This window comes from Bos indicus x Bos taurus, chromosome 3 (genome assembly GCF_003369695.1).
Source record: "Bos indicus x Bos taurus breed Angus x Brahman F1 hybrid chromosome 3, Bos_hybrid_MaternalHap_v2.0, whole genome shotgun sequence".
Taxonomy (NCBI): Eukaryota; Metazoa; Chordata; class Mammalia; order Artiodactyla; family Bovidae; genus Bos; species Bos indicus x Bos taurus.
In genome coordinates this window covers 48,426,857-48,571,035 of record NC_040078.1, presented here as the reverse complement: position 1 = coordinate 48,571,035, position 144,179 = coordinate 48,426,857, and the positions used below count along the sequence as shown (strand labels likewise).

General features: G+C 39.3%; 2 protein-coding genes across 6 annotated transcripts; both read left to right on the top strand.

The window, feature by feature from the left end:
* Positions 1 to 25,394: 25,394 nt before the first annotated feature.
* Positions 25,395 to 95,669, top strand: LOC113889586 (transmembrane protein 56-like). Of its 4 annotated transcripts, none has more exons than XM_027536441.1 (7): positions 25,395 to 25,419; positions 48,624 to 48,789; positions 53,098 to 53,187; positions 55,106 to 55,164; positions 57,317 to 57,411; positions 75,949 to 76,022; positions 89,683 to 95,669. In XM_027536441.1, exons 2-7 carry the CDS (start codon positions 48,635 to 48,637, stop codon positions 89,999 to 90,001), a joined length of 792 nt encoding a protein of 263 aa, XP_027392242.1. In that variant the 5' UTR covers positions 25,395 to 25,419; positions 48,624 to 48,634; the 3' UTR covers positions 90,002 to 95,669. The 4 variants fall into 4 exon arrangements, with proteins under 4 accessions (XP_027392242.1, XP_027392240.1, XP_027392241.1 ...); XM_027536439.1 differs by lacking the exon at positions 25,395 to 25,419 and adding an exon at positions 25,524 to 25,765; XM_027536440.1 differs by lacking the exon at positions 25,395 to 25,419 and adding an exon at positions 26,133 to 26,218.
* Positions 95,670 to 131,003: 35,334 nt separating this feature from the next.
* On the top strand, positions 131,004 to 143,418 carry RWDD3 (RWD domain containing 3). Of its 2 annotated transcripts, XM_027536437.1 has the most exons (4): positions 131,006 to 131,128; positions 140,241 to 140,728; positions 142,709 to 142,824; positions 142,923 to 143,418. In XM_027536437.1, the coding sequence occupies exons 1-4, from the start codon at positions 131,044 to 131,046 to the stop codon at positions 143,035 to 143,037; spliced, it is 804 nt and encodes a 267-aa protein (XP_027392238.1). In that variant the 5' UTR covers positions 131,006 to 131,043; the 3' UTR covers positions 143,038 to 143,418. The 2 variants fall into 2 exon arrangements, with proteins under 2 accessions (XP_027392239.1, XP_027392238.1); XM_027536438.1 differs by having other exon boundaries at positions 131,004 to 131,128; positions 140,241 to 140,681; positions 142,709 to 143,016.
* Positions 143,419 to 144,179: the final 761 nt, after the last annotated feature.

The window sequence follows — 144,179 nt, the reverse complement described above, 5'->3', positions numbered from 1 at the left end:
GAGCCTCAGACTAACAGGAGAGTCAGATAATTAAACCAGCAATCTCAACACTTGTGAGAACTTAGGAATCAGAGAAAGCTTCCTAGAAGAAGTTACATTTAATGTGAAACTTAAAATATAGATGAGTAGGCATCAACTAGGGCTTCCCAGGTGGCTCAGTGGTAAAGAATCCACCTGCCAATGCAAAAGACATGGGTTCGATACCTGGGTTTGGAGGATCCCCAGAGGAGGAAATGGCAACTCACTCCAGTATTCTTGCCTGAGAAATTTCATGGACAGAGGAGCCTGGCAGGCTACAGTCCATGGGGTCGAAAAGAGCTGGGCATGACTTAGTGACCAAAAAACAACAAAGCATCAACTAAGCTGGTGAATGGGGGAAGAGTGTGGTTGTTGGCTGAGGGGAGAAGGGAGTATTCACGGTCAAAATAACAGCATATGCAGATGCATGGAAAGAAGACAATCAGGAACTTGGGGGAATTTAAAGTAGTTCAGTTGGGCTGAAAAATTGAGCTAGAAGCTAGAAAGTGCTAGACAGAAGGCGAATGAGATGAAATCTATTCTGTTAAGGAATCTGGGCTTTATCCTAAGGGCAGTGGGAATCGATTCTAGTTTTTAAGCAGAGAAGTGACATCTAGAAAGACTACCCTTATTATAATGTGGAGAACAGAAGGAGCAGGATAGAAAGCCTACTACCTGAGTTTGTAAATAAAATTTTATTGGAACACAACCATATACATTCATTTACATATTGTCTATTGCTGCTTCCAGGCCATAAGTGTAGAGCTGACTGACTGACTATCTGGCTCGCAAAGCCTGAAATATTTATAATCTAGCTCCTTAAGAAACCCAGGAAGATTATTGTAGTAACCTGGATAAGACAATATTCCTGTCTTCCCAACACTGGGGAAGAAAGGAATCTTAGAAAGGCAGTCATTGTCAATAGCTGAAGAAATCAGGACCTAGATATAAACTGTCATAATCTGTTTTGTTTTTTAACCAAATTGTTCTGCCTGTTTTCCTCTAAGAGTTTTATAGTACCCAGCCTTTCATTTAGGTCTTTAGTTCATTTGGAGTTTATTTTTGTGTATGGTGTTAGAGAATGTGCCAACTTCATTCCTTTATATGTAGCTGTTCTGTTTTTCCAGCAGCACTTATTGAAGAGAATGTCTTGTCTTCAGTATATATTCTTCCCTCCTTTGTCAGAGATTAATTGATATAGGTATGTGGGTTTATTTCTGGATTTCTGTTCCATTGGTTTATATTTCTGTTTTTATGCCAGTATCAAAAGCTGATTCCTTTAGGTCTGTTTTTCTTTCTCAGGATTCCTTTGACTACTTGGGCTCTTTTGTGTTTCCATATAAATTTAGAAATTTTCTGTTCTATTTTTGTGAGAAATGCCATTGATAATTTGATAGGGGTTGCACTGAATCTGTAGATTGCCTTGGAGAGTACAATCATTTTGACAGTATTGCTTCTTTGAATCTATGAACATGGTATATCTTTCCATTTGTGTTATCTTTGATTTCTTTCATCAGTGTTTTAAAGTTTTTTGAGTGCAGGACTTTTGTCTCTTTAGATAGGTTTTTTCCCAGGTGTTTTATTCTTTTCATGAGATGGTAAATGGGACTATTTCCTTAACTTCTCTTTCCGATTTTTCATTGTTAGTGTATAGAAATGCAAGAGATTTTTGTGTATAGTAGAAAGTGTGAAAGTGAAGTCGCTCAGTCGTGTCCAGCTCTTTGCGACCCCGTGGACTGTAGCCTGCCAGGCTCCTCTGTCCATGGGATTCTCCAGGCAAGAATACTGGAGTGGGTTGCCATTTCCTTCTCCAGGTGTATAGTAGTAAGTCTGAGTGTTAGTTAAACAAGAGTCCACTTTTGGGCCCTGGAAGGGGTCCCCCTTCCTGCAACAAAATGTGTTAGTTGGGTACCTAGGTTAACTTTGTTGTACTCATAAACAAATTTGCTTACAAATGTGCTCTTAGAACTCATTTAGCACATTTGTAAGTCAAATTTGTTTATAAGTACAATGAAGTTAACCTAGGTACCCAACTAACACATTTTGTTGCAGGAAGGGGGACCCCTTCCAGGGTCAAAAAGTGGGCTCTTGTCTAACATTTAGAAATGAGTTGTCTGAGGAGACACACATGCTGACAAAGCAAGAGATTTTAGTAGGAAAGGGTGCCTGGGCGGAGAGCCGTAGGGTAAGGGAACCCAGGAGAACTGCTCTTCCAAGTGGCTTGCGGTCTCAGGTTTTATGGTGATGGGATTAGTTTCTGGGTTGTCTTTAGCCAATCATTCTGACTCAGAGTCCATCCTGGTGGTGCACACCATGTTCAGTCAAGATGGATGCCAGCGAGAAGGATTCTGGGAGGTGGTTAGGTATGTGGTGTCTCCTTTTGACTTTTCCCAAATTCTGGTTGCTGGTGGCTTATTAGTTCCATGTTCCTTACCAGGACCTCCTGTCATAAAACAATTCACGCAAATGGTTACTATGGTGCCTGGCCTTGGTGGGCGGTTTCAGTCAGTGTGCTTCCTCTAACAATTTGACTATATAGTACTGTGTTGTAATAGGTTATAATACTTTTCACACATATAATACATAAAAATAAATACAAAAAATAAAATGTTTTTAATCTTATAGTACAGTACCTTGAAAAGTACAGTAGTACAGTATGACAGTTGGCATACAGGGGCTAGCATCAAGTGAACAGGCAGGAAGAGTTACTGACTGGAGGAAGGAGAGGATGAGGGAGATGATAAGAGTAGAAGGACTGTTAGGATGGAGAGCAAGCTGCAGTCACTCATGCCTGACATTGATGGAACACATGTTCGCATCTTTGAAAGTTTACAATTTGATGGTTCATATGTAGGAGACTTACTGTGTTAATTTTGTATCTTCCAACTTGACTGAATTCATTGATGAGCTCTAAACTGTTCTCCTGTGGCATCTTTAGGATTTTCTATCATGTTGAGACAGGTTCAAGCCCCTGTTATACAACTCTTAAACAAAATACAATATCTCCTGAAGTGTTCTGCAGTTTTGTAGACGCTTGTGGTTTTAGCATTATCATGGAGCCTGGTCTACCAATGAGTTCAGTTTATGGACTGTCTTGCTGTTCTGGGTGTGCTTTCTTTGTTCTGCTCCTGTTTGATCCAGCAGTGGAACTTGGCCCCATGATTTCTTGACTTATCCAACCATCATCTCCACTTACAGTGTGTATGCTATGGGGAGGTGGGTGGTGTAGGGGTAGTGGAAGACTTACTGAAGATTTGGGAGACATGAGGGGAGTTGAAGAAATGCAAATAACAGAATCTTGCACATGAAAAAAGTATTTTAGCCATTATGAAGTTACTCTGCCTTCTGTCTCTTTTCTTTCTCTTCTGTCTTCTCTTTTTCCCCCCAACTTTTTCCATATCCCTAAGTGAATTTCTAATGTAGAACAATCTTTGTTTATACTGCCTCTTGCTAATCCAAGTTCTCAAGCACTGTTCATAACAACGTGTCTATTCATAACAACTCATCAAAGTATTTCCGTCTGAGAAAAATTCTAGTGCCAGCTGTTGAGAAATTGGTTTAACTTTACTACGGTAGCAAGGCATCTTGGAACCAGGGTAGGGTTCTGAGGATAGGCTTCGATCAGATGAGATGTAATCTGACTTACCCAGGAAAGGAAGAAGTCCAAAGCTGAGGGAGGAGGGAAATGAAATAGAGAAACCAAGATCACTTCCAAAGAGTAGTATAAATATCAGACATAAGTGGTGAGTGGGAGGTTGTAAATAAAAGAGGAGGTCAGGGATCTAGAATAAAGAAAATCAACCCAAAGAGCTGTATTGTAGACTCTTGACTTATTGTGAGGAGAGATTATGTCTTAACTGTTTTTATGTATGCATCAGTTAATACAGTGTTGAACACAAGAGATGTTTGACAAACTGGACCCTAAACCTCATGCCATTTATGAAATATGATTTTCTTTGTGTTCCTGGGACTTTGCTGTTCTGATATAGATCAATCTACTATGTCTGAACAAATCAAGCAGTATTGGATTTATTTCTAAGCAACCCAGGTAAAAGACTAGAGATCTCCTCAAGAAAGTTAGAGATACCAAGGGAATATTTCATGCAAAGATGGGCTTGATAAAGGACAGAAATGGTATGGACCTAACAGAAGCAGAAGATATTAAGAAGAGGTCACAAGGATACATAGAAGAATTATACAAAAAAGACTTTCATGACACAGATAACCATGATGGTGTGATCACCCATCTAGAGCCACACATCCTGGAATGCAAAGTCAAGTGGGCCTTAGGAAGCATCACTGCAAACAAAGATAGTGGAGGTGATAGAATTCCAGTTGAGCTATTTCACATCCTAAAAGATGGTGCTGTTAAAGTGCTGCACTCAATATGCCAGAAAATTGGGAAAACTCAGCAGTGGCCACAGGACTGGAAAAGGTTAGTTTTCATTCCAATCCCAAAGAAAGGCAATGCCAAAGAATGTTCAAATTATGGCACAATTGCACTCATCTCACACGCTAGCAAAGCAATGCTCAAAATTCTCCAAGCTAGGCTTCAACAATATGTGAACCGTGAACTTCCAGACATTCAAGCTGGATTTAGAAAAGGCAGAGGAACCAGAGATCAAATTGCCATCATCCGCTGGATCATCGAAAAAGCAAGAGGATTCCAGAAAAACATCTACTTCTTTATTGACTATGCCAAAGTCTTTGACTATGTGGGTCACAACATATTGTGGAAAATTCTTCAAGAGATGGGAATACCAGACCACCTAACTGGCCTCTTGAGAAATCTGTATGCAGGTCAGGAAGCAACAGTTAGAACCGGACATGGAACAACAGACTGGTCCCAAATAGGGAAGGGAGTACATCAAGGCTGTATATTGTCACCCTGCTTATTTAACTTCTGTGCAGAGTACATCATGTGAAATGCTAGCACAAACTGGAACCAAGATAACTGGGAGAAATGTCAATAACCTCAGATATGCAGATGACACCACCCTTATGGCAGAAAGTGAAGAACTAAAGAGCCTCTTGATGAAAATGAGAGGAGAGTGAAAAAATTGGCTTAAAGCTCAACATTCAGAAAACTAAGATCATGGCATCTGGTCCCATCACTTCATGGCAAATAGATGGGGGAAACAATGGAAACAGTGAGAGACTTTAATTTTTTGGGCTCCAAAATCACTCAGATGGTGACTGCAGCTGTGAAATTAAAAGACAGCAAAAGAGACACTGATGTATAGAACAGTCTTTTGGACTCTGTGGGAGAAGGAGCAGGTGGGGTGATTTGGGAGAATGACATTGAAATATGTATAATATCATATATGAAACGAGTCACCCGTCCAGGTTCAATGCACGATACTCGATGCTTGGGGCTGGTGCACTGGGACGACCCAGAGGGATGGTATGGGGAGGGAGGGGGAGGAGGGTTCAGGATGGGGAACACATGTATACCTGTGGCAGATTCATTTTGATATATGGCAAAACCAATAAAATATTGTAAAGTTAAAAAAAAAAAAAAGACTCTTGCTCCTTGGAAGAAAAGCTATGACCAACCTAGACAGCATATTAAAAAGCAGAGATATCACTTTGCTGACAAAGGTCCACTAGTCAAAGCTATGGTTTTCCAGTAGTCATGTATGGATATGAGAGTTGGACCATAAAGAAAGCTGAGCACTGAAGAATTGATGCTTTTGAACTGTGGTGTTGGAAAAGACTTGAGAATCCCTTGGACTGCAAGGAGATCAAACCAGTCAATCCTAAAGGAGATCAGATCAGTCCTGAATATTCCTTGGAAGGACTGATGCTAAAGCTGAAACCCCAATACTTTGGCCACCTGATGTGAAGAACTGACTCATTGGAAAAGACCCTGATTCTGGGAAAGACTGAAGGCAGGAGGAGAAGGGGATGACAGAGGATGAGATGGTTGGATGGCATCACTGACTCGATGGACATGAGTTTGAGCAAGCTCCAGGAGCTGGCAATGGATGGGGAAGCCTGGTGTGCTACAGTCCATGGGGTTGCAAAGACTCAGACACGACTGAGTGACTGAACTGAAGTGTATTTCACATGTTCTGTCTTCAAAAAGACCTACACTATTGCTAGTTTGTATCATGACAAAAATGGCAATAAGCAACTGTTAATGCAACCACCATCATTTATCAAATGCCTACTAGATCTAAAGTACAGTCAGGTATTTACCTATGTTCTTTCCTGTACACCTCATACAGAAAACTTGGTATTGCCTAGTATATGCATTGTAAAGATGAGGAGCCTGTTGCTCAGAGAAGTTCTCTTTCCTTAGGTCATGATAAGTGGCATGGTGTCTGGCTTCAAAACTCCTGACTTCGGTAATACTGGCCTCTGTTTTTTCCTAACTCATTGCGCTGGCACCAGTCTAAATCTTTGAGTTCTTTACATCCCTTGCTTAAAACATTCATTGTTTCCTCATTTGCTCCTGAGCAGAGTCTGCAATATTTAGTGTGGCATAGTTTATTTTTCACAATTCCTGAAGTGACATTTATTGCTGTTTCCATATATGTACATTGAGTTCCAAGCATTTCAGATTCCTAGGGACATCCCAAGCTCCTCCATGCTTCCCAGATTTTGCACGTTTTCCTTCTTTCTAGAGTGCTTTTCTTCCTCAACTTGCCTGGGCTTTAAAATCAGGAACACAATTGCTAATCAGTCTTTCCTGGAAGACTTCATAATCACTCTAAGTTTTAAGTCTTCTATTAGTAAATTGAGACTATATTTCCTACATTTTGGAAAGAGGTTATCTGGGATGAATTGTGGCTTTGACACTCGCTGTATCATCTTGGGAAAGTTACTTGACTTCTCTAAGCCTCAGGTTCTTTTCTTCATAAAATAGGATAATGAAGGTTATCAGAAACAGGGCCTGACACAAAGTAAGTATTATTATTTTATCACTCTCGTGTGAATTAAATAAAATTAACACACATAACATTCTAACACAATAATTGTTAGCATACTGTGCTTCCTTTAGTGACTTCCTTGTCACCCTTCAAAATTCAGCTCAAATTCACCTTTATAATGCTTTTCTGGAATCATTCTGTACATTCCTCACACGGTTAGCCATTTTCTTAGTTGAACTCACAAATCTCTAGTTTTACTTATTATATCCCTTGTAATTATTTGTTTAACTTCTTATCTCTGCCAGTCTGGACTCCTTGAAGACAAAGACCATTTTATAATCCAGCCAAACATAGCACAAATAGGTGTTTTATATACATCGGTTGATTGAATGAATTAGTACATACATTAATAAACAAAAATGAGTCTCAAAGAACTTGTAGTTGGTAGTAATATTACCAATAGTACTACTACCACTGTATAATGTTTATCAAGTATCACTTGCTCAATACTGTCCTAAGCTCTCGGAACTCATTAGCTCATTTAACTCAACAATAGCTCTGTTAGGTAATTATTGTCCCCATTAAAACTTTTCAAAAACAATGAAACCTAATTGCCATTTTATAGATAAAGTAACTGAGGATTAGAGAACATAGTCAAAATTAGACAGCTAGTAAGTAACATGGGGCTTCCCTGGTGGCTTGGTGGTAAAGAAAGTCCACCTGCAATGCCGTAGATTGCCTGTAATGTAGAAGATGTGGGTTTGATCCTTGGGCTGGGAAGATCCCCTGGAGAAGGAAATGGCAACCCACTCCATTATTCTTGCCTGGGAAATCCCACAGACAAGGGAGCCTGGCTGGCTTAGTCCATGAGGTCGCAGAGTCAGACACAACTTAATGACTAAACCACCGCCATCACCAGTAAGTAATATACTCAAAATCAAACAGCTAGTAAGAGGTATAGAAAAAAATGTCATGTTTCAGTAGAAAACTTGGTATTGCCTACAAGAAAACTTCCAGGTCACCTTGCTCTTGCTTTTCATTGTCTTGGAACTATTGCACATCCTTCTGAATTATCTGATTGTAGCCACTTATCATCTTTGCTTCATTTTACAACTTTGAATAAATATGTCTTTTTTTTTTTTTTTTTAAGATTCTCTTTTGAATAGGTTGTAACATCTGCCTGGTTCCTTCACTGAACGAGTTAAATAACATCTTTAACTTTTTTGCTTTTCTGTCTGAATCAGTCATGATTTTAGTTTTTTTCTGAAAATCATCTTTTAACAGAGATACAACTGGAATGCAACTCCCACTCACAATGACTTCAAAGCCCATTTCTGTACCTCACAAGCCTCCAACTTCTCTGTGCTTGTTTTCAAGTTGCAGAATTCTGAGTTCCACCTTAAGAGAGTCTGATTCTGTAGCATTTTGTTTTTAACGAAGACTCCTATTATGCTATTGCAGGTGGTCTGAAAAGCACTGCTTTGAAAAACTATATAATACTGTTTTTTTTTTTTTAAGTGAAAGTATTAATCATTCAGTCTTGTTCGACTCTTTGAGACCCCATAGACTGTAGCCCACTCGGCTCCTCTGTCCATGGGATTCTCTAGGCAAAAATACTAGAGTGGGTAGCCTTTCCCTTCTCCAGAGGATCTTCCCAACCCAGGGATTGAACCCAGGTCTCCCACATTGCAGGCAGACTCTACCATCTGAGCCACCTGCAGGTTTTTTTTTTGTTTTTTTTTGTTTTTTTAGCAGGATGAGTAAAAATACAAAGCAAGCTACAAACTAAGTTTCAAAAAAAGAGAGAAGAAGAGAGAAACTTTGTCTGAAAGAAACACTAAGTTTTATGAAGACAGTAGCATTTGATCTGGACCTTAAACTAGGGAAGCTTTTGACAGAAAGATATGAAGACAAGATGTCTTGTTTTGAAAGCAGTATGAGCAAAAATAAGGAGGGAGGAAAATGCACAGCACTTTTGGGAGAATGACTAGTGGTTAGATTTGACTAAACTGAGTGAAAATTTAGGGGGATGGTATGAACAATAAGACTAGAAAGGTAAGTTTGAGCTAGAATGGAGGATTTTGATGCCGTGCATTTACTTGAAAGGCAATAAAGAGTAATAAAAAGCTTTGACTGGACATAAAAGGATAACATAATCAACAGCAAGTTAAAGGAATCCTGAAGAAGCATGAGGTTAGATGAAGAGAGAGGCAATCTAATGAATGGCCAGGAAAAGAAAGATGAGAGATCACAAGGATATGAAGTCTCTTCTGTAATTAATGAATATTTACTGATGGTCTGCCACATGTGAAATATGTGTTATTAAGCAGTGGGAAGGAAGCTGTTATCCTGGTACTTTGTGTGTAAAGGCTCAAAGAGGGAAGATGTCAGAGAGACATCAGAGGTTAAAGAAGGTATATGGGCCTAAACTTTGGTGAGTGAAAGAGGAAGGGTGCAGGACATAAACATATGAACGATTAGAGAGTAGAATTGTTAGAATTTGGTGTCTACTTGGATACAGAGGGCTAAGTAAGAGGGGAGAGTATAGGAAAATTGAAGTTTCTGGGTTGGGTGATTAGGTGCATAGTTAAGTTCAGTCGCTCAGTCATGTCCGACTCTTCACGACCCCATGAATCGCAGCACACCAGGCCTCCCTGTCCATCACCAGCTCCCGGAGTTCACTCAAACTCATGTCCATCAAGTCAGTGATGCCATCCAGCCATCTCATCCTCTGTCGTCCCCTTCTCCTCCTGCCCCCAATCCCTCCCAGCATCAGAGTCTTTTCCAATGAGTCAACTCTTTGCATGAGGTGGCCAAAGTACTGGAGTTCCAGCTTTAGCATCATTCCCTCCAAAGAAATCCCAGGGCTGATCTCCTTCAGAATGGACTGGTTGGATCTCCTTGCAGTCCAAGGGACTCTCAAGAGTCTTCTCCAACACCACAGTTCAAAAGCATCCATTCTTGGCGCTCAGCCTTCTTCACAGTCCAACTCTCACATCCATACATGACCACAGGAAAAACCATAGTCTTGACTAGATGGACCTTTGTTGGCAAAGTAATGTCTCTGCTTTTGAATATGCTATCTAGGTTGGTCATAACATAATGACTCCATAAACTGAGAAAAAAGAGCATGGGGAAGAAGAGGGGATAATGAGTTATGTTTTATTGCATTTGAAGAACCTGAGAACACATAGTAGGACATTGGGAATGTAGGTCTGGAGCTCAAGAAAGAGAACTTTAGATAACTATTATGGAAACAGAGTTGATAACAGGTGTACCTTGGTGAATTGGGGAAATAGGGAGATGAGATCAGGTCCAAATTGAATGAGGCTGTCACCTGGAGTGGGTGGAAATGAACTAAGCAAAAGGTTGATTGCAAAAATCAGAGCTCAGAATTAAAGCAGGAAAGCCCATATGTTGTCAGGCTATGCAGAAAGTTGTCTAAACTTGGAGATGAAAAGGTCAAGGGGTCAAGAGAGTACAGGAGTTTACTGAGAAATAAAAGCAAGGTAGATGAATTAAGTTAAAGACTGTTTTCCCTAGGACTTATTTTAGGATTAATGCTGTATTTGTTTGGAAGAACTACTTTAGGTAAGCAGTGAAACGCCAGGGATTTTAAGAGACTTAAGATGCCCACTCAATTCTCATGTGAGGAAAAAGAGGAACACAGAGCTGTTTCACAGATCATTTGACTCCTCAGGAATCTCTTCAATTGTAAGTTGAGTTGGGGAAAACCATGCAATTCTTAGAGGTAATTTTCTATGAAAGCTAGAGGGAGGGCTGAACTCTGGGTCCAGGGTGTTGCAGGGCAGCAGGAGTGTCAGTGAATTAATTCTTTGTGTTTTTATGTTGATACCCAAATTCAAAGAATGATTGGTTTTTACTGTTGTAATGGTTATTACAAACCAAAGAAGGGTGGATCTACCATAAAGCACATCTAAATTATTGAGGAGACATGTGGTTTTAAACTTTAACTCTATTTGTTTGTCCTCTCTCCCTTCCAGATCAATATGTTGAATCTAGACAGTTGTTTTTAGCTGTTGGTTGTAGTTAGTTTTTTCTATGAATTTCTTGTATGGCTTGCACTCAGAATTTATGCAATTAAAAATATTTATTCATTTATTTAACTGCACCAGGTCTTAGTTGCGACATGTGGGATCTTTTTTTTTTAAGTTTTGGTATTCAGGAATATTTTAAATTTGGTTAAATGTGACATGTAGGATTTTTTTTAAGTTGCAGCATGCAGGGTCTTTAGTTGTGTGGCATGTGGGATCCAGTTCCCTGACTAGGGATCAAACCCAGGCTCCCTGCATTGGAAGTGTGGAGTGTTAGCTACTGGATAACCATGGAAGTCCCAAATTTATGCACACAGAGAAATGGTTTGTTTGTTTATTTAAGACAGATGTAGGGCAGAAATACACACCTGGAGAGAAGGAGTGTGAGTGTCCTTTCTAATGAGGAGAAGCTCAGTAAGTCCAAAGCTAAACAGAGATACACACTCAGACAGGAGTGTGGGTGTCCAGAATGAGGAGTGTAGTAAAAGGTGATTTAAGTCACTTTTATAGGACAGTCTTTCTGGGTCTTTATTTACCGTTGGCTCTTACCTTATTTCTTTCTTCACACCTGCATGGTCCTGGGGCCCACCCCAACATGCACATGCAACTTTTTGTTAAGATGGATCCTCCTGTAAAGGTCTATGGGTGCATGTTCACACTTGTTATGGGGTTGGGCTCCTTCCCTTTCTGATGCCCAAGAAGCCTTCCTGTGCATGTGCAGACAGGAAAGTCTTCCTTGATCTCAGAAGTTGGCACCTTATCTCTTTACTTTAGCAGAGTTCACCTTTTGCCACTAGCTTTGTGCTCAGAGTGTCTGAGTGAGAACAAAGCTTCAGTTTTATTCCACTTGACAAACATCAGCTGTCCAGCCCAGGGGCCCATCTATCTCCTACCTCATTCTAACCTAGGTGGCAATTGAGGTCGATTAGAAGATGTGGGAACAAGACTGGAGCAGAGGAGACAGTTGCTGTAATGCAGATCCTGAATCTTCTGTGGGGCTGGAAAGGAGTCCAAGGTGTCTTTCAGTTGCTGGTGGATCATGTTGGCCATGCAGAGAGATAGAGAACTACTGCAGATAATATTCCCTCTGCCAACTGGTTATTGCTAAATATCCAAATTCCTGTGACCTCACCTTCTATCTATAAATGTTTAGAGGAAAAGTGAATTTCATGTTGACATCAAAAGAAATAGTTTCTATGCTAAAAATTTTTAACATTTCAACTTGGTATATATATGATTTTTATGAAACCCTTGATTTGTATTTGACTGGAGGAAGAATTCATAGATTAAATTAAAATTCCTTATCCTGATGATCTTTTTCATCATCGATATTATAGTTTCTAACATGCTTTGAATAAATAGTATTAATAGTTAAAATATTCCTTACCCCACAATTCATTTCTACCTACTTTTTGGCTATTCAACATTATGTTAGCATTTTGAGACACTCCACATTTTATTATGGGATATATTTGAAAAAGTTTGAAGACACTTAATATAACAGTCTTTCAAAAATTATTTCTTACCTCATATTTTCTGGCAAGGAGAATTTAAAAATTTGTGACTAGAACCACACATTTTCTGGTGGAAAAAAAATTTCCAATGGATGATTTCTTTTTTTATTAAAGCTAGATTGGCTTCTTAGTATATTACAAAGTATAACAGAAGTATTTTGAAAAGAGATGATATTTTGAAACTGTTACTTACTGGAGGGCAAAAATGTTTTATTTTTCTAAAAGGCAAAGAACACAGGCCTCAAGATTAAGTGGCAGATCAGAATGTTTTCTGTTTTTTGTAGAATGTAATGTTTTCAGAATATTATTTTCTATAAAAATAATAATTATAACTGTCATTCGTAATGCTTCTAACTTCTTATATAGAGTGCCTAAAACAGTCACTTCAGTTAGTGATGAACACAGTTTAAATTGTGGGTTGATTATAGTAATACTATCACATGAATGGGCTTCCCTGGTGGCTCAGTGGTAAAGAATTGCTGCCAACACAGGAGATGCAGGTTTGATCCCTGGGTCAGGAAGATCACTTGGAGAAGGAAATGAGAAACTACCCCAGTATTCTTGCTTGGGAAATTCCATGGACAGAGGAGCCTCACAGGTTACAGTCTATAGAGTCTCAAAGAATTGGACATGACTTAGTGACTAAACAACAACAACAATCACACTGAACAAAAATCATAATGACATTAGGAGATCAATTTGATTGGGACATACAAGGGAGATATTATGTTTGTATATTAAAAAAGTACTGTCATGAAAATTGCTTATTTTTTAACTTTAGTTACTTTTAGGATAGTTTATATGACCAGTGCATATGAGCATATGACCAATGAAGTAGTTGAATTATATCACTACAAAATTTGATTCTTTTGGAACTGAATATATTTGACAGAGGATGGAGCTAGGGTAGGAGATGTTTATACTAAGGAATATTTCTAAATTCTAAAATTATATTTGAAAACTATGAAAACTACTTATGAATAATTTATCAACTTATTTTTTAAAAAAACATGATTGTTCATAGCATAAGGATAAGGAACATACTGATTTTTATCATACCAATATATGGGTTATTCGTATTTCAAAACAGCAAGCATGAATTTTAGTATGTTGATAAGCAGTAATACTCTAATGTTATCTTCTTAAGATCTGTATGCCTTGTTAACAAAATGTATGGGATATAGAACTTAAAGAAAGACACAACTTCATAAATGTCCCATTTTTCCCTCAAAATGATGCTAGATAGAGCCACTCTAAAGAGAGTGTAGTGAGAGAATACTGAGAAGGTAACATAACAATCTGTGTATGGATGGGATGAGATTGGTCAGTTGTAGTTTGCTTATCCTTAATGAATGAGGGCCATTTATAATGTTTAAGGGTCATTTTTATATTTCTTTTTATATCTCTTGTCAACATCCTCTTTTCAGGGGGGATGGTTGCAGGTCTTTTTTTCTTCTTAATTTCTAGAAGCTTCATATTATTAAGGAGATTAGCTCTTTATCTGTGATTTGAGTACTAGATATTTTTTCCCTGATTTGTAATTTGTATTTCAACTTTGCTCATGTTATTGTTATTAGTTTTTGCCTTCTAGTAGTTTTTTATTTTTAGTTAGATTTATTAATATTTTATGATTTCTAGATTTTGAGTCAGAGAGGCCTTCCCATTCCAAAGTAAGAAAAAAATTCACTTATATTTTCTTAGAGTAGATTCATTTGTGTTCACAGTTTATATATTTGACCCATTTGAATTTATCCTAGTATACAATATGAGATACAGATTTAAATTTATTTTTTCCACATGTTATCTATTTATTAAAAAGTCCATTTTATACTACTGATTTGAGATGACCCATGTATTTGGGTCTGTTTCTGGACTTTCTATTTCATTCCATTAGTATCTCTATTCCTATGGCTTATGCCAAAATATTTCATTATTGAGGTCTGCTAGTATTTTTTAATATATATTGGAAGATTTTTTTCCTTTTCAAAAGAGTTTACTTGCTTACTTATTTTTTTCCTTTTCAAAAGAGTTTACTTGCTTACTTATTTTTTTCCTTTTCAAAAGAGTTTACTTGCTTACTTATTTTTTTCCTTTTCAAAAGAGTTTACTTGCTTACTTATTTTTCCATATGAACTTTAGAATCAGCTTGTCCTATTCCAGAAAATAGTTTCTTTTGATTTTCATTGACACTGCAATAAATTTAAAAATTAAAATTTTTGGAGAATTGACATACATTGACTTTTCCTATTTAAGAACATGGTCTGTCATTTCATTGTTTGAATCTACATTTGGGTCCTATAGGAATGTTTTAAAGGTTTTCTCATATAAGTTTTTCATGTTCCTCATTAAATTTATTCCAAGGCACTTGATATTTTTTGCTGCAGTTACAAGTGGAGGCTTTTCTTTTATTTTATAAGTGGGTATTGTGTGTGTATACACATATCTATATATATCACAGATTTTCACAAATTAATTTTATATCCTCCTCCCATACTTAATTTTCTATTGTTTATATTTTTCAGTTGATCTTCTTGGAGTTTTATAATTACTTAATCATAATATACAAATAATTACAACTTATTAGCCTTTTTCTCCCAGTAGTTACTGTCTTTACTTTCTCTCTTTCTCTAGTACCTTTGACTGATACCTCTAGTACCACTGTATTAGCAGAGGAAGAGTCGCCACCCCTCTTATCTTCCTCTTGACCTGAGCAGGAATTCTCCAGTGTTTCCCCATTAAAGTTGAAACTGGCTTTGAATCTTTATAAATTTCTAGTCAGATGTTACCACTTTACTCTATTTGGAAAACTGAAAATTTGGTCCATTAGTAAGGTCTATGCCAAAGCCTTTGACTATATGGATCACAATAAACTGTGGAAAATTCTGAAGGAGATGTGAATACCAGACCACCTGACCTGCCTCTTGAGAAACCTATATGCAGGTCAGGAAGCAACAGTTAGAACTGGACATGGAACAACAGACTGGTTCCAAATAGGAAAAGGAGTACGTCAAGGCTGTATATTGTCACCATGCTTATTTAACTTATATGCAGAGTACATCATGAGAAACGCTGGGCTGGAAGAAGCACAAGCTGGAATCAAGATTGCCGGGAGAAATCTCAATAACCTCAGATATGCAGATGACACCACTCTTATGGCAGAAAGTGAAGAGGAACTCAAAAGCCTCTTGATGAAAGTGAAAGAGGAGAGTGGAAAAGTTGGCTTAAAGCTCAACATTCAGAAAACGAAGATCATGGCACCTGGTCCCATCACTTCATGGGAAATAGATGGGGAAACAGTGGAAACAGTGTCAGACTTTATTTTTTGGGGCTCCAAAATCACTGCAGATGGTGATTGCAGCCATGCAATTAAAAGACACTTACTCCTTGGAAGGAAAGTTATGACCAACCTAGGTAGCATATTCAAAAGTAGAGACATTACTTTGCCAACAAAGGTCTGTCTAGTCAAGGCTATGGTTTTTCCAGTGGTCATGTATGGATGTGAGAGTTGGACTGTGAAGAAAGCTGAGTGCCGAAGAATTGATGCTTTTGAACTGTGGTGTTGGAGAAGACTCTTGAGACTTCTGGTCTCCAGAAGACTCTGGTCTCCAGAGACTGCAAGGAGATCCAACCAGTCCATTCTAAAGAAGATCAGTCCTGAGTGTTCATTGGAAGGACTGATGTTGAAGCTGAAACTCCAATACTTTGGCCATCTCATGTGAAGAGTTGACTCATTGGAAAAGACCTGGATGCTAGGAGGGATTGGGGGCAGGAGGAGAAGGGGATGACAGAGGATGAGATGGTTGGATGGCATCACGGACTTGATGCACATGAGTTTGGGTGGGCTCCAGGAGTTGGTGATGGACAGGGAGGCCTGGTGTGCTGCAATTCATGGAGTCGCAAAGAGTCGGCCATGACTGAGCGACTGAACTGACTGACTGAGTAAGGTCTATAAATGTCCAACAGTAAGAGATCAGTTAAATATATTATGATATATCCATTGAATGGGATAGTCTGAGCAATTACAAAATAATATGTACTATTTTAATTCTTCTTGCTGTTTAAAAAATCCTAAAGTATATGTAAGCATGCATGGAAAAGTATCTGGAAGGATAGTCAACAAACTGATCTAAAAGTTATAAACATATGCGTGAACCAGTGATTGGTAATGTCTATTGAATTTTTAACATTTTTTTACAAATTTATGAAAATATAATATTTTGGCACAATAAAACAAAAAATTACAAATTTAAGAAGAATAGATCCATGTTTTTCCCCTTCCTCTGTTTTGGATCTGTTTCTGTTAATTTTTTTTAATCACTTATTCTTTGCAAAGTAGCACTAAAACAATAGTGTACAAAGAGGTTTGCAAGATATAAGTCACAGAAGAAAAGGGCACAAGAGAAAAGTACACAGAAGATGAGAGATCTCAGTAAAATGTGGAAAGCACAAGTTGGATGGAATAGAGATGCAGTCATCCCTTGATATCTTTCCAGGACCTCCCTTGGATATCAAAATCGTCAAATGCTCGAGTTCCTTACATAAAATGCTGATGTACAGTCTGCCTTTCCTGGGTCTGGGTTCTATATCCACAGAAATTACAGGCCAACTATATCTGACTTGGCAAATTGGGAGAGAGCCCCTTCATGGATCACAGCCTTGTTGTGGTGAAGGGGCTTGCATAACTCAACGAACCCATGAGCCATGCCGTGCAGGGCCACCCAAAGAGGATTATAGTGAAGAATTATGACAGAACTGGAGGAGGAAAAGGCAAACCACTCCCGTACTGCTGCCTCAAGAACCCCATGAACAGTATGAAGAGACAAAAAGATACGACACTGGAAGGTGGACCTCCCGGGTTGGAAGGTGTCCAATATGCTACTGGGGAAGAACGGAGGGCAGTTGTTAATAGCTCCAGTAAGAATAAAATGGCTGGGCCAAAGCTGAATCGATGCTCAGTTGTGGATGTGTCTGGTGGTGAAAGTGAAGTCCAGTGCTGTAAAGAACAATATTACCTAGGAACCTGGAATGTTCGATACATGAATCAAGATAAATTGGGCCTGGTCGAGCAGGAGATGGCAAAATTGAACATTGACATCTAAGGAACGAGTGAACTAAATTGGACAGGAATGGATGAATTTAAATCAGATGACTATTATATCTACTACTGTGGGCAAGAATCCCTTAGAAGAAATGGAATAGCCCTCATAGTCACCAAAAGTCTGAAATGAAGTACTTGGGTGCAGTCTCAAAAATGACAGAATGATCTCAGTTTGTTTTCAGATCAAACCATTCAGTATCACAGTAATCCAGGCCTATGCCCCAAACACTAATGCCAAAGAAACTGAAGTTGACTGGTTCTATGTAGACCTATGAGACCTTCTAGAATGAACACCAAAAAAGATACCTTTTTCATCCTAGGGGACTGAAATGCAAAAGAAGGAAGTCAACAGATACCTGGTGTAATAGGCAAATTTGGCCCTGAAGTAGAAAATGAAGCAGGGCAAAAGTACACACTGGTCATAGCAAACACCCTCTTCCAACAACACTAGAGATGACTCTATGCATCAACATCACCACATAGTAAATACCAAAATCAAATTGATTATATTCTTTGTAGCCAAAGATAGAGACGTGCTATACAATCAGCAAAAACAAGACCTGGAACTGACTGTATTTCAGATCATGAGCTCCTTATTGCAAAATTCAGGCTTAAATTGAAGAAAGTAGGAAAAAGTACTAGGCCATTCAGGTATGACCTAAATCATCCCTTACGATTTTATAGTGGAAATGACAAATAGATTCAAGGGATTAGATCTGATAGACAGAGTGCCTGAAGAACTATGGACGGAGGTTTGTAACACTGTATAGGAAGTAGTGACCAAAATTATCTCCAAGGGAAAAAAAAATGCAAGAAAGCAAAGTGGTTGTCTGAGAAGGCTTTAAAATAGCTGAGGAAAGAAGAGAAGCAAAACACAAGGGAGCAAGGGAAAGATGTACCCATCTGAATGCAGAGTTCCAAAGAATAGCAAGGTGAGATAAGAAGGCCTTCTTAAATGAACAATGCAAAGAAATAGAGGAAAATAATAAGATGGGAAAGACTAGCCATCTCTTGAAGAAAATTGGAGATATCAAGGGAACATTTCATACAAGGATGGGCATGATAAATGACAGAAAGAGCAAGGACCTAATAGAAGCAGAAGAGATTGAGATGGCAAGAATACAGAGAAGAACTATACCAAAAAGGTCTTAATGACCTGGATAACCACAAGGGATGGTTACTCATCTAGAGCCAGACATCCTGGAATGTGAAATCAAGTGGGCCTTAGGAAGCATTGCTACAAACAAAGCTAGTGGGGTGATGTAATTTCAGCTGAGCTATTTCAGATCCTAAAAGATGATGCTGTTAAAGTGCTGCACTCAATATACCAGCAAATTTGGGAAACTCAGCAGTGGCCACAGGACTGGACAAGGTCAGTTTTCATTCCAATCCCAAATAAGGGCAATGCAAAAGAATGTTAAAAATGTTGTAGAGTTGTACTCATTTCATATGCTGGTAAAGTTATGCTCAAAATCCTTTGGGCTAGGCTTCAGCAGTATGTGAACTGAAGACTTCCAGATGTACAAGCTAGGTTTAGGAGGACAGAGGAACCAAAGATCAAATTGCTAACATCCATTGGATCATAAAGTGAGGGAATTCCAGAAAAACATCTGCTTCATTGACTATGCTAAAGCTTTTGACTGCGTGGATCAGAACAAACTGTGGAAAAATCTTAAAGAGATAGAAATACCAGACCATATTACTCTGAGAAGCCTGTATGCGGATCAGGAAGCAACAGTTATAACCAGATGGAAAAACCGATTGGTTCAAAATTGGGAAAAGAGTACGACAAGGCTGATTTGCCTATTTAACTTCTATGTGGAGTACATCATCTGAAAGGCTTGGTTGGATGAGTCATAAGCTGGAATCCAGTTTGCTGGGAGAAATATCAACAACCTCAGATATACAGATGATACCATGCTAATGGTAGAAAGTGAAAAAGAACTAAAGAACCTCTTGATAAGGGTGGGAAAGGAGAGTGAAAAAGCTGGCTTAAAACTCAACATTCAAAAACAAGGTCATGGCATCCAGTCCCTCACTTCATGGCAAATAGAAGGGGAAAAGTGGAAGCAGTGACAGATATTATTTTCTTGGGCTCTAAAATCACTGCAGACAGTGACTGCACCCTTGAAATTAAAAGACACTTGCTCCTTTCAAGGAGAGCTGTGACAAACCTATACAGCATATTAAGAAGCCGAGACATCACTTTGCCGACAAAGGTCCATATAGTCAAAGCTATGGTTTTTCTAGTAGTCACTTATGGATGTGAGAGTTGGACCATAAAGAGGGCTGAACACTAAAGAATTGATGCTTTCAAATTGTGGTGTTGGGAGAAAACTCTTAAAAGTCCCTTGGATTGCAAGGAGATCAAACCAATCAACCTAAAGGAAATGAACCCTGAATATTCATTAGAAGGACTGATGCTGTAGCTCCAGTACTTTGGCCACCTGATGCAAAGAGCTAACTCACTGGAAAAGACCCTGGTGCTGGAAAAGACTGAGGGTAAAAGGAGAAGAAGGCAACAGAGGATGAGATTGTTAAATAGTGTCACCAACTCAATGGATATGAATTTGAGCAAACTCCTGGAGATAGTGGAGGACAGGGGAGTTTGTCATACACAGTCCATGGGGTTCAAAGAGTCGGACACGACTGAGTGACTGAACAACAACAAAAACAGTCAACAGTCTGCCCTCCCTACACCTGGGTTGTACATCCACAGAAATGGCAGACCAACTGTAATTGACTTGGAAAAATGGAAGAGGGGTTAACCTAAGTGCTTAGCATTTGGAGGTACAGTGTAACACAGAGGGCAAGGGTGAGGTAAAAACCTGAAAAAGGGAGGTTGCTGAAAGTTGTTAACAAAGCTCTTGGACCAGTAAGTCCATACTTCACACAGCTAGCCTGCATTCTACCACTGTACCACTACCAACACAATCCTTCTGTGAAATGGGAATATATATATATATATATGTAGAGAGAGAGAGAGAGAGTTTTTTGTTTTTTTGGATGGAGAGTTCCCATAATGAAAGAGCTAATCAGAGAATGGGAAAGAAAAATATGTTTGAACTAGAAACTTTAGAAGGTTGGAAGATAAAGTTAAGTAATTCTCCTCATCCAGAATTTCTCAATCTTGGCATGACTAACATGTGGGCTGGAAATTCTTTGTTGTGGGAGGCTCTCCTGTGCATTCTAACATGGTTAGCAGCCTCCCTGGCCTATACTTACTAGATGCCAGTGCATGCCCCTTACCCTGTGGTGACCAACAAAAATATCACCAGACATTGCCAAATGGCTGGGGTGAGGTGGGGAGAACCAACTCTCCCTCTTCCCAATTTAGAACCCCTGTCTTAGACAGTAGAAAAGAAAGATGAACAGATGATCAATAAAATAAAAGGACAAAAATTTAGAGAATAATATTAAAGTCCCATTATATGGAAAACTCAGCAGTGGCCACAGGACTGGACAAGGTCAGTTTTCATTCCAATCCCAAAGAAGGGCAATGGCAAAATATGGTCAAACTACTGCACAATTGCACTCATTTCCCATGGAAGCAAAGTAATGCTCAAAATTCTCCAAGCCAGGCTCCCAACAGTATGTGAACTGAGAACTTCTAGATGTTCAATCTGGATTTAGAAAAGGCAGAGGAACCAGAGATCAAATTGCCAACATCTGTTGGATCATAGAAAAAGCAAGGGAATTCCAGAAAAAATATCTGCTTCATTGACTACACTAACACCTTTGACTGTGTGGATCACAACAAACTGTGGAAAATTCTTCAAGAGATGGGAATATCAGACCACTGAACCTGCCTCTTGACAAACCTGTATGCAGGTCAAAAAGCAACAGTTAGAACCAGACATGGAACAATGGACTTGTTCCAAATTGGGAAAGGGGTACGTCAAGGCTGTATATTGTCACCCTGCTTATTTAGCTTACATGAAGAGTACATCATACGAGATGCCAGGCTGGATGAAGCACAAGCTGGAATCAAGATTGCTGGGAGAAATATCAGTAACCTCAGATATGCAGATGATACCATCATTATGGCAGAAAGCAAAGAGGAACTAAAGAGCCTCTTAATGAAAGTGAAAGAGGAGAGTGAAAAAGTTGGCTTAAAACTCAACATTCAAAAAACGAATCTGGTCCCATCACTTAATGGCAAATAGATGGGGAAACAGTGACAGACTTTAATAAAGAAAGCTGAGTGCCGAAGAACTGATGCTTTTGAACTGTGGTGTTGGAGAAGACTCTCGAGAGTCCCTTGGACTGCAAGGAGATCAAACCAGTCAGTCCTAAAGGAAATCAATCCTGAATATTAATTAGAAGGACTGATGCTGAAGCTGAAGCTCCAGTACTTTGGCTATCTGATATAAAGAGCCGACTCATTAGAAAAGACTGTGATGCTGGGAAAGATTGAAGGCAGGAGGAGAAGGGGATGACAGAGGATGAGATGGTTGGATGGCATCACCAACTCGATGGACCTGAGTTTGAGGAAGCTCCAGGAGTTGGTGAAGGACAGGGAAGCCTGGTGTGCTGCAGTCCATGGTGTCACAAAGAGTCAGACACGACTGAGTGACTGAATAACAAGTTGAAGTCCCAATATCCTACTAACAATAATTCACAAAGGGAGAACAGAGAAAATGGGAGGGAGGAAATTAGCAAAGAAATAATGAAAGGAAAAAAATACAGATAAAGTCAAAAGAACCCTTGAGTATCTAGCACAATCAATGAAAATAGAAACATTCTAAGGCACACCACTGTGAACTTTCAGACTGCTAGAGACAATGGGAAGATTCTAGAAGGAAAAATAGGTCAGATACAGAGAAATGGGAACTTGAAAGGTATTAGATATTTCAACGGCAATGCTGGAGTTAAAAGACAATGGAACGATTCTCTTAAAAAGCAAAGGGAAAATGATCTGCAACTTATCCAAATGATCAGTCAAGGATGAGAATAGAAAAGAGACATTTTCAAACAGTCAAGCCCTCTAAAAATTTACCTTCCATGCACCCCTTCTGAGTAAGTGACTGGAGTCTGTGCTTTAGCAATGTAAGAGAATAAACAACAAGTCATGTATTTCGGCATTAGAAGATAATGTTGATGGCATTTGATAGATGTGTAGAAGCACATGGGTAAAATTCAGGTTAGATTAGATACATTTTTTAAATGTGAAAAAACAAAGCATTTAACTCCAGAAAAAGCAAGAGGTTTTCAAGAAAGCATTATCCTGGTACCTTACTTGATTCAGCAACACCCTGTATTGACCAGTATATTTTCAAGATGATATAAACCTTAATTACTGACTCGAATGAGAGTTGTGATGTGTCTATGTTAGAAGGAAAGTTGGGGACAAAGTGAGTGATGGTGTGGATAGGAGCTAAAAATCCTCAAATATATGACAAGAAGTCAATAACTAAAGTCTAAAACTGAAAATCAAGAAACCTGGGTATAGGTTTATCATTTAGGAAATGTAGAACACCTAGCAGGTTGTGTGGAAATGGGGTGAAGCGAGGTGTTCTAAGGGGGTGAAGCTAGGTGGTGGAGAAGCTGGTTAGGGGACTGATAGAACTCTTGGGTATTTTTTGTTTAAAGCCTTTAAGAACCACTTGAATTTTCACTTAAATGTATTACTTTCATTAAAAACAAAAATTCAAACAAAGTAAGACATATATATATATAATGGGAAGAAATTTTCATAAAATAAGAGAAACAAAAAGAATACAAGACAGAATCTCATCCACCCAGAGATAACTACTCTTAATATCCTGAAATAGTTTCTTCTTGAAAAATTCTGAAAAAGAAATGAAAGTACAAAAAACCTTACACAAAAGTCTTAATACACTAAAACTACCAATTAAGAGAAAACCTGTAGGTGGGAATAGTCATTACTGACTAACTCAACTTTTCTGATCAAAATGTTTGGTGCCATTTTGGTTTTATCTTCACTAACAGAGGAGAATGGAGATTGAGGAAGTCTCCCCCAAAGTACTTTTGCTTTAATTATCTTGTTATTTCAGGAAGAAACAGCCTTTGGTCTCAGTTTTCCAAACAATTGGCTCTAATTAGAAGTTTAGGAATTTTTGGAAACAAATTTATCAGGAAAATTTATCTGAAAAGAATTTCAGTATTATTTATTTTTCTTTTTTTTTTCAGTGTGGATGGATAATTTCATTTCTTGGAACTGTTTCTTGGAACTGTTTCAGTGAACAAAAATATAAAATGTGCAATCCAGCTTTGCAACCTCATATTCAAAATGCAGAAAAACTTCAGGATGGTAAAGACAGAATTTGGGGGAACTGTCCTTGAAAAAATATTATTGGTTAAAAAAAAAGTTAAGAATAGCAATTAAAGATCTAAATGTAAATAGTGAAATGGATATTTTTGAAGAAATTAAGCTGCATTAAAACTTTGAGGAAAACTAGTTAATGTATTCTTCTACCTCCTGAAGGTCATTGAGTTTTAATTAGTTTAAAAGCTTAAAAATTCAACTAGTATTTACTGAATTCCTCTCATATCTCGGGCCTTGTCGTTGATGTATTCACTTACATGCTCTCTATAAACAATCCTGCAGATTTGATGATGCATCAGTAGAGGCTTAACATGAAGGAGTATGGGGGGACTAGAGGATACTGGATTTCTGCAGGTTTAGATGGCGTTGGCTCCTGCTATGGTGTTAGAGAATATGCATATCAAAGATAATCATGGTGTGTTTATCAGGAAAGGGCAGAGCAACTGTCATGTCACTGAGGACAAGCACAGGACAGAGTCTGGAGGAGTAGTGTTAATGCAGATTCCTGAGATGATAGGTGTCCTCTGTACTGGCAGGGCTGATCGCACAGGTGTGCACAACCATCCTGCCTGTGGATAGTTATGAAATACCCGTGTGCGTATGGGGCAAAAAAAAGTCGTCAAGGGCTGTGCACATTGTGAAACAACTGTGACGGGACACATTGTAGTCAAAGGGCATTGGTGCGCGGGTGTGTCCCTAGAGCCTTAGAGAGAAAAGGTGAAATGTGTACTGGGGGCCTGCAAGATCTTCCCTGTTTGACTGCAGGGCAGGTTGCTGTCTTTTCTATGTCAGTCTGCAGTCCATGTAGCAAGACACTTCAGAGGTGTCTATGAATTATTATCCCGATTATACTAAAAGATGAAGAAATTGCACCTCAGTGAGGCTCTTTCTAAAAAAATGTATTTGTGATTTTTTTGATGTGCAAATTATAACAACCAGAATGTATTTATTATTGTTTTATTCAAAACAATTTTATCGTGTTGATCCAGGACACTTGGAAGTTTCTGAGGCCATATTTAGCAAATCAGAAGAGCTACTGTTTATTGGCAAACTTTTCAGCTAGCTCCCCCTAGAATTCCAAATCCTACTTCCCTGCCCTGACAGCAGAGGGACTCCGCATGGAGGTGGTGTTTTTCTTGGATTCCAGAGGAGGCGGCTTCCAAAGCACTGGCCTTTTCCACAAACCCCTCTACCCAGTTTGGAACGCACCTGCAGCCCCAAACGGAAACGGCGAGGAACGCGACGTGGCAGGAAAATCAGCAATTGCCCTTTCACCTCCTTTCTGATTGTCAAACCATGGGCTTCATTGACGCAGAATCTGGACAACTAAAGCAGAACATAAATTTATAATCTGAAAACAATGTTGGTTAAGTGGCGAGCCCAGGTACTGACCGCTGCGAGAACGGACTCAGACCGTAGCCCCACTTGCTAGTTCTGTTACTTGCTTCGGAAAGACGCGGAACCGAACACTGTTCCAAGCGAGGTGTGCTCTTGCAGAATCCCATCGCAGCCCGCCTCGCGTGCTCCCGTTTTTGAGCTCTTTCCGGGACCCAAGTTCCATCACCCAAAGGTCGGCCCCACCGCCCGCCTCGGGGCCCCGCCCACTTTGGCCGGGGGTCGGAGCCGCGGGGAGCCGTAGCCGTAGCCCGAGCGCCGCGGCCCCTTTAAGGAGACGCTCTGCGGTAACTCGAGCCCGCAGTCCGGGCGGCCGCGGCGGCAGCAGTAGCCTCCGCTGCTGTTCCAGCGGCCCGGAGCCCAAGGCTCCCCTGGCTCCCGCCGAGCATCTCGCGGGACGGCTCTGGCCGGCGCCAGCCCTCGGGCCGGGCCGGATGACCAGGCTCCTGTAACCACCCGCCGCCCACTCCCGGCCCGGCTCACTGCCGCCCGCGCGCGAGTCGCCCCGGGACCCGGCACAGGTGACGCGGTTTGGAGAGGGTTCGGAAGGAGGGCGGGCTCGCTTTGCCCAGCGGCTCTCCGCGTCGCGGAGCGCAGCCCGCGGGAGGGGCTCCGCGGCTTCCCGCCCCCGGCCTAGTGAGGCCGAGGGCTCAGGCGCCCGGAGGCTGGGTGGGAGTCCCCCGCGCGGGAGGCGGCCGGGGGTTCCAGGGAGGGCTCCAGCAGGTGTGTGCGACCGGCGCAGCATCATCCCGGCCGGCGGGCCGCTCTGGGCACAGATGGTGTCCCCGGGCCCGCGGCCCCCGCCTCGCCCGGACGCCCCGCGTTCCAGTCGCGTTTCCCGGGCGGTGTGATTTGGGCTGCTTGGGGCTGCCTGGCGGTGCCTTGGGGTCTCAGCTCAAAGGGGCAGGTGTTTGGGCATCCATGGAAAGCTTTCTTGTTAGAGGCCAGTACACGAGATCAGGTGCATCAAGTAGGTAAGTCTCCCCGGTCTCTCACCTCCCCGCTACTAAATAAAACAAGAAGCTTTCATTTACCCTTGCAGTTCTCAAGTGGGTCCCATTTTTAGTCAGCAAGTGCTGAAGAGTCTAGTGGGAGAGGGACTGGGGTCAAAGTCAGAGGGAGAAATTGGTTTATATTTCCAGCTCTACCATTATATCCCGGAGCAAGTTTATTAAACTAAGTGCCTCCGTTTACCCAGCTATGAAATGGGACCCGTAATGCTAGCATTTTCCTATGGCCCTTCGTGAAGGCACTTTAAGTTGTCTATGTTCATGAAAGGGTCGCTGTTGATGGCCAGTGTTTTCTTAGTTGTACACATTCTAAGTGTGAATGTAGTACACATTTTTATACGAAATTATAAAATTATCCTTAAAGAGTGATCTTTGATAATGTTTAAATGAATCTGATTCCAGTTTGGGGACAAGTTGGAAGAGTCTGTGAGGATGTTATGAGTCGGTGTGTGAAGTAGGGGGAATAAAAAAACCCGTTACTTTAATAAAATCTTCACCCAGTCATAAATGGAGCTGAGAAAAATGGATCTTAGATTGTGTGTTTTAAGTGAGATACTGCTGTGTGAGCCCAGCAGGGTATAGTTTGGAATGCAGCCTCATCTTTATGTAGCCAGTTAAGATAATATATTACAGAATCCCAGTCCCTTTTTAACTGAGCTGTGTGAAGTAGAGAATTTTCTCCTTGTTTATCTGTCCTTAAATTGGTGAAACTGTATTAGAAAAGCAGACTCTTGCAACACTAGAAAATTTGCAAGATTCCTTTGAGGAAGCATGGATTTTAGTTTACTTGCATCCTCCCTCCTGTGCTGTAAGGTGATCCTGAGGTTAGTATATTTTGAGCCTGCTTTATTTCTCCTTACCCCTGCAACTCCTTTTTGCCATATTACCTCCCTCCAGAGTTTGAATCCTTATTGTGTGATCTTGCACACCTAAGGGCAGATGCCGCAAACCAAGCTGCTCAGTCAGTAGTGATTTTTTACACTGTTTAACTTTCTGTTCTTGTTCCTTTCACCCTTAGCCTTCTTTATCTTGCTGGAAAGAAAAATGACTCTTCGCAACTCAAGCTGTATGCTTAGCAGTCCCTAGGAATGGCAGGGATCAAGGGGCTGAAACTTTATAGGAAGTTCCTAAAAAGCAAGTCTTCCACGTAGACCCTAGAATGTGGATTCAAGAGTTTGGCCTGTCTTTTCTTTGATTTTCTAAAATCTCCATCTGAGAGAGATTCGATGAGCAAGATAAACAGAGGCCTCGGGCAGGGAGCCATCAGAAATCTAATTCAGGACTAGATTGATTCAGAGCTTCTTCAGCTAGGAGTAGGGGAGGAGGAAGGGACGATTTGGGAGGGGCTGGAGGGCCCCCCCTCCCCAAAACCAGGTGACCAGAGAGATGGTAAGGGAGCTCTGGATTCCTGACTGAGAAATGGGAAAAGGGCCGGGTCACGGAGAGGGGGTTGTGGGGCAGCAAGGAGAATTCTGGAATGTGCCCTAGATGTGACTTACCCTTTCTCCCTTTCACTTTGCGAGTGTTTCTTGCCCTTCCAAGCCTAGCACAGCTGTCCTGCAGTTCTCAGACCTGTTCACCCCCTCCCTTGGTGCTCAAACTGACGTCCCACGTGTATGATCCTCCCTCAAAGCTGGCCTTGCATGTGGGAAAGGAAACCGAGCAGTTTGCTTCACAAGAAACCTTCAGACCTCAGTGTCTCTGTGCACCCTTCTTCTCAAACGAATGTCCCACATCCTACAGATGAAGGACTCATCTGGCTTTGTTATCTCTTGGAAGGCTATAAAGTGGGATACCTAGTTTGATTGAGAAAAGTAAACTGGATGATCTACAGGAGGATTACAGAGAATGAGTTTTTCTGTCGAGGAAGATAATGCGTGAATTGTCTCTGTGAGAACTGTGGGCACTTGGACAAGAGAGGGCAGGCCCAGGGTGGCGTTGTGCTGGACAGCTTGTGCCCTCGCCCTTGAGAGAGGAAAGGAGGCCCACGCTCCCACGGTCACCTGGTGATGCTTTCTCTCCTTCCATTTGCTTTGTGAGAGGAAGAAGATAGCAACATGGAGGTGGGCTAGCCATCTGTTCTCAAGGATGGGAGACAGACTTTAATTCAACAGGAGGAGTGAGCTGTAGTCACCTGGCATTGGTATCAGGCGCTGTATGTGTTACACCAGGGAACATATTACATCAGGAAAGTGAGGTTACTTTTGTAAGAAAATCTAAGGTTATTTCAAGAGTGACTTTGGTGATGTTTTTTTCCTCATTGGAGATGAAAGGTAGCATACAAAGAAATGGAGTCCTGCTGCTCTGGGTTTGTTATTCATAGTGAAACAGTTGGAGATATTGCTAGCAGATCCCAGACCTGAAAAGAGGGCCTAGAATACCAAAGGTGTGTGTGAACATTGGTCTGATCAAGGAGAAGGCAGTCCCTGGCTGGATGAGAAGGAGCTTGTGAGTCACTGTAAAAGGCCAAGGTTTGTGCAAACAGCCGATGAAGAAGACAGCTGGCAGTCTGTTCAGAGCTTGGGGCCGGCATGGAGAAAGCAGTCGCAGCGGGCCCAGCAGCAAGGGGGGTGGGGTCTGACTAGATGGACAAAGGCTTGTTTCAGGCATTTTTGGATTACAACACAGTACAAAATGAGCAGTACAATTTTCACATTGACTTAGGACATGAGTAAGTATATGTGTATGTGAAACAGGTTTCATGAAGCAATATGTACCCTTACTGAGTATTGCTTCTATTTTCGTTTCTATTTCTACTCTATTTCTGTTTCTATTCTGTGTCCTGAAAAACTCATCAACTATTATTGGATCACAGTCCACTATTTGGAAACCATTTGTCTAATGGATGGAAGAACAGGATTTCCCAGGTGCCACTAGTGGTAAAGAATCTGCCTGCCAGTGCAGGAGATGCAAGAGACACAGGTTTGATCCTTGGGCTGGGAAGATCCCATGGAATAGGAAATGGCAACCCTCTCAGTATTCTTGCCTGGAAAATTCCATGGAGTCAGTCAGGCACAACTGAGCAACTGAGCACACGTTTCTGTTTCTATTCTGTGTTCTGAAAAACTCATTAACTATTAATGGATCACAGTCCACTATTTGGAAACCATTTGTCTAATGGATGGAAAAGCAGGTTGCAGTGGAGTGGGCAGGGCATTGGGCTTGGAGATACTAGAGAGGGTAGGGATGTACAGACGTGGTTGGGAGATCTCTGGACCAGGAGGATACAGGGGGAGTATGGGAGCTCATCTCTATCTGATAGACACCAGACTCATGTTAATGGAGGGCAGCTGGATGGGAAGGTGCAAAAGTAGAACTTCATACGAGTTCTGTCTGCTTCAAAGCAAAACAACTGGTTCTAAGGGAAAAGGAAGTGTGGAAGGAGTAAACTTAGATTTGAAAGTAGTGTCTTTAGATCAGTATGTTTCTCTCCTTAGGTTAAATAAGAAGGCAAATGGACTCAGAACAAGTTGGCTGATGGACTAGGTCACTTTCATCAGCTGGATAGGGAGCAAAGGGCCTCGCAGTGTGTAGTGGGTGGGTGGTTAGGCAGCTTTGGGAAGTTCTTACAGAAGCAGTGGATAGATGTGTTGTTTCAAAACCCCATTTGCTGATCAAACTCCTTAGGAAGTGGCTGCTTGCCTCACAGCAAGTTGGAGAAGTATTCTCATTGCATTTTATAAAAGGGTTAGATTATAAGACTTCCTTTGACATCTATTTCAAGATCTACAATCAAACTGGGATCATTTTCACAGTCTTTGGGATTGCCAAAAAAGCTTTTGGCGAAATAGGTGAGCCAGCACCTTGGAGCTATTTCCACTAGCTCTGCCCTGGTGTTTAATCAAGGGCAGAGGTGATCTGCATGCCTTGGATTTCCTTTTTATAATAATTAACATTTGACTCCAACACCTGACACCCTCACCAGTGGACAAATACAAAGCCAGGAGGAAGACGTACATAGGTATCAGAGATCAGCCGAGTCGCTTGCTTACTGCTTGCTTTTATCATCTACACTCTGGCCTAGTTGAATCCTTGCTTTCACCCGTCTCTGCCTTGTTTGATTTTCTTACCTTGTTGTTTAGTTGCTAAGTCATGTTTGATTTTTTTGCGACCCCATGGACTGTAGCCCACCAGGCTCCTCTGTCTGTGGGATTTCCCAGGCAAGAATACTGGTGTGGAGTGGGTTGCCATTTCCTTCTCCAGGGGATTCTTCCTGACCCAAGGATCAAACCCATTGATCTCCTGCATTGGCCAGCGGATTCTCTACCACTGAACCACCAGGGACGACCCTTTCCTCCCTTAGTTGATGTTTTCAGTGTCTGACTTCAGCTCTTCTCAGCTTTCTGCTTTCTGTCTAATGCTTTCAACCTTGGTTTCTCTGACATCATCTGTGAGGTACAGACATATAGTCTCTACCTGACTGTTCCCATGGAGCCCAGGCTTGGAGTTCACATTGGATCCAGGCCTGGGCTATGTTAGTGTTCACTGTGACCTGCCATGGTCACTTTAGAAGTAACTGGTACATCGGTAGATTTATGCTTGTGGGACTTTGATTTAACTTTAAAATTTGGGGGACATAGAGAAACTATCTTCGTCAAGTTAATTTATTTAAAAGCCTTTCTCCAAAGAGGCTTTTAAAAAACCTTTAAAAAGTACAGTTTGAAGGTATAGAAGACCTCTTGTTTGGCAGGTATTTATTTAGTGGAAGAGGAGGAAGAAGGAATTTTCATTTGATAAAAAATTTAGAACAGATTAAAAACCCCTCTTTACAAAGTGTTTCATTTTTAGGGACATATTTCCCCATACTCATGTTACTCAGTTAACATGGTTTTCCCTAATACATGTGAAAATATTGAACCAATTATGAATTTAAGTGCTCTATAATTTGTTACATGCTATTTTGTTGTTGTTGTTTAGTGGCCAAGTCATGTCTGACTTTTTCGACCCCATGGACTGTAGCCCACCAGGTTCCTCTGTCCATGGGATTTCCCAGGGAAGAAGACTGGAGTGGATTGTCACTTCCTTCTCTAGGGGATCTTCCCGACACAGGGATCGAACCCAGTCTCCTGCATTGGCAGTTGGATTCTTTACCACTGAGCCACCAGGAAACCCCACATGCTGTTTAAAGGACTTATAAATTCTACAGCTATGTTCTGATGGAGAAAGATTTCTTGCCTTTTTGTATTTTGACAACCTGTATGGGTGTTACTGAACAGATCAATTTCTTATATACTTTGTGCAGAAATCCAGGGCAAGATAAAGTCTACAGGGAGGAAGGCCCCCGTTGCAGGAAGGGGAGGCCTGGCTGCTTGCAGCAAAGGGAGCGTTTTGGGAGTATCCCAGTTTGGTATCTCGCAACAAACTCTTAAGACATTAGGCATTTTGAGAATTTGAGAGTGCATTGTAGCCTCAAGTCTCTAAATGTTTTATTCAGTGTTTTTAATTTTTAAATCACAAGAGTGATACTTGCACATTATTAAAAAATTACAATCAGCGTTCCAGAGAATGAAAGTTCATTTCTTCCCCCCTCCCCCAGCTCTTATCCCACCCGCATTTTGCCTCCAGCCTCAGCCAGTTATCAGTTTGCAGGGTGTAGCTCTTCAGGCCTTCTTTCTGTACAAATACCAGAATGTGCCCAGCTATGTATTTTATGAAAATGTATCATTTCGCAACAGCTTACCATTCCTTTACACTTTGTAGTATGCGACGGACCTTCTTTTTTACCCTCCTGTTCATTTCAGGGTCTGTATAACTTGGAATAGTGTCTTGTGCGTGTGTATTTAACCATGTCCCTATCATTGGACCTTGAGGTTGCTTCTGATAACTAATGCTAAAGTAAACTGTTAAATGTGCATCCCTTCACACTCATGTGAATTTGTTCTGAGGATAAAGGATAAAATCATAAGTATATTGCTTGTTTCATAATTCAGGTAACATAATGCTATCAAAATGTACATATTCTGCTATTTAATTCCCCAAATATTTATTGAACAGTAAAAGCACAACACTAGACACCATAGGGATTTTAAAGTGGGGCAACGCTCAGCACTTACTTACAAGAGCTCGCTCTCTCTAGAGTGGGGGGATTAGGCATACACACTGATTATTATGTCTTTAATTATATCCCACCCTGTTCCAAAAATGACTAGGGAAGGCTTACAAAGATGCACACAATACGACAAGATAAAGTGAACTTAGGATAAGTAAGAAAAATAAGTGAAAGGAAAATAAGATGGAGGTATGAATGAGGCTGGCAAATGTACTTTGAAGTGCTGTTCTATTCTTCCTGAAAGTTCTGGCCATCAGATTTCCAGCAACCAAAGAGAAGAGGCCAACAATCCAGAATAAGCTCTAAGGTGTCCAGAAGAGAAACCAGATTGGAGAAGCCCATCTATTCCTAATTCGAGGAGGTGAAAGAAATTTCTCCTTTGGATTTGCATAAAGAAAATGCTGCACTTGCAGCGGCCAGCCTACTCAACCGCATTCCTGGTATCTTACAATAAAACCTAGCGCCCTTGCTTTATGATGTCTTTCATATCATGTTCCTCCGTTCTGGCCAGGGCTGTTATGCTTTAGCACTGCCAGTGAAAAGTCATTAGGGTGAGGTGTAAGTTCATGGGTTTAATCCAGAAATAGCTTTAAGAGGATACATGTCCAATGAAAACAGCCATCCGATATTGTTCTTGGACAGTTTTTTTTTTTTTCCTGCAAAGTAGTAGAGGATATATAATCTTAGTGGAAGTTCTAAATGTAGTGGAATTTTAGTAGAACTCACTTACCCAAGAATACTAGGCTTGCAAGTTACAAAGCAAGAAGTGAGATGTTTTCGATGACACGGATGTATTTGAACCATGACAAAGATGGAAGAAAAAGTTTTTCTTTAAAACAAAGAAGAGCAAAACTCTGCACTTGGTCCATGCAGGAAGGATGGTAATTTGCTCACTGATCAGCTCCACAAATTAGAAAGGGCAGAGCTACAGTTCCAAGAATCCTTGAGAGCATCACCAAGCTTAGCATTGTTAATAGGTTGCAGAATGAATGTTTGTGGCAGTAGAGAACTACAAGCTGGGGTCGCTTGATCCTATTTTGTAAAGCTGGGGAAAGTTCAACTTTCCTGAACCACCTGGATCTGAGCTTCCATAACCTCATTCACTTAAGCCTGGTCTCATGAACAGTGACCCAGAACAGTTCTTTGTTACCAAGTCTATGGGCCAAGCTTAGGTATTTTATAGGACTTACTTCTGTATTTAAACATGAGGTTTGTAATAAATGTTAAACTTGAATTCACCTGAAGCCACATCAGATTTGTTTTGCACATCATCAACTCTCTGATCTGTGAAATGGTTCAAAGAAACACATCAATGCATTTAGATTTTTTGACTACCTGAGAGTGTCAGATCAGATACTGAGTCAGATAAGTACCATGTTTATTGGAAAAAAGTGCAATTGGGAGCAATTTGAGGCAACAGCAGTGTTATGGCAGGAAGTAAGAAGAGAAACCACTCTCAAAGTACTGTGGGTAGGGATTAAGTGGCTTTTAGGTAACAGGACAAAGGTCCACTTAGAGAATTTAATAATTCCTTGGCTGTCTTCTCATTGAAGCCACCAAATTCCCTAATCAGGTCATAGGTGTAGACAAACCTCAGGGTCCCTAGGTTAAGGGAAGGGGGAAATGATCACGTTGCTTAAGATACAGAATATCCTGTCCCTGTGTGACTTGGTGCTGTCAGAGAGATAGTTGTAAACATTTCCAGTTAGGAAAGAGTGGTAGTAATAAATGATATCCTTTATTGAGAGGTGTTTTGATCTATTGCTAAATAGCTAGCCACTCCCAAACCTAAGACAGTTTCTTTCTTCTGATTCTGGTTGGTGGTTGAGCAGTTACTCTGTTGGTTATAGGTTCATTAGTGTGTCTGCATTCAGCTGAAGGGTCAGTTGGGCTGGAAGGTCCAGAGTGGACCTACCAGCATGGCTGGTAGTTGGTATTGCATATTGGCTGTCAGCTGGGCAGCCTCAGTTCTCCACATGACCTCTAATCCTCCAGTAGGCCAGACAGGTTTCTTTACACGGCAGTCTCTGGGCAACTCTCCAGGACAGTGAAAGGCAGATGCTACAAGGTCTTTGGCGGCTTCCCTAGACTCTGGAACCCTCTCCTCTACTGTATCTGTCATCAGGTGCCAAGGCCAACTCACATTCACAGGGGACAGAGACAAGGACAATATATCTGTGAATGATGGGATGGTAATGCCACATTACAAAGGAATTTATGATCACTAAATGACTTGCTGCAAGTGGCTGCATGTGCCAAGCACTGTGGGAGGCATGTTTAACTCATTTCATTTATGCCACATAACTGTCTTGCACCTTTGGCACTCTTATCTCCATTTTATAGATCTTGCAGGTCATAGTCTTCTTGCCCAAGACCACTTGATGAATATCAGGATTAGGATTTGATTCTAGCTCTCTCTCAGTTCAGTTCAGTCACTCAGTCGTGTCTGACTCTTTGTGACCCCATGGACTGCAGCATGCCGGGCTTCCTTGTCCATCACCAAATCCAGGAGCTTGCCCAAACTCATATCCATCGAGTCAGTTATGCCATCCAACCATCTCATCTTCTGTCATCCCCTTCTATTCCTGCCTTCAATCTTTCCCAGCATCAGGATCTTTTCAAATGAGTCAGCTCTTTGCATCAGGTGGCCAAAGTATTGGAGTTTCAGCTTCAGCATCAGTTCTTCCAATGAATATTCAGGACTGATTTCCTTTAGGATTGACTGGTTGGATCTCCTTGCTGTCCAGGGGACTATCAAGAGTCTTCTCCAACACCACAGTTCAAAAGCATCAATTCTTTGGTGCTCAGCCTTCACTGTGGTCCAAATCTCACATCCATACACGACTACTGGAAAAACCATACCTTTGACTAGATGGACCTTTGTTGGCAAAGTAATGTCTCTGCTTTTTAATATGCTGTCTAGGTTCCTCATAGCTTTCCTTCCAAGGAGCAAGCATCTTTTAATTTTGTGGCTTCAGTCAACATCTGCAGTGATTTTGGAGCCCAAGAAAATAAAGTCTCACTGTTTCCGTTGTCTCCCTATCTATTTGCCTTCAAGTGATGGGACTGGATGCCATGATCTTAGTTTTCTGAATGTTGAGTTTTAAGCCAACTTTTTCAGTCTCCTCTTTCACTTTCATCAAGAGGCTCTTCAGTTCCTCTTCACTGTCTGCCAGAAGGGTGGCATCATCTGCATATCTGAGGTTATTGATATTTCTTCCAGCAGTCTTGTACTTCATCCAACCCAGCATTTTGCATGATGTAATCTGCACAGAAGTTAAATAAGCAGGGTGACAATATATAGCCTTGATGTACTTCTTTCCCAATTTGGAACCAGTGTGTTGTTGCATGTCCAGTTCTCGCTGTTGCTTCTTAACCTGTATACAGATTTATTAGGAGGCAGGTGGGGTGATCCGGTATTCCCATCTCTTTAATTTGGCTCGAGAACTCAACAGGTGGGAGAAATTTGCCCAGTTGTTCTTCAACATCTCAAACCCATTTAATACAATCTCCTTTTTTCCTGTGGAGAGCAGGCAAGAGAAAAATAGAAGACAAACAGGTAGGCAGGCAAAGCCCTGCCACAGTCCCTTTCTTGCATCTTGAGCCCTTCCTCGGGGGTAATCAGGTGGATAATTTGGAGGTGAGAAGGCCCTCCCTGTCTCCTTAGATTCTGAAGTTCTAGGTTGCTTGGCAGGTGTCCCAGTGATTTCTTTCTTTCTTTCTTCTTTTTTTTTAAAAGAACAAAACACAGTTGGAAAACTTGCTCTGTCCAGCTTTTCCTGGATTTCCTAGTGTTGGCAGGAAGCCAGTAGTTGTCCCAAGCCAAGAGGCTCCTGCTGTGATCCCTCCAGGAAAGAAAGAGTGGAAATCTGAAAATGAGCACATCAGAAGCCGGGAGAGATGGGATGCAGAACCGCCTCTTCTCCCAGAGTCCCCCAGGTTATGTGGGCCCACCTGGTCCCTGCTTCACCTACAGAGCCTCTCATTCACACAGACCCCATCTAAGGCTCAGGGAGTGCATTGTGTTTGAAATGTTGAGTTCCTTAAAGATGGGTCCTCAAATTCCAACCCCTTACTTTTTGCTTGCGTCAGATACTATATTAGTGTGATCTTCTAATTGTTTATGTCTTCTGGCTTAAGGCATTCTGGTTTATCCAAAACCTAGTGGCTGTGGTTGGAACTTATAAGTTTAAAAGGCAGACTTCTTTATGAAAGTTTTTGAGTGGAGTAAGATGCTAGGAAGCAACATTTATCAAATAATTGTGCCATCTATGCACTGAGCCTTAAGACCCTGGAAAATATACTCTTGAATTGCCCAAGGAAAGTATTCTTCAGTGGGTTGGGAGCTGGAAAAGAAGGCCTTTTTTGTATTACAGCCTCACTTCTTGTTAGGCATTATAAAAACAAATCCCAAGCCAGGAGTCAATGTAAAATGAAATAAAAATGTTTGAATAAGAACAACAGAAAAGTTGTCATGACATAGATTACCCTGAATGTTTTGCCTGGCAGTGGGTGGCTCTTATAGCCAGTTTTGGGGAACAATTTAGCCTTCTTCTGGCCCTAACACTCTGTGATTGTAATTATTACATATAATCTTGGGGGTAATAAAGGTCAGTTAGAAATGTATGGACATGTAGCCTTACATATTTCATCCTTTGTTTTCATTAAACAATCTATATTCAAAAAACAAAAACCTGTTTCAGGGGATTAACCATAGCCAAGCTCTGTAACAGCAGAATAAAACAGTTTCTCTTTAACTTGAATTCTATTATATGTTCTAGGAAGAGAACGAGTTGTAAGTATAGGAAAAAATGTAAAGGATACCCTTATTCAAAGTTTAGGGTCTTAACTGACAGGGAAGAACTATGGAGCAATCTTTTCTATAGTAATGAGCAATTCCTTCTTAAATCTTAAGTAACATCATATCCTCGAAAAGGAGTGTAACTTATAGGGTTCTTTAGCCTTTTCTGGTTTAGTCTTCATTTCTTTTCACTTGCTTCAGTTTAAAAAGGGATACCATGAATATTGGAGGATTTATAGAAATTAGGTTGACATTTATGCAGCTGGGGTTTTAGACTTTTCCAGTGCTAATGGTTCTTAAACTTGATGCTCAGAAGAAAAAAAAAAAGAGGTAGATTCTCCTACCTTTTTTTTCATATAGTTCTTAATGCAGAGTTAGCAATAATAACAAAACAATAACAAAAGCAGTGACTGCAGTTAGCCAAAAGCTATGTACACATTTGATTAGATGCTCAAATTTTTACATGAATGAAAAGTCAAAAGTGGGTAGTGGGTAGTAGATAAGTTATTCTTTACCAAGTGGCTTTAATATCTCTGGTTAATTATTGACATTTCGTGAGCACTGAGAAAGATGATTGCAATGTTCCAGCCATATGAAAATGCAAATCAAACCAGAATGGGTGGGGAGCAGGTGTTTCTTTGGTAGGATTTTTATTTGTTTGGTCTGGTGAATATCTCATTTTTTATCGTCATGTGTTTATTTACAGATGACTTACAGTTTGTTAATAGAGACTTTTAAAACACTTTTACATGTTAGGGCTGCTGCTGCTGCTGCTAAGTTGCTTCAGTCGTGTCCGACTCTGTGCGACCCCATAGACGGCAGCCCACCAGGCTCTGCCGTCCCTGGGATTCTCCAGGCAAGAACACTGGAGTGGGTTGCCATTGCCTTCTCCATTGTGTGAAAGTGAAAAGTGAAAGTGAAGTCACTCAGTCGCGTCCAACTCGTAGCGACCCCATGGACTGCAGCCTATCAGGCTCCTCCATCCATGGGATTTTCAAGGCAAGAGTACTGCCTTGAAAGAAGTATTGCCTTCTCCGATGTTAGGGCTACTGATAGATAAATTGATAAATAAGTACTTCTGTAATTGGAAAGAATATGAAAACACAGTGCAGATTACAGTTAAATATACTCTTGAAAACTTGAGAACACATGTCACACCTTGGTTGGAATAGACACCAAATATCATACTGTTGTGGTCTGAATGTTTGTGACTCCCCCACCAAAATTCTTGTGTTGAAATCCTAACCATCAAAGTGGTGGTAATAGTAGGTGGAGTCTTTAGGGGTAATTAGGTCATGAGGGTTGATCCCTCATGAATGGGATTAGTACGCTTTTAAAAGAGATACCACAGAGCTTCCTCGCCCCTTCCATCACATGAACTCTGTGACCTAGAAGAGGGCCCTTCTCCAATCATGCTGGTACCCTGATATCACACTTCTCACCCCCCAGAACTGTGGGCAATAAACATATGGTATTTTAAAGTCTCTCAGTCTGTAGTGTTTTGTGATAGCAGCACAAATAGACTAAGGCACATGCTCAATATTAGTTTGTTTTGTAGTGTTGGTACTCTTATTTTGGATGTTTGGAGGTGAGGATCCTTTTGCAGTCAGTATGTGTTCATGCTATAACACTGCTGCTGCTAAGTCGCTTCAGTCATGTCCGACTCTGTGCGACCCCAGAGACAGCAGCCCACCAGGCTCCCCCATCCCTGGGATTCCCCAGGTAAGAACACTGGAATGGGTTACCATTTCCTTCTCCAATGCATGAAAGTGAAAAGTGAAAGAGAAGTTGCTCAGTCGTGTCCGACTCTTAGCGACCCCATGGACTGCAGCCTACCAGGCTCCTCCGCCCATTGGATTTTCCAGGCAAGAGGACTGGAGTGGGTTGCCATTGCCTTCTGCGCTATAACACTAAGGTTGTCAATTTAGAAAATTCTTATTTCCAGTGTTCTGATTGTACTGGCAAAATGAGGGACCTGTAACTTTGCATTTTACAATGCAAAGCACATGTAAGAATATGAATGTCTGTTGTTATCATTATATTTCATAGACATTTGTTGAGCGCATCCTGTGTGGCAAGGCACTGTGTTAGATAAGAGGACACCATGGTGGGGGGAAATGTTTATGTTTCCCACCCTCGTGGGGCTCATATTCCACTGGGAGAGATGTTCATTTAAATTGCATCTGTAAAAGAGAGGGATGTGATGCCATGCAAGCAGACAAGGGGGGGTTTGCTCCAACAAGGCTTCCCTGAGGAAGTGAGGATTGACCTGAGCCTTATTGTGGCAGTGGAGGGGCAGGGCGGGAGTGGGGAGGTAGGCTATGCAGAGGCCTTGAGGCTGGAGGGAACATGGCATCTTTAAGGGACAGAAAGAAGGCCACGTCGGCTGAGGAGGGAAGCAAGTGAGGGTAAGTGCCTCTTGAAGCTGGGGAGAGCAGAGCCCTCATCAGAGGACTGGGTGCCCAGTGAATGTTTTAGGTTGGGGGTATGTGAGGAAGTGTATGACCAGAGACAGCTTTTAAAACTAATTCCCCTGGGGTCCTCCAATCTGTCTTCCACCCTAAGGAGACCAATTTGGAGACAGTCCAGAAAAGTGGTGATAACAGGTTGAGAAAAATGGGTGTTTGTGAAAGTTATTTAGGAAGGGAAAGGATATGGTGGCTTAGTAGGATGGTGTGGAAATCAAGTTATCAGGGATGATTCCTAGGTTTCTGGCTGTCAAATGGGAATGTATGGTGGTACCATTCACAGAAGAAATGAAGAACCTAGAGGAGGAGCAAGTTTGGAGATCAGGCCCTGAGTGGGGTTTGAAAAGCTCTGTGGTATTAACAGCCAGGCAGTTATGTCAGGAGCTCAGAGGGCGACCTAGGGTGGAGTTTGAACTTGAGGTTTTTCTGCATATAAGTGGTAACCAAAGCCGCAGGTATAGGTGAAATCAAGTAGAAGAGAGGCAGGGACTGAAACTTAGGGGATTCTATTACTTAGTTTCTGGGCAGAAGAAGTGTGGTGTCTAAAAACAGGGAAGGAGAAAGTGTTTCAAGGAGAAAGTGGCCCATAGTGTCTAATGCTGCAGAGGTGTCAGGGGACACAGAGGCCACACGCAGAAGCCGTTGCTGATGTTAGCAGAACTGTTTCAGGGGAGTAACGAGGGTGGGAATGAGAACGAAGAGTAGAGAGTTGAGGAATGGCGATATTTACAAACCTTTCTAGAACTTTGTCCTTAGGAAGAGGAAAGGAGAAAGGTTAAGAGATTACACTGGAAAAGAGGAGAATGAAGAAGAGGTGGTGGGTGTACTGATTTTTGTTTTTTTCTGGGAACTTGAGCCTGTTTAAAAACCAATAGCGGGGGCTTTTTTCCCTGGGGGTCTAGGTGTTAAGCCTCTGCCTGCCAATGCAGGGGACACGAGTGCAATCCCTGGTCCAGGAAGATCCCACGTGCTGTGGAGCAGCTAAACCCATGTGCTGCAACTATTGAACCCCATGCACCTAGACCCTATGTTCTACAAGAAGCCACTGCAATGAGAAGCCCACACACCACAGCTAGAGAAAGCCCCTAGGCAGCAATGACGACCCAGTGCAGCCAAAAATAAGTAACTAGCTAAATAAAATAAAATCTTTTTTAAGAAACCAATAGTTGAAGAGAGAATAGAGGATAATGGGAAAAAAAGTTTCCCAAGAAGACCAGAGAGGATGGCCCCACTTGCACAGGTGAGAGAGGTGGCCTTGAGAAGGGAGGAGAGATGGGGAGTTTGAATGGTTGATGTTTGGCCGAAAAGTTCGTTCAGGTTTTTCCATAAGATGCTGTGGGAAAACCTGAATGAAATTTTTCGCCAACCCAGCGTGACAACATACTTTTTATATGTTGTCTTCTATTCTTCTGTGAAGTAGGATGGGTATTTGTTGAAAATGAGGCTGTATGGCTGGAGGTTTGAAAAGAGGAGGGGCAGTTTGGAAAATTAATTGTGGTGCATAAAAGGATTGGTTGGCAAGGGCAATGCATTGGAAGGGCAGAGCAGGATGGAGAGCTGTTTGATCTCTCTGTAGTTTCACACTCACCAGCCTCAGTCTTCTCTGTTATGTGACTTTTTCCAACAGTGCTCTGATTGTTTGGGGCTTGTCACTGTGTAAATTGTTGGACATATCCACCATTGGAGTTTTGCCGGCTCTTGGCAATAGAAAGGGAATGTGGGATGTTAGAAAGACTTATTGAAATGATGGGCTCTAGGATCTAAGCCGATTAAAGAGGGGCATAAACAGGAAAGGGCTAGTGGATTGAGGAACAGCTGAGAGGTCAATGACCTTGAGAATGTTGTCATACTAAGCACACTTGAAGGAAAGTTCAACAAAGAATTCTTGAAATATTTTGGAGGCAGAAAAGTGATGGATAAGAGATGACAAACAAATGAGTGAAGTCCCATTCCAAACGAAGATTAAGAGACATACTGTATATCACAGGGAACTCTGCTCAATGTTATGTGGCAGCCTGGATTGCAGGGGAGTTTGGGGGAGAATGGATACATGTGTACGTATGGCTGAGTCGCTGTTGTACACCTGAAACTATCACAACATCGTCAATCAGCTGTACTCCAACACAAAAGAAGAGGTTGAAAGAAAAGATTAAGGGATTGAGTTGTTAAGGAAACTGGGTCTTCTACATAGGAAGTCACTCAGGATGACGGTGGGGTTTCCCAGGTGGCTGAGTGGTAAAGAACCCACCTGCCAATGCAGGAGACTCAAGAAACATGGGTTCCATCCCTGGGTCGGGAAGATCCCCTGGAGCAGGAAATGGCAACCCACTCCAGTGTTCTTGCCTGGAAAATCCCATGGACAGAGGAGCCTGGCAGGCTGCAATCTGTAGGGTTGCAAAGAGTCAGACTGAATGACTAAGCATGCATACACACCGGATGATGGCAGGGCTTGAGGATGTAAGTGAACCAGGACCAAAGTTTTTGAATGGGGGGAAATGTTCAGGAGGTTGGAATATGATATCACTACGGAGTGGGAGAGGGTGTGAATGGAAGGACCTAACATCCTGGTTGTCTGTGGGAGGTGAGAGAAGGGAGGAGAGAGGCTTGAAGTGAACCATGAGGAGTAAAGAGGATGTGGGGTCACTCCTGACCCTGATGGATGAGGGCCTGGGCCAGCTGAAAGGATGCAGAAGAAGACGGTGTCTTCAGAGCAGGCAGAGGAGAGGCCATGGAGAGAGCACTGTTTTCTGGGTGTAGGCCTTCACTATCAGGGGGCTAGTGGAAGCATGTGGGAGGTGGAGGGGCGATGGGCTGGGTCAGGTGACCAGAAGGAACATTGGAGCATGACAGTGGATAGTCCAGTGGAGGCTAGATTTCTACAGTGGGGCCACCTGCGTTTTGAGTGTTGACTAATGTAAAGGGGATGAGTTAGAGAAAAGAGCCCAGTGGTCAGAAACTGGTCTTATTTTCCTTGGCTGGAGTGATGACAGACCCAGGAGATGGACAATAGTGGAAGCATAAATAGTACTCTAGTGTGCACCACATGCCAAGTACTGTTCTAAGCACCGAGCGTTCCGTGGTTTATTCCCCATGTCAGATTAATCCTGTCCTTATCTCCACTTTCCAGATGAAGACGCTGAAATGCAGGTAAGGCAAGGCAAGTGACTCGTCCCAGGTCGCACAGCCAACAAGTGGTGGAAGTGAGGCTCAGACTCAAGTCTGTGACAGGACCTGTGTGCTTCCCACCGGGTAGTACATGACTGCTGTTTTTTTATGCACGTAATTTTGATTTTGTAAAACATAAGTGATAGACTGTTGAGAAGCTAATACAAAATTAACCTTTTAGATGCCAATTCAGTCCTAGAATTCCAGAATCTTACTTTTAAGTTCTTTAAAATTTAGGCTTGTGAACCAACCTTGTGGTCATTTTACCATTTCCATGATGATATTTGTGTGTGTGTTCAGTCATGTCTGACTCCTTGTGACCCCATGGACTACAGCCCGCCAGGCTACTCTGTCCATGAAATTTTCCAGGAAAAATACTGGAGTGGGTTGCCATTTCCTTCTCCAGGGGACCTTCCCAACCCAGGGATTAAACCCACGTCTCTTGCGTCTCCTGCATTGCACTTACCACTATGGCACCTGATGGATGCTTGGGTACTTCTAAATTGTTAGAAGATGCTTCCTTCAGTTAAGGTGAGCTCGTCCCTTTCTGTAATTTTTGCACATATGGGTCATCTGGAGTAGCGCAGAGTAAATTCTCTCTTTTACTTTTCTATGTGACACTTCTTTAGATGTTCGCAGAATGCCCTTCAGTCCTCTCTAAATAATCTTGTTTCTAAGCTGACATCTCTCAGCCCTTCAACTCTTTATGATATGATATGTTTTCTAAAAATCACATCTTAGTTACACTGTTCTAAAGGTACTTTGATATGTTGTTAATTCAGAGTAAAATAGGGCTGATATTTCTTGATCTAACTCTCTGATTATAAATGGTTCTAAAGTTTGTTTTTGTTATTAGTGTCTTCATTACATTATTATTTCTCACTGGTTTGTGCAAGTTAAAATGGTAAGATTTCCTCCATGTGTATTTGTGTGTATTATGTCACTATTATTCTAAGTCCTATACTTGGGTATTACCTTTTAAAAATGTATTCCTGTTTTTCTGATTGGGATTATTATTTCAGCTTCTGAAGATAATTTTGAAACCAGAATCTGTTAACTAATTATATTAGCTATCTTTCCCAGCTCTGTGTTATAAGCAGAGTGAGTAAACATATAAATATTTATAAAATATTTCTGAAAGAGATCAAAAAGAGAGAACCTTATGTGATAGCAGGAGATATTTCTCAAGTCTCCTTCAGATCACTGAACTTCATGCTGGTTCTAGTTTTGCAACTAACTCTGGAATTACTTGTTAACCAGCCACAATTTTTGTGTTGTTCATAAGGCTCTCAAGAAAAATTGTCAGAACTTCCCTGGAATCACGTTGCTATTCATTTGGTATTCTTCAGTCTCCCAGGACTTGGCAGTTAACTGTGGGAGTAAGAGATAAGGAGTCCGGGATGAGAGAGCTGCTCTAGATTGAAGGTGGAGAGGTGTCATGGTTGATAATGTCCTTCTCTGAGATCTGGAACCCTGGGGGAAGGACTGGAATGGGTTTAAGTTCTGCTTTGGGCCATGTAGATGCTGGAGGTCTCCAGGATGCTCCTATGGAGCCATTGAGAGGGTAGCTGACCATCCAGGACTGGTTCCTTGGGAGATAGTGGGGTTTGGTTGTACACAGTGTAAGCCATGTTGAAAGTGTGGGACATACACCCCTGCAGAATCCATAGTGTGCAGAGAAGAGCTTCTGGGTTGGGGTGAGGGGAGGTGGTAAACATTGCCATCATCAGAAGTTCACACTTGAGAGCCTACATTTTTTGGTGAATTGGGAAGAAACCTCATCTATTGCAAGACAGGGAGAACAGGAGGTTTGAGAGCAATCAATGTTTGGAATCAGTGTGGGAAATAGGAAAGGGAACTTACTAGAAATGGGAAAAGGACTGCTAAGCATGTGTAGAATGTTCTTCCCAGCTTCCTCCTTCCTTGTTGCCCTTAAAGACAACCACACAAGGCCTTTCCCCCTGGTTTTAAGGATTTTTACTGCTAATCAGTACAGCAGTGGTTTTATCTGGAAGTTGTATCAGAGAATGAAGGAGTGTGGTATGTATGTGTATTACAGATTGGAGGTGACATTGGTGATTCCAGCATACTCCCTAAGGAATTCTTTGTGTTACAGTGGGATAACGAACATGGGGAATTGAGAGCAGCTGTTGCATTTCCAGGTAGTTCGTTCTAGAGTCAGCTGGTGTAACTGAATCTTTTTGGGCTTCAGCCTTAAAGCGTCTTGTTGGGATTTTAGTAGAAGAGAAGATATTCTCTTGGTTTACCCTGAGTACCACTGGATATCTCCTCACTGTTTACATATCACATCTGCTGGGTATTTATTCCCTGGAAAGCAAAGAGTGCCCCCTGAGCACCATGCATTTACCTCTTTGTGTGGGGATGATCAGTCTGTTGCTTACCTGCTGGCCCATGAGCATGTCTCCCATTTTGTATTTGGAGTTGCATCACAGTGCCTGGCGCAGAGTGGACTCATAACAGGTGTTGGGTGAACTGTTGGCCGAAGACTGAATCAGCCTGGCCAAGATGTTTCTAGTGGTCCTGCCTCTGGGAGTCCTCTTCCTGGAATTCTCACAAGTTGATGGTTGAGAGGCCTTCTCCAAACCTTTTCATGGTTTTCTCTACCAAGAAACCAACTTGAATTAAAATTTATGGAACTATCTTAGGGGAAAAAGTACAAAGATCTCTGTATCCAGGAAGCCTCTGGAAGAGTTTCTTTGGTGTCCATAATTCCTGTGAAGCAAGATGGGCTAATTAAAGTTCATGTCTAGACACGCCTCTTGTAAATTGCCACAGGAATATTTCCTGTTCTAGGATAGCTTGTTGCTCTGTTATAGGATAGCTCTGTTCTACCAGCTATTTGCCACATGTAAAGGTGTAGGAACCACATCTAATACTTTTCTGCTTTTACTGTGTGTTCCTCTACTGAATAACCACTGAACTCTAAAAGGTCTTTAATCTTTGTCAGTGATGAGCATTATTTGGTTTTATCCATTTTTACCATTTTCTTGCCAGATTCAGTGAATGAACAGAGACAGTTGCTTCCTACTGGAAACGTTGGTTTCCTGGGGAATTTTTTTTAATTCCTTAAATTAGTCCTTGACTTGGCATGACTGATGAAGCAAGCAACTGCTTAATAAGAAGCAAAGCTGGGAGTTGAACAATTTAATTAGCTTCTGTCTTTGAGCCTTTAATGGAAGCCATAACTTGATTATGTGGAGCTTTTTAGTTTTAAAAGTGGAACATTTTTGCAAAGGGAGAGTCTGAACATGTTCCCTAAAAACCCTAGTTAACCAAACGTCTGTTGAAAATATATGATATCCAGTATAGAAAAATAGCAAAAACTTAATAAAAAGTAACTTTTTTTTAAGGAATGAGGAATTTTTTTTAATGGTGAATTGTTTGAGTGATTTTTTTAATGTTACTTAAATTAACAATTCATAAAATGGATAATGTTACATGACGCCTTCTATGTTTTATAACTTTTAGCAAACACTCATGAAATAAATGCTCATTGTATACATTAAATTTTAACTGAAGTAAGTAAGCAGCTCTTGCCTAGCCACCCTCCAGAACCTCCAGGGAACACACAAAACCCTTAAGGACAAATCTTCACATTTAAGATTAGAGTTTCCGCTAGCTTCTTGTTCCTGGTTTCATTGTCTTTGTTTTTCTGCCCACCACATAGAAGAAAAGCTATGACCAACCTAGACAACATATTAAAAGGCAGAGACATTACTTTGCTGACAAAGGTCCATCTAGTCAAAGCTATGGTTTTTCCGGTAGTCATGTATGGATGTGAGAGTTGGACTATAAAGACAGCTGAGCGCTGAAGAATTGATGCTTTCGAACTGTGGTGTTGCAGAAGACCCTTGAGAGTCTCTTGGGCTGCAAGGAGACCAAACCAGTCAATCCTAAAGGAAATTAGTCCTGAATATTCACTGGAAGGACTGATGCTGAAGCAGAAACTCCAATACTTTAGCCACCTGATGCGAAGAACTGACTCATTGGAAAAGACCCTGATGTTGGGAAAGATTGAAGAAGGGTATGACAGAAGATGAGATGGTTGAATGGCATCATGGACTGGATGGACATGAATTTGAGCAAGCTCTGGGAGTTGGTGATGGACAGGGAGCCTGGTGTGCTGCAGTCCATGGGGTTTCAAAGAGTCAGACACAACTCAATGACTAAACTGATCTGCCCACATGGGATCCATATCCTTACTTGCTTGAATCTTAGAAAAACATTTTCCTTTTCATATCTCACTTAGCAAATTATGATGACATTAATTTATGTATGCAACTTACTTTTATGTATTATTTGATTAATATCAGAGAAGGCAATGGCACCCCACTCCAGTATTCTTGCCTGGAAAATCCCATGGACGGAGGAGCCTTGTAGGCTGCAGTCCATGGGGTCGCAAAGAGTCAGACACGACTGAGTGACTTCATTCTCACTTTTCACTTTCATGCATTGGAGAAGGAAATGGCAACCCACTCCAGTGTTCTTGCCTGGAGAATTCCAGGGATGGCGGAGCCTGGTGGTCTGCCGTCTATGGGTTCACACAGAGTCGGACACGACTGAAGCGACTTAGCAAACTGAGGCTAAAAGACCAAGATAAATTAAAACTAAAAAGTTTAATACCCAATAAACATTTCTTGAATTAAAAAAATTAAATGAGGAATGAAGTTAATGGAATTTCACAGAGAAGAATTGTGATATCATTATTTTTACTGTGCACACAGGCCAGAAAAAAAGAATGAGGAAGGAATTCATTACAGACACATGAATTCAGTCAGAAGGGGCCCTGTGGGAGACCAATTCTTATTATGATATCCTGGTTGGAAGGGAATGAAGTAGGGTTATTGCCAGTGTAGTCAATGACTTGATTTTTCTCTAGTGAATTGGCTTCAGTAGGTGACTTTATTTCTTTACATTATGCAGCTGGAAATGTGTATTGATTCATTTCCTTTTCATTTGAGGGTCAGCTCTATCAAAGATGGAGTCATAGAAATGCTGTATTTGCTGAATATGAGCAAATGATTTATTGTCTTTTTTTGGTCTGAATGTTCCTAAGATTTTTAGGAGCCAAATAAAGTTGAGCTCAGTGAGATAGAAAATATACTTTGAATGTATATATATGCATATTACTATTCTTTCAGTAATTCTGTCCCTAAAACCTGGAGCGTTTTTATAAAAATGTTTTATTTTAGAGATAAAAAACCATAGAGGATTTTTGGTTCAAGGATATGTGTGGTTGAAAATATTTTTTTTTAGGTTAAATACTATTTTAAGCAAAAACAATGGTATGATTATTTTCCAAGGTGGTATTATTCTTCTTAAGACTTTAAATGTTTGTCCCATGGTACAGTTATTTTTTATTAGATGATTGTGTTTTGTTTTACTATTGCAGATAATGTTCTATTCTTATTTTTGGTATAATTTTTTCTTAGAAATTATCTAACCAACTTTCTCATTTTATAGATGAGGTAGCTGAGGCATAGAGAAATCAGGTGATTTGTTCTTGGTTTAATTAAAAATATTACTAAAATAATATCTTCAATTACAGTATTTGAAACTCCCTCATAATGTTAAACTCTAGACTTAGATAATTTTGAATACAATGGTGTTAAATTTATCTCCTGACATTTATAATACCGAGATCTTTAAGACAATAGATTTTTCCCTCTTTTAGGTACAAATATGAGATACCAGGACAGATAGCTGGTGAAGGTTTGAATTCATACAATTTCCTTATACTCTTACGTTTGTGCTAAAGTAAATTGCAAAAAAAATACAACCACATACTCTTTTAAAATTAAAAAAATAATTTGGGTGTGTTACAAGCAATTTAAAGGAATTTATAGCCATCATTTCTTTTAACAGGTTGAAGAAATATGGATACCAACACCATACTGCTCATCAGCACTTGTTTTGCCAGCTTTTTCACCTTTCAGATTATTTTCCACGTTGTAAGTTACTGGTTTTCAGCAAAGATTTCTCCAGGTTTTAATAACCTCAACTTCAAAAAGAAGATTGAATGGAACTCAAGGTAAAGCATATATGAAAATGTAATTGATTAAAAAAACAGTCTTATGAAACAAAATTACACATTTTAAATATTTCCAAAAATTCTTTTTCACTTAGTGTTTAACAGAATCTTAGGTCAAATTTTTTGTTTGACATTAGAAGTAAAAGGAAAGAAAAGTGGATAGATCTTATACAAGAAACAGTTTTAAATTCTTATTCTGAAAGATGTTAGGGAAAGTTTAACTCACTAGGGAAGTGGTAAGTAGGCTGTGGCTAACTGTGCTGGAAGGCACTGTTTTGCATTCTCCTCTGAAATATTTATGATAACAAATACATGTTCTCTGGAAACGGTAACGAAAGTAATAGTAGTTGGGACTGTGAGTAGCCTATATATAGTATTGGCTGGTTTAGCCCAACCTAAGGCATTAAACACTACATACCAGAGAACCTGGTATACAGTTAGAACATCTGTGTCTCTCTTTTAATGAACTTTTCATTATAATTAAGAGCCCTCCAGAATCTATTCTTTTGTTATGTAATTTTAAAGTAAAACTTGCTTATAAAAATGTTTTTTAACAAAAAAGTAAGAGGAAAACAAGACATCGAAGGATGTAGAAATCTACCAGTTTTAGTTAGTTGGTTTGCAAATTGTTTGTGTATATGCAACTTGTTAATCTCTCGTAGAGTTTCAAGCGGGAAACGACTTTGATGACTGGCTCACTTGCTTTAGAGCATTTCAGATGCCCAAAGACCTCTGTGCATTTGCAAACCTCAGTGAATTAGAGCAGCTATGGGATACTTCTTATTGTTCCTATTTAGTTGAAGTTAATGCTAACTAGGAAATGAATTCAGCAGATCTCCAACATTGCTATAATTATTTTTCATTGAAATTTCCTTTTACAATTAAAAACTTCTGCCGAAGTCTATTTATTTGAGAGTGGCCTTACAGGACCTGAAATGCCCCATCTTTGTTTGGGCCAAATTGTTTTGCAGGCATGCACTTTTATAACTCAGACTGGGAATAAGGCTAGTTGTTTTTCTCTGCATCTTACACTGATTGGTCTTGTTCATACATGTTACGGCTCTTCTCCCCAAAAGTTAGAACTATTTCTCCACATATTTTTGAAAAACAAGAGGTATGATTCTTTTGTCTAAAGAATAGCACTGAAATGTTGTTCAAATGTAGGACACAAAAGACACCATTGTTTTGTAAAACCATTTCTAATGTGAAGATAGAATGGAAAAGAAAAGGATAAGAGATGGGGGGAAGGGGGCAAAAGATAGTGGGAAAGAAAAGGAAAGCGACATATAGGAGGACATACATTTTCTGTGATTAAATTTTGAACTATTTTCATTTTATCTTCAACATGGTTAGGGTGAGTAAACGCATTTGAATCTTGGGGAGCTGTAAGCCAAAGAAATAGGGAGGTTTCAGATAGATTGAAGCAAAGATAAAAAAGAAATAAAATAATGAAATGGAAAAGTACTTAGCATTATTCAGTCTTATCACTGCCATTCTATGAGACATGGAATCACTGTTTGGGAAACTGAGTTCCTATTTGAAAAAAAAATCTGGAATTATCTAAGATGCATTATGCTATTCAAATGGTATTCTTTCTTCACTCCTGTTTCCCACTCCACCTTAATTTACATGGGACTCAAGCTGTAAGGTAGAGAATGCAAAGAAAGAAAAACAGTAGGTTGCTTTCTGAGTATGTGTATATATATACATGTATATATATATATGTGTGTATATATACGTGTATGTATATATATATATCTTGAAAGACTTCACAGGTGGCGCTAGTGGTAAAGAACCTGCCTGTCAGTGCAGGAGACATAAGGCACATGGGTTCAATCCCTGGGTTGAGAAGGTCCCCTGGAGGAGGGCATGGTAACACACTCTAGTATTCTTCCCTGGATAATCCCATGGACAGAGGAGCCTGGCAGGGTACAATCTGTAGGCAGAAAAACTCTCCATAAAATTCACACCTGAGAGATAACAGTTTAATTAATTATAAGCGAGAAAATCTTATACGTAATTGTTGCTTTTTCTACAAAGATGCATACTTATTGATATTATTTATATTTTATAATTAAATGAATTCATTATTTCCACTTGCTTTCCTATGACATGGAAAGTCCTGTTATGCTGAAATATTCCTAACTTTTAAATCTTTGTCTTTAAAATATAACTCTTCTGTCTGATGGAGCTATATCATTTCTATTGGTTATACTCATACTACTTGTGAGTGATTACATCAGTAACTTTAAATTGCTATTCTAAAATGGTCATTATTTCCTTAAAGAAAAAACCCACAAACATTTCTTTTTAAATTTCTTTGAAAAAATTTAAGTATTTTATTTTGGGTAGCATCTTGGTTTTTTTTTTTTTTTTTAAGACCTTGAGGAATCTACATTCTGCTTTGCCAGGAGTCTGGTTTTAAAGAATGAAATATGAAATTCTTACTAATAGAAGTTTCATAAGGTATAGGCTTTTAATACAGAATAGCATATAAGCATAGGGTGTTTGTTTCTTCTGTTCATTGTAGTGGGAGCTATTTGATCCAAGTACCATGTAACTTTTCTCTCATGAATTATATGTCATTTCCATCAGTTGAGGGCTTGCAATTCTTCCCTTTTACCATGAAACATCTCAACAGAGAAGAGAATCTAAGGCCTGAGTATCAGGAACAAAAATTTAGATTTTTTTTCAAAAGGGAACTTTTTGATATGGTTACCAGGCACTACCATGGGTTAGTAAGAAGTTATGCTTTTTCCTTTAGTAGAATTTTTGAATGTCAACAGAAAACTGGTTGTATGATTATTTAGATGGAGTGCCTTACTTGACATCAAGGAACTTACATTTTTATCTTGCTATGTTCAAGTGGAATACAAATACTTGATGTGAAGATTCCAGACTTGTAAACCAGGTTAATTGGGTTAATTATCACATTTCAAAATGATATTTTGGTATTACAGAGGACTCAATACCTTTAACTTAGTGAGACTCTTCAAGCATTTAAAATATGATTTGATTAATTTGATATTCTTGCTAAGGATCACATCATTTATTAGATCAACTATATTGATTTTTCAAATTGCAGTGAAATTTTTTCATATCAACTTTTATATTGGTTGATATATTTCACTTTGAAAGATTTGGGGTCATACTGTAGAGAGATTCATTGCACACCATTAATTTCTACTCCTGACACCTGTGCTGCACTCAGTCATCCAGCTCCTTATGACCCCATGGACTGTAGCCCACCAGACTCCTCTGTCAATGGGCTTTTCCAGGCAAAAATACTGGGGTGGATCACTGTTTCCTACTCCTGGGGATCTTCCCTACCCAGGGATCCAACCACATCTCTTCTGTCTTCTGCATTGACAGGTGGATTCTTTACCACTGCAATTAATTTCTAAAAACTTTACTATTCCTCTCATCTTTTATTCTAATGAAGAGAAGAGAAACTTCACTACTCATAAATGTTTTTGTTTTGTAAGTAAGTATATAGTGTCCTGTATACAGTTCTGTAAGTAGGGTATCTTAGAGCTTGGTTAAGTCATTAAATGTTTAACAAGATACGTTCAAAGAAATTGATGTTTTTCAGCTAAATGCTATTCCTTCTATAAAGAAAATTTGATCTGGATCCTGTGAACATTTTGTTTTCATTTGGGCATTTCTTTTAAAAAGATTCTTCTGAATGAATTCATAGCCCTCCACTTTCATAACAGTGATAAAGAGACACTAATAATCAATAGCTGCTGTAGCTATCTCACAGATTGCTTAAAAGAATCAAGTACAATAATGTGTATATTAAAACTCCAAGGGAATCTCCAAGGGAATACATTTTCACTTCATAATCCATTCCAATTCTGACCCATGGTTGTAGAGTTCATTAAGGCTAGTAGATTTGAAAGTCCTTCAGGACTGATTGGAGCAGGAAACTACTCTCTCAGTGATGGTGCTGGGGATGAAGCAGGGTGCAGGATGGTGTGCTTACCAATTGCCACCTCTTTGCACAAGACTGTCAACTGTATCATTAGCTATTCTTCCCCTTTAGACCCTTTAACCAATAAGTGGTTCATCAATAGTCTAGAAGGAAATTGTAGACCTAGGCATCCTTCTTGTTATCGATTCTAAAGTAAAGTTATGGCCCTTGGATTTCTAAATAGCCATTTTGTATTATACTCTCTGATGTACTGCAATCCTATATTTAAATGCTTCCAGATTTAACTTCTTCAGAGTGTTAAATGTCTTGCCAGAATTAGTTAAAATTCATTGCACAGAATCTAAAATCTTTGTGTGTATTTCATCTCATTTCAGGGTGGTATCTACGTGTCATTCTTTGGTGGTTGGGCTTGTTGGCTTGTACATTTGCTTGTTTGACGAGGCTGGTATTGCTGATCCACTTTGGTAAGCTGTTTCTTTCTAATATCGTCAATTTGATTTATGTTTTGATATTAATTATTAATAAGAACATCTCTTTACTGTAAAACAGAAAGCATATTGATGGTGTATGGTTTATTTAAATGCTTGTGTTCAGACTTGTTTCAGCAAGGTGCATTAGAATGATTTATTTTAGATTTGAATACAAATAATGAGGGCCATTTTGCATTAGTGTTGCAATTGCCATCCAAAACAGAATATGATAATTATGTAAACATGTATACTGTATGAGTGAAATCAAGTTATTATAACCACTGTTTTGAGCAAAAATGAGTTGTTATTGAGATAGAATAGTCAACTTGGATAAACAGCACTTTGTCTTCAAATTTATGTTTGACCCATCCTTCAATTTCAAAGATAGAAAAATGAGAATTATAGATGTCCTTGTGAAAGGAGTTTAATACCGCATGAAATAATTTAAAGCAAGAATAGTAACTGTGTTCAGCCATAATAGGATTATTTGTAAAGTGTTCTTTTTGGAGAATTTAAATATCTTTCCAGTGGCAGAAATTTTACAAACTGTAATTCCTGGCACTATATGAGAAGCTTTAGTTCAGCTTAGTTTGAGAGACTGTGTTTTGAGAGGGCACTGGACAAAGATGTGATAGTCATGGCCTCTGAGGGATGTGGGGTGATTTAACCAGGTCTTTTGATTGTTTCTATTTGACTGAAATGATGTTGTTTTTTATTCATAAATATGAAGTTATGCTAATCAGAATTACACCAGTTTTGGTAAATTTTCATTGAGAAGATCTTTTTCAAAGTGAATTAATTTAGTGAATTTAATTCTTTGACCAGGTTTTAATGCAGTCTATCTAAACAATTACTACTTTTTTCCCATATTTTACCAACACGATTGTCAATAGAACCAGTTCTTTTGCGAAGTAAATTTTATAACACAGATTTGATTCATTGACCAATTTGTCCTGAACAAATTTTTACCTATTATACGTTTTGATATTTTAGCATTTTATTGGTACTGTAGTTTATTCCAGGTCTAATTTTCCTGGATCATATTTACAAATGAAAATTTGTAAAGAAGACATAACTTCTACTAAATATTTCCATTTGTAGTTTAGCTGTTATCAGTTTTACTTAATGTTCATTTTACCAGTAATTCATCTTATAAGTCAGATAAAGGACTGATAATTTGTATTTGTTCCTTGGAACCAAGGTTAGGGCAAAAGGGTTGAAATAACAGGATTAAATTGTCCTGTTCTGACCATTTTCTAATGTATGCATGCCCAGTTGCTCAGTCATGTCTGACTCTTTGTGACTCCATGGACTATAGCCTGCCAAGCTCCTCTGTTTGTGAAATTTTTTCGGGCAAGAATATTGGAGTGGGTTGCCATTTCCTCCTCCAAGGGATCTTCCCAATCCAGGGATTGAACCCACGAATCCTGCATTGGCAGGTGGATTCTTTACACTAGCACCACCTGAGAAGCCTTTCTAATATGTGCTAATAGGGTAATCTCTCCAGTCCTCAGAAAAGTGAGAATGCTAATAGTATGCAATATATTGCCTGTATATCAGGGCAGGCTAGATTATTTCTTGAGCCTGTTAAGCCTCTGATTCAAAATAGGAATCAAAACAACAACCAGCATCTGGAACTGCATTTTAGTCCTTTCAAAAACAAATCATACAAGAACATACTTATAAAATGTTGTTTATTTTCATAAAACTTTTGGCTAATAAGTATAAGAAATTATGATTATTGCAATTAGAAGTATTATCATAGCTAACATTAATACCTTGTGCAAATGATAGGTTACTATTTGCTACCTATAGAAAGCATTTATATTTAAATCTCAATAGAAAAATTAGTAGCTATCATCTATAACCATGTGCTAAAAAAAGAAACCTTTTTTTTTTTTAATATTTATAGGGGTGATACATCTCTTGGGAAAGTGAATGTTGCTATTGCTTCAGGCTATCTCGTTTCTGGTATGTGATATGTTGTTCATATCTGTCCATTTCTTTTTAAACTGCTTATGGAATTATGCAAAGAATACAGAGTCAATGCTTTAGGTTTGGTTATTTGAGAAGTAGCTTTTAGGACCCATACTGAGGGAAAAAAATGTTCTGATGATAGGATATGAAACATTTTTCATGGTGGCTCTGTAGTTCTCAAAGATTAGAGCTGTAGAGTGAGGCTTCAGTTAAACCTGGAGTATTTTTTTTTTTTTTTTTTTAGACTAGTGATTGTCCCTGTTTGGACTAAAGTTGCTCAGGTGCAATCACCATGAAGCTAATGAAATCTAAGCCTGAGAGTCCTCATCTCACAGGCACTTGAGATGTGCTTCCATGGTCATGGTTTTGTGTTGTTTTGGTAAAATCTGCAAAAGTAAACTATTTTAGTTGTAATCAGTTAAGATCATGGAGTCTTTCTACTTCACATTTCCGTGTGTCATATTCCATCTCATGTTGGATGAGATTGGAGTAGTCTTTTACAAATGAGACAGAGGGGAAGTTAGATTGAGAATATGCCATTTAAACTGCTTTTTGAAAAGACATTTTGGACTGCCTCAATAAAACTAGAGAGAAATAACAGATCCCTGACTTGGACATTTAGGTAGGAAACACTGTTTTGTAATTTTTGAACTCAATAAACAGCTGAAATAAAATTGAAATAAAAATAGTAGGATATGAATCAAAAGTGATAAAGATGAGTGATGGTCTTAGAAAATGTTTGCCATCAAGAAGTGAATTGTAACCAAAAAATTAGATTAAACCCAAACACAGTAATTTATTAAAAGGAAAAGATATATTTGGGGTAGAAATAATGAATAAGCTATTGGATTATTTGATGGGCCAATTAAAAGAAGAGTGAATCGTGTGGACACACTGGGAAAATGTTTGCCCATTTGGCACAAAATTCTGTCACTAACAAGGTTAACACAAAATTTATAATATGCTTCATACACTGGTTAATGACTGTTGTCAATTCAGAGAGTAGTTACCCAGGAAATCTTACACAAAAGGAACTTGAAAGAGGTTTACTCAAATAAGGTAATAATTCAAAACACTTAAAAATAAGGATTATGAACTGAAACAAAATTTTTATACCAAGCTGGATGAAAGTGAATTATTTTATTCTCTCTATAGAAAATATTATAAAGTCATTATCTTAATATAAATTGGTGATCAAAGAGTATACAGCTGAAATATAGGGAAAATGCATTTAGAGACGTATAAAGGGCAGTAAATTACTAACACTTTTCAATTTTCTTGGTTTCCACATTTAAGGTACTTTTTTTCTCTCCTGGAAATTTATAATTTGATAATTTCTTTTATCTTATGTATATAGTCACACCTAGTTTTGTGCTGGTAATTTTTATTTTTAGAAAAGAAGCTCTCCATGCTATAAGCTCCAAACCCTTAAAACCTGGTTTCCATCCATGATAGCCATTTGTTTCCATGTCTAAATTTCATGTTTAACCATTTGGTAAAGAAAATAGTTGTGTTCAAATTTTGAGAAATTTCTGTTTTGTTAAAGGAAACAATTTTCTGAATCACAGTGCTGATTTAGAATTTAAAGAAAATCAATGCCTTGAGCTCTTTTTAAAGATCTCTTTTTAATAGCTATAGGTATTTGTCCTTTTTTTTTTCTATTCTGAATTAATATTTAATCACATTCTTTGTTAATTTTTAAATTTTTTGCTGAATTTGTGTTATAAATGAGTTGGTCATTTTATACCTTCTGGGACCATCTTAATCTCTGAGTTATATACTGATAAAAATCAGTAATTTAAGCTTATTTTACAATTATTTTTATTCAATAATATTTTTGTTTTGTTTAACCCTGGAAACAAGTTATTCATTTATACTTTCAACAAATACATTATATAACTATATGCCAGGCACTGTGATGGACGCCCCACTTGGTGCTTATCCTAGAGGAGTCGCAGTAGTGTGAGGGAGATAGCCCCTGGAGGCACAGGCTTTGTGGTAAAAGGGTAGTTGATCTCCTGATGTATGAGGCAAGTGCTGTGGGCTCAGAGTGGACTGTGGTGAGCTGTCAGGAGAAAGAGTTAAATACATTTGAAAAATGATGAAGCTTTCTTCCTATGTAATATCTTACTTTTCCTTCTTACAGATTTGTTGATTCTCATTTGGTATTGGAAAGTGATTGGTGATAAGTATTTTGTAATTCACCATTGTACAGCGCTGTATGCATACCACTTTGTACTGGTGAGTGCTAGGATTTCCAGCAGTCTGACAAACAGACAACACGGAGTAATGACTCAAGGGTGACCATAAATCTAAACATACAATTCTTAATTTATAAAGGTCAACTCCAAATGCATTCAGGGATCATCTTGTGATGTTATCTTGTATATCAACAAAAATAATACCTTTACTTGTGTATTTGTATTAGTGTGTATATCTTTGGATTCTTAAACTTTGAAAAAGGCAAATGATCCCAATTTCTTGAATGTTCACTGAAAACCTTTAGGATCATATGGCTCTTAATGTTTGTCTTGATGTTTGTCTGTCTTTCTAGATGCGTTTATGTTTTAACAGCCAGAGCTACATATAGATTCCTATATAACCAGCTAAAATATTTCTTTTCTATTTAATCTCATGTATAATTCCATGTAAATGCACGAAGTGAAGTGAAGTGAAAGTCACTCAGTCATGTCCAACTCTTTGTGACCCCATGGACTAAATAGTCCATGGAATTCTCCAGGCCAGAATACTGGAATGTGTAGCCTTTCCCTTCTCCAGGGGATCTTCCCAACCCCTCTGGATCTTCCCAGAGATTGAGCCCAGGTCTCCTGCATTGCAGGTAGATTCTTTATCAGCTGAGCCACAAGGGAAGCCCAAGAATACTGGAGTGGGTAGCCTATCCCTTCTCCAGCAGATCGACCCAGGAATTGAACCGGGGTCTCCTGCATTGCAGGCAGATTCTTTACCAACTGGGCTATCAGGGAAGCCCTATAAATGCATAATTGCACTTAAGTGGCCTAGAGAGTGGAGTGGGAATGAGGGGGAGTCTTGCTCAGAGACTTCAAGACTGACCTAATAGAGGATCCAGCAAATCTAATGTAATGTCCAGCACTAATGTACATTTTTATTTCTAACATTATTTTTCTACATTATACCTTTGTAAATTAGCAGTTTTATATCCTTTGCATCTCCTCAGTCAATTATTTTTTAGCCTAGATATACCACCAAACCCAAGATAGGTATTAGGAAATATTAGACATATGTAAACTAAAATAGTATAAATTTTATATAATACATGTGGTATACACTTCCATGTTTTCTCTGTTTTAAGACATAAATGTAACCATTGGCTTTTTTTTTTTCTTATTTGGTGTTACTAAAATATGCATATTAGTGGACATTTGCAAGTGTTTTGAGGTTTTTTTAAAAAAACTCATACAAATGTATGTTAATAACATTCTTCCATTTTTCTTTATATTGCCCCACACAAAGATAGCTGGTAAATAAGACATCAATTCATCATTCTGCAAGAATAAGATATAGCAAAGCATCTCTTAATATCACCCATTTGAAGTCATGAATCTAAATAATTAATGTAAATGTTTTAAAAACTATGCTGGTTTTAATGTTGTTTATAATGCTTATATATCCCAGTAGGTATCCACAATTGCCTTATTTTCTGAAACAATAGGTTTTTTTTGCTGGCATTTCCTAATGTTTATTTCCTTGTCTTCCTTTTTAGATTTTAATAGATTAAGCAATTACAACATGTAGGCTTCTACTTTTTGCAGGTCTTAGTTGGAATATATGCACTTTGCTTCCTAAACACTTTTGCTAAAAAGACATGAAAACTGACTAACCTAATATTGGTTAATTCAGGGAAGAATGTATGTGGGTACCTGTTTGAGTTTAATATCATGCTGTAGGTTAGAAGTATGGTTTCTGAACATAAGTCACAAATAATCAGTGTGCTATGAGAAGAACATGGGTTGGTGAAGGATAACAGGTCACTTACATGCATTTGTAAATGTGACTAGTATGAAGTGTTGTTCTCTCTTGACTACTGAAGAAGTCACAAGCTTGGCAAGTGGCTGACTGTACATGGGTTGGCAAGCTGAATATTTCATTATGTGGGATGAATGCTGTGTTCTCTTTGAACTTTTATGCCTTTATAAAAAAGTCAATGACATAAATGCTGGATTTTTAAAAAAGAAATTAACTATTGCCTTTTTTAGTAAAATTGATAAGATTAACAGTAATATTTTTCAAGAGATGGTTGCTTTTTTGATATGCCTTCCTATGTTCTATTGTATGAAATAAATGAATGGTATGAAATAAATTTATCTAATTAAAGTGAATCTATTCATAGGGAAAGAAAATAGAAACAAAATTGATGAACTAATACATGTTTATAGAGATCCTATGTCATTTATAGATCATACATTTACTATTTGAGTGTAAGGAAAATTTTCCATGTGGTGAATTCTCAGATCACTTGCTTACATTTTTAAGTAAAGCTAACAAAATGCCAACAGCAAGTACTACTATTCTTATTTCATATAAACTTGTATGAAATTGTTACCCCTTATGCAATGAGATGGAGAAGGCAATGGCAGCCCACTCCAGTACTCTTGCCTGGAAAATCCCATGGACAGAGGAGCCTGGTAGGCTGCAGTCCATGGGGTTGCAAAGAGTCAGACATGACTGAGCGACTTCACTTTCACTTTTCACTTTCATGCATTGGAGAAGGAAATGGCAACCCACTCCAGTGTTCTTGCCTGGAGAATCCCAGGGACGGGGGAGCTTGGTGGGCTGCAGTCTATAGGGTCGCACAGAGTCGGAACGACTGAAACAACTTAGCAGCAGCAGCAGCAGCATGCAATGAGGATTGGTACTTGGAAAGCACTTTGACTTGATACTTCTGAAGCTATTTAAGCTGTTTTTTTCCCAAAGATTTTCTAATTGGAACTAAATGAAAAAGTGAAGAATGGAGGCTAATTACCTGTAGGTTCTAAGTGTATTGCCTGCTGAATAGTTATGTAAGTAACAACTTTACTTTATCTGATATGACAAAAGTCAGATTGTCATGAATTTAGTGTATTGTAGGTGCCATGGATGGAGGAGCCTGGTGGGCTGCAGTCCATGGGGTCGCTAAGAGTCGGACACGACTGAGCGACTTCACTTTCACTTTCCACTTTCATACATTGGAGAAGGAAATGGCAATCTACTCCAGTGTTCTTGCCTGGAGAATCCCAGGGACGGGGGAGCCTGGTGGGCTGCCGTCTATGGGGTCGCACAGAGTCGGACACGACTGAAGTGACTTAGCAGCAGCAGCAGGTTGTAAAAAGGTTTAGAGTTTAAGAGGTTTTCTCTCTTTTGCTTACATAGGCAGGTAAAAAAATTCTATAGTTTTTTTCCTGATATTCAACTTTCATCCCTTGGGCAGGATACTCATAATCAGGGAAAATATGACAGGTTCTCTTATCATAAAGGAAGTGACACATTTATGCTTTAATATCCTATTTTTAGGGGTAAACCACCCTCTTTGTACTCCATTTCTGACTTCTTGGGTAGCCTTACTTTTCTTGTGTTCTTTGTGAATCACTGCCTCCCCTCAACAAAACCAATGAGTTATAGTATATTTGGAAAACTTTCAAACTTGATACGAAATGACTGAGTCTATGCATACTTTGCCAGCTCTTCTGCATCATTCCACTACCTTAGGATCTAATCATTAAACCATTCTACTGCAATTTAGGAAGAAAATTTGGTTTCAGATGTCATTTGTTATATTTATTTCATGATTGTGTCATACTTCAAGGGTGAGGAATTTTAGTTTTTCTTTAACATTTTACCCCAGTATCTATATTTTAAAAACATATTGCCAGCAATTACATATGAAGTGGTTTTGAAAAATGAGATCTAGTGTTTACGATAAGATAAAGTTGTAATTTACATCAGGAGACAAGAAGTAGAAAAATACTGATCTTATATTTAGTCTAAAGAAAAATTTCCCCAATGCCATGACTCACTAACATTTTATAATTAACAGTGTTTTAAAAAAAAACTATTGTTTTTGAAGATTATTTTAATAATGTTGCCTATTCTCAATTCTTTCTTTTCCAGCTGAGCCACAAGGGAAGCCATTCTCAATTATGGAGTTCCCTGGTGGCTCAGAAGGTAAAGAATCTGCCCACTGCCTGCACTGTGGGAGTCCTGGCTTTGATCCCTGGGTCAGGAAGATCCCCTGGAGAAGAAAATGGCTACCTACTCCAGTGTTCTTGCCTGGAGAATTCCATGGGCAGAGGAGCCCGGTGGGCTACTGTCCACGGGGTAGCAAAGAGTAGGACACAACTGAGCGAATGAGCACATCAAATGACTGAAGTAAAGTGAGGAGGAGGAACTAATAATGTGTCAGGTGATGTATTTTATATTTAAATGTTTCAGGCTGGAATAATAAGCTGAAACAAATAGATGGAACTTAATAGTGAGCAAATGAACTGAACTGAACTGAATAGTGATGAATGTCAAGGTTTGCATTTGAGTTTGACAGTGTATAAAAAGAGGGAAATGACCTGGAAGTAGCAGATGACCACAATTGTAGGTGTACCAATAGCGTGTCCATCTGCTAAAATAGAAAGTTGTTTTTAAATGTGTACTCTATTAGGGGAGGTTTGGTATCCAGTTCAAACAAATTACAGTTTCTTGATTAGACCATACCGAAAGCCTCTGGAGTCTCTAAAATTGCCTATGTCCAGAGGTGAGCTGCCAGATAGCTGTAGAGGAGAGATTAGATTAGGTAGCTATTGTCCCAGAATAAACAACTGAAGGACCCAGAGAGGTCAGCATAGAAGAGATAAGTTGTAGGACATCTATGTGGTTTTGAAATGTCCTTAGAAATGTGAAACGACTATTCAATGGAAGAGGAATTAGACTTACTCTGGTTTAACTCAGACATTGGAACTAGGACCAAAGGGGATGGTAATGAGAGGTAGGGGAGACTTCTCTTTTATGAGAGACATCCCCAATGAATAGAAGATTTTAACAACAGCCTTTTAAAGTGATTCTTCTCCATAAGGTATCTTCAATCAGATAGGTATAAAAATGGATCTAATAAGCAGAAGCTTTAGGTAGGAGCTTGTAATAAATTATCTTTAAAATTCTATTCTAATCTGAGATTCTGTGATTCAGTTGTTTTGATGAAATTATTGGATTTATTCCTAATATGGAGAGCTAAGCACTGGGCAAGTAAGAATAAGCTACATTTTGTCACCAAGTTCTTAAGTAAGGAAGGGGTGCAAGCAGCTGGTCTGTAAATCCATTCACTTCCTTGGAAGAAAGGGAGGGAGAGAAAGAAGGCAAGTGACCCAGGTCTAATCTCCTGTCAACTGGAACTTTAACTCTGAAATGACCTTAGCCTATTCCTGGCTAAGGATTCGCTGTAGTAAAGAGAAGCCAGGCTCTGTGAGGCCTGCCTCCTTGGAGAATGTTGTATAGGCTCTACAATATTTTTAGAGGCATAAGATAAGGACATTTTATAAGATAGACTCCTATTGCTGTGTGAAGAACTTTGTAAACCTCACCTTGTAGAGCCTTCACTTCTTTGGGCCAGAACTGCTTGTTCAACACAGGAAGGACCTGGCTTGCCAACTGCCCTTCATATCCCAAACCTCTCTCTGCTTCCTCTGCATTAATCTGATAGTCTCTCTGCTTGTAGCAACTAGTAAAGCTTAACTCTAGGTAAGATCACTCTTTCCCATGAGCCTGATTTGGCAACCTAGTCCAGTGTGTTACCTCAAACCATCAACTCTGCCTTGTAAGTAAATCATCAAAAACTTTAAATGATTAAAGTGAAGCAAACAGTAATTGAATACATGGTAGAATTTGTTCCCAAATCTCATTTCTATATTGATGGTGCTTTAAAAGGGTTTTCTTAGATCATGGAAATGACCTTAGATTCTGAGTCAGTTCAAATAGCCTAGAAAAAGTACCTCCTAATTGCTACAGTAGAACATAGTCAGTTTTATACAAAGCCCAGTTGGGATGCCCATAAATGACCTCACACCAATTATACTGCCCTAGTGGTGGGAAAATGTGTCCATCCCACTCCACACCATTGATAGTAGCATAATATTTAGCATCATACTAGCTGTAATAGGTGCATAATAATTTTATTTATCTTTCTCCCTCACCTTCTGAATTCCTGACCCTAGCAGTTCTTGGCTATTGGAAAATTAAATTTCTCGTGATAAGAAAATCCAGATTTTCATAATCACTGGCTGAAAGAAGAATTTTCTTTAAGCTCTAGAAGGGATCAGACAAATCTTATTTTGTTTTCTCTCACAGAGTCATGCAGAGTCCATGGCCAGTATGAATTCTATTATAGACAAAGCGCCTTACAGGTAGATGCCAGAAGTAGAAATACCATATTGACCTATATAGCAAAGAGAGTTTACTCAGTTGTGAGTTTGCTATAATTTATTACAGTAAAGTATCAAAATGTGTAGTTTATTAGATCTGAATTAAATCTGTCCTCTTAATAGCATCTATCTGACTTATATTTTAGTAGGTTTTGTTGATGGGGTAAGGATAAGGTAACAAGGAATTATACGTAACCTGAACCTTATTTAATGGCTTCCTCTGCCTGTGGAAGCCTCTACCACACGTGATGCTCACTCTCATGGGTGGATTGTATTAAACAGATGAAGAGTCATTGATGTACAGGATTAGAAAATATGGAAGCCAGGCTACTGAAGCATAGCTCACTGGCTCACAATGGTTTTGAACTAAGGAGTTGAGGGGTAAGGAATAAGAATAAGAATATCCAGGGTAGATAGCTACCTAATTAAATACCACAAGTTGCAAGATTTAAATATATGAAACTATTTTTAAACATTCAAAGGACTTCCCTGGACCTTATCAACCTTGTATTTTTCTTTTCACAGAATTGTTGTAGGACCTTTAGGCAAAAAAATAATTTGATGCAATTTACATATTTAGAAAGATGAAGCTGGAGGTGATACGTAGGGGGAGAAAAGTTTTGTGTGGAAGGATCTCTTTGAGGAGGTTATTGGAGTAATGTAGATGATAGATTATGAAGAACTTAACTTTGGTGGTTTTATTAATGAGCAAATTCAGTTTAGTTCAGTTGCTCAGTTGCGTCTGACTCTGCAACTCCATGGACTGCAGCACGCCAGGCTTCCCTGTCCATCACCAACTCCTGGAGCTTGCTCAAACTCATGTCCATTGAGTCAGTGATGCCATCCAGCCATCTCATCCTCTGTCGTCCCCTTCTCCTCCTGCCTTCAATCTTTCCCAGAATCAGGGTCTTTTCAAATGAGTCAGTTCTTCACATCAGGTGGCTAAAGTATTGGAGTTTCAGCTTCAGCATCAGTCCTTCCAATGAATATTCAGGACTGATTTCCTTTAGGATTGACTGTTTTGATCTCCTTGCAGTCCAAGGGACTCTCAAGAGTCTTCTCCAACACTGCAGTTCAAAAACATCAATTTTTCGGCACTCAGCTTTCTTTACAGTCCAACTCTCACATCCATACATGACTATTGGAAGAACCATAGCTTTGACTAGGCAGAACTTTGTCGACAAAGTAATGTCTCTGCTTTTTAATATGCTGTCTAGGTTTGTCATAGCTTTTCTTCCAAGGAGCAAGTGTCTTTTAATTTCATGGCTGCAGTCACTACCTGCAATGATTTTGGAGCCCCCAAAAATAAAGTCTCTCGCTGTTTCCTTTGTTTCCCCATCTGTTTGCCGTGAGGAGATGGGATTGGATGCCATGATCTTGGTTTTCTGAATGTCGAGTTTTAAGTCAACTTTTTCACTCTTCTCTTTCACTTTCATCAAGAGGCTGTTTAGTTTTTTGCTTTCTGCAAAGGGTGGTATCATCTACAAATCTGAGGTTATTGATATTTCTCCTGGCAATCTAGATTCCAGCTTGTACTTCATCCAGCCCAGCATTTCACGTGATGTGCTCTGCATATAAGTTAAATAAGCAGGAAGAAATATCCATAATAATAAATAAGCAGGAAGAAATAATGAGGAAGAAACTAATCTAAAAGCAACATTGTAGTCAGTAGATCATGGTGACTAATTTAGATTTCAGAGAAAGAAGGGAAACAAGAGGGCAAAGTGACCCAGGGCACTAGAGGGGGAGACCCTAAAGGAAATGGGAGAACCAGTTTGGGCAGAAATGTGTTTGTATATTTCAGGTTTGTGGTGATACATGGTTATTCCAGGGGAAAAGGGCTCATATGCCATTAGAAATAAGAAGTGTCCTGTCGGTGCAGGGTAATCACAGTCAGGGACCCAAAGAAAGTCAGTCCTCTAAAAGAGGCAGAGGAGAACTTCAGAAGTGCAGAAAGAGAACCACAAAAGAATACATTTGGTAAACAGTGGTTAAGGCAACACTATAATTTAAAAAGCTATGATAAGAAATGTTGGTGCAGAGCTATTTGAAAAAATTAATTTGTTCGCTCATTTTTATTTGAGGATTAGGAAATATTGACAAGCAAAAAGAGAAGCTAATGCTCAATCTCACAACCCAGAGATAACTATTTATATTTGCTTAATCACCATTTACATGTAGGAATATATCCTATCTGTGTATATGAATAATTAAAAAATACTCTTCTGTATATGAATATATATTACAAAAATAGGATCAAACCCCAAAATTTAAAATTTGTTTTACATATTGAAGCATTGCATACAACAAAATAAGGTAATCTGTCAGAAAGCAAGGAACCTATCAAAGACTAATAGGGTTTTCTCAGGACACCGGAACTAACACAATGGCTATGCCATTGGTTAAAAATGTGACAATTTGATCATCAGTTAGAATACTGACTTAGGCCAGTGAAACCCATTGACTCACAAGTTTTTAATTATATTAAAAAAAATGAAGGGAGGAAGAAAGCTGGGTGGTCCTTGCGTGAGGTCTCATGTGGGTGCTGTTAGGTAGCAGTTGAGACTGAATAATCTAAAGGCTTGACTGGATTGAAAGGGGCTTATTCAAGTAGCTGGTAGTTCATGCTAGTTCCCTGCTGGAACATCAGCAGGCTCTTTGCCTCAAGCTCCTGTATGTGGCCCCTCCATGTGTCTTGAGCGTCTCACAGCCTGGCTATTGTGTTCCAAGAGGGAGCATTTTAAGAGCAAATATTCTAACAGACCCAGGAGGAAGCTGCATGGCTCTTTGAGACCTAGCTGCCAAAGACCAGAACTTCATTTCCTCTGCGTTCCGGTGGTCAAATGAGTCACTGAGGCAGCCCAGATTCAAGGGGAGGAAAGTAAGACCCAAGCACATGATCTGAGGAACACTGTGCACATGCAGGAAGGGACAGAATTGATGGTGATCACTTAGGTGACTGTAAGCCACGTCTTAATTGGTCAGTGTTAGATACCATGTGTTATCTTCTTGCTATGGTGGGTAAGAATTTAACTCTCTCACCTCTATCTCCTTTCCCTTCTTTCTTCCCATGTAGTTAAAGTAATTTGAGTTCCTCTCACAGTTTCTTTGAAAACTTTATAAACATTTTTATTTTGGGTTTGTAGCACCTCTTGATCCTTTAAGGTGAAGATGTTTATGCTTCTGTCCTTCCAGTTTCTGTCATTTGTATGTGAACTTTTGTATCACTAAGATTTAACAATATTTGCCTTATATTCTATAATCATATTGCATTTCAGTTGATTCTACACAGAGAAAATGAAGTGTTTCTTATAACTGTATTAAAATAGTTCCCTGAACAGCTAGGATTATTTTTCCTATCTAATTTTTGCTTAGACTATTTGCCTTTTTTTTTTCCTTGTAACATATGCCTTTATCATATATTTGAATTGTCCCATCTCTTCAGTCAAATTCCCCAGATACCTGCCCCTAGAGCTCTCCATTCTCCTGCCCTCTAGGTGTGCTTGTTAATGTCCCAGGCTTCCTGCCATTACTCTTCTGGTTTGAGGCCACTGCTTCTTTACCCCATATCTGTCTTGGTTTATTCACTCATGCTATAGTATATCCTCAAATATTTTCCAAGAAAGGGGGTAAAGGAGGTATACTCTTGAAATCTTCAGCAAGTTCTGAAAATGTTTTTATTTTCAGGCCATCTAGTTGCATCATTATCTCTGTGGATGGCATATAGATAAACAATCGTATTTAATCAGTTTTCTATCTTTATGTGTTTTTTAAGTTTTACTATTGTATATAACTTGCATAAACATTCTTATGTCTTCATATTTGTGCCTATACATAGTTATTTCAAAGGTTGGTTTTGTGGGGTTCCTGGGCAAATAGTATTTACATTTTTAAGGATAGTGACCTGTTCTACTAAAATTCTCTTTAGAAAGGTTACCCAGTGTCCTCCAAAGATGTATATGTGTATGTGATTGAATTGGTTAACATGTAGGGAGTGTTATGTGTAAATGGTTCTTTTCATCAAGAGATTGGTTGGTTTTGTTGTTGCATCTGTTTGTTTTTGTCTTGTGAATGCTGGCAGTACATAGGGCTAAGGAACTCTGAGGAGGATAGGCCAGAATTTTTTGTGCAGAGTGGAACTGATACCTATGAAGAAGACAGACAGGTACTTGGACAGTCATTAAATATTTGAAGGGTTATAATATGAAAAGAGGGGCTTCCCTAGTGGCTCAGGCGGTAAAGAATCTGCCTGCATTGCAGGAGACCCATGCTCAATCCCTGGTTTGAGAAGATCCCCTGGAGAACAGAATGGCAACCCATTCCAGTATTCTTGCCTGGAGAATTCCATGGACAGAGGAGCTGGGTGAGCCGTAGTCTGTGGGTTTGCAAAAGAGTTGAACGCAACTGAGTGACTAACACTTTCACTTTCATGTGAAAAAGTGATTTTGGATAGCCAGAATCTGGAATAGGACTAGTGGGTAGATGTCAAAGAGGATACAGATTAGTTCTGGAACTTTTGGAAAGCAGCTTTAGAAGATGCTACTCCTCTTAACACAGAGTTTTCCATGCTAAGGGGTAAACTGTAAGAACTTTTGTAGAAGGGATTTAAGAAATCTGTGGGTAACTGAAATAGGCAATCTTTAGAGGCCATCTCAATCTCACCACATTTTGATGGTCATAAGCATAAACTTGTCATGAAGAAGTAAGTTCAGCTTGGATGCAGTATAGTTGTGCGAAGTGAGGTATAAAGTTGATACAACCTACTGGGCAAGTAAAACAGGTGAGTCTTCCCTTAGAGGTACTTATTTTCTTTTCCAGCATGAATATTTTTTCTGCAGCAATTAGAAAGTAACATTAACTACTTTTTGAGGAGTGATTATTGATATATAGTAAAATAGCAGTAGTGAACCTACATTTTTGTCCTAATTGTGATGATGATCTGTCTTTCCTATCATCTGTTCATTGTCATCATCTCAGGCATGGCCTTTAGTCTTGTGTAGTCATCCAGGGATCAATGACTAGAGTTGAAGGCTTGTACCTAGGCAGGAAAGAATACATCCTTTCAGAACTTGTTCAAACTTAATCTTCTTAATAGCTGTGGTAAGAAAAAGTACCTGGTTCTATTTCACTTTTAACCTTAAAAAAAGTGCCTTTTTGCAGTGCTTTTCTGTTTTAGTATTTTTCCTGTTTGCCATTAGTATGCATTGTGTCTTAGTCTCATATCAGCTCTGTCATAAGGATGGTATTCTGCTTGTTTTACACATGGAGAAACTGAGGTTTTGGTCTTCTTTGCCCAAGGTCACCCGGGAGAGCTACAGTTCAAATCTTGGTTTTCAGACCACAGGCCCATAATCATTCATTAACTATCCTTGCCTCCTTAAACTTAACTGCTTAATAATCATCATGAATTGCCCAAAGAGGATAATGTTTTGCAGACTTTCTAAGCAGTCAGTTAGCCTGTAAGTCTTCATGGAAATTCTATCATGAGTATTAGGATAAAGAGGTCATGGCATCCAGAGACCTCTCATCTGTCAGTTAACTGTAACTCTGTCATTCTGTTTTATAAAGTGATGAAGATCATGGTGGTGGCAGTGACAGCCATACACTCCTAACAACAGCTCTGGTACAAAGTATTCCTCATATTTCAAAGAGATCTGGAAATGGGGTTAGGGAAGTTCATCAGTAGACAAGAGGTGATGGGATGATGAGGGACTCTGCTTGTGTGCTCATTGAGAACCTGCTTCTAGCTCTTTTCCTTCTGATTGGTAGCTATTCCATAGGTCTCAAGTTCCCCTACCTCTTTTAGTTGCCTGCCCACTTTACCTGTCTTGCCTTCACTAACCTGAATGTATCAAGGTTTGGAGATTAATCATCTATCTTTTTTTGCTCGTAGCAAGTTTATGATAACCTCTAATGCTGCTCTACCGATCTCTTTAAAGAAATTGAAATTGAGATATTTTTCTGTTTTCATTTTCGGGCGGAATACTAATGTTCTCATCAGGGTGCAGTGACCCGCTCAGAAATAGGTCCGAAGGACTCTTTTAGGATTTTGATTTTGGAGGTGATTCTCCTTTACACTGGTTAGCAGGCGAGGCTCAACTCAGGAAACAAAGCCAGGCGCTGCACTAAGCTTTATAGATAGAACAGTAAATGAGAAACAGGGGATGTAGGTATTTGCAGGAGGCTAAGTACAATAACAGACAGGAAGGGGTCAGAAGAAACTTTTCTAGTGGAATGTATCAGGTCCACCTAGATAATAGTTGCAGGTTTTGATGAGGGCTTTTGTAAATCTTCCCTAATTATGATTTCAGAGAAGTAGGGAGCTAGTTTCCTTAGGACTTCAATCTCTAGGTAGGACAGTAGCTCTTTAACACTAGTGTATATGGGAATCAACTAGAGGACCTGTTAAAACTAGATAATTGGTGTCACCCCCAGGGCTACTGATTCAGTAGGTCTGGGATGGGGTCCAAGAATAAAATATGCAAATTTAGCAAGTTCCTGGGAAATGCTAATGCTGCTAGTCTGGGAACCACATTTTGAGAATCTTTGGCTTACAACTAACTGATTCTCTTTAGAAAGAGGTAAGAGAAGTTAAGAGAAAGGTCAGGATGTTATGCCCATTTTTTTCAAAGAAAATCTAGAGGAAATTTTTCGAAATGTGAAAAATTTGTATTTTGGCCATATTTAGATAAAAACAATGTACCAAAAATACTATTTTTACTAGTAACTTTTAATACTTAAAGAATATCATAAAGTCAGGTTTAACCTGATATTTGATATTTGATTAATAGGTATTTTTAATTCTGTTCCAAATCGAAAGGAGTTGGAAGAAGTAATCTTTTAAACTCTCAAAAAAGTCTTAGACATAGTATATGTCATGAACGTATTTTTTGTTTTTAAAAAGTTAACTAGAGAGTAATTCATAGAATTCTCTTTTAAGGTTTAAGATTAAGGGTATTGCTACTATTATCATTTCAGTATTTTACATGACTATGAGGTGTCTTTTAAATATTTTTGAAGTTGCATAAAATTCAAATTAAACAAAAATAAATTTTAGAATTGGATCTCATCTTTGGAAAAAATGTTTATTTGAAAGACACAGTGAGTAATTAAGCAAGGATTTTGACTGACCGTAGGAGCGCATTAACTCACAGTACAGCAGTATGGACTATCATATTCTCTAAACATTGGATACACTTTTCTAGAATAGCATAGACTTAAAAAAACTAATCAAAGAAGAAGAAAATCATTAAGAATAATGGATTGAATGAGGAGCTGCCTTTAACTGAGGAGGGAAAGACAATGTTATGAATGAGAGAATTTATCTTTAAGAAAAGTAGGAAATGTTTATTATATATCTGAATCTATTATAATGAAAGATTATACGAGTAAAAATATTTCCAAGATTTTTACATCTGGTTCAAGTAACAATCTTACTAAAATAACTTTTTTCATTTCATTTTCTGTCCTCTGTGGCCCCAGTCATATTGTTTGTAGCTTTATACTATTTGCAAGGCTTTTCTCCCTTAACCTATTCACTACAGAATTCAACTATGGAAGGAGAGAAAAGAAGAGCATTTCAACTTCAGAATTTTATTTGAATGGTTTGTCATTGAATACAATTTCTTATTTTTCTGACCTTTTCTTAATTTAACTATTCTGACCACTTCTTTTGAAAAAACTCACCTAAACTTGAAACAAATCACTCAAACTAAAAATAAGCCCACAAACTATCCAGGAACCTGGAATATGAGTGAAATTTTTTCTCCTTTTCTCTTTAAAGTGCTTTTTTTTTTTTTTCCTGCTGGATGACTTAAGAGAGGCAAGATGCTTGTTCTTTATTCATTTCCACATCTCCTAGCTGGGAATGTGATTCCTATTACATATTAAAATGAAAACATTCACCTGCCATTTGGAATTCATTATAATAAAATTCATAATAAAATAAAGTTAGGAGTGGCCTGCCTATGTCCATCCTGGTTTTACCATTTTACCATCAAAAATCCTACATCTCATGAAACCCCTCCCTGTGATGCAAAAAAATCATGGCAACCATGATTTGCAGTTCTCAATAATGGTTCATTTGTTGTCACATCACTCTGAATGATGCAACTTAAGTGTGTTGTAATCATGAACCATAACAGTCATCCTTGACTTTGCCCATTGGATTAATGCTGTATTTTTTTGAAACAGTGTTAGCTTAATTTATTAGCACTGTACATATTGTGACCGTTTTTTCTAAGAGTAGATAATGAAAATGACAACAGTTATGATACCACCAAACTGCCACAAGCATGACCAAGAAAGAAGGTTATAGTAGTTTTTATATATGGAAATATACATAGTATATATTATTGTGTATAGTGATATGTTATCATAGATGGATAGAAAAACAATTAGGAAGTTGGATAACCAAGGCAGAACATACTGCACAATATGCATAAAAGAATTTTGAGTTGAATTGTGTCCCCTGCCCCACCCTCACCTCAAATGTATATGTTGAAATCCTAATCCCCAGTACTTCAGAATATGACCTAATTTGGAAATAGGGTCATTACAGAGATAATTAGTTAAGTGAAAATCAGGCAAACTTGAGTAGTATTGGTCCTTAATCCAATATGATTGGTGTCCTCATGAAAAGGGGATTTGGTCACCAACATGCACACAAGGAAAACGTCATATGAAGATTGGAGCTGAGCTGCCAGAAACCAAGGAATGGTTAGAATCTAGGAGAAAGGTCTAAAATAACTTCTTCCCTAAAACATTCAGAAGGAGCATGGCCCTGTTGATCCTTGGTCTTGGACTTCTGGCCTCTAGAACTGTAAGATAATACATTTTTGTTGTTTAAGGCATTCAGTTTGCAGTACTTAGCTATGGCAGCCCTAGCCACCAACACAGGCCTGCTGGAGAAGAGGATGTAAAAGCACCTGAAGAGACCAAATCTCGCAGGTCTGGAATAATACAGGCAGATACATCTTGATCTGTGCTTTTCTCGTCTTGCAAAAAGACACCAATGCTCAAATGAAAATAGCAGGCATTGACTTAGCTTGGATACTCCACATGAATGTACACATTTTATCCCCTTGATTGCTCTGTGAAACTGAGTAAAGCTGGATTTCCTGATTCAGAAGGTGCAACTAAAATATTCTGTAGGTGAAAGAAGGGGGAAATTTTGGTAACAGATGTGATGGCTTCTTATATAGAGCTGATTTGTCAGATCTTACCAATGATCATTCTTTCTGCAGTATATCAAATGATTTATTGAATCACAGCAACAAAAAGGTGTCCCCCTCCATCTTTGGTATTTTGATTTGAAAAATGGATTTTCAAACTGAATTTTTGATTTCTGTGAAGATTATAAAGAAACCACATAAAACATGAAAATTGTTGATATATAAAAACAAGTTAGATTTTGCTCATCTATCTACATTTTATAGCAGACAGTACTATTGTCAACTTTGGCAAATTTCATTCAGTCTATAAACTTCTTACCAAGGAAAGTGAAAAGATATTTCCTGCTAGATGTCTTCTACATCTTGTATACAATCCTGTTAGAGGAACGTGATTTGCTTACCTGTGACACTGAAGCTTTCATAATGAAAGTTCTTGTTCATCTTTCATTTACTCAAAACCTGAAGAAACACTTAATGAGATATTTGACTTTATGGAGATGGAAGGAGATAACCTTTGTGGACAAGAGCCTACAAGTAGCTATGACTGCTGCCAGCAAATGTTGGCCTGCTCTGCAAGCATATGTTTAGAGTGTGAGGCAAGAGGAATGTCCTTTAGTTTGGAAATAGATTGAGGATGAGAATGCATAAAAATGTTGCAGTGAAACGGATATTTATGTACTGGTTCTCCAAAATGATGATAGTTGAAGAGGCCATAAGGAGCTAGAAAATGGTGAACTATCAGTCCCTGCATCGTTTGATGTTATGTGCAGATTGTGAAATTGCATACAACGAAATGAGAAAACTTATGGAGTGAAATACTGGCTCAGGTTTTTGGAAATAAGACTGCCTCAGAACTCAAAAATGTTACCAGAGAAGAGTAGCTTCATTAAATAGAATTTTTTTATACTAAGACTATAACTTACTGGAATTCATTGAGTATGCTCTAGGGTATCTTAAAATGATATGTGTTTTAGACATTTTAGAAATAGATGGCATATATGATGAATTTATGCATACAAATGATCTTGCAAACTGCTGGTCTACCAGAACAAGCCTGTAGCTACAAAGTGAATGGATATTGTTAGAGAGCTGGAAACTGAATTCTTATAACTCTAAAAGCCTGCTATTGCTAATAAGTAAATTTTTATGTATTTTATGCTTAAACAACTTTATTGAGAAAATATTTAGCTTGAGATCATCATATTTGACTGATACCAGTAATGTGGACCTCTAAGAGCACAGTTAGAAGTCAAAGTAAATTTTGTATTTAACTGTAGTTGTTTTAATCCTGCAAAAGATAAGGATATCCTAAAGGCTGCAGACATTTCAGAAAGGTACTATTGGAAAAGGAGATAAAGAGTGAAAATATCCTACTATGTCATGGATAAAAAGATATAATTTTTTTTATTAAATATGGGTAACAACTGTTTAGTCCTATTGTATTTGCATTCTTCTTTTAAAAAGTCTTATGCTTCTGAAAACATTATATAATCTACTAAATTTCAATATCAAAGAGAAACAAAAGATCAGAAACATTATAAAAATATATTTTTCCACAATTTGATTTGTTTGATTAGCCCCACTATTAATTACTAGTTACTGATATTAACTAGTTCTATTATTTAAATAAAAGCATTTACTGTAACAGAAAAGTAAATAGTGCAGAATAATATAGAATCTCAAATTCACACATATTTCTGTGTTAACGTAACAACACATGTGGATAGTTATTTCCCATGGATTGTCATGTGTTTTTGAACTGCTGTGGCTGTGTCCAGTCGCCTCTAAAATGTTGACGATCATCTTCCCCATTACCCTCCACATGCACAGACTCATCTTGGCTATTGTCTTCATCTCTCTGTTGTCCTTTCTTCTTCCTCATAACCCATTTCAGTTTCACTAAGGACAGCGAGTTTGAGATGATGAAAAATTTTAGTTTTAGATTTATCTTGGAAAAAGTAATTCTTGCAACCCAGCTCTCAATGTATAACCCCTAAAATAACTTACATAGAGAAGAACTGAGACTCTTCAAATAAAAAGTCCCATTCATTATCATTTTCTAAAATATTGCTTTATATTGTTCCCATTTGGAAGGCAGTGTGCTATAAACAGTGGGAAAAATGTTTCTGAAGTTGTATATCTCATGTTTTGAGGGCATGCATGCTAAGTCATTTCAGTCGTGTCTGACTCTTTTGCAAGCCTATGGACTCCAGCCTCCCAGGTTCCTCTGTCCATGGGATTCTCCAGGCAAGAATAATGGAGTGGGTTGCCATGCCCTCCTCCAGGGCATCTTCCCAACTTTGAAATAAACCCATGTCCCTTATGTCTCCTGCATTGACAGGCAGGTTCTTTACCACTAGCACCATCTGGGAACATTTTGAGGGCAGGTGGAACTATTTCTTTTGGTGTATAATCATAATTCTGATTTAATTGGAAGTGCTATAATGATTCCATTAACCTAGTAACACTTTTAAAATTACATAACATTTTTGGAATGTATACTTTTGGTTTTATTTCTAATGGTTATTAACAGTATTATACTTTTCTTGTTATTAAATTAGTGAAATGTACTAAGCATTATGTTTCTAAATTCAGAAAGGTCCCCAAAGTATGTGTTTTAGCTATAGGATCTTCTGATTGACAAATATATTTTTCAGGTCAAATATGATAGATAAGGTTTAACATGTGTTGTTACATTTGGCAAGTGTGTGTCTGCTCATAGGCTTTTATTGTTATTTAGGAAGTGAAGCACACTCTGGAAATTTTTAAGGTGTGTCTAATGGATATAAAACTACATTCCTATTAGATATTTAATTCCTATAAAATTACTCAACTTTTGAAATTCACACTACCATGATCATTATTTCTATGGTAATTTTAGAACGCTGTTACTCATGGCTATTTGCAGAATTCATTAGTTCAGCATGAGACTACTGCTTGAAATCTGTCTGAGTGAACATTATGTACGTAAATGAACATAAGTGTGCAATATGTTGTCTTTAAAAAATACTGTAGAATTCTAATGACATTTCTAAGTTTTCATAAAGAAGATCACTTTAGCAGACTTGGTTTGTGTTTATATTGATCATTGTTTTATGCCAAGAAGCTGTTGAATGTCTCTTCAATGATTGGAGATTTTGATAAGAATGTTAACCCTGACATGATGTTTTATATTTATCACCCAGAATGATGGTGTGCTGGTGTATGTTGGGAATTTCCGCCTGCTTGCAGAACTTTCCAGCCCTTTTGTGAATCAGCGGTAGGTTACTGATATCATTAATTATTTTATACTTGGGTTGTTTAGTTTAGGGAAATGTTTTCCTCAAGATCCTAGCTATAAAAATGAGAATATGTGATATGAATTATCACCATTGTACAAATGAGGAAATTGAGCCTTGGAAAGGTGAAGGAAACTAAGCCAAGATTGGTGGTGACCCTGGCTCTTGAACCCAGCTCCCTTTGTGGTATAACAATACTTTGTTTTACTGGATTTATCTTGGGTCCAGTTAATATCCCTGATACCAACTTCCTCCTGTTCCCAAATTTTGATACCAACATTATGTTGTCCCTCTTTTAAAAGAATCTTTTAATTTTAGATTTACAGAAAAGTCACAAAAATTACACAAAAACTCCCACATACCCTTCACCTAGTTTCCCCTTTTGTTAATATCTTACATTATTATCTTACATGGAACATTTGTCAAAACTAAGCCAGCATTGACTCATTATTACTAAGTAAACTCCAGACTGTTGGATTCCCCGAGTTTTTCTATTAGTGTCTTCCTTTTGTTCTGTGATTCAATCCAGGCTGCCACGTTGCATTTAGTTGTCAGTCTTCCTCCCTGATCTACCCTGGTCTGTAACAGATTCTTAGTCTTTCCTTGTTTTTCATGACCTTAACATTGTTAAAGGATACTCTCCAGTTATTTTGTAGAATCCTGCAGTCTAGATTTACCTGTTTTTCTCATGACTAGGCAAAGTTTATAGGTTTTTGAAAGGAGTCCTATAGAGGCGAAGTGCCCTTCTTGTCACTTAAAAGCTGGCTTAAAACTAGCTGGCTTAAAACTCAGCATTTAAAAAATGAAGATCATGGCATCCAGTCCCATCACTTCATAGCAAATAGATGGGAAAACAATGGAAACAGTGACAGACTTTATTTTGGGGGACTCCAAAATCACTGCAGATGGTGACTGTAGCCATGAAATTAAAAGACACTTACTCCTTGGAAGAAAAGGTATGACAAACCTTGACAGCATATTAAAAAGCAGAGACATTACTTTGCCAACAAAGGTCCATCTAGTCAAGGCTATGGTTTTTCCAGTAGTCATGTGTGGATGTAACAGTTGGACTATAAAGAAATCTGCATGCCGAAGAATTGATGCTTTTGAACTGTAGTGTTGGAGAAGACTCTTGAAAGTCCTTTGGACTGCAAGGTGATCCAACCAGTCCATCCTAAAGGAGATCAGTCCTTAATACTCATTGGAAGGACTGATGCTGAAGCTGAAATGCCGATACTTTAGCTACCTGATGCGAAGAACCGACTCATTTGAAAAGACCCTGATGCTGGGAAAGATTGAGGGCAGGAGAAGGGGATGACAGGATGAGATGGTTGGATGGCATCACTGACTCGATGGACATGAGTTTGAGCAAGCTTGGAGAGTTGGTGATGGACAGGGAAGCCTGGCGTGCTGCAGTCCATGGGGCTGCAAGGAGTCAGACACGACTGAGTGACTGAACTGAACTGCCCTTGTCACATATCAGGAGCTGTATGATATCCATGTGACATCACTGGGGGTGTGAATGTCCACCGTGTGGTTGAGGTGGTGTTTGACAAGTTTCTCTGCTGTGAAGTTTTTCCTTTTCCTTATTCTCTTCTTTGAAAGCAAGGCACGAAGTATGTAACCCATTCTGGGGAGAAATTAAGCTCCACCTCCTGGAGGGAGGTAGTTGTCTCCCTACCTCTCATTTTGACAATGGCTTTATTATTATCATTTCTTACCATTATCTTGTCATTTAACAGGGTCTGCTGTAATTTTTTCTGTGTGATGTTTAGCTGCTCCTTTCATTCCATACGCATGGTCCTAGTTTAGGGCCTTTAGGATCTCGTGGGTGATTGATAGCGGTCTAACTGACTTCCTGACTCTCCATTCACCCACTCTCCAGTCCTTTCCTCATAGTGCCTCCAAGTCATCTTTCTCTTGTCCCACTTTCAGTGCCTTACTTTCTTACTAAATGCTGTGTCTTCTTTAGAGTCTTCTCTGAACTTTTGAAGCTCTCTGTGATGTGCTCCATGTCTCCAGCCTAATTTCTTACCACTCATTAGAGTTAGTTTTATACCTTTAAACTGTCTCATGCACCTGTGGATTTTTCTCACATTTCCTCCTTTATTCATATCCTCCATTTTCCCTCCGTCTTTGAAAAATTTGCCTATCTTTCAAGTTTTAGGTCAAAGTCCCAAACCCAGGGAAAGCTCCCACGATTACATGTAGCTTTTTGTATCTTAGTGCAGAGATACCTCAGAGAATTGAGAGTCAAATCAGACTCATGTGCATTAGGGAGCTTACCCTGTATCAAGCCTTACTAATAATCCCAAGAATACAAGTAATCATGAGACACTGGCAAAGCATGATGATGTTCAGGACCATCAGCAAGCCTCCCTAAGTTTTTTTTTGCATTGGGCACGTTCTGGAATGAGGTTACCTATGAGGTCTCTAAGTGATATGTATGGTTCATATTGCTGACATAAAGTAGCTGTCTTGGTTATGAAATATCTCCATTTAATATTCAAATAGTTACATAGATTATGTAACCTTCCCCAGGGAGGTCAGACCCCATATATCTGTACACTCTAGGTTCATTTATTATAAGCAACTGTAGACTACATGTATCCTAAAAGCATTCCAAGCATGAAGACTCTTCTGCTGCAAATACCATCATTATGCTTACCAAGCAGTTAGCCTCATCACTTGTTTTTTTTGCCAAAGGTGGGAACGATGGTCCTTCCACACCCAAACAGAAGAAATTAGATTACATATCTGTTGCTTAAACTTTTCTTTCCCAGATAATTATGTACTATCTTATTTTGTTTGTCAGTGTTTCGTATGTTTTAATTTTTATTTCTTCAAGAAGACACTAAGTTCTTTAGCCTTGGCCATTTGAAAATTTTAAAATAAGAGTTCTTCTGAATTTTTAAAGACTCTGATGATGTGAAAGTATAGAGAGCAAAGAACATGTTCTTTGAAGGCAGGAGACCTGGATTCAAATCCAAGCTGCCCCGCTTCCCACTGTATGTGAGTGGAAAATTGTCTCATCTTTCTGGGCCTCTGTTGTTTTTGTTTTTGTTTTTGCTTTTTACCTATAAAACGGGGATAATGATCCCTATCGGCCTTACAGTTTATTGTGAAGATTCTTTGTGGTTGTATGTTTGGTTGTATATTTACTTACATGTGTAAAGCACCTGACCTAGTGCTTTTCATTCACTACATGTGCAACAAGTGCTAAATGTAGTGTAGATTCAATATGCTGAAATCTAGTCAACACTGGAAGTGCGTAGTTTATGTTTGCCTTCTCTACTTGGTTGTATCTTTTTTGTTCTTTAATGCATTAAAACTAGGCTTCCTCTTCTGTCATTTTGCTAGAATGATTTCCTTAGAGGTACCAATGACTTGCATGTGCGAAATCCAGTGAACACTGTTTGGTGCCTGTCTCATTGCATCTCCCTGTGGACTTGATACTGTTGGCCATCTCCTTCTAATGCCACAGCTCCCCTTCTCTTTCATGACACCGCACTGGTTCTTGCAGTGCTCTGGCCATCCTGTCTCAGTCTTTTATATAATAGTTCCTTAAATGCCGGTGTTCCTCTGGGCCCACTGACCTTCTTCGTGCTTTCCCCTGAGTGAATTGTGCTTTCAAGGTTTCAGCTATTACCCATTTGCTCAGTGTGGCGTAATGAACTATGTCAGAATTTTAGAATCATAGAAACTCAAGTTGCAATTTAACCTTGCCACTTACTTGCTCTGACCTTGGCCAAGTTATGTAACGTTCCTGTACTGCAGTTGCTTTATCTATAAAAAAGCATATTTAATATTGCTTACTTCTTTTCATTGTAGTCAAGTGTTTTCTTCTCCCAGGTGGCACATCAGAATCCACACGTCTGAAATAGAATACAACACATTTCCCTCTGTGTTCTCTTACATGCTCCTGTTCAGCTTGTGACCTGGCCATTCTCTCCGTTATCTCTGCTCAGCATGTGGGAATCCTCTTTGACTGTTTCTCCCTCACCTGTATTTGGTACATCCCAGGCCCTGCCACATCACCTCCTAAATGGTTCTTGCCTTGGCCACCTCCTCTCCATCTCTGCTGTCAGTGCCCTAGCTCATCATCTCTTGTCTGGGCTCCTAAACTAGCTGGTATACCTGTACTGTCCAGTAGAGGAGCCACAAGCCACACATGTGACTATTTATATTTAATTAAAATGAAATGAAATTAAAAATTCAGTTCTTTAGCGTGACTTGTAAGATTTCCAGTGCGTCATAGCCCTGTGTGTCTACAGAAATGAGTAGAACATCTGTGGACCATTTCATTACTGCAGAAAGTTCCTTTGAACAGTGCTCTTTTAGACTGGAGTCGGCAAACTAAGACTTGAAGGCCAAACCTGCTGCCTGTTTCTACAAATAAAGCTTTACTGGGGCCCAGCCTAGTGTGTTTGTTTACCATGGCTGCTTTCCCATGACAGCGGCCAAGTTGATTAGTTGTAACAGATATGGTATGGCTTCCAGAGCCCCTTGCTTTGTGTTCACTCTCTGGCTTTTTAGGGAAGAAGTTTACTGATTTCTGCTCTAGGCAGTCTGCCTGTCTCTAGTCCTGTTCCCCTTTCCTTCTCTGCTGTATTATTACCTTCCACGGTGATCTCCACACAAAAATGAGCACGTACCGCCCCCCGGTTAGATCCTCTGAGTGATTCCTCTGCTTCCAGGATAAACTCTGAGCTCTGTAATGTGACATAGAAAGCTCTGCAGGTAGAGCTGTCTTCTTTCTTTATGCCGTATTCCCCTCAAATTCTTCTTTTGCCCCACTGTCCCTATGCTGGAAAGGTCTCCTGGATCCTTGCTCTTTCTTTACAAGTCAGCCCAAGAGTTGTTGTACTGAGCACAACAAGAAACCCCATGTCTTCCAGGCTGGGTTGTGTGTCCCTTACTTGTGTGGCACAATAGCAACACACAGTTATAGCATTATGATTAATTATTGTAAAGTAAACTTTTTCTTTTTACTTATCTCTGTGTTTTGTTAGGTCAACAGCCAAACTTTGTTGAATTTTGCATCGTCCAGTGTCCTCCTGTTGTCTGGTACTTAGTAGCCATTTAATTGCTTTTTGAATTAATGGTTCCCAAGAGGTGATCAGTTTAGCTTTAGCAATATCTGTATCTTGACAGTGATTCGGATTTGAGATTTTAAAGCAGGAGGAACTTATCTTTGACACTTAAAGGAACTTTAATGTTTTTGTTTGAAACTCTTTTTGAGAAATCATAATATTAGAGATAATATAACTTATTCTTTAATTTTATAGTAGAAAGCTATGCTCTACCTTTATTTAAAATCTTTGAGTCTTGAAGAAATTAAGAACTGAGAAATGGGATTGGAATATGAGCTAGAAGTGGTATAGTGGAGCAGCAAGGAGATTATAATGAAATTTTCCATAGTTTTTTTCTTTGGTTTGTGATATTTTTGTTCTCTTCATTCCTCCTGAACTTAAAATATCTCTGGGACCCTGTAGGTTTCCCAGAGCTCACACTTGTGACTCTCAACTCCTAAAATTCACCAAACCAGTACCTTGTTGGTGGATAGATTCTTGGTTCCCATCCTCTTTTTTCCTTTCTTTCTCTATCTGAAAGTAGCTCTGGCTCATCTTTCCAAATGTGAATTATACCCACTAATATCTTGTTTTTACACTGAGTGTGCTTAGTACCACACAGTGCACAATTCATTCCTAGGAAACTTGAAAAGTCCATGTGCATTTAGAAGAACAGAGGGAGGAGGAAGTGCTAAATGGTCAAAGATAGATTTTTCTATATGGAGTTGGGGAGGGTTACAAGCACAGACAGTCTATCATCTTTTCTCCTATACCCATCTGAGTAATAGCTGTGGCTGGTGGGGAAAGACAGTGTGTTCCCACTCTCCTTCCTTCCCACAAGCATATCTTCTTGCTTCCTCCTGTTCCTCTCCCTCTCAACATCAATACATATATTCAAAAACTGTTAGCCTATATATGTTGGAATGAAGGAGTGTTCTACTTAGGTAAAAAGAGGTACATTCCAAAAACATAAGGGGTTCTTCTGACGTAAGGAAGAGAAAAACAATTATATAAATATTATTTTATCCTAAAAATTAATACATGAGTTCTTTCCTGTGAAAGAGACTGGCTTAAAGATCAGGCACCAGTCACATGGAGAAACTGGCTGAAGGTAAATGCGATGATTGTACAGTAAAGCCAAAGCACATGTTCTTAAAGTCCAGATTTGTAGATAATCACCTTTCCAGACAACCAAAAATTTGGAAAATGTGTAAAGTGCTGGAGAATAGGAAACAGTCTAGGCTAAATACAATCTAGGAGTTATGAGATCAAAGAGAAAAGGCTAGAAATATAGGGTTACAGGAGACCAGTTGGGTTATTGCATTCATCTAGGTAAGAGACACCAATGACAAAAATTATAATGGCAACAGGTGTAATGGAATAAGTTGGAAAAGGATTAGGAAGAATCTTAGGAGATAAGATGAATAGGGCTTGGTTCAAGACTAGGAACAGTCTAGGGTGACTCCAGGTTTCTGACTTGGCTAAGTTGATGATGATCCCATTGATTAATATTGGGAGATTTCTGTGGTAGTGGTCATGGAGGAAAGGGAGATTAAGCAAAGAGTAGGGTATTGGTTTTAGGTGTGCTGGGTTTGAGGCATATTTGAGAATGTGTGATTTGTCAGGTAAGGATGCTCAGCAATAACTGAGAAATATGGAACTACAAGTAGAATATAAGAGAGAACTTGAAACCAGAGATTTGTGTCAGGGTGTTTGAGCCTTTGAGGAGGAAAATGTTTTCCTCTACTAGTTTTGGTTCTTTAGTGGATCTAATAATCAAATTGATATAAGGCAGATTAACAGGAGAAAAAGCAGATTTAAGTACATATATATGGGAGTGCCACAGGACAATGAGATCCAAGTTCAAACTGGCAATAGAGGCTTATAAAGCCGTCTTGAACTAAGGCATGGTGTAGGCATCTGTGGAGGAGGATATTCACAGGATGATAAGAGAGCAGATAGTTGGTAATTAGATGTTTGTCCTGCCATACAGATAGGTCATTCAGATGAAAAGTTATCTCTTGGTAATAGCTCTCTGTGTGGCTGGGTCACCTGTCTGAAATCTCTCAGGTAGTTAAGGGAGAGGTAGGAGTTTTTCTTGAATCTGCTGGGTCTTAATTTCTTTCAGCTCTATTTTTGCCTGGAGAATTCCATGGACACAGAAGCCTGGTGGGCTACAGGCCATAGGGTGATAGAGAGTCAGACACGACTGAAGCAATTTAACACACACGCATACACAAAATATTCAGCATGCCATAGTGGTGGCACATTTTGGGAAACTTGTTCTGAACCCTTTTAGGCCCCTGGGAATAGATTCAATGGCCTTGGTACAGCATATGGAAGAAGTGTACTTGGGAAACACAAAAATTTAAGGGAAAGGCAGAGGAAATAGAAACTGAAAAACTGTAGCTCTGGAATGAAGAGGAAATAGTATGGAAACCAGGAGAGGAGAAAGGAAATGTGATGATCGACAGTGTCATATGCTACAGAAAGGTCACCTGGGATGAAGGCTGAGATGAATCCACTGTCTTGTTATGGAGCTGCCACTGGTGACCCCTGCATTCTTTTGTAGGGGAACGCAATCATATGTGGAGAAGGCAATGGCACCCCACTCCAGTACTCTTGCCTGGAAAATCCCATGGATGGAGGAGCCTGGTAGATGCAGTCCATGGGGTCATTAAGAGTCGGACGCCACTGAGCAATTTCACTTTCACTTTTCACTTTCACGCATTGGAGAAGGAAATGGCAACCCACTCCAGTGTTATTGCCTGGAGAATCCCAGGGACAGGGGAGCCTGGTGAGCTGCTGTCTATGGGGTCGCACAGAGTCAGACACGACTGAAGCGACTTAGCAACAGCAGCAGCAGCAATCATATGTACTGGGTTGTGAAGTTATAGCAAGAATGTCTGTGAATACACTGTTGATGTCTCTTTTTAAAAGTTTAATAGGGAAATCAAGCAGAGGAGGAGAGATTTTTGGATTAGGAAGAATTGGGCATGTTGGTAAGAAAGAAGGAATCAACCTATAGATGGAGAGCTGGATGGAGCAAGAGGAAGGGGATAATTGATGGCCTAAGGTTGCAGAGTGTAGGTGCAGAGCAGTTGGCCTTGGAGATAGCAAGAGAAACCACTTCTGAATGTAGAGGAAGATGTGCCTGAAAAGATTTGGTCTTGAGGTCAGAGTTTGAGGAATCCATGGTTGATGGACTAATATCTTAAGAGCAGAGGAGGCCAGTTCCTCTGGGATTGAGAGGTAGAGTTAAGTGAGGAAGGAAAGTGACTTCATTGGTGAGACAGAGGTTTGGAGGCAATTCTATGGAGAATGTCAAGTTAAGTAAAAGGAACATGAAGCAAATTTGAGGATACACTGGGCAGTTCAGATCTCTCTATATTTGTGCTATTTATCTAATGTCAATATTGGTGAGTAATAATAGCTGTTGATTGAGCTCTTTAGTTCAAGGGAGTTCTTACTGTGTATTATAACAACTTCATTGTATAAGGGGGCGGAGTGCTATCATTATCCACCATGATCTTTGTAGATCAAACTGAGACAGAGGGGTCAGTAACAGAGGTAACACAGCAGCCAAGTGGAAGAAGGAGATTTGAGCCCAGCCTTTCTGACTGCAGAGTGTAGTACCTGCCTTCCCTCTCTTTTCTGCTTAAGGAAAGCTGACTTGATGAGAAGTTCATGATAGGCAGGTAAGTATGATGGATGAAGTGGCAAGAGCGCTGAGGATGCCAATGTGTGTCCTGAAGGTAACTGAGGTAGGTAGGAAAAGAAGTGAATCAGAGGCTGATAGTGACAGGTTTGGGAGTGGAAGTCAATGAAGAGATTTAGATGGAATTGGATAAAATGAAATATCAGGTATTATGAATACACTTAGAAGGGAATGGGTTAGGACTTCCCTGGTGATCCAGTGGTTAAGGCTCTGCATTCCCAATGCACAGGGCCCGGGTTCAATCCCTGGTCAGAAAACGAGATCCTGCATGCTGCAGCTAAGAGCCTGCATGCCTCAACGAAGATCAAAGGTCCCACCTGTTGCAACTAAGACCTGGTACAGTCAAATAAATAAATTAAAAAAAAATTTTTTTTTTAAATACGGGGGTGGATTATTTAAGGTATAGCATTTTTCATTAAAATTGAGGCTATATAGTCACAAAAATGAATGACTGAGGATCAGATGGGGAAAATCTTTGGAGAAGAGAAGGCTGGAAGATAGGAGATTGGGATAGAGCAAAAAATCTTGATTTTACTGCTACAGTGACATTTTTCCTATTTGTGATACTATTTTATTAATTTGAGCATGGCACCCCACTCCAGTACTCTTGCCTGGAAAATCCCATGGATGGAGGAGCCTGGTAGGCTGTAGTCCATGGGGTTGCTAAGAGTCGGACATGACTGAGCGACTTCCTTTTCACTTTTCACTTTCATGCATTGGAGAAGGAAATGGCAACCCACTCCAGCGTTCTTGCCTGGAGAATCCCAGGGACGGGGGAGCCTGGTGGGCTTCCGTCTATGGGGTCGCACAGAGTCGGACACGACTGAAGTGACTTAGCAGCAGCAGCACCTAAATTGCTGCCTTGACTTCCTTCTTTTTTCACCCAACATAGTTATAAATTGTAATATCTCTCTTATCCTACAAATTATTTCTGTTTCATATTTTAATTTCTTAGTAAAATATTTTAAGGTCTTTTTTTAACAGTTTGATTTTTGGTTTCTGAGATTGAGCAGTTTCTAGATTGCTGCTAGGTTGCTTCAGTCGTGTCCGACTCTGTGCGACCCCATAGACGGCAGCCCGCCAGGCTCCCCCGTTCCTGGGATTCTCCAGGCAAGAACACTGGAGTGGGTTGCCATTTCCTTCTCCAATGCATGAAAGTGAAAAGTGAAAATGAAGTTGCTCAGTCGTGTCCGACTCTTCGCAACTCCATGGACTGCAGCCTACCAGGCTCCTCCATCCATGGGATTTTCCAGGCAAGAGTACTGGAGTGGGGTGCCATTGCCTTCTCCAGTTTCTAGTTTAGTCATGACTAATTCAGTCAAATTGAATATTAAGATCCATGGATATATTTCACTCCATTTTATAATTCAACCTCTACAATATAATGAAGCAACATTAGGCAATATAGTTTCTTTAAGGAGGAAAAAGTAGAATAGAGCAAATATTTAATTTTTGAAAAAATATGCTTTTTACTTGAGAATAATTTTAGACTTTCAGAAAAGTTTCAAGGAGGGTTCAAAGGATTCCTATATACCCCACACTCAGATTCTCCTAGTGTTAATATTTACATTCGTATGGTACATTTGTCATAATTAGTGAATAAATATTGGTACATTATTATTAACTAATGGCTATAGTAGTTCAGATTTCCTTAGTTTTTACCAAATGCCATTTTTCTGTTCCAGGATTCTCTCTGAGATACTACATTACATTTAGTTGTCACTTCTCTTTAGACTCCTGGTTGTGACAGTTTCTCAGATATTCATTGTTTTTGATGACCTTGTCAGTTTTGAGAAGTCCTGGTCAGGTATTTTGTAGAATATTTCTCAATTTGGATTTGTCTGATGTTTCTCTTGCATGATTAGATTCAGGTTATGGGGTTTTCTGGAGGCTTCCCTGGTGGCTCAGTGGTAAAGAACTCTTCTGCCAATGCAGGAGACACAGGTTCCATCCCTGGGTCAGGAAGATCCCCCAGAGAAGGAAATGGCAACCCACTCCAGTATTCTTGCCTGGGAAATCCCACGGACAGAGGAGCCTGGCAGGCTGTATAGTCCACGGTGTCACAAGAGTTGGCCATGACTTTGCAACTAAGCAACAACAATGGGGTTTTTGGAGGAAGACCACAGAAGTAGTGTGCCATTCTCATCCCATTATGTCAGGACTACGTGCATAAACATGGCTTATCACTGTTGGTGTTTACCTTGTTCACCTGGCTGAGGTAGAGTTTGTAAGATTTCTCAGTTTTTAAAGTTACTCTTTCTACGCTACTTGCCTTCTACACTGAACTCCCTGGAACAAAGTCATTACACATAGTCCCCTCTTGAACAGTGGAGAGTTATGCTTCATGAACTCTTTGAGGATGCATCTACATATTTTGTTTGCAATCATTCTGTACAGAGTATTTATCTTTTCTTCTCTATTCATTCACTCATTCATTCATTTATGTTACCGTGACTTCGTGGATATCAACTTTTTACTTTGAGTTTAAAACCAATACTACCTATATTTATTTGGTTCAAATTGTTATAACTTTTGCCATTGGGAGCTCTTTCAGTTGGTTTCTTAGTCCCTTTGAACAAAATAACTTCATCATTTTGTTCTTTGAGCACTTATTTAGTTTCTGATACTAAAAACAGTATTCTGGATTTTTATTGTATACTGTGTCCCAACCCTAGAATCCACCTTTTCTTAAGGAGTCTTTTTTCCTTTTATTGGAGACTGCTATTAGAAACCAAAATGTGGGCCCTGGGTGTGCTCACTGCTCCTGGGGAATCATTATTCCTATGTCCTCCCAGCTGACAACTTGGAAATATATTAACCTGTATATACACACATATCTATAATTATTTCTCTCTATATATCCATCTATATCTGTATTAAACTAAGTATGAGTTTATACTGAAGTTTCCAACTCTAATCCAGGATCATATGGATCAATCTAGCCTTTTACACTCAATTTTCTGTAATCTCCACTCCAACAATGAGAAATCTGGTCCCTACTGCACCATAGACAAATTTATTTGTTAAATCCCAATATACATGCATAATGGTTTCAAAATTGTTAACCTGTCCCCCCTTGAGATAATAGTTTTACTAACTAGAGTACAGTGCCTATATATATAGGGTTTTTAGTCTTACAGTCTATTTTCAGACTGGGGTCCCCTGGGAGATTTTATTTATTAATTTTTTTAAAAACGTGCATACATTCTTCATGCTGTTCTGTGAGTTTTGACAGATGCATATTGTCATGTATCCACCACTACAGTATCATACAGAATTGTTTCACCACTCTAAAATACTGCCCACGCCTCACCCATTCTACACTCTCCTTCTCTCTCTCAACCTCTGGCAGTCACTATTCTGTTTTGTCTTTATAGTTTTGCTTTTTCCAGAATGTCATATAAATGGAATCATACAATTTTCATACTGGCTTTTTTGATTTAGCAATATGCATTTAAGATTCACCTGTTGTGTTACATAAATTCATAGTTTGTTCCTTTGTATCGCTAAATAGTATCTTATTGTATGTATGTACCACAGTTTGCTTATTTGTTCACATACTATGTTGTGAATAATATTGTGAACCAACCTATAACATTTGGTTACTTCCAGTTTTTGGCAATTATGAATATAATTGGTGTAAACACTTGCATGCTGGTTTTTGTGTGGCTATATATTCTGAAATCAATTGAAAAAAATACCTAGAAGTGTGATAGTTAGATTGTGCACTGTGAATATGATTAACATTTTAACTGCAATGCTGTCTTACAAAGTGGCTTCCATTTTGCATTCCCACCAACAATGAATGAGTATTCCTATTGTTCCACGTCCTTGCTGACAATGCATATTGTCAGATTTTTGGATTTTAGTCATTCTAATATATGTGTAGTAGTATGTCTTTGTTTTAATTTACATTTTTCTAAGGACAAATGATGTTTAACATCTTTTTTATATACTTTTTTTCTTTTGTTTATCTTCTCTGATGATGTATTTAAGATCTTTTGCCCATATTTTAATTGAGTTGTTTCCTTATTTCTGAGCTTTAGGAGTTCTATATATATTTTAGATACGTATTTTATCATATATGTATTAGTAAACAATCGCCCAGTGTTTGGATGTCTCTTCATTTTCTTTTAATAGTGCCTTTCACAGAGCCCATTTCTAATTTTAGCAAAGTCCACCTTATTGATATTTTTTTCTATGGATTGTGCTTTTGGTATTACATGTAAAATACTATCATCAAACCCAAGGTCATGCAGATTTTTTCCTGTTTTTTTTTTTTCTAGAAGTTTTATAATTTTGCATTTTACTTTTAAGTCTGTGGTCCATTTCAGGTTAATTTTTGCGTAAGTTGTGAGGTCTCTGCCAAGGTTTATTTTTCTGCACGTAGCTATCCAATTGTTCCATCACTGTTTGTTAAAAAGACTGCTTTTTCTCCATTGAATTACTTTTACACCTTTGTCAAAAGCAAGTTCAGTATATTTGTGTGGGTTTATTGGTGGACTCTCTGTTCTATTCCACCGTTCTATTTGTTTGTTTATCAATGTCATACTGTCTTAATTATTATAGCTTTATTGTAGTTCTTGAAAGTGAATCTGTCAACTTTGTTCTTTTTCAGTATTATGTTGACAATTCTAGGCCCTTTGACTTGCCATAGATTGGGTTGGCCAAAAAGTTTATTTGGGTTTTTCTATACCAGCTTAGGAAAAACCTGAACAAACTTTTTGGCCAACCCAATGAATCTTGGGCAGGGGTTGGGGGGTGTTCTGAATTTTAAAAACTGTAAACTAGAAACCATTAATCCTCAAAGATGCAGAATAAATGAGATGTTTCTTTTAATTTTTTTCCCAGATGGTTCTTTGAGGCTCTGAAGTATCCTAAGTTTTCCAAGGCTAACGTCATCAATGGAATCCTTATGACGGTGGTGTTCTTCGTAGTGAGGATTGCCTCGATACCTCCTTACTACGGCTACATGTACTCTGTGTTTGGGACGGAAGCCTACATGAGGCTTGGATTTTTAATTCAGTTTTCCTGGATTTCTACTTGTGTGGTTTTGGATGTGATGAATGTCATGTGGATGATCAAAATTTCAAAGGGGTGCATCAAAGTCATCTCTCTCTTAAGACAAGAGAAAGCCAGAAAGAGTCTTCAGAATGGAAAACTTGACTAAAAGCGGGCTATCGATAAGCATACTTCATTACTACCCACAGTGTCTCTTCTGATAGGATAAATTCTTGGCATGTTCTTGTGCTTCTTTATTAATTATACTTGGTATTCATACTTTCAGTGTTTTTTTATCTTAATCATTAGAAAAGAGAAACTAAAACAGTTTTTTTTTCCTCAAGATTTATTTTCTAATTTTCTTCTGCATTATAAGCATGGATAAAATCTTAAAGATTAAAATAAAAATGTATAAATATTGATTGTGAATCTTTTTGGAAATCTGTTCACTGGCATTGGTACTTTTCTCTGTGAAAAGATGACTATGCTAATTTGGTGCACTTGGTTTTATGTCACTGATTTTGCTGAGAGAATGGGAACTGCCTTTAAGTCTGTAAACAGCTCTCCACATTCTGATGCACTGTGCTTATTTCTTACTATGGCTGTCAATTCCTGAAGTAGAGTTTGATTTCCAAATTATTGAAATGTTCTTTTTCTTAGACTATTAGATGTGATGTCTTTTTCATTTCAATTTGCTATCATCTACTAATAATGAAATATTTTGCTTACTTTGGGAACCTCTAATTAGTTTTCATGGGAAATATTTCCTACAATTTTGGATTTTTCTGACATTATTGTATCTGTTTTTAACATTTTATCAAATTATTGCTTTTTTCTTAAATAGGAAAGCTTAAGACCAATCTAATAGAGCTCCTTAAGAGATGAATTCTTCCTACTAAACACGCATGTTCTAGATGACTAGTTAGACTAATACGAGGAGTCATTAAGAAAAAGGCTTTAACACTGCTGTCTCTATCTGCTTCCCTTGCATTTTTTTCTTTGAAAACTATATTATTTCTATTTTCAAAACCTCCCATGAGTTCTGAACCCAACATCTTTTAGCACCATAGTCTTGTGTAATATATATTTATCAGGCTCCTAAAGTAAGCCTCTTCTTGATGAGACCAAAACTGCAAAAACTAAATAAATAAGTCAGTATTCATATTTTACTCACAATTTACACCCATGCTTGCTAGCATTTTGAGTGCTTTGATTTTCTGTTTTTCTTAAAAGACAGGCAAAAGATAGATAATTTAATCTAAGTATTCTGATTATCAATATTATTATTTTATGTGAGGATAAATGAATGGTGACTTTTTTTTTCTGTTTGTGTATGTCGGTATATGTTTGCTTTTGTTTTGGTCCTTACAACCCAAATATAAAATAACATAGTTAGCTATTATTGTCTTTATTATTGTCTTTCTTTTTCTCAAGTACTTGACTTTAATGATCATTCTTACCTAAGGAAAAAAATTAATCAATGGAAAATACTTGAATTTAATTGAATCCAAACCAAAAGATCTAATCCATTCAGTTCCTCAGTTTGAATGAGAATGTGCTACTCATTCTCATTGTCCATGTTATGGTGATGAAGGAAGGCTAGCTGGATATTTCAGGACTTTTGATTTAATGTGATTTGATTTGACTCAGCTGTCCAATGCAGATAGGGCCTGATAAGTTATAGAACATTTAAAGAAGGTAATTGAAATCTCAGTCAGTAACTAAATGATAAATTGAAATCGATTGGCTTATACCAGTGCACTTATTTTTGAAAGGCTAAAAGTAATATAAAATGTAAGTATTTGTTTTCAGATTTACTAATATTACATTGATAATTTGTTATTAAATTTAGTCCCTTTTACACATAGGCACTTAGACATGTATTGGTTGTTTAGAGGGAGTATGAAAGCATGTGGTTTTATCTTGTTCCTTTCTTGCTCTTTTGCAAGAAAAATGGCTTTCAAAAAGGAAAACACTTATATTAGAAAGCTATTTTGGAAATTCATTCCTTTAGAAAGAAACAAAATGTGAAATAAATAATTTTGACTATTCAGATATTTCTGTGGTTTCTGAACACAGATTTTAAACCCATCATCAATATGAAGAAGATATAATGCTATATAATATGAGTGAGTTTCCATATAGCAATTTCAGTTTTTATAGTTGTTATTTCATGCTTAAAACTTTATTTTTACTTTCACCAACAGCACCTTTCAGTAGTATAGCCCCTGACTAAGTAAGAATAATTAAAGTATCAATGTGTTGAACTAAAGTTTGTTATTCCCTTAGTCAGCAATTCTTATTTTATGCTGGCTGCATGACAGATAATTTAACATTCAGATTAAATATCCAAAATAGATTCTACGTACTTCCTCATACAATAGATATGAAATGAAAAAGACACTATAAGCTGCCATGCTACTTTAAGTCAGATCTTTCCAGGAGCTATACTTTGCTGTTCTGTGATTTTATCCACCTGCCTAAGATACAAGTAGTTAAAGACAAAACATTTCATTTATTAAATAATGAATTTTTCATTTATTAAATGACAAACTTTTGCTAGACATTTTACATATTAAATATTTTGACTACATGGATTAATTTAAATGATTCTATTGATATTAGACATTCTGATATTAAACACCTGTTAAAATATTTATAGAAAATGAAAACAAATTGGTATAAATTTTTAAGCAACTCTATTTTTGTAGAAAAAAGTTAGTGACAACCTGTAACTATATAAATGTTCTCTGAACATGTAGTACTCTAGAAAATAAAAAGTTCATTCAAAAATTTGAAAATGAGTAAAAATCAACTAAATATCATGCAAGATCATAAACTCTGCATTAGATATTTTATTGGGGAGAATTTAAAAACTATGAGCTTGAGTTTATAGAGTCTGCATTATTGTGTCTAAAACCTTTTTAATGAATATCATTTGCATTTATTTAAATCTCAGTATGAATCTGAGTGCAGAGAAATGAATTCCTGCTTAAATTGTGTCTTGATATATCATAGTAAGTTGAAAGTCAATATTTATTCCAACTGTTAGTTTTGTTATTTTATGGAGTAGTCTTTGTTCAGAGAAATAATGATGTTTTTATCATTCCTAAGGGTGGCTCATATACTGTGGATGACCCAGTACTGTTGTAAAGGTCTAGTTTTAAAAACTGCCTAATTTATAGGTGTTTGAATCAAATTCTTTTCTAAATTTTAATGACCTATTTGACTCAAATAAAAATTTTGCTGAAAGTATCAGTTTTTAAATTATATATTTTCTCTGAGGTGCACTAGGCATTTAAAGAGTGGTTCTTCCCTGTATTGTTGGGTACACCAACATTGTAATCATGTGTTTAGAAATATTCTTCTCATGGAGATATATAGGGGGGAAAGTATGTTGTAATATTCATGTTTGTTCTACTTCAGTTTTAAGGAAAATAAACATGTTCCAAAAGACACTACTAAAATAAGTGTTTGAATAAATTTCAATTTCTAGGTTTCTCTTCACTCCAAATACGTAAATATACATTTCAATTGGCTTTAAGTGGTTTGATCTGTTAAATGAAATTTGAAAGTCCATGTCATTGTTGACATCATCAATTATACTTCATAGAAAATTATGTATTTATGTGTTTTGGATTCTATAAGAAGCAAACTGGTATAATGTTATCATAATGTGGCAGAGTATATCTCAAAAGGTGCAAACCAGTATAGCCCGGAGACCCTCCTGTGATGAGAGGCCCCGGGCGCACACACACCTTCCTAGCCTTAACCACAGCTGGTTAATGACAGACACACTAAGGGTACTGAAAGCAAATTCTGACGTAAAATGTGTGATATTAGTGAGGACAAGGAAAAGCCAGCAAGACCTAAGGTTGGAGGAGATAGTATGACTGCTTTGCCCTTAAAAGCCATGATGTTCCTCCCTCAATCCAAAAGTTTTCTCTCTGAATGTTTTGAGCCCTTCCCTCTCATCAGCACCTCCCTCCTTTCTATGCCAACTTTTGAGGCCTCCCCAGGTGGCGCCAGAAGTGAAGAACCTGTCTGCCAAGGCATGAGATGTAGGAGACATGGGTTCCTTCGCTTGGTGGGAAAGATCCCCTGGAGGAGGGCATGGCAACCCACTCCAGTATTCTTGCCTGGAGAATCCCATGGACAGAGAAGCCTGGAGGGCTACAGTGCATAGGGTCACAAAGAGTCAGACATGACTGAAGCACATTAGCATGTGTGCAAATGTGTAAGCTTCCCAGCCCCTTGTGGCAAATTTAGACGTTCATTAGTATCTTCTTTCATTGGGGGAAAAAAAAACATTGCTGTAAGCTTCAGTAATGAATAGACAAGCCATAATTTATTAAGAGGCTACAGGAAGCCATTTAACATTTAATAATACTTATTTATAACACCAAGCAAAGCTTATAATGTTATAGTTTTATTGAGAAACATCTTTAGGTGTCTTTTCCTTAAACTGGTTTAGCAATAAGAGCTTTATAACATGTTTCAGCTAGGGATTCACTGCAGGCCCGTAAATTATCTAAATGTTCTTCTTTAGACCCTCTGACAGGTGAGGGAGGAACTGAGGTGGTTCTGTGTTATGAGGATGTTATGAGGAGGGTGTGCTGATATGTCACAGCATTATTGAGTCTTGCTCTTTAATCAAGCAAATGTAGTCACAGTCCTGTTTCCTTCAAAAGTGAGCGTATTGCGAGTGAATTACTCAGGGTGTTTTCCAAAGTACAACACCCAAGGATTTGAGCCCTGTCTCTTTTTAGCCCAGACCTCAAACTACTGCTTTGTAAGGTCATACCTTTCTTGGAAGATATTTTGGCAGTGAAACTAAAGATTGGTTAGTTTGCATAGAAAGTGTTTACACTGATTCCCTCCAAGGAGTAGACAGTTTTAAAATCTTAAAGATAAAAATACCTCTGGCTGAAAACTCGTTAATTGTCATCTGCATGTTTTTTCTTTTATATCTTTATGTAATTCTTGCTGTAATTATGCATTAAGGTATTTGCTACTTGTTGGTTAATGAAGCACTAAAAATATAACTAAATAAAATGTGCTATGTATTTTTCTGTTTCTTGCTTGGTTTGCTTCTAGTATGATTATGTCTACTTTTTACTCAAGTACTTTTTGCACAGATAATACTATCTTACTAACGTGTACCTGGGATGAGTTATGAGACTATTTTGGTAATTATTTGATTTTGTAATGATAACTTTTTGACATAGATTTAATTTGAAGAAGTTACTTGAAAACTTCAGTAGATGTGACATCTATTGTGATATACAATTTTTCTCTGAGAATATATCACATTAATATATAATTGTCAAAGATTTTAGAAGTCTTTCAAAATACATTTATTAACATTTTGAGAACACACCTTCTAATGTATTTCCATAAAGCTGAAGAACTTTTATTTACAGAATGTGTAAGACTTGGTAATTTACAAATCAATGTTACTCAGATTTATCAGCAATTGAAATAGCAATTTAGTGTTCTTTTTTGTTTCTGGTTGTGCTTTAGAGGGGTTTCTGGACATCTTTGTGTATTTCCCTTAAAAATTTGGAATGTTTGTATACTTAGTATGTGTGCCAGTTTAAAGTAAATATATGCAAGTTATAAGCAATAATCTGCATGTTATACAGGGTTGGCATTTCTTTGTCATGGTAATTTTATTATTTTAAGAATGTATAAAATCAGTATCCTTATCAATATTTATATATAAATCACTCCTCTCCCCCAATAAAAAACATTGGGATTTTCTTGTGGTAGAACACTAATATAATGTGGTGCAAAGCTTTGTATTTTGTGAAAAAAATAAAATAAAATCACAGTTATTTAGTGGAAAAGTTTGAATCTGCAAGGTGTACACTTGAACAATAATTAATGGATGATAAAATGACTTTTTTCACATGCCATCATCTCTAAGATGCTTATGGAGCTTGTTCCTCCCCATCTCTCCCCACAGTCCCAGCACATCAGAAGATGCAGCAAACATTTCAGTCCTGCTTGCTAATGGAAAAGATGGTGCTATCTAATCAATAGGCTTTTTTAGATTAAGTAAAACTTTGACAGTTATTTTTTTCATCTCCTTTTCTTTGTCCCTGCGGCCTCTCATGTGGTCTTTAGTGTTTTTTTTTTTTTTTTTTGCCAAATGTCTTGGCTGAAATTCCTACCTTCTCAAATTGCCCATGGTCTTAATCTTGCATCTTACTCCAAGAATATCCAATAGATCAGGAAGCAGAGCACTAATTGAATAGAATACTGAGGTGGCTTGGCCTTTGCAGAGTGGGATGAGTCATGCTTCAGAACATGCCTAAAATGTTGTGTCAAGACTGGCAAAGGAACAGCTGAATTTCAAAATTAAAATAGTAGGCACAGCTGTCAGTGGAGGCAGGCCACAGGTAAAATTCCAAGGATTCAGATGTCCTCTAAACGAACATAAATGGACTTGTTCTCCCATTCATCAGGCCATCTCAGAGATGAGTCACCCTTTATTCTCCTATTTTCTGGTCTTCATCAAAGCCTCTTTACTACTTTCCCTTCCTTTCAGTGCCCTTATACATGCACAGAGTAAGTGATGATGGCAGGTTTGCAAATTTTGCCCCTCTGAGTAACTGATCATCTGACAGTTGGTCCATAGCAGATGTGATGGATGAGCACGGAAAATGTGGAGTAATAGGAATGATGATGGCTTTTGGTAATGACAGGTCAGGACTTGGGGTCTCTTTCAGGCTCAGGCAACCCACTAGGGCCACTGCCCCACAAAGGCCACCCCCTCATTCCAGGCTCCACAATGAGGCATCTGATTGTTGGCAGTGGGTGAAACACTGCTAAGATATGTTCTCATGTATGTACACATAAACGTGTGCATGCACACACACACACACACACACACACACACACACACAATATTCCTACATATACACAGAGAGAGGCATCTAAAATGAACAATGTGTACATTACCTCTAAATACAGAAAAGATGTAAAAATTCTTATACCACATATAGGAACTTCACTATATTTATTTTTCTTGATAATATTTGTGTCACCCTATACAATGGACACATACATAGCATTTTCTTTATTCTTTTTATTCTCTGAAATCCTTTCTCCTTCCTTGTCTGTGTCATTCTTTTCGAATTTTCATCTGTCCTCGAACTTTTATCCTCAGTAGAAATGCAGCCCATCATTCCTATGACTTTTCCTTTCTCCCCACAAGTCCCCTTCTTTGAAAATTCTGGAAAGGTAATTTTGGGAGTGGTATAACTGAATATGTGGTAAAATGATAAGACGAGATGTGGCTGTAAAATTTGGCTGGAGATAGATGTAAAGAGGAAGGGGCTGTTTGGCTGGGATGAGGAGTACCTAGGAGCACTGTGCCAAAGCAGCCATGGGCTCCTCAGGCAGAACGGGGTGCACAGGCTGGAGACGAAGACTCTAATTTGGGGGGAGCATCCAGGAACATCTGTCAGATGATCAGTTACTCACAGGGGCAAAAATTGCAAACCTGCCATTATCACTTACTCTGTGCATGTATAAGGGCCACCAAACGGAACCATCTCAGCCAAGTGCATTCACCTTGCTGGTGTTTGTTTTTTTATCTGTAAAGTGAGGAGTTAAACTGGGTGAATTGAAGGCCCCTTTTCAAATTTCAAATTCAGATTTCATCATTCTGTAATAATGGTAATTAGAATCAGGGTTAGAGTTTAGCCCTGGGTAGAGCAGACTAGCAGACTACAGTTCTAGTATATTGGTTGAAGTGTATGTTTTGGGAGGCAGCTTAAATTTCCATTTTAATTGTGATTGCATGCCTTGAGTGAGGCCCCTTGTTTATGATTCCATCTTCCTCACTTGCAGAGGAGATGGTATCACTTGCAATTGATGAACCTAGCCAAAAAGGCCGAGTATAATATTTGCTGAGTGCTTCAACATATTTAGGGGAAAGAGATAAAGTTTTAATGATATTCTTTCCCTCTATATTTGAAGCCAACTTGATTTTTTAATGCTCTTCCTAATGTTAACCTTTGGAAGATATAAGTATCTTGATCATGGTATCCAAATACAGAATCCATTTTCATTGTTTCCCACAATAAAATATCATCAGAAAGGAAAATAGGTGACTAATGAAAATGTAAATAGCAGTTATTTATTCCTCTTTCTCAAAGAATAGCAAGGAGGGGAAAGAAAACCTTCCTCAGAGATCAATGCAAAGAAATAGAGGAAGACAATAAAATGGGAAAGACTAGAGATGTCTTCAAGAAAATTAGAGATACCAAGGGAACATTTCATGCAAAGATGGGCACAATAAAGGACAGAAATGGTATGTACCTAATAGAAGCAGAAGATATTAAGAAGAGGTGGCAAGAATACACAGAAAAACTATATAAAAATATCTTCATGACCCAGATAACCATGATGGTGTGATCACTCACCTAAAGCCGCACCTCCTGGAATGCGAAGTCAAGTGGGCCTTAGGAAGCATCACTACGAACAAAGCTAGTGGAGGTGATGGGATTCCAGTTGAGCTATTTAAAATCCTCAAAGATGATGCTGTGAAAGTGCTGCACTCAGTATGCCAGCAAATTGGGAAAACTCAGTGGCCACAGGACTGGAAAAGGCCACTTTTCATTCCAATCCCAAAGAAACACAATGCCAAAGAATGTTCAAACTACCGCACAATTGCACTCATATCACATGCTAGCAAAGTAATGCTCAAAATTCACCAAGCCAGGCTTCAACAGAATGTGAACTGTGAACTTCCAGATATTCAAGCTGGATTTAGAAAAGACAGAGGAACCAGAGATCCAATTGCCAATATCCGTTGGATCATCAGAAAAGCAACAGAGTTCCAGAAAACATCTATTTCTGCCTTATTGACTATGCCAAAGCCTTTGCCTGTGTGGATCACAATAAACTGTGGAAAATTCTTCAAGAGATGGGAATACCAGACCACCTGACATACCTCTTGAGAAATCTGTATGCAGGTCAGGAAACAACAGTTAGAAATGGACATGGAACAACAGACTGGTTCCAACTCAGGAAAGGAGTACATCATGGCTGTATATTGTCACCCTGCTTATTTAACTTCTGTGCAGAGTACATCATGTGAAATGCCAGGTTGGATGAAGCATAAGCTGGAATCAAGATTGCCAGGAGAAGTAGAAATAACCTGAAGTATGCAGATGACACCATCCTTAAGGCAGAAAGTGAAGAGGAACTAAAGAGCCTCTTGATGAAAGTGAAAGAAGAAAGTGAAAAAGTTGGCTTAAAACTCAACATTCAGAAAACTAAGATCATGGCAGCTGGTTCCATCACTTCATGGCAGATAGATGGGGAAACAGTGGAAACAGTGACAGACTTTATTTTTTGGGGCTCCGAAATCACTATAGATGGTGATGGTAGCCATGAAATTAAAAGATGATTGCTCCTTGGAAGGAAAGCTATGAACAACCTAGACAGCATATTAAAAAGCAGAGACATTACTTGCCAGCAAGGGTCTGTCTTGATAAAGCTACAGTTTTTTCGGTACTCATGTATGGATGTGAGAGTTGGACTATAAAGAAAGCTGAGCACCAAAGAACTGATGCTTTTGAACTGTGGTGTTGGAGAAGACTCTTGAGAGTCCCTTGGACTGCAAGGAGATCCAACCAGTCCACCCTAAAAGAAATCAGTCCTGAATATTTATTGTAAGGATTGATGCTGAAGCTGAAACTCCAGTACTTTGGCCTCCTGATGTGAAGAATTGATTCATTTGAAAAGACCCTGATGCTGGGAAAAATTGAAGGCAGGATGAGAAGGGAACAGCAGAGGATCAGATGGTTGGATGGCATCACCGACTCGATGAACATAAGTTTGAGTAAGCCCCGGGAGTTGGTGATGGACAGTGAAGCCTGGCATGCTGCAGTTCATGAGGTTGCAAAGAGTTGGACATGACTGAGCGACTGAACTGACTGAACTGATTCAGTCTTTCCCAGCCTGAAGGTGTTTTCCAATGAGTCAGTTCTTCGCATCAGTTGGCCAAAGTATTGAAGCGTCAGCTTCAGCATCAGTCCTTCCTAGGAATATTCAGCATTGATTTCCTTTAGGCTTGACTGGTTTGATCTCCTTGCTATCCAAGGGACTCTAAAGATTCTTTTTCAGTGCCACAGTTTGAAAGCATAAATTCTTTGGTCTTCGGCTTTCTTTTTGGCCCAATTCTCACATCCATACAAAACTACTGGAAAAACTATAGCTTTGACTATATACACTTTTGTTGTTAAAGAAATGTTTCTGCTTTCTAACATGCTGTCTAGGTTTGTCATAGCTTACCTTCCAAGGAGCAAGCATCTTTTAATTTTATGGGTGTGGTCACTATCCACAGAGATTTTGAAGTCCAAGAAAATAAAGTCTATCACTGTTTCCATTGTTTCCCCATCTATTTGTCATGATGTGATGGGATCAGATGCCACCATAAGTGCTAAGAATGAAATAAAAGACAGGGGTGACGGGGTGGATGTGTTTTAGAAAGTCCACTCTGGAGGTAATCCTTACACTAAGGGCAAGTAGAATCTGTAAATATTGTGAAGAGTGTTCTAGGCAGGGGAAAATAGCAGGTATAAATTTTCTGAGGTGAGAATGCTTTGGTGTGTACAGTCAAAAGGCAGCCAATGTGATAGGGGGTGGGGTTTGGCAGTGCATGTTAGTGAGGAGAAGAGAGAGAAGACTTGTTGAGAGGTAAGTAGGTGCCAGACCACATTGGGCCTTTAGGCCATTGTGAAGTGTTTGGCTTCTCATCATGCTTAGAATAAACATTCCAGTTTTAAGGATTCCAGGTGAGAAATGGTGGGGGCTTAAGTCCACAAGAAGAAACACATTTTTTTCATGGTGACTCGGGACATTAACACATACTCATAAACAAAAATTTCCTGAGACAATACTCTTACCATGAGGGAGGCACCCTGAGATTTTCTATGCAATTTCATTGTAAAAGAAGAAATATTGATTGTCACTGACCAAGTGATTTCATAACTACCAAAGAGTTGCAATTCACAGTTTAAAAAATGCTGGTTCAAACTAAAGTGCTGACAGAAGAGATGGAGAAGAATGAACAGATTCAGGATGTATTTTAGAAGAGTTGACCATGATTGTTGATGGACTTGAAGGAAAGTAACCAGAGAAGCCTGGCGAATGATAATGATTTCTACAATTTTGGTTTGAACAAATGGGAACATGGTGGTCCTATATCATAAGATGGGGAAGAAAAAAGAAGATTGTTTTTGAGAGGTGGAGGGGAAATTGAGCAATCTCTTAAATACTTCAAAAATCTTTGATCATAGATGTTCATATGTATAAGGATTTGTAATATTAATTGCTCAAAACATTGTGTGCAAATGCTCAGTTGCTCAGTCATGTACAACTCTTTGTGACCCCATGGACTATAGCCTGCCAGGCTCCTCTGTCATGGAATCTTGCAGGAAAGAATACTGGAGTAGGTTGCTATTTCTTTCTCCAGGGGATCTTCCCCATCCAGGGATCAAACCTATCTCCCATGTCTCCTGCATTGGCAGGCGGATACTTCACCCCTGAGCCACATGGGAAGCCCTGCTCAAATTATAAGCTTACACTAAAACAATCTTTTTATGTAAACTCTTAAAATTAAAAACACTTAAAAAATATTAATTTTATTTTTACCATAGAAATAAAACCTGCTTACTAAACCAAAAAGGAAAGAACTGTGATCCATAGGCTAGTTCTGTCCTCAAATGACAATGGTTAATTTTTTAATATTTCTTTAATGTAATTTTTTCCATGCATATTTTTTGATCATTGTCTAAACTTTTATAAAGATAGTTGTTTAGAATTGAAATTACATAAGCAGTTTACAGATAATCAGTGGTTTTAGAGGGCAAGAAGTTTATGATCACTAATGCTTAACAAGTAGTTTCACTTTTGTAATAAAATAATTTTAATGAGAAACCCAATTATTCAGTCCAATGTTGTTCAAACTTTAAAAATCCATGTGTATGATCACATCATAATTTATAACCAGCTTTGAATATGTGCTGATATTTGCACATCTACATTCATCCTTCGGTATCTACAGGGGATACGTTCCAGGATCTCCTTTGGATACCACAATTTGAGGATGCTCAAGTCTCTTCTTTAAAATGGCATGGTATTTTCATATAACCTACAAACACCCTCCCACATACTTAAAATTGTCTGTTACTCCTAATACCTAATACAATGTAAATTCTATGTAAATAGTTGCTGGCCCACAGGCAAATTCGTTGTGCTTTTGGGGACTTTCTGGAATTTTTTTTCTTAAATATTTTCAGGCTGCAGTTGGTTGAATCCATAGATATGGCATCCATGGGTATGGTGGATCAACTGCACTTCACACACTCTACAACATCCATCTTTGTCCCCACTGAGAATTCTGGATACACAGACTTTAAGACTTTTCAATTATAAAGTAATTAAATATGCTTGTCTGAATTATGTGTGTTCTTTCTGGCCTCCTTCACTTCCCATCTGATGTTGTTGTTTAGTTGCTAAGTCATAGGTAACTCTTTTGCAATCCCATGGACTGTAGCCTGTCAGGCTCCTCTGTCCATGAGGTTCTCCAGGAAAGAATACTGGAGTGGTTAGCCATTTCATTCTCCAGGGGATTTTCCCTACCCAGGGATCAAACCCAGGTTTCCTGCATTAGCAGGAAGATTCTTTACCAATGAAACACCATTTTTCATCCTTAAAGAGCCACACACTTCTCAGCCTCCTCCAAGACTTGATTCCTCTATGACAAGTGATTTAATTAAGTCCAGCTGGGCTTTCATACAACAAAGCTTATTTCACACTTCTGATAAGACTGTTAGATATCCTGTGCTAATCTAAAATCCAGAAAAGTATTTTCTCTTACACTCAACACATTAATCACTCTGAAGCATTGTCCTAGGCTTTATGTAAACAAATATAAGGGAGAGCATGGTCTCTGCCCTCAAGAAGTTAGAATCTATCTCATTGCCAAGCAACTTGAAAGAAAAAATCCTTTTTAGTTTAGAGCAGTTTAAAATCTACTTTAAAAGTCTAAAGATAGTACAGAGTCCCCGTATACCCCAAACTGTTTCTTCCAGTATTAACTTTTATATTAGTATTGTTGGGGGATTGTGCCATTTCTTCGGTTCTGTCTTGTCACAACAAAAATTTGAAGTGACAGACGTTAAAGCCCTCAGCATGTCACAGCTCTCGGACAGACCGTGTCACAGCTCTAGGATAGATCAGTGTTACAGCTCCGTGTTACAGCTTTTTTATTTAGAAAATAAAGGGAAATACATCCTCGAGGCGTGAGGGCATGCCGACCCAAAAGACTCGAAGAGAAAGAGAGACAGAGACCCGGCCCTTTGGCTCCTTTTTTTATAAGTTTTTTCTATCCCCCCCGCCCCTGCCCCCCACCGCAGGCCTGCCCTATGTAAACTGGGCTAGCTAGGAGCACTGCTTGTTCTGCCTGAGGTCCTCACTCTGGTCCCCGGACCTTCCTTTGTTCTATTTTCGTCGGCTTTTCTCTTCCTTGTCTTTTAGCCACCGCCATTCTGGATTCCTTTTCCCTATTCTCACTACCTAACAGTATGGTGCATAATTTTACAGTCAACTTGAATCATACCATTGATAAAATTTTGAATTCTAACCTTTTCACTTTATTCACTTTTTCTTGGAGGATCCCATGGGCAGAGGAGCCTGGTGGACTATAGTCCACGGGGTCATAAAGAGTCAGACATGACTAAGCTACTAACACTTTCACACTGTCAAGCATTGTTTCTACTTAAACATAAATTCTGGCCAGATACTCTGGATATTACCTGTAATAAAGGTATTATTATTTTCTTTATTAGATAATGAATTGGAGACACAGAGAGACACTATGTGTTTTTGCTAACTTTGAACCCACAAAAAAGAAAAAAGGATTCATGAACTTAAGTACCTTGATACCATTTGGTTTGAATCCAAAAATTGCTGGAGATGCATGACTGTCCCACTATAGGAGATAAAAGAGATTGACAAGAGCTGCTTTGCACTGCCAGGAGTATTGTCTGAGCAATGGCAGTTAGTCAATAAATGTTTGTTGAATAAGTACTTACATGTGTGTATGTATGAGTAGATTTTTTTGTTTGTTTGGTTGGTCAGTTTTGGCCTAGTGGCATGTGGGGTCTTAGTTCCCCAATAAGGGATCAAACCCATGCAACTGCAGTGAAGGCTCAGAGTCTTCACCACTGAACTGCCAAGGAAGTCCATTTTGTTTATTTTTTTGTTTCAGTAGGTGGATGGTTGCATTATTGGATATAACCCCATGGGCCCCAAGAAATTCTCCAGGCAGAATACTGGTGGCTAGCCATTCCCTTCTCCAGGGGATCTTCCCAACCCAGGGATTGAACCTGGGTCTCCTAATTTGAAGGCAGATTCCTTACCATCTGAGCCACCAGGGAAGCCCACACTACACTTTCAAAGGTGGATGGATACATTACTGGATGGATGAGTAGATCTTTTTTCTGAAGCCCTATATTCAGTACATTGCAGAAAAGATGCTGATGTACAAGTCAGTGAGTGAAAATTTTCTCTGTTTAACTTGTAGATATAAAAGTTTCACTCCAAAGATTTGTTCTTATTATGTCCTCAGAAGACCTTGAAAGTTCTTCAGGGCTTTGTCAGTAATTTATATCTTAGTGTGGCTATTAATAAGAGCTTCAAAACTAAGGATATAATGAAGGCAACTTTCTGGGGTAGTTTGACTGCAGTGTATCCCAGCACAATTTGTATATTACCATAAAGCATAAAAATTAAAAGAGTAAAACAACTTGGGCTAGAATCCTAACTTTTAGTACTAGCCATGTGACACTGGATAATCATTTGGACACTATGGGCCTCATTTTTCGCATTATAAAATAATCTATACTAGAAAGCTGTATCAGCTGACAATCTTGTGAGTTACAAGAAACAGAAATTCTTAACCAATTTATTTCAGACAATAAAAAGACTGTATTTTTGGTTTCCATTCAGTTCAGTTCAGTCACTCAGTCGTGTCTGACTCTTTGCCACCCCATGGAGTGCAGGACTCCAGGCCGCCCTGTCCATTACCCACTCCTGGAGTTTACCCAAACTCATGTCCATTGAGTTGGTGATGCCATCCGACCATCTCATCCTCTGTTGTCCCCTTCTCCTCCTGCCTTCAATCTTTCCCAGCATCAGGGTCTTTCAAATGAGTCAGTCCTTCACATCAGGTGGCCAAAGTATTGGAGTTTCAGCTTCAGCATCAGTCCTTCCAATGAATATTCAGGACTGATTTCCTTTAGGGTGGACTGGTTGGATCTCCTTGCAGTCCAAGGGACTCTCAAGAGTCTTCTCCAACACCACAGTTCAAAGGCATCAATTCTTTGGCGCTCAGCTTTCTTTACAGTCCAACTCTCACATCCATACATGACTACTGAAAAAACTGTAGCCTTGACTAGACAGACCTTTGTTGGCAAAGTAATGTCTCTGCTTTTTAATATGCTGTGTAGGTTGGTTATAACTTTCTTTCCAAGGAGTAAGCGTCTTTTAATTTCATGGCTGCAGTCAACATCTGCAGTGATTTTGAAGCCCCCTGAAATAAAGTCAGCCACTGTTTCCCCATCTATCTGCCATGAAGTGATGGGACCGGATGCCATGATCTTAGTTTTCTGAATGTTGAGCTTTAAGCCAACTTTTTCACTCTCCTCTTTCACTTTCATCAAGAGGCTTTTTAATTCTTCACTTTCTGCCATAAGGTGGTGTCATCTGCATATCTGAGGTTATTGAGATTTCTCCCGGCAATCTTGATTCCAGCTTGTGCTTGATGTACTCTGCATATAAGTTAAATAAGCAGGGTGACAACATACAGCCTTGAGGTACTCCTTGTCCTATTTGGAACCAGTCTGTTGTTCCATGCCCAGTTCTAACTTGCTTCCTGACCCTGCATACAGATTTCTCAAGAGGCATGTCAGGTGGTCTGGTATTCCCATCTCTTGAAGAATTTCCCACAGTTTATTATGATCCACACAGTCAAAGGCTTTGGCATAGTCAATAAAGCAGAAATAGATGTTTTTCTGTAACTCTCTTGCTTTTTCAATGATCCAGTGGATGTTGGCAATTTGATCTCTGGTTCCTCTGCCTTTTCTAAAACCATAAATCTGTCATAGGCTAAGGAGACATGACAACTAAATATGTGGTATTCTGGATGGCAGGCTTCCCAGGTGGCTTAATGGTAAAGAATCTACCTGATAAGCAGGAGATGTGGGTTTAATCCTTAGGTTGGGAAGATCCCCTGGAGAAGGAAATGGCAACCCACTCCAGTATCCTTGTTTGGGAAATCTCATAGACAGAGGAGCCTGGTGAACTACAGTCTACTGCTGTTGCTAAGTCACTTCAGTCGTGTCTGACTCTGTGACCCCATAGACGGCAGCCCACCAAGCTCCCCCGTCCCTGGGATTCTCCAGGCAAGAACACTGGAGTGGGTTGCCATTTCCTTCTCCAATGCATGAAAGTGAAAAGTGAAAGTGAAGTCGCTCAGTCATGTCTGACTCTTAGCGACCCCATGGACTGCAGCCTACCAGGCTCCTCCATCCATGGGATTTTCCAGGCAAGAGTACTGGAGTGGGGTGCCATTGCCTTTTCTGAGACTACCGTCTACGAGGTGCCAGAGTCAGACATGACTTAGCGACTAAGCAACCAAGAGTATTGAGTAAAACCATAGCTGTAGGGCCTCCAGTGTCACATGGCTGCTCCTTATCTAGCAGGGAGAAGACATGAGGATGTAGGAAATGCTTCGTGCATTCATTCATCTAAGTCACTGAGAGCCTGCTGAGTATCAGATATTATTCAGGAGATGGGGAAGAGGCAACCGAGTTGCTCAAACTCTACCCTCTGTGAGCTGATGTTGTAAATGTCTTCCAATTGAGATCATAGGGTAAAAGGACATTGAGTGTCTCCTTACTTCAGTGAAGTTATGAGGGCAAGTTGTAGTGGGGAACGGAAGCCGAACATAATTTCAGAGGGTTGGTGTGGGAGGCTGACTAATGGTCCCCTAAAGATGTCCACATCCTAATTGCCAGAATCTGTGAATGTGCTGCCTTACATAGCAAAAGGGACTTTGCAGATGCGATTATCCAGCTGGACCCAGTGTAATCACAGAAGTCCTTATAATGAAGGGAGAGGCAGGCATGAGAATCAGAGGAGAAGGGACAAGAGATATGGCTGGCAGTGATGGGCTCACAGACTGGAGACCAGGAGATAAGGAAAGTGGGCAACCTCTTTCCTGGAAAAGGAAAGAAACAGACCTCCTGGGAACCCCCAGAAGGAAGGTGGGCATACCAATGCTTTCATTTTAGCTCTTTAAGACACATTCTGGACTGACCTCAGGACTATAAGAGAACAAATTGTGTTGCTTTAAGCCACTGAATTTGAGGTAATTTGTTACAGCAGCAATAGAAACTAATAAAGTTGCTAAATTGGGTATATAGAGACTATTTTTTATTTTAAAAAGATTATTTATAAACAGAAAGGTTATTAAGATTATATGTGTATAGACTGTTAGACTCTAAGGTTTATTTCTGCTCTATCTAATCCAATAATCTCATTTTTTTAAAAGGAAAATACTGATGAGAAAAAGTATTGCCAAGATTTTCCTTATTCAAACTGATTATTAGAACTTTTGATTAGAAGCTATAATGCAGCAGCAGGATTCTTAACAGCCTCAAAATAACCCAAATGTAATCAATGATAGAATGGAGAATGGCTTTATAATCCCACAATGGAATACTATATAGCAATGAGAGTGTTTGAATCACAATTATAAGTAAATATGGATGAATTGCATGAACTTATTTTTGAGCAAAAGAAAGTCCAATACAAAAAGTCAATACTACATGATTCTATTTACCTAAAGTTCAAAAACAGGTAAAACTAATCTATGATGTTGAAAGTTACCTTGGAGAGGGATGAGAGTAATACTGAGGAAGGGCTGGATGAAGGCTTCTGTGGAGCTGGCCTTGTTCTGTTGCTTGATTTCAGTGCTGGTCACATGGGTGAGTTTGCATTGTGAAACTCATGTGGTTTGGACAAACTTCTGTATGCTGTACATCAATGAAAAACTTACTTAAAATAAAACTTATGAATGTATGGCCCCAAGGGTTGTTTTTAACCATAGTTTGATTTAAATACTAAGAGCTCTTAGCAGGAAAATAATGAGCACCCCCCACCCACCCCGTTGGTCTCTTCTTGGATCCATCACCCCAGAGCAAAGCCTACAACCCACCCTGGCTTTAGAATATTACATTTAATAATTGGCCCTAATGCATCTGAAACACTTGCTTTGTATTATACTTATTAACCTCTCTCCTCCTCTTCCCCTGGAACACATTATTTCCAAGCTAGGGTTTAAAAATATTGTTCAATTATTGGTAGGTAATCTAGGCTGAAAGGAGAATCTTTAATAAATTAATGATAATCAACAATTGCCTAATTATGATTCTATGGAAGAACAAAGCCTTCTGATGTGCTTGCAATTGTGTCTACTTGGGACGCCCTTTATTCTGAGGGGGCTGCAGGTAGAAAGCTAAGACTAGAGTCTGACTAATAAGACCCTACACACTAAATATTCTGGAAGGAGAATTTTTACAAGGCTGTTTAGTTCCTTTATAGAATAGTGAACAACTTAAATACTAAACCATCTGTAGATTAAATGGTTTAAATAACAAACAATCAAGTAATAGATATCCTATAGTTTCCATGGAAAAAGCTAATTTCCTATAACAAATATGATTTCCAAGATATGGGATCCTGACATAATTTTTGATTTCCTGGTAAGTCATAGTGAATAGTTAAATATCTTTGGGGAACTTCTTGTTCTGTAGCAAACACTGAGGAGAACAGCAATTAAATACTTCTTTACTCCTCCATGCTACTGTTCCTTGTTTATTCTGTTTTTGAGGTCATTGCAGTGTGAGTATTCCAATGTCCTCTTATCTTTGCTGAGGAGGAGAGCCAGCACCCTGTTTAGAATTTTCAAAGTACTTATATCAACAAGATTACTAAGGCCACTGTGACCTCCAGCATTTCGGTAATTTTACCTAAAGGCTGAAAGAAGATTTGGAGGGTGCCTGTAATTTTAAGTCATGATTTTAAGGGAGCCAAAATCATAAACTTGTATATTGACTTAATACAGTTTATTTTTGGCAACTAACTTCCTACCAAAAGGAAAAAAAGAAAATGGAAGTTTATGCTCAACTCTGATGGAGAGTATTAACAAGAGAAAGAACAACAACTACATTACCTTAAAAACATTAAACAAATATATAAAAAACACAGTGCTAACTGATGGCTAATACAGAGAAAACAATGATGTCCTTAATTTTAGGTCAAAGCTGGCAGCATTTTATGTCAAATTAGTCAAATAATAAAAAAAAATTATTTCATGCACTACTTTATTCATACTAGTACTTATGTTAAAACAGTAGGAGAAATTTTGTGACAATGATATGCGCTATTAGAGAACACAGGAAACAGGAGAACATCAGGGACTGCATAAAATTAATACATTTTAATTTAAAAATATTCTCCTTATCATCTCCTCACTGTTAAAGTTCTAAAATACTCATTGATATTCTAGTGTAAGAGCTTTCAAAATAAGATTGCCTTCCTTCTACCTATTCTTTCTCTCCTTCAGCAGTGAGTGAGGTGTGGTACTGGACTCAGGCTCTTCTCAATATGGATACAAAACATCATGGATTTCATTCAAATACAGATTCTCAGTAGGTTTGGGATTGATCCAGTGTTGGTCCTGGAGTTGGTTAGAATATGTGCTTCTAATAAGCTTCTAAGTGATGCCAATGCTGGTCACCTTGGACCACACTTGGAGTAGTAAAATTCAGAAAGAACAGTCCATCCTTAAAGGATTCATAGTCTACTTAGAGCCACTTCTATCCTCCACTGTAGTTCAAAATTTTCAGCCTATTTTTCATATTATGTATACAGCCCAGATGGCATCAAGAACTTTTTCCTCCTCTCAGGATCTAGATAAAATTAGATCAAAACACATTCCTAATTCTATAACCTCTGAAAACCCAGAGACTTTCCCACAATTTATGGAATGAGCCTGGAAGTGAAACTTGGTCCTTTTATAATTTCCACAAAAATGTCATTGTTTGTAGACAGCATTCTGAGGACACTATCTGTTTATAAAGACAGGGCAAGACAAGGGAGGAGTTGAACTGTTACAAGTACAAACACTCTGAAAGGAAATGTGGGCTCCTATGTCTACAGCATTAGTCCCACATCTGGACCTTTTTACTACCTGAAGTGCTGTGTTCATCCTGCTCTACATGCCCTTGGGCCACCTGTTAGTTCATGCTTCCTAAGTTACGGAGGGAGCCAATATTTGAGCGAATCTGATCAGGCCAGAACATACTTGTGGTTGAACAGGTTGGGTTTATCACTCATGACAGAAAAGAAGGATGTTCACAACAGGGGACTGTGCCTCTCAGTAAGATGGTGTTAGAAAGGGCTTATTGTAGGACTGGAGTTTGGGTTGATTTCAGGAGAGTTTGAGGAAGTGGGGTTTTCTTGAGAGTGAATGTTGTCAGGAAACAGGTAATTCTATGATTGGATAGGATTAAGAAATCTTAACTCAAAGGAAAGAAGACCAGTTGGAGGCTAGACTGAAATGGGTAAAGAAGCAGCATTCACTCATATCAGCCAGGGTAAGAGGATGTTAGGCCATTTTTGTGGTTTGCACACTGTTCATGTTATGTCTCTGTGCAGATATGGTTATCCAGTGGCCTTGTTTTTGTCCTGACCCAGCACAGTCAAAGAACAGCCTTGTCTCTTGCTGATGTTTTATGAAACTGTGCTCAACGGTAGAGCCCCAGGATGCAGCTGATAGCAACAGGCCAGAGCCTAGGGGTCAAGGGCTGGTTCTCCTTTTCTCTGTGAATTTTAGAAGAAAAGTATCATTAGCCTTGCTTTTTTTTCCTCTGAGAAGTGTAACATGGGACACTGTTCAAGATACACTACTGAGAACAATAAGAAAATAAATAATGAGTTTTAAGCTGTAGGGCAACATGATTTATTTTAGAATCATGTGTGGAGAATGGACTGTCGAGGATGGATTGGAGGAGGAAGACTAAAAGGAAGGAGCAAAAGTTCATTTTTATTCATTTATTTCTTCATCAGCGTTAGTCACTCAGTCGTATCTGACTGTGATCCCGTGGCTGTAGCCCGCCAGGCTCCTCTGTCCATGGGATTCTCCAGGCAAGAATACTAGAGTGGGTAGCCATTTCCTTCTCCAGGGGATCTTCCCAACCCAGGGATTGAACCCAGGTCTCCTGCATTGCAGGCAGATTATTTACTGTCTGAGCTACCAGGGAAGCTCGTTTCTTCATCAAATTGTTATTAAATCCCTACTGAGTGCCACGCACTGTGCTGGATTTTGGGACTGTCATGGTGAATGAGATAGCCCCTCCCTCAAGAGCCCTCTTGAGAGTTCTTGAGAAACAAGAACGGGGTACACCATGATGAGCACTGTGATAGGGCAGCTCACAGGAGAGGCTGCTAATCCAGACTTGGAAGTGAAGGAAGGCTCCTGGAGAAACCAATTATTAGTTGGAAAAGACAGATGCGAGGAGAGGGAAAATGGGAAGCATGTTTCAAAAAGAGGAAGGCGCTTATTTGGGCAGGTGTAAGACATTAGGCTGGCTGAATTCGCTCAGTCGTGTCTGACTCTTTGCGACCCTACAGACTATAGTCCACCAGGCTCCTCTGTCCATGGGATTCTCCAGGCAAGAATACTGGAGTGGGTTGCCATTTTCTCCTCCAGGGGATCTTCCTGACCCAGGGATCGAACCTAGGTCTCCTGCATTGCAGGCAGACGCTTTAACCACCAAGCCACCAATTGCAAAGTCCAGGCAAGAAGCGATGAGGGTCTGGATTAGTGCAAAGAAGGTGGTAAACAAGAGAAGGTGCTGAGAAAAGGAGAGGTGAAATGTGGGAGGTGATGGAAATGGGGCAACTGAGAAGACTCCCGTATTTCTGCTTGGGATAATGCCGCTAGTAAAGTTAGGGGAATAAGATTTTTGTGGGTGTGTTAGTGTACTTTGGGGAAATACAATCATTTTTGCACAAGCTGTGTTTACAGTCCTATGAAACACCTAGATGAAGTTAAGGAGGCTTTAGAGGTAATAGCTCAGAATGCTTTGTTCTAAATAAAGGTATGGGAGACATTGGATAAAGGCAATAAGAAAGCCACAGACAGGATGAAATTATCTAGGTGGGGTACAAAATCTTCAAAAAGCAGCAATATAAAGGGTTAGGTAGAGTGAGTTAAACTTGTACAGCTGGTGTGACCATCGCAAATTTAGGGTACAAATATGATCACATCTTTTGCTTAACAAATTGATTGAGTCCATATTAGCAAGGATTTCCCTGTCATTTTCATCCTCAAAAGTGTCTATTAATGTCAGGTCCTGATTTAGCCCAAGGATCAGGAGGTTTGTTGGTCAGTCCGCTTCCAAGCATCAAGTGGAGAGCGCATTGGAGTCTGATAAGTTCTTTGCCTTTGTTTCTTCAGTCACAGGGTATTACCACTGAAGACTAATCCTGAAGTTTGATTGATGATGTTAGGATGCCCTTGCTGGCCTGTCAGATGATGGTTCAAAACCACAGTGTTGTGTATTAGGGTCATTTGTTGTTGTTTAGTTGCTCAGTTCTATCCAACTCTTCTGCGAACCAATAGACTGTAGCCCTCCAGGCTCCTCTGTTCATGGGATTTCCCAGGCAAGAATAACTGGAGTGGGTTGCCATTTTTTTCTCCAGGGGAACTTCTGGACACAAGGTTGGAACCTGAGTCTCCTGCATTAACAGGCAAATTCTTTATCAATGAGTTATCAGGGAAGCCCTATTAGGGTCCTAGATACTTTTAATTCCCACTTAAACTTGCTAATTTTCCCCAACGTGCAACATCACTGGCAGGATGGCTGGAGAAAAATTCTTCCACCCTGTGCTGAAGACAATGTACCCACCTTCTACCTCCATGAATTCTGAAGTCCTTGCATGACTGTATCTTATTTTCCTGGTATATTCATCTCTTGGAATCCTTGGTCACGACTCCTCTAGCAGTCTTTAATCAGAACTCTTTGATGGATCCTTACAGATTTTTCTGACTTGGAGACTGGACTTTGGGGCTCTGATGTCTTTTTCTCAAGAAGGCCTTGAGTTCCTAGAAGGTTCTGAGTCACCTCTTCCCCAGTGTCCAGCTCTGCACATCAATGGGAGAGACAGTTTTTGCTAAGACAAAAAAGTAAGTCATTTGTTCTGGAATGATGCTTGTGTACTTGCTGTATATTTGCATAACTAAGTGACCCTTTTCCAGACCAAGAAACCCAGATTCTATCAAATTGTATAAAGGTAAAAAAAAAAAATACTGGAGGGTATTAACAGTGGAGAAGGGAAGTTAAGAGAATAGGACAGACTGTAGCAAGGAAATTGGGAGTTTTAAGGAAGAGAATAAATCAATACTTTTCATCTTTACCAGATTAAATAAGTGAAGACTGAGAAGGATCCATTGGATTGGACTTGGAATCATTGTTGGGTAGACATATGGCTGCAGTGGTTTGAAGAGTGAATGAAAGTAGAGACAGTAAGTCTACACTTTTTTTTTTTTTAATAAGAACCTTGGTTGTGAAACCAAAGTGAGGAGAGGTAGACTTCCTGAGAGCCAATGAGGGTGGATCCAAGGAATTCCAACCTCACTTTATGTAATACTTTAGAAATTTTGAGTTAACTGAAGGCCTGGTGTTATGTGATCAACTATTGAAATGCCAAAATGATAAAATATGTTATTTTTTTAAAATAAACTTTATATTTTAGAATAATTTTTGTTGTAAGCTCCCATCCAAGAAACACAACATTTTGTCATCATGTCTCTTAGCCTTTTCTTGGCTTTGACAATTCTTGGATGTCCCTAGATTTTGATGAACTTAACAGTTTTGAGCAGTACTGGTCAGGTATTTTTTGTAAAATGCCTAGATCATCTTGGATTTGTCCAGTGCTTTTCATAGTTAGACTAGGGTTGTGAGTTTTGGAGAAGAAGACTCCAGAATGTCATTTTAATCACATCATGTCAAAGGTACGTACCATTAATGTGACTTATCACTGTTGATATCGACCTTGATCACCTGAATGAAGCATCATTTTTCAGGTTTCTCCCCTTTTAACATTACTCCCTGTATATCCCACTCCTCATACAGCCCTATTTGGATGGATATCACTATGCACAGCTTACACTCAAGGAATGAGGAGACAGGCTCCATCTCTGTGTGAGTAGAGTATCTATACAGATTATGAAGAAATCTTCTGAACCACAGCCTTTTCTTTCCAAGGTAAGTGAATTTTTAGTTTTCCTGTAAAGGACTCAATTATTTCATGCCTTGGTTTCTAAGGTTAAACCTGTGAGATAGATTTCATTCAGGAAGTTAACTATTTGGTTCATATTTTTCAATACAGATTAATATGCTGACAGTAGCAGAAGATGAGAGCAATGAAGAGCCTCACAAAAATAACATTGCAAGTGTCTTATGCACATATTTCTTGTACTAGTCATTAACATTTCCATAGGCCAAGAAAAAAGTCATTTAATAGGAACTGCTGATAACTGAGTGATTTGAATAACATGAAGCTGAAGGACTGAATCAACATCTTTGGTGCTTTTTATTTTCTAATGTCTAAATAGAACAGTTTGAAAAATCAAGGTTAGTTTCACGTCCTTATAATTAGCCCTGAGAATGAAAGAGAAACCACAGAATAAAACAAACCGGTTGTGTTAGGCAGCGGTAGTAGTTTATCTAGTCCTGTCACTTACTAGTTGTGTAAGCTATGGCATATTACTTAACCTCTGTAAGCCTCAATTTTCTAAACTACAAATTAGAAAAATAGTAATGCCTACATAATTTTTGAGGTTTAAGTTACACAACATATCTCAAAATGTATTTGTAACCTATAAAACTGCACTAGTTTGCTCAGGCTACAAATTCCTGGGGCTGACACCCAGCCATGGTGCACTGTATAGACTTTTACACCTAATGTTTATTAGGTTGGTCAGAACCCAAGCTGCACTGCTGCTGCTGCTAAGTCCCTTCAGTTGTGTCCGACTCTGTGCCACCCCATAGACGGCAGCCCACCAGGCTCTCCTGTCCCCGGGATTCTCCAGGCAAGAACACTGGAGTGGGTTGCCGTTTCCTTCTCCACAGGCTGCACTAGTGTTGATTATTTTGACTCTCACCGCTGCTAGCCACTTGTGAGCTGCACAGAGATCCTGCTTCCTCCTGGCCCTCACAGTCATTTACTTATGTCCTGTTGGGACAACCACAGTATCTGGACCTTGCTACCTGTGAATAATTAAGACGCTGTGTTGCTTAGAGATCTGGGGGTGAGGATTTTGAAAGGTAATTTTTCCTCTTGCAGAACATGTACCTGAAATGTTGAGTCAGAAGCCAAGTCTGTATAGCCCTTCCCAGGCTGTGGCTCGGTGGATCCCCATCTGTTGGTATGAACATTTAAGGCAGTGGACAGATTTAGTGTTTGGCAAAGGTAGTTTTGTTCATTTCCTTGGCTTCTTTTTGTTAAAATGTTACCCAAAGTACTGTACACATGAGGGAAATTATGTCCCTGAATAATTTCTTAAGTATAAGCAAGTTAGATATAGAAAGCAAACAAAAATTCCAAGCCAGGGGACTTCACTGGCAGTCCAGTGATTAAGACTTTACCTTCCAGTGCAGGGGTGTGGGTTTGATCCCTGGTTGGGAAGCTAAGATCCCACATGCCTCTTGCCCAAAGAAACCAAAACATAAGAAACAGAAGCAAGATTGTAACAAATTCAATAAAGACTTTAATAAAAAAAATTTCCAAGCCATATTTGAACTGAGTTAGGAAATAGCTGCTCCAGGAAATTACGTGACACCAGTAAATAAGAATAACATTGAAGAGCATCTCTTCAAACATGTTACGTATAACTTGAAGTCACTTAATTGAATCAATTCCATTTTTGCTGGAAAAAAATGCTTAATGGTTTTGGAAGAAATATTTAATAATATAATTTTCAATCACATTTCATGTTTTGTTTTTCCAAGTCAGCATTTGTCAAGAGAGTTTAGTTTCTGATTTGTAAAATTGTACCAATTGTCTGAGGTTGAATACACAAATATTTTTTAACAATTGCAAATCACTTATTAATGTGGGTTTTGTTATTGTTGTTGTCATTATTTTTTTGTCATGCTTTGTGACACAGAATCTTAGTTCTCTGACCAGAGATGTAATGTGGGCTATGGCAGTGAAAGCACCAAGTCCTAACCAGTGGATTGCCAGGGAATTTCCTTAATGTGTTTATTTTTAACGTTATCACTTTGGGGAAAAAGTCATTATATATTGTATTTTGGTATTAAAATTTAAAATCAATAGTCCATAAGGAAAAACAAGAACATTTCCATGTCCTTCTTATTGCTTAATGTTAAAAATTTGATTTTCCTTTCAAGGATGTATGCTGCTATTTGGGGGTAAGAATAAAAAACTCAGTTCACCATTCCAGAACCTGATGGTTTTCCTTCCATGAGTTACAAGTCTTATAGTATTAAAACTATTCTGAAGTTGTTACTGGATAATGTTTGGACTATCAACTTATGTTTTTATATTATAACTAAGCTTTTTAAACTTTAAGTGTCATTTAATTTTCTTAAGCATATCCCTTGATAGTATCAAATTTTAATTTTATTAAGGAAAAAAACTGGAGTTGAAGCTAGCCATGAAATCCACTGAATGGGGCTTCCACGGTAGCTCAGGTGGTAAAGAATCTGCTTGCAATGCAGGAGACCTGGGTTTGATCCCTGTGTCAGGAAGATCCCCTGGAGAAGGGAATGGCTACCCATTGCATTATTATTGCCTAGAGAATTCCATGAACAGAGCATCCTGGTGGGCTACAGTACATAGGATTGAAAAGAGTTGGATATAACTGAGTGACTAACACTATGCCACTATGAACCAATGCATTATCTGGCTGTCTTTAATTTGTGCAGGAGCCCAAAATTTTAAAACCAGAAACATTCTTAGAAATCATCTTGTACCTATAATAGGAAAGAATCTAAAAAAAAATTTATATATATGTATAACTGAATCACTTTTCTATACACAGGAAACTAACACAACGTTGTAAGTTCACTATATTTCAATACAAGTTAAAAAAAAATCTTGTAATTTGCATCTTATTACAATCAAGGAAATGGAATTCCATCAGAGTTAAGCAACTTGTGCTTAACCACAGAGCTGCTCCTGGGAAAACCAAGCTGGTTCAATGTTCTGGGTTCTCTGTGCTGTATCCACAGCTTCCTACCTGTGCTGATTAGGATACTATTTAATCCCAGAGAGAATCCAGTGCCTCCAGGGCTGCTGGTTGTAACTGAAACAGCCAGCTTCAGTCCTTGTGCAGTTTAATGAAACGAGCCAGCAGGACTTAAACTGGCTGGCTGTGTTAGAAGTAATATTTTATTATTGCAAGTAATATGTTTAAATGTATTAAAGCTATGAATGATTATAGTAGTATGTTTTTTGTTGCAAGTGATAAAATCCCAAATAGAACCAAGGCAAAAGGAGGATGATGTCAGAATTCCGGGGTATTGCACATGATTGAATGAAGAAGTACATCACCAGATCAAGGATGAAGCTGTCTTTAAGAACAACCTGAACAGAAATTGAATGCTGCTGAGATTCTTGTCTTTCTCTCTTCCCCTTCTATAAGCTTTCACTTTGAACTTGTGGGAATGGGTGGGGAGGGTAGGAGGACAGGCAGAAGAAGAATCTGCTACACAAAAATCAAGAACTTTTAGGGGGGATCCGTCAAAACGAGGTTCAGATTCAGTTTTGCAAGCTTAACTTGGGTTATCTAACAGCTCAGAAGGGATAAAGATCTGCTCAATAGTAACTCTCAGGCTTTTTGGGGTAGAATTACATGTAATGAGGTATGTAAGGCACTTAGCATAGCAGCTGGCCTATAGTAGCTACTCAGTACATAGTATTGTTATTATTATAAATTTAAGACATTATTTGATGAAAGTATTTCTTGCCTGCTATTCAATCATCCCCTTAGCTGAAAAGCCAGCATACAAAAAGTGCAAAGGTCAGCTTTAATAGATTTTAAGATGCCATTAACTATGAGTCATTATTTTATGTACTGCTGCAAAAGGAAATATGCTGCCAATCTACTATGGTTCACTTTTTTATGACTTGAAGTTTCTATTTTACAGTTCTTACAGAAGTTTTTTTCTAGAGTTATGTATGTGTACATAATCAAGTATCACTCTTGTGCACATATAAACAGGAAGATATAACCTGTTTATATGTGCACAAGAAATAACTCAAGCAGTCCTAGAGTAACTCACATTTTGTGTCTGTCAATTGTGAATCATATATCAACCCAGAGGCATCGGTGTCTGTTTTTCCACATATGTCATCCTTTGTTCCAACAAAAGCACCAGTGAGACAGCATTTCTTTAAAAAAACAACAACGATGCTACACTAATATTAGAATTCTCGACTTTTTCCAAGTTGCTAATACCTTTTCTGACATTCTGCAAATTTTGATACTGCTACATTCTTATCTCCACCAGAAATCAAGTCCAAGGGAAATAGCCAAATTTATGCACATGCAAGCCACATTAGTCTTGTCTGCTGCCTGGCCAGTGGCCAACAGAAGGTGCTGTCTGTGGTGTAAAGCTTTTTTATTTCAGAGATGATTAAAATGTAAAAAATAAGGGCATCTCAGAACAGTTGTAGAAATGGTAGATGGTCTACATCATTACAAGTTCCTCACTTAGCAAAAAAACTCATCCTAAAATTATTTGTATAGAGAATTCATTGAGTACATTAAGATCTTTGAATAACCACTCATTAGACTGTATAGAATGAGGTATACTTGTACCAATCACATTTTCTTTTTTACATCAACAGACAAAGGGCGGCTGAGCTTTTAGGCTAAAAACAAATTGCCATGGGTTAAGGGATGGTTTTCTTCATTTTTATTAACAACCTACTCACAGAGAGACAAGTCAGTGCCATTTGAAGACATTTGAAAACTGCAACTTTTTTCTTGCCAAGATTTGTTGTTATACCTAAAAATTAAGCAACAGCAAGGTTTCAAGGTGTTTTAAAAGAATAATTCCCTTCAATTTTCAACTTGAGAGCATAGCTCAAATTCAGAAAAAAAAAATCTTATAAAATTTTATAAACTTACTTTCTTTCCTCAAATACTCTTTTTAAAAAATTGATACACTATACATAGGAGCTACCCCACGCCCCTAAGCCCAAGGCCAGGGGCGGCGACGAGAGGAGTTACCCTGCGTCCGAGGTCAGGGGCGGCGGCCGGGAGGAGCTACCCCACGCCCCTAAGCCCGAGGTCAGGGGCGGCCGGGAGGAGCTACCCCACGCCCCTAAGCCCGAGGTCAGGGGCGGCCGGGAGGAGCTACCCCACGCCCCCACGCTGAGGCCAGGGGCGGCATCGAGAGGAGTTACCCCAAGCCGTGGCTGGGCGGGTGCAGGAGGGCCTAGAGGAGCTATCCCACATTGAAGGTCAGGAAGGGCGGCGGTGAGGAGATACCCTTCGTCCAAGGTAAGGAGCAATGGCTTCGCTTTGCTGGAGCAGCTGTGAAGAGATACCTCACGCCCAATGTAAGAGAAACCCAAGTAAGACAGTTGGTGTTGCAAGAGGGCATCAGAGGGCAAACATACTGAAACCATACACACAGAAAACTAGTCAATCTAATCACACTAGGACCACAGCCTTGTCTAACTCAATGAAACTAAGCCATGCCCCTGGGGCAACCCAAGACGAGCGGGTCATGGTGGAGAGATTTGACAGAATGTGGTCCATGGGAGAAGGGAATGGCAAACCACTTCAGTATTTTTGCCTTGAGAACCCCATGAACAGTATGAAAAGGCAAAATGATAGGATACTGAAAGAGAAACTCCCCAGGTCAGTAGGTGCCCAATATGCTACTGGAGATCAGTGGAGAAATAACTTCAGAAAGAATGAAGGGATGGAGCCAAAGCAAAAACAATACCCAGCTGTGGATATGACTGGTGATAGAAGCAAGGTTTGATGCTGTAAAGAGCAATATTGCATAGGAACCTGGAATGTCAGGTCCACGAATCAAGGCAAATTGGAAGTTGTCAAACAAGAGATGGCAAGAGTGAATGTCGACATTCTAGGATTCAGTGAACTGAAATGGACTGGAATGGGTGAATTTAACTCAGATGACCATTATATCTACTACTGCAGGCAGGAATCACCTCAGAAGAAATGGAATGGCCATCATGGTCAACAAAAGAGTCCGAAATTCAGTACTTGGATGCAATCTCAAAAACGACAGAATGATCTCTGTTCATTTCCAAGGCAAACCATTCAATATCACAGTAATCCAAGTCTATGCCCCAACCAGTAACACTGAAGAAGCTGAAGTTGAACGGCTCTATGAAGACCTACAAGACCTTTTAGAACTAACACCCAAAAAAGATGTCCTTTTCATTATAGGGGACTGGAATGCAAAAGTAGGAAGTCAAGAAACACCTGGAGTAACAGGCAAATTTGGCCTTGGAATACGGAATGAAGCAGGGCAAAGACTAATAGAGTTTTGCCAAGAAAATGCACTGGTCATAACAAACACCCTCTTCTAACAACACAAGAGAAGACTCTATACATGGACATCACCAGATGGTCAACACCGAAATCATATTGATTATATTCTTTGCAGCCAAAGATGGAGAAGCTCTATACAGTCAGCAAAAACAAGACCAGGAGCTGACTGTGGCTCAGACCATGAACTCCTTATTGTCAAATTCAGACTTAAATTGAAGAAAGTAGGGAAAACCACTAGACCATTCAGGTATGACCTAAATCAAATCCCTTATGATTATACATTGGAAGTGAGAAATAAATTTAAGGGCCTAGATCTGATAGAGTGCCTGATGAACTATAGAATGAGGTTCGTGACATTGTACAGGAGACAGGGATCAAGACCATCCCCATGGAAAAGAAATGCAAAAAAGCAAAATGGCTGTCTGGGGAGGGCTTACAAATAGCTGTGCAAAGAAGAGAAGTGAAAAGCAAAGGAGAAAAGGAAAGATATAAACATCTGAATGCAGAGTTCCAAAGAATAGCAAGTAGAGATAAGAAAGCCTTCCTCAGCGATCAATGCAAAGAAATAGAGGAAAACAATAGAATGGGAAAGACTAGGGATCTCTTCAAGAAAATCAGAGATACCAAAGGAACATTTCATGCAAAGATGAGCTTGATAAAGGACAGAAATGGTATGGACCTAACAGAAGCAGAAGATATTAAGAAGAGATGGCAAGAATACACAGAAGAACTGTACAAAAAAAATCTTCATGACCCAGATAATCACGATGGTGTGATCACTGTCCTAGAGCCAGACATCCTGGAATGTGAAGTCAAGTGGGCCTTAGAAAGCATCACTACGAAGAAAGCTAGTGGAGGTGATGGAATTCCAGTTGAGGTATTTCAAGTCCTGAAAGATGATGCTGTGAAAGTGCTGCACTCAGTATGCCAGCAAATTTGGAAAACTCAGCAGTGGCCACAGGACTGGAAAAGGTCAGTTTTCATTCCAATCCCAAAGAAAGGCAATGCCAAAGAATGCTCAAACTACCGCACAATTGCACTCATCTCACATGCTAGTAAAGTAATGCTCAAAATTCTCCAAGCCAGGCCTCAGCAATATGTGAACTGTGAACTTCCTGATGTTCAAGCTGGTTTTAGAAAAGGCAGAGGAACCAGAGATCAAATTGCCAACATCTGCTGGATCATAGAAAAAGCAAGAGACTTCCAGAAAAACATCTATTTCTGCTTTATTGACTATGCCAAAGCCTTTGACTGTGTGGATCACAATAAACTGTGGAAAATTCTTCAAGAGATGGGAATACCAGACCACCTGACCTGCCTCTTGAGAAATTTGTATGCAGGTCAGGAAGCAACAGTTAGAACTGGACATGGAACAACAGACTGGTTCCAAATAGGAAAAGGAGTACGTCAAGGCTGTATATTGTCACCCTGCTTATTTAACTTATATGCAGAATACATCATGAGAAACACTGGACTGGAAGAAACACAAGCTGGAATCAAGATTGCTGGGAGAAATATCAATAACCTCAGATATGCAGATGACACCACCCTTATGGAAGAAAGTGAAGAGGAACTCAAAAGCCTCTTGATGAAAGTGAAAGTGGAGAGTGAAAAAGTTGGCTTAAAGCTCAACATTCAGAAAACGAAGATCATTGCATCCGGTCCCACCACTTCATGGGAAATAGATGGGGAAACAGTGGATTCTGGGCTCCAAAATCACTACAGATGGTGACTGCAGCCATGAAATTAAAAGACGCTTACTGCTTGGAAGGAAAGTTATGACCAACCTAGGTAGCATATTCGAAAGCAGAGACATTACTTTGCCAACAAAGGTTCGTCTAGTCAAGGCTATGGTTTTTCCTGTGGTCATGTATGGATGTGAGAGTTGAACTGTGAAGAAGGCTGAGCGCCAAAGAATTGATGCTTTTGAACTGTGGTGTTGGAGAAGACTCTTGAGAGTCCCTTGGACTGCAAGGAGATCCAACCAGTCCATTCTGAAGGAGATCAGCCCTGGGATTTCTTTGGAAGGAATGATGCTAAAGCTGAAACTCCAGTACTTTGGCCACCTCATGTGAAGAGTTGACTCATTGGAAAAGACTCTGATGCTGGGAGGGATTGGGGGCAGGAGGAGAAGGGGACGACGGAGGATGAGATGGCTGGATGGCATCACTGACTCGATGGACATGGGTCTGGGTGAACTCCAGGAGTTGGTGGTGGACAGGGGGGCCTGGCGTGCTGCGATTCATGGGGTCGCAAAGAGTCAGACACGACTGAGCGACTGATACATAAAATAAAATGCACAGTTCTTAAAGGTATTGTTAAATGGCATAAACTCGTGTAAATACCACCCCAATCAAGAAAACAAATGTTTCTATCTTGACAAAAAGTTCCGTGGGCCTCTCTCCAATCAATCCTCCTGTGCCTTTCAACATAATCTATCTTTTAACTTAAATCATGAGTTAACAACATATTGGAGTATTAGAAAAAGAAAAAAGAAGAGAATCTTCATAAGTGATCATGAGTTACACAGTCATCAAATTAATTACTATGGCTATGTTGTTTTATATAATACCCTATCTTCAAGTGACCTTTTTATTTTTAAAATGATTAATATTAACCTGAAGAATAAATAAAATATGTACCCTAGTCACAAATTCAGGTGGAAATATGATCACTTTCTAGCCAGACTGGATCAGATACCATGTGGTATCTCATTTCAGTTTGGGACTTTTTCACTATGTAGATTTACTTACCACATGACTGACTTAGTATTGTGTATTAGCTATAATAATTACTTTAAAATTCATTTTTATTTGTTCATGATATAGTTAAGTAAAATAATAACTGTGGACTACTATTCCACTTTAAAAGTTACTGTCTGTATGAAACTGTGGGACTTCATTAGGAGTAATCCACTGTTTCCTTTGTCCTTTTGTGCTTTCTTTATTCCTCTGAATGTGATTCACAGGTAAAGACATGGGTAGTAATCTACTTGTTTGATGTTGATATATATAAATATACTCAAGGGTGAAGAAAACTGGTGGGAATTGGGGTAGAGATAACAAGTAAAACAAAGCACAATCTATTTACTTTGACACTACAACCACGCATTCATTCATTAAAAAAAAAAAGGTTTATTTATTTGTATTTTTGCTGCAGGCAGATTTTTAGCCACTGGGCCAACAGGAAAGTTCCACATTCACTCATTTTTGATTTATTCTACAAATATGAGTGCTTTTGGTATTCTAGTCACTGTGCTAAGTAAGAGTCAGAGATACCTTCAAAGATGGAATAAAACACCCGCTCCTCTCATGAAAGTCATACTCTCCCAGGATCACAGACTCATGAGCAACTATTGATATAATACAGCCTGACAGGTGTGTGAATATTGCAGATGGTGGGGAAATAGAAGGGAGTTCTCAACTCAGCCTCAGGAGGAGGCATGGGTGGGATTCAGAGCCGAAGAATGAATAACAATTCACCAGGCAAAGAGGTGGGAAAGTATTTTCTAAAAAAGGAGAAGGAGCTAAGAACAAAGTATCTGGTAATAGGATCCCAATAGTAGGAACCCTTGCTATGCTTCTACTAGAAGTATAATGTTCCCTCTAAAAGCTTTTAATGAAGTTATAGTGAAGAAATTTCTGACCAACCTGTTTCAAAGGGCAATAAGAATCACATAAACATAGCAGGATTTTATCTGAAACAACCATAGACAATGTATCCTAGCCTAATCTTTTATTCTCAGATAGTTTTTATATTCCTAAGGAGAGAGACAGAGACAAAAAGACCCTTCCAAGTGGTAACAGTGCCACAAAAAAATATTTTTTCTGTTTTCTCAGCTTGATTTTTTTCCTCACTAAACACAGAGTAAAACAAGTAAGTGAAAACAAAAGGGAAATACAGAGACTCTACCACAAAGTGACTTTTGTTCTGATGCAGATTGTGATAGACACTGGCCAACCGGTGCTTCTCTGTTCCAACTGCTGGGACATATATCACCTTCGTTGTGAAATTCTTGAAATGCAGGCAGGCAATCATATCTACTTCCATGATTTCAACAGACTGCCCGCTACCAGAAGTGTGATCTTTCAAGACCTGTCTCCCTCATTTCACTGCAACCACAGATTCCCCGGGATCCACTGTCATACTTGGCACAGAGTAAGGTGTTCAATAAATGCTTGTTAAGAATGAAAGCAGAGATCTACCTCCAGCCATCTCTGCCTGCAGTTTTCCTTCTCTTCCCCTTGCCCTGTGATGGGAGAACTCTAATACCATGGCCAAACCATGTTTTTCCTGGCCTGCCTCTGATAACCCTCTTGTCACCTCACTCATCACCCCATCCCAGGAAAAGCAGATGCCTCTCCCAGACTGGAGTTGGAGCTCTTGGAGGGTAGTGATTTGTCTTACTTGGCCATGGAATTCCTAAGACCTCATCAAGTCACTAGCATATAGTAGGCGCTCCATAATTCTGTTGAATAAGCAACGGCTATGAAGAGTTTATAAACTTTGCAGTGAGTTTATTTGTATTAGCAAATGTTATTGAATTCCTAATTTGCCAGTACTGTTTTAGACATGGAGGATACTGAGGTGAACAAGACTGATAGGGCCCTGGCATCGTGGGAGTTATTGTATTCTAGTGCAGACAGACAGTAAATGCGTCTGACTCTGTTTTTGATGTGTGACTGCCTGCAGCTTTCAAGCCCTGCCCCACCCCTGGCCCACGCCCTCTGTTCCACCTCTGGGGAAGTGTGGAGGTTCCCTCCCTTGTTGACACTGCAGAAACCCGCATGGTGCAGAGAACTGCAAGCAGGCCCCATCCCTTAACCATAGGAACACCAGAGCCGCTGGCCCCTGCCTTCATTCAGGTTGTTTTGAATTGCCTTGCTCCTCCCAGAAAGTCTCAGCTTGTGAGCCACAGACCCCATCAGACCCTCTTAGGGCTTGTGTGGCCTCAGCCCTCTGGACATATGAAACCATCTGGTGGCACTCAGGGGGAGGCAGAGCCTGCTCCCTGTGGGGCAATCATAAGTTGCAGGTCAGCAAATAAACCAGATTTCAGGTAATGGTAAATGACATGGGAAAAATACAATGGGACAGTGTGACAAACAGTAAGGGGTGGTGGGGGTTGAGGGGTGGGGAAAGGTGAGCTCCACAGAGTTACGGTATGTGACCACCTAACCTTTTGGCCAGAACTCAACTTCACGTGGGGACTGCCAGCTGTCTCCCAGGGCTGATTCCCTTTGTCCATAATGAGAAAGAAATGATAACGATAATACTTCACTTCTTCCTCTACCTTTGGTTGGGTACATGGCCTCCCAGAAATTACATTTCCTGGTCCCCCTTTTAGCTGGGAGCAGTCATGGGACTAAATTCCAGCCAATGGCCTGAGCCCCACTCTCCTGACCATGTGCGGACTTGGTGGCTAGGGCTCTGGTGGCCACCCTGGACCACGGAACGACCGGTGGGATCCAAACCACAAAACAGAAGGAGTTTGGAGGCCTACACTGAGGAGCCCACAGCTCTGCCTGTCTCCCTCTGCTTGAATGTCTACGAGTAAACCTCTTGTATCTTGTGAAGGACACTGAAATGTTAGGTTCTGTGCTCTTCTCACCTGAACAAATTGTAAGTCATGCATTTGTTGCACCTATCACTAGAGAACCTGTTCTCTTCTTTCTTATGGCCTTCACCAGCTCAGTTCTTTCTACTTGGCCCTGGTTTTTTTTCTTCTTTTCTCTTCCCTCCTATTTTCCCTGGTCTTTCTTTCTTATTATGCAAATTTCAAGTATCTTGATAGATTATCTACCAGTAATATAGAAATGAACTTTCATTATAAAGAATATAAAATACACGAAAATAGAACAGTATGCCAAATCCTTCTGTACCCACAACTCCATCTCATCAGTTATTAGCCTATGGTCATGTCAGCCCCATCCATACCCCAGCTTCTTCCCTCATCCTACATTATTTTGAAGCAAACCTAGACCTCATACTATTAACAAATAAAGTTTCAGGACTCTCTATGCACAAAAAGCTGGCAAATAAATCTTCTAGAAATAAAGCCAAACTTCTAACCTATGACTTCCTTCACTTGATGAAAATCGTCCTTTCACATAGCATTCTGAAGTGTTGATCTTCCTAGCACACCTCTTTGCCCCTCCTCCTTCCTTTCTTCCTCCCTTTCGCCTCTCTCTGTGCCTAATACATTTTCTGCCTGTGGAGCCCCCACATTTTTCTTATAAGGAAATTCAGATCTAAGTTTCCCAGTCACAGTTTTGATTCTTTGATATACTCTTTCTTTCAACTTTCAACCACCGAGAATCTATTTTGCAAGACGGCAGCATTGACTTATTTATAACTCCTTTACAAGTTTGGAGAAAAGGAGTTTTATAAAATTCACATATTCCCAAGCACCCGTCCCCCAATTCAGATAATAAAAACTGACCAAATATATAATGGGTAAATAAATACACATACAGTAGTAACCAAAATTAACTCTTGGGTCTTAGATAAAGTGTAAAACCCTAATGAAACTGAAGACTTCTTTTGATAACATTGATAAGGCATTGAACTTTTATGTAATGGACCTGGGTCATGGGGATGTTTTCTTACAAGGCAAGCTGAAACTTTTGATATTGCTGCTGTGTGAGAATCAAGCAATTTCTCACAGGCAGAATGTAACCAATTTTTTGGAGGGAGTACAGATTATTCAGACAAGGTGGAGGCAGATCTTTCCACAGAAGGGTATGATTACAGTGTCCATATCAAATTCTTACATGTTCTATTTGCTTTTGTTTTCTGGGTGAAAAATAAATCTGTGACTCGTACATGGTAACAGAACAAAAAGAACTATGGCCAGTCAACACCACTGACTTGATGTTCTTTTGGAAACCTACTATGTTCCTGAGCATTACAGACATATTGTCCTCTGGGAAACTGTGGGAGGTACATGCTCCACAGCAGCCCTTCACGGTCACCAAACCATGACAGTGAACTTCACAGGGAATGTGGCATTTCTTGTTACCTCGCACGATGAAAGAACGTGTAATTGTTGCACGCAGGGTTTACCTGTCTAGACTCAAAACTGAAGAGAGCAAAGGCCTGCTGCTTTCATCTCTGTGTTTTAATACTCAGCTTGTCAAGCCAGACCAATAGTGCCCAAGAACTATGAATTAACTTATGAGTACTTATGAAGTAAGTAAATACGGAAAGCCTTTAGACAAAACCAGTAGCACAACTTACTAGAGTTCAGATTTACTTAGCAAGTTGGCATTTTTTTTTTTTAAGCAAGTTGGCATTTAATGCCTCTTTTGTTCTTTACTTTTAGTGGTTCTTGAAAGCATTTTTACTTGTCTCATAGTCTTAATATGATCATTTTCCTTATCACACTCCCATTCACTTCAGAATTAGGAGTCAGAATTAGGGTCCTAGGACCCTCCCCAATATGCATGTGCAACTTTTTGTTAAGATGGATTTCCTGCCATAGAGGCCTGTGGGTGCATGTTCACACTTAATATGGGGTTGGACTCCCTCCCTTTTTGACCCCCCAGAAGCCTTCCTGCGCATGTGCAGACAGGGAGGTCTTCCTTGACCTTAGGAGTGGGTACCTTATCTCTTAGTTCATAGCTTTTGCCACTAACGTTGTCCCTTAAGAGTCTGGATGAGAACAAAGCTTCAATTTTACTCCAGTTGACAAACACCAGCTGTCCAGCCCAGGGGCCCATCTGTCTCCTACCTTAATTTGACTTAAAATTGCAGACACAGAGTTGAATATTCCAGTCCACATACTACACATGATAAAGTGAACAGAAAGGTTTTCCCAGAAAAGTTAAAGAACTCTTTCTCGTGGGCTAGTGGTTTTAACTGGAGGTGAGAGGTTTATAGCTTCTCCTTTGGTCTTGGGAAAGCAACTATTTAGGAAAGTTGCATATATAAATATTGTTCTAGGAAAAGAAACACTGTTGGGGGCAGAGGAGTAGAGAAGGAGAGAAATAGATCATGCTCTAACTAGACATTTATCCACATGTCTAGATATCATTGCACATTTAAATATTTAGAATTTTCAGTAGCATATGAATCCAAGAAAATTTACTGCATTGAGGTAGGCTTCAGATATTTGACATGTAGCTGGTATTTTCATAGTGTGAGAAATATCAAGCTGACATTATGCTTTCTCTGTGATGATTACTTCAAATGTCAGAGTAGAAACTTATTCATAGGACTTGAGGGCCTGAGGATACTGTCAATTTAAAAGACATGCACATCGACTCCTGTTTTATTTAAACATGCTAAATGGAGTATGAGAAGCAGGTTGAGAAATCAACGAAGAAAGGAAAAGCAAAGAAGAAACCTATTGACAAGAAAATTTTACATAGATTGATGCACTCTTACATCAATTTCATGGACTCCTTGTGACAATAGGCTTCAGGGATGCCTCCTAATATTTCTGACAGCTGTAGTCTTGCTGTTAATATTATTTGACTCATATCACTTATATTGAATTCAGGAAATTAAAAATAAGATATGAACTACTTTTTTGTCAATTATCTTTAATAAGTAAGTCAAATAAACTAATATTTCCCTACCACTTTAAATACTAACATTGGATTTCAAGCTAAAATTAAAAATAATTTAATGATGTTTTAAATTAAAAATTTATTCTTTTGCTCACCAAACTCTTTAGCAGCTACTGAACCTACTGAACTGCTGCTACTTTGGAAATAACTCAAAGGAGTTATTATTATTAAACAAATTGGCCATATCAGAGATAACTATGCATTTAAATAAACCTTTGTCCTTTCAGTTATGTACACAGCAGTGCTCTTAATTACTTGGGGTCACTAAAACCCCACGGCATTCTCTGAAAGGCATTTCTCCTGCAGTTTATCTTGTTAAACTTTTTCTGTTCTCAGAAGCCAGTATCTTTTCCTTTTTAAGACCCCTTCTTAGTTGGAATGGGAAGGACGTTAATGATGGTAACATGAATTCAGTCGTTAAATCAGCCCTGTTTCCCTGACATCCATAGGTCAATGACAGGAGTCACTGTGTAGCCATCTAAATTCCCTGATTTATCTCACAAAATGTTATTTCTGATACAAACAAAAATCGTGGGACCTCTGTGAACTAGACCAGCTACTTTTTGGGTCTGCAAAATTTTAAATTGTTACTTGACAAACAAAAGGACAAGTCAAACATGCTGAAAAAACTACCACAGGGAATCACTGTAATCTTGTTCACAAAACCAACGTTGAAACAGAACGGATTAATTCTGTTACCCTATTGGTACGTGAACATTCTTAGATTTGAGTGGAGTTCAAGGATGATCATATTTCATTATTAAGCTTCAAGAATCACATTGCTTTGTATCAATCGAAGATCACAAAATGAGTAATGTTGAAAAGCTAGCATTTGTCACATTTACATACTTGATTGTACCCTCAAAGGCCCAGGAGTTCCACTTGCCAATTTCAGCAGGGCTGTCCCCTGTGATTTTTTTGTTTGTTTGTTTGCTACTGTTTACATGCTAAGCCGTGTCTAACTCTTTTGAGACCCCATGGACTGTAGCGGCTAGGCATCCTTTGTCCATGGGATTTCCCAGGCAAGAATACCGGGGTGGGTGGCCATTTCCTTCTCCAGGGGATCTTCCCCACGCAGGGACTGAACCTGGGTCTCCTGCGTTGGCAGGTGGGTTCTTTACCACTGAGCCACCAGGGAACCCTGTGAAGCCAAACAGGAACGTTATGACACTGCTCCCAGCACCTGGGTACACAGGTCCCCCGCAAGGGTCCAGGCCACCCCAGTAACACCCTTAGATTGCCAGAGCTGGCAGGTCCAACTCTCCCCTTCTGAACCATCGTTAGGAGAAAGAGAAAGAGGAATCCGGTCTTGGTCTAGAGTCTGAGTGCCAGTTACCGCTCAGCATCTGGAGGTTGTTCCTGCCCGGGAGGTTTTTCCGGGTGTCCCAGATCGCCTTAGTCTCTAGTACCTCCATGAGGGCGGAGAATCTCCTCTGATCTGTTAACTGCAGTGTCTCTAACACCTAGTTCACTTCTGAGCCAGACAGGGGCTAACCTCTTCTGGTCACTTCCCCGCTTTTTTTCCCCCCCCTAACCTCTAAGTTCCCTTCAAGGACAAGTCTGGGAGGGAATGGCTAGTGTACAAAGCCCAGACTAAAGTTAGAGAATTTCCGGCTTTGCTAGGCGGCTTCCTTCTGTTAGAAAAGCAGCGGGTGAGCTGCACGGTGGCCTCTGGCAGACACCCTGCCTTGGACCACAGGGCCTTCACCCTCGGAGAAAAGTCCCCCAAACGGCGAGAGTCTTCACGCTGCAGTCACAGAGCCGGAGCTTGTGGGCGGGGCGTCTAGTGGCATCCAGCCCGCGGAGCGCAGCGGAGACGCGGAGCGCCCCCCGGTGGCAGCCTGGCCGCACTGTTCTGGGACGGCCGGGGCGGCAGCGGCGGCGGAAGGGGCGGTGCTGAGCGTGCGAGGCGGCGCGGCCATGGCGGAGCCGGTGCGGCAGGAGCTCTCGGCCCTGGCAGCGATTTTCTGCGGGCCTGACGAGTGGGAAGTGCTGAGTCTCTCAGGTGACTACTTCCGCGCCAGAGGGAGCCGGACTCCCCACCACCCCGGCTGGGCTCACCTCCCCGAGCCCACACTTAGGGGCCGGGGTAGTTGAGTGATGGAATGACAGGCGCCGGGACTGGGCGTGTGTGGGAGCAGGCGGGAGAGTGCGGCGACCCTTAAAACATGACTAGTGTAGGGCCCCTTCCCGCCGCTCTGCAGTCAACCGAGAACACAACGCTCAGGCTCCTGCAGCCCGTCGGCCGGTCCCTGCTTCCTGCGCCCCTTCATCCACTGGTCCGTCTCACCCACTACACTCGCGTCCTCCACTCTCCCGTTCCCACCTCCATTCGCCCCCCGCCCCATTCCTTGATTCCCCCCATTCTCCCGTCCCCCCCCCCCGCCACTCACCTACACATCCCCCTCAAACATACTCCCCCCGCCCCCGTTACACCCCCTAATTGGCCTGAACACTCCTCAACTCGCTGAGGGCTACCAGCTGCGCCCTCCTGGACAGCGTCCCCCACACTTGCCCTGAGTGTCCTGAACGTATTCTTCAGATCTCATCTTAAAAAGAGGTCTCTCCTGACACCCCTAGTTTAAAGCCAACTCCCCCATCAGGGCACCCACTGAAGTTTAAATGGGTATTTGGTTGTCTCACGTGGCAAGAAGGCAGGACCCTGTCTGTTTTGTAATCACAAAGCTGCAGGCACCTAGGTCAGTGCCAGGCACGTGGTAGGTGTTCATAGTAAATTATTGTTGAATGAATTTTTGAATTCAACCAGCGCTCACTCAGAGCTCTCTCAGTTGGATTGTTTTTCTTCAGCTTTTTCTAGTTCGCTTAAAGGTGGTTGTCAATTACAGGCTCTTGGAGCACATTAATTGTTCCGCTCACATTTGAGTCCCTGAAAACTCAAGGTTTCAAAGACCCTGTCCCCGGAGCTTACAGTTTAGAACGGTTCTTCTGGCTTTATTTTCATGATAGCGAAAACGTACTCTCTGTACCTGTCTGTAGGTTCTCTTAACTAAAAAACAAAACTTCAGGTTATGAAAAAGTGCAGTGATGCAGATGATTTTCAATTTTCTCTTAGCTTTCAAATACATTATGTAAATTTTTTGGCATGGGATTTCAATTTCTGTCATGTTACAGCTGCTATTAAAATTGTCTTTCTGACCATAAATTGATTGACCTTTAAGAAGGTAGTCTAAAATGTCTAGGTGTTGGGAGAAAGCTATCAAGGGTTAGGATCTATTCCTCGTGTCCATGTGATGTGTTATTCACCTTTGGAGGATTGCCTTCTTTTTATTTTTTTCTCTTGATCACCAGTCTGTACACGTTCATTTAGCACTGTTGTGTTCTGGGCACCGTGAACCAATTTATGTGGTGAAGCTGCTTTCTTTTCAATGCCTAGTCTGTCTTGCAGCTTTCTGAAACAACGTTTAAAATCCTTATGAGAAGATTTACTCATTTTTAGTTTTTTTTTTTTGTTGTCACCTATCTTCTGATTGGATAGAATTTGTTATTCTTTATCATCTTGTTGTCTTTACTATTCTCTTTATTGATAATTACTTCATTACTTCTACTTGAGGCAGGCTATTTGAGGATATCATTAGTTTTCTTTAATTCCTTTATTATGGCTCAATTGGGAGTATCCTGGGAAAATGAACCTGTGATTTACCATTACACCTGAAAGAGGATGGATTGATAGTGGTCTGTGTCCTCAGCACATGGTTGAGCATATGACCCTGCTGATGGTTCAGAGAAAAGCAAAAAAAGTAAGCACAGGAAGAAAGGGAGCAATTTTTTGATACAAAGAACACTGTGGACCCTTTATCTGCTGTTAAATTGAGCATGACTTCAAGCCATGCCTCCTAATTAATTTAATTCAGTGTTCTGGCATCAGTAAGTAATTGAATTATAAAAGAATTCAGTGTAACAACTTAGGACATTTTGTTGCTGAAAGGTTCATTGGAGAATAAAACAATTCAGTGGTTGAGATAGGAATGTTTGATGTTCACAACTGGGAATTAAGGGTAAGTAAGAACTTCTTTAATAGACCACAGTAAACATCCAATGGGCTGCTGGCTACCACTCTCGTGGTCACTGTCAGCTCGGATTGGAGGATATAAGCTTAACACCAGAACATTCTGAATACCATCAATTCCTTCCTGGCCTTCCCCTCAAATAAGCTTCTCTTTGTTGCTCCTGAAATCAGGTTAACATTGGTAGGATTGCCCTTCTGGTAGGAGGTAGCCCAGGAAGGCTCAGGATGCCAACCCAGGGGTCATCTATTAAGGCCATAAGAGAGAAGAGTCTGAATAGTTGCATTCTTCTGGCTGGACTAATTTGTGCTGAGAATTTCACAGGACTTACATACACTGTGGCCTCTTTGTGATGGTTGTAGTAAGTTCATTGTAAGAGGCATCAGCTGTAGCTTTCTCATGGGTGTAAATTCTGAAAGCTCTGACACCTGTCCACTAGGGCATGCCGTGGGTAGACCAGGTCAGGGGCATTCTGCTGCTCCCTGTGGAGTGCAGTCAAAGTGCCAGGTTTAGTGGGGTCGCCTGCAGTATACCTGATACTTTAAATGCATCTTATTTGATGAGAGGTATTCTGTTTTTTTGTTTCAAGATTTTTTTGTGTGTGCTTATTTTTCAAGAAGTATTTATGCATATATACATAATCTCTTGTATATCTGAGAGAACAAATGGTAGAAGAAGAATGGGCAATTTGAACAACGTTATTCAAAAGAAAGATAGGTAATCTTAAACTGTGATTAAGCAAATGAAATTGGCAAGGAATTATTCTCAGATACTGGGAAAACAGTGACAGAGAATCCTGAAAGACATTTAAAAGATGTGTCATGAAATTTAACTAAGTTAGAACACTAACATTTTTTTCATGGTAACTAGACAAATCTAGGCTTTATTGGTGGCTCAGTTGGTAAAGAAAAAATCTGCCTGCAATGTGGGAGACCTGGGTTCGATCCCTGGGTTGAGAAGATCCCCTGGAGGAGGGCATGGCAACCTATTCCAGTATTCTTGCCTGGAGAATCCCCATGGACAGAGGAGCCTGGCAGGCTCCATGGGGTCACAAAGAGTTGGACACGATTGAGTGACTAAGCACACAGCACAGACACATCTAAAGGAGGAAACATTGTTAAAAATCTACCAGGCTTGTCATTAGTCCTGATGAGGGGTGCTGTTTATTTTACAGAGAAGATAACAGATGCTCAGGCTGATTTAGTAATCACTAGGCTAGAGTATCGGAGAAGGCAATGGCACCCCACTCCAGTACTCTTGCCTGGAAAATCCCATGGATGGAGGAACCTGGTAGGCTGTGGTCCATGAGGTCGCTAAGAGTTGGACACGACTGAGCGGCTTTCACTTTCACTTTTCACTTTGATGCATTGGAGAAGGAAATGGCAACCCACTCCAGTGTTCTTGCCTGGAGAATCCCGGGGACGGGGGACCTTGGTGGGCTGCAGTCTGGGGGTCGCACAGAGTCAGACACGACTGACGCGACTTAGCAGCAGCAGCAGCAGGCTAGAGTATACGGACTCTTGCAGTGCATCATGTTCCTTAATAGAGATGAGTTGCTGCAACAGGAAAACAGTTCTTAGAGAGCAAGGATTACAGTTGTCCAGAAAAAGAGAGCAAGACGACCACCCAGAGCAAAGAATCAGGTGTGGTCCAACTTATGTTCAGAATAGTTATGAAGGGTAATGTGTATGCCTGGCCATCTGGGTACCTGTGAAGTAGGTGAGACTGGTGATGTTATAGATCTTCATTTTCTTGATGAGGTAATCGGAGGTCACAGAGAGTATATCACCATAGTCAGTGCTCATTATACATTGAATTGTGTTTCTGGAAATCATCTTATAGATAAGCATGTTGTAAAATGGGAGGGTGGAAGACTCAATATCATATAATATGTTTGCATGGTAGCTTCAGAGTAAATTTTTGTATTCTGCTAACACTAATGTTCAGATTGCATTGGACCTTCCTGCAAAAGGAATCATTACTGTCACCCACTGACCCCTCTAAATCTGCTCAGCCCTGTTCCCTGCTGATTGTTGGTACTCTAAAACCAATTCAGCCTTGAACTCCACTTCTAAAGGAGTGATTGCCACTTCGAGCTTCTCTTATTCTTAGTTTTTTTTTTTTTTTGTAACTACCTTTTAATATATATAACAATCCAGCTGCAGCACTGGTGGATGTATACTTGTGGGGAGGCATCCGGGAGCAAGAGGGAAAAAGTCCTGTACAATGAAGTAAGAGAGGCTGTTGGGGACTTTTTGGTGGTTTTCTGAACAAAGTCTTACCCTGAGGACATGTAAATACTGCAAAAAAAAAAAAAAAAAAAGCAAGTATAGGGAAAGCCAGTTGTATGTGGTATATGAATGATTTCTTCAGTTCACTTCAGTTGCTCAGTCGTGTCCGACTCTTTGCACTGCAGCACTCCAGGCTTCCCTGTCCATCACCAACTCCTGGAGCTTGCTCAAGCTCGTGTCCTTCCCGTCGGTGATGCCATGATTCAATGATGCAGTGATTGCAATGATGCAATCATGATGCAAGGATTTCTTAATAGGCTTTAAATGAATCTTGAAGAATTCACCCTCTTAAATTTGTTTACATTTTCCACTGTCTTCTGTTATTGTACAGCATTTATTGAATTTCTGTTGTGTGTGTGTAGGGTGAATTCTTAAAAATAATAGTATGGAATTTGGGGTTTATTTCAGTTTCTCTAGTTTGAATTTCTCTTGTTTGGAGTGTAGTTAGGAGCATAATTTCTTTCATTTACTTGTAAGGAAGAATAAGGTTTGAAACCCCTATTTTGGTTATGAAATTGATACACTTATTTTAAGGCATAAAGACTTATTTAAAAAAAATCCAAACTAGGGAATAGGTATGTGAACTTTAACCAGAGGCTCTTGCTTCTTAAATCTTTTGCTAGGATCTTTAGGTGAAAATATTCTTGGAACTTATGAAAATTGTAGATTCCTAGGGCAGGCATAAGTTTTCTGTGGCATAGATGTTTATTGAGAATGATTTGTGAATTGAACTTAATAACTAGAGTGTCTTGGTGCCAGGGAAGGCCAGAGATAAGCAGTAAGATATGGAACACCATTATTTTTCTGTTAGTCACTCTGTTTCTAACCTGTTAAATAAATGTAAAGTAGATAGGAACAACCTTGTTTTCTTTTTTATGGAAAAATAACCCAAATCAGACTGACAGTATATGTGATTACATGAAAATTTCTGAGGCAAAAAGAGCCAGTTTAATTGCATGTACAAACCAGGGCAGATGAGAAAGGAAGGGTAATATACATGCTTCTAGAGTTTTAGGGAGAAAATGAGTTTTTAAAAGAATGTACAATTTTACTGCTGCATTAAATATCAGCAGTATTTGGGGTATGTTATTGGGATTTTCATTTTCTTACAGAGATAGCATCATTTTGTGTAAGTTCAGTTTGCAACTCCTGTGTGTGTGTGTGTGTGTGTGTGTGTGTGTGTGTGTGTGTTTGTGGAAGGAGTCACAGAGAAAACCAAGTAGGAAGTTTGTTCAGTTCAGTCGCTCAGTCGTGTCCAACTCTTTGCGACCCCATGAATTGCAGCACACCAGGCCTCCCTGTCCATCACCAACTCCCAGAGTTCACTCAGACTCACGTCCATCGAGTCAGTGATGCCATCCAGCCATCTCATCCTCTGTCGTCCCCTTCTCCTCCTGCCCCCAATCCCTCCCAGCATCAGAGTCTTGTCCAATGAGTCAACTCTTCGCATGAGGTGGCCAAAGTACTGGAGTTTCAGCTTTAGCATCATTCCTTCCAAAGAAATCCCAGGGCTGATCTCCTTCAGAATGGACTGGTTGGATCTCCTTGCAGTCCAAGGGACTCTCAAGAGTCTTCTCCAACACCACACTTCAAAAGCATCAATTCTTCGGCGCTCAGCTTTCTTCACAGTCCAACTCTCACATCCATACATGACCACAGGAAAAACCATAGCCTCGACTAGACGGACCTTTGTCGGCAAAGTAATGTTTCTGCTTTTTAATATGCTATCCAGGTTGGTCATAACTTTTCTTCCAAGGAGTAAGTGTCTTTAAATTTCTTGGCTGCAGTCACCATCTGCAGTGATTTTGGAGCCCCAAAAAATAAAGTCTGACACTATTTCCACTGTTTCCCCATCTATTTCCCATGAAGTGATGGGACCAGATGCCATGATCTTCATTTTCTGAATGTTGAGCTTTAAGCCAACTTTTTCACTCTCCTCTTTCACCTTCATCAAGAGGCTTTTGAGTTCCTCTTCACTTTCTGCCGTAAGGATGATGTCATCTGCATATCTGAGGTTATTGATATTTCTCCTGGCAATCTTGATTCCAGCTTGTGCTTCTTCCAGCCCAGCATGATGTACTCTGCATATAAGTTAAATAAGCAGGGTGACAATATACAGCCTTGACGTACTCCTTTTCCTATTTGGTACTAGTCTGTTGTTCCATATCCAGTTCTAACTGTTGCTTCCTGACCTGTATAAAGGTTTCTCAAGAGGCAGGTCAGGTGCTCTGGGATTCCCATCTCTTGAAGAATTTTCCACAGTTTATTGTGATCCACAAGTCAAAGGCTTTGGCATAGTCAATAAAGCAGAAATAGGTGTTTTTCTGGAACTCTCTTGCTTTTCCAATGATTCAGCGGATGTTGGCAATTTGATCTCTGGTTCCTCTGCCTTTTCTAAAACCAGCTTGAACATCTGGAAGTTCACGGTTCACGAATTGCTGAAGCCTGGCTTGGAGAATTTTGAGCATTACTTTACTAGCGTGTGAGATGAGTGCAATTGTGTGGTAGTTAGAGCATTCTTTGGCATTGCCTTTTGTCCTTTCCAATTCTTGATAGAATTAAAGTAGTTTTCCTTTTAAACATAACTAATAATTTCACAATTTCCAAAGCTAAAGTCAGGATTTTCTCTCATTAATTTTCTATTTGCTGACTTGTTGTTTAGTTGCTAAGTTGTGTCCAACTCTTTTGTAACCCCATGGATTGTAGCCTGTCAGGCTCCTCTGTCTATGGGATTCTTCAGGCAAGAATAATTGACATAGAGAATAGACTTATGGACATGGGGATGGGCAGGGGGCGTGGGGAGGAAGGAGAGGGTAGGATGTATGGAGAGAGTAACATGGAAACTTACGTTACCATATGTAAGATAGATAGCCAATGGGAATTCGCTGTATGTCTCAGAGAGCTCAGTCCAGGGCTCTGTAACAACCTAGAGTGGTGGGATGGGGAGGAAGGTGGGAGGGAGGTTCCAGAGGGAGGGGACATATGTATACTTAAGGCTGATGTGTGTTGATGTCTGTCAGAAATCAGCACAATTCTGTAAAGCAATTATCCTTCAATTAAAAAAGTATTTTCAATAGATGAATTTAAAAAAAAAAGAATATTTGAGTCAGTTGCCATTTACTCCTCCAAAGGATCTTCCCAACCCAGGGATCGAACCCTAGTCACTTATGTTTCCTGTGACTATTTGTTAAATGATGAATGAAGAGCTTTAAAAATTATGTCTCCCCCTTGAGAGGGAAAGTGGATCCTCTAGATGATTAGTGGAAGGTTTATTTAGTCTAGTGGTTACACGTTGTCTGTTGGTCTGTTTATAATACCCATTTTATCAAGTGAAATGTAATGATCTTACTGACATCCAGGGAGCCTACTTTAATAGTAAAATATTTTTTTTAAAAAAAGGAGAAGTAACAGGATAGAATAAAGAAAGATTTTGAGAATCCGGTGATGGATTTTTAGGGGAATGCACTAAGTTGTTTGGAAAATTTTTCTTTATGCAGTCACGTTTTTCTTATGTAATACAAATTTAAGTTATATCATTTTAATATGATCTTTATAATGGTTACTGCCTGAGTTTTGGGGTAGTGTCCTAAAACAGCAGTGCTTTGCCTCTGATACTAAAGATTCTACTAAAGAAAAACCTTGTATAACGGATGTGTTTGGTCCCGTATAAATCAATGTCTATAACCATGGCTTCTGAATACATGGAATCAGATGGCTAGAGAGCCATTTTAATGTTCTGTTCAGTTCTTTAAAATGGGGATACATTCAGGTTTCCATTGTCAAAGCTGTTGAGCAGCAATCCAGGTATGAAAATGAGAATGATCTGACTGCCTGTCTTGTGAAGGAGAATGAAACAAGGGCTGTGGAGATAGAAGTAGGGTAGACGAAGGCAAGTTAACTTCAAAGAGCCTCCTCGGCACCCAGTCTGTTCTACTCTTCTCCTCTGATCTGTGTGCTTCTGCCCCCTGCAGAATGAATCAGCCTGACGTTTTATCAACTTGTGAAAAGTGGGGTGAAGTGGTGTGGAACACATCAGAGGGGTGAAGTGGAGCAAATCTGAGAGAGAGCAGAACGTTTCATCTTGTATCCCGTGTGTACTTCCCCCTCCTCACGGAGCCAGAAAACGGCTGAACTGATGGCTGCCCCATTTTAGTTCCTCTCGCTGCCTTCGTGTTACGCTGATAATAATGCATTTGAAGTGAGAAAGAGTGGGTCCAGGCAGTTGCTGTGTATGCATAGTCGTGGTGTTCTCTGCACCCTTACAACCACCACATGGGACCCAGTGTTTGCTTCTGCTCGGACTCACTGCAACATGATTTTCATTGGATTTAATGTATAGCTTTTAAGCTAATTCCTGATTTTATAAATACACGATACTATTTCTTTGAAGGTTCGTATGAGTTTATTAGGAATTTCCAGAATTAGCAACTAAGTCTGGGTAGAAAAAAAAATCATATAAGGAGAAACCTTTCTGGTGACCTTAATAAAAAGAGGATAATAGCAATTGTAAATGCCAGTGAAATCCTGGGTGCTGGTTGACCATGATTCTGTGAATGTATGTATGTATATATATGTGTGTGTATGTGTATATATATGTGTGTGTGTGTGTGTATATATATATGTATGGCTGAAAGAAAACACCTGTAAATCATGGCTTTCTTAGTGTGATGTGTCTCTTCATAAAATAACTTAGTTTTCACCTGAAAAATAAATTGACATCTGAAACCAAAATTTTCTCTTGTTAGTGTTCCATTCAAATTGAATTAGGTACAACTAATCATTATTTTTGGATGCTTTCCAGAGACAGATGGGGCTGTGTTCAGAATTCTCACGAAAGCCGAAGGATTTACGGATACGGATATACCCTTGCAGTTGGTATTCCACTTACCGCTCAGTTACCCGTCCTGTCTACCTGGTATTGTGGTGAACTCCAAGCACTTGACCAGGGCCCAGTGTGAAATCGTGAAGGAGAAGTTACTGGAGCAAGCAGAGACCCTTTTGTTGGAACCTATGGTTCATGAGCTGGTTCTCTGGATTCAAGAAAACCTCAGGCACATCCTCAAGTGCCCAGAAGCAGGAGGTGGCAGTGAAAAGTGCTCTTCTGCAGCAAGCATGACTGTGGATGATGGGTTGTGGATGACTCTTTTGCATTTAGATCACATGAGAGCGAAGGCTAAATATGTCAAAACTGTGGAGAAGTGGGCTTCTGATTTAAGGCTGACAGGAAGACTGATGTTCATGGGTAAAATCATACTGATTTTACTGCAGGGAGACAGAAATGACATCAAGGTGCCAAAAAGTTTGATGTTGAATGTGAATTTGGCTATTTTCTGCTAAAACGTTTTATAAGAATGGGACAGATGAATCATTAAAATGTTTCTGCGTGCACTCTTACCACGTTAATAGATCTTTATTTTCTTTTTTAAAGACTGTCTATAACTTCTAATTACAACTACAGACTTGTAAAGCTTGAAGAATAAGTAGAAGATTATGTTTTAAAAATCATGCCACTTAATGAAAGTGATAGGTTATTAAAAAAGAAATCTCTATGGTACACAAATGTTTGTTTCTGGAATTAGCTTTGAGCCTAAACTTTATAAATCTGCACTAATTTTGTGCCTATTTATATTTCTTTCCTTGGTTAAGTACACAGCAATGTATGTATTTGTGGGTAAGCCTGCAAATTTTAATTTGACAGTTAAAGATACATTCTGAAGCTTGAATTTGGTATCTGTAGTACCTGGAAAGAGGAGCTGGTCCCTCTTAACCAGGATTTAATGTGAGTGGAAGTAGAGTCATTAGGGCTGTCAGGTTGTCATCGCCTCCCTAACTTTTGCTTTCCACCTGACTTGTCTCAGCAGCTGCTTTCAAAATCATCATCTTCTTCAGATTTTTCAAGTTCTCATTCAATACACTTCTAACCTGCTTTATGTGGGACCAGACAAGGAAAACTGCTTATTATATGTTAAATCTTAAAAGAGCTACAAATCACTTAATAGGTTTTATGCTTTCAAGTGGGTTGGGTCAAGAATAATTACAGTGGAATTTTTTAAAACAGGTTTATCTTTCATAACTTATTGTCTTAAAGGTTTGTAGGGTTACTACAAATTTGTAGGATTACATAGCTTTTTCATGATGAGATCTTAACACAAAACTTGATAATTGATAACATCAGTTAACCAGAGGAGTGCTAGGTTATAGTGTATAGGGACAACACATTTTCAGATTTAATACAGACTTTGGGTTGGGGTCTGACCAAGGAACCTAAGGTGATGTATAGTATATCTTGGAGAAGGAAATGGCAACCCATTCCAGTATTCTTGACTGGAGAATTCCTTGGACAGAGGATCCTGGCAGGCTACAGTCCATGGGGTTGCAAAGACTCAGACATGACTGGGCAACTATCACTCACTCACTCCTAGCATATCTATAAAGCTGGACTCTTCTGGGTAAAATACTGGCTAACTAAATGAATGCTCATAATTTCTTTACTCATATTTCCCCAAAGGGCTCAGATGTTTCTTTAAGCCAGCTCAGGCATATTAAGCTAAGTGCAGCTGTTTTGCAGATATTTTTTACTCTGATTGGATCCATCGATTAATGAATATATATTTAATCATATGGCTAGACCTGTGCTAATGCAGAGAACTTTTAAAAATAGTTCTTTCTTTTTTATTAACTTTCCCTAAAATGCCATGTAATGTAAATATCTCTGTTAAAAATTTTTAAGATTGTTTATCAGGATTGAGAATTACAGGTACATATTTATGGATTCCATCAATTTGGAAAGTTTGGTACTGTGTGTCTATTAACTTCACTCTGACCTTGAAGTAGTAAGAGTACTGTCATAATGGTAGCAGCTGGCTGTATTAAGTGCTGTTGTGCCAGGCACTCCTCTAAGTGCTTTGCACATATTAGCTCATTTAACCATCACAGCGTCCCTATAAGGTAGCTGTTAAGAGCAAGCATTTTATGGAGTAGGTTACAGAGGCACAGAGGGTTTAGGTAACTAACCCCAGAATCAGCTCTAGTAGGCTGACTAGTCTAGATTTAAGCCTGTGTAGTTGGATCAGAACCTTCTTTACTCCAGCATTCACCAGAATGTTACGCTTCCAAGTACATAAAAACACTGTAACTCTCTTACTGCTTGATTCAGAAAGCGAGTACTCTGTCAGCATGCAAACAGGCCAGCAGATTATTTCTCCTTTAAAAGTAAGACTTTGAGATTCAGAGTAAGATATATATTTAACATACTGTTTTATCATTTAGGAGTACCTGATTCTTCAGAAAACTTGCAAAGTGGATGTGGACTCAAGTGGAAAGAAATGCAAAGAGAAAATGATTAGTGTACTGTTTGAAACAAAAGTACAGACAGAACACAAAAGGTATAATTTAGTACTATTGCAGATGGAAAAGCAACTGAATCGATAATTATACTCTGACAAATTTAGGCATATTCATGAGTTTCTCTTGTATAATGCAGGTTTCTGGCATTTGAAGTCAAAGAGTATTCATCGTTGGATGAGTTACAAAAGGAATTTGAAACTACAGGACTTAAGAAGCTTTTCTCTGAATGTGTACTTAGGCTGGTAAAATGAAGTTGAGGACAGGAATCTTTTAGTGAAACTACAGTTTTTTTTTTTGTTTTTTTTTGTTTTTCTTTTTCCATTGGATTTTGAGAGTGGCTAATTGAAACTCATAAGGGAACAATTTTAGAGTTTCTCTGAAGCAGAATGACAGACACCATCATAACTTCAGGACAAAAGCCAATTCTGCTTATGGAATATTAAACAGTAAAAAATACCCATGTGTTCTAATTTTGCCAGTAGAAGCTGAGTTCAATAGATGGAATGTTATTTCAGAGATAAATATAAAAAGATGATGGTAAATGAGCCCTTGTGTTTATACAGAGGATTTGTTTGGAACTGTGCAATTTTCTGGCTAATTTTCTTGTAATTAAATGAATTTTTAAAAAGAGATTTGTTTTCATGTTTACTTTTTTCATGTTTACATTTTTAGCATTTGATAATGATTTTCCCTCATTCAGCTTATTATGTCTAATGTTTTAAGTTGAATGTTAAGAAAAATATAACACTGATTTCTTTGTGGAATTGAATAAATGGTTAGTTTAAATAAAAACCAAAGAAGTTCTATAGAACTTGATTTACAGTTGCTTTCTTTGGGGTCCCAAAATAGCATGGTGCTTACTAGTTATAGGAACGAAGAGTCAATTTAAAAGAAAATTCTTTTTTGAAAAATTTACAGTCTAGTTTTACAAGGGAAGAAATGTCTTACACAAAATGAACTTGACTTACCAGAGGGAGGAAATTATATGGAGATATTTTTAGTTTATGATGGAAAATTTGGTAAAGTCTGATAATCTCAAAATGTGTTTGATGTAAGGAGAGCAGGAATAAAATAAAAGCTTGTGTTAAAATCTGTTCCAGAAGTATAGACAGGCATTTATTTAGTTTAAGGAAGGATATTTGTGTTCATGAATCCACCTGTGCTTTGAAATAAGGGGCCAAGTGATAGAAGAAATCTCCCTCACTGTAATCTGCAGTGATGTCATGATAAATTATAACTGATGGGAGGGATAAATAAGGAGACATGGCGGCACACCCAGTAGTGCTTCCTGAGCATGCTACTCTGATTATGGCAGTCCAATCTGATTGTCTCATTTTCAGATACCCTTATAATTAAATTAGACCTACCTGTTGATCATTCTATGGGGCTGCTT

Bases quoted from the DNA above. Each gene is read 5' to 3' on its own strand.
- LOC113889586 (XM_027536441.1), top strand. From the start codon at position 48,635: ATGGATACCAACACCATACTGCTCATCAGCACTTGTTTTGCCAGCTTT. The intron at 53,188-55,105 runs GTAAGCTGTTTC...TAATATTTATAG, and splicing joins GGTATTGCTGATCCACTTTG to GGGTGATACATCTCTTGGGA. The intron at 57,412-75,948 runs GTGAGTGCTAGG...TTTATCACCCAG, and splicing joins ATGCATACCACTTTGTACTG to AATGATGGTGTGCTGGTGTA.
- RWDD3 (XM_027536437.1), top strand. From the start codon at position 131,044: ATGGCGGAGCCGGTGCGGCAGGAGCTCTCGGCCCTGGCAGCGATTTTC. The intron at 140,729-142,708 runs GTGCCAAAAAGT...TTTATCATTTAG, and splicing joins GAGACAGAAATGACATCAAG to GAGTACCTGATTCTTCAGAA. The intron at 142,825-142,922 runs GTATAATTTAGT...TGTATAATGCAG, and splicing joins GTACAGACAGAACACAAAAG to GTTTCTGGCATTTGAAGTCA.